The sequence below is a fragment of the Cyclopterus lumpus genome, chromosome 1 (genome assembly GCF_009769545.1).
Source record: "Cyclopterus lumpus isolate fCycLum1 chromosome 1, fCycLum1.pri, whole genome shotgun sequence".
NCBI classification, from domain to species: domain Eukaryota; kingdom Metazoa; phylum Chordata; class Actinopteri; order Perciformes; family Cyclopteridae; genus Cyclopterus; species Cyclopterus lumpus.
The window spans coordinates 8,869,631-9,002,883 of record NC_046966.1 but is presented as its reverse complement, the minus strand read 5'-3'; the positions used below and the strand labels follow the sequence as shown (position 1 = coordinate 9,002,883).

General features: G+C 40.3%; 7 protein-coding genes, 49 non-coding genes and 2 pseudogenes across 65 annotated transcripts; 3 read left to right on the top strand and 55 right to left on the bottom strand.

Annotated features, from left to right (window-relative positions):
* Positions 1–24,608: 24,608 nt before the first annotated feature.
* Positions 24,609–28,837, bottom strand: caly (calcyon neuron-specific vesicular protein). The gene is made up of 4 exons (XM_034540514.1): positions 28,695–28,837; positions 27,953–28,069; positions 27,099–27,212; positions 24,609–24,854 (listed from the first exon to the last, which is right to left on the bottom strand). Exons 1-4 carry the CDS (start codon positions 28,821–28,823, stop codon positions 24,609–24,611), a joined length of 606 nt encoding a protein of 201 aa, XP_034396405.1. The 5' UTR covers positions 28,824–28,837.
* A 12,275-nt stretch (positions 28,838–41,112) lies between these two features.
* Positions 41,113–42,099, top strand: LOC117735346 (trace amine-associated receptor 13c-like). Its single transcript, XM_034539908.1, has one exon. The coding sequence runs from the start codon at positions 41,113–41,115 to the stop codon at positions 42,097–42,099; it is 987 nt and encodes a 328-aa protein (XP_034395799.1).
* A 738-nt stretch (positions 42,100–42,837) lies between these two features.
* nsmce1 (NSE1 homolog, SMC5-SMC6 complex component) lies at positions 42,838–47,008 on the bottom strand. 9 transcript variants are annotated; one of them, XM_034545205.1, is made up of 8 exons: positions 46,862–47,008; positions 46,168–46,297; positions 45,623–45,744; positions 44,934–45,011; positions 44,299–44,445; positions 43,876–43,992; positions 43,235–43,361; positions 42,838–42,998 (listed from the first exon to the last, which is right to left on the bottom strand). In XM_034545205.1, the coding sequence occupies exons 2-8, from the start codon at positions 46,283–46,285 to the stop codon at positions 42,961–42,963; spliced, it is 747 nt and encodes a 248-aa protein (XP_034401096.1). In that variant the 5' UTR covers positions 46,286–46,297; positions 46,862–47,008; the 3' UTR covers positions 42,838–42,960. The 9 variants fall into 9 exon arrangements, with proteins under 9 accessions (XP_034401096.1, XP_034401104.1, XP_034401140.1 ...); XM_034545213.1 differs by having other exon boundaries at positions 42,839–42,998; positions 46,551–46,925; XM_034545249.1 differs by having other exon boundaries at positions 42,869–42,998; positions 46,168–46,294; positions 46,862–46,934.
* Positions 47,009–48,740: 1,732 nt separating this feature from the next.
* vps37a (VPS37A subunit of ESCRT-I) lies at positions 48,741–56,152 on the bottom strand. The gene is made up of 12 exons (XM_034539260.1): positions 55,661–56,152; positions 54,205–54,279; positions 53,405–53,522; positions 52,523–52,626; positions 51,994–52,210; positions 51,595–51,665; positions 51,325–51,452; positions 51,153–51,211; positions 50,978–51,046; positions 50,458–50,601; positions 50,232–50,320; positions 48,741–50,073 (listed from the first exon to the last, which is right to left on the bottom strand). Exons 1-11 carry the CDS (start codon positions 55,768–55,770, stop codon positions 50,240–50,242), a joined length of 1,176 nt encoding a protein of 391 aa, XP_034395151.1. The 5' UTR covers positions 55,771–56,152; the 3' UTR covers positions 48,741–50,073; positions 50,232–50,239.
* Positions 56,153–60,074: 3,922 nt separating this feature from the next.
* On the bottom strand, positions 60,075–60,187 carry LOC117739904 (annotated as a pseudogene).
* Positions 60,188–60,651: 464 nt separating this feature from the next.
* Positions 60,652–60,867, bottom strand: LOC117740181. The gene has a single exon (XR_004610576.1). It is a non-coding gene; the product is annotated as a small nucleolar RNA U3 (small nucleolar RNA).
* A 452-nt stretch (positions 60,868–61,319) lies between these two features.
* LOC117740082 lies at positions 61,320–61,535 on the bottom strand. Its single transcript, XR_004610531.1, has one exon. It is a non-coding gene; the product is annotated as a small nucleolar RNA U3 (small nucleolar RNA).
* Positions 61,536–61,999: 464 nt separating this feature from the next.
* Positions 62,000–62,215, bottom strand: LOC117739959. The gene has a single exon (XR_004610513.1). It is a non-coding gene; the product is annotated as a small nucleolar RNA U3 (small nucleolar RNA).
* A 464-nt stretch (positions 62,216–62,679) lies between these two features.
* LOC117740124 lies at positions 62,680–62,895 on the bottom strand. Its single transcript, XR_004610544.1, has one exon. It is a non-coding gene; the product is annotated as a small nucleolar RNA U3 (small nucleolar RNA).
* A 463-nt stretch (positions 62,896–63,358) lies between these two features.
* LOC117740079 lies at positions 63,359–63,574 on the bottom strand. Its single transcript, XR_004610530.1, has one exon. It is a non-coding gene; the product is annotated as a small nucleolar RNA U3 (small nucleolar RNA).
* Positions 63,575–64,038: 464 nt separating this feature from the next.
* LOC117740160 lies at positions 64,039–64,254 on the bottom strand. Its single transcript, XR_004610568.1, has one exon. It is a non-coding gene; the product is annotated as a small nucleolar RNA U3 (small nucleolar RNA).
* Positions 64,255–64,719: 465 nt separating this feature from the next.
* Positions 64,720–64,935, bottom strand: LOC117740119. The gene has a single exon (XR_004610543.1). It is a non-coding gene; the product is annotated as a small nucleolar RNA U3 (small nucleolar RNA).
* A 464-nt stretch (positions 64,936–65,399) lies between these two features.
* On the bottom strand, positions 65,400–65,615 carry LOC117740112. The gene has a single exon (XR_004610541.1). It is a non-coding gene; the product is annotated as a small nucleolar RNA U3 (small nucleolar RNA).
* A 464-nt stretch (positions 65,616–66,079) lies between these two features.
* On the bottom strand, positions 66,080–66,295 carry LOC117740060. Its single transcript, XR_004610525.1, has one exon. It is a non-coding gene; the product is annotated as a small nucleolar RNA U3 (small nucleolar RNA).
* A 464-nt stretch (positions 66,296–66,759) lies between these two features.
* On the bottom strand, positions 66,760–66,975 carry LOC117740089. Its single transcript, XR_004610534.1, has one exon. It is a non-coding gene; the product is annotated as a small nucleolar RNA U3 (small nucleolar RNA).
* Positions 66,976–67,439: 464 nt separating this feature from the next.
* LOC117740164 lies at positions 67,440–67,655 on the bottom strand. The gene has a single exon (XR_004610571.1). It is a non-coding gene; the product is annotated as a small nucleolar RNA U3 (small nucleolar RNA).
* Positions 67,656–68,119: 464 nt separating this feature from the next.
* LOC117740075 lies at positions 68,120–68,335 on the bottom strand. The gene has a single exon (XR_004610529.1). It is a non-coding gene; the product is annotated as a small nucleolar RNA U3 (small nucleolar RNA).
* A 464-nt stretch (positions 68,336–68,799) lies between these two features.
* On the bottom strand, positions 68,800–69,015 carry LOC117740069. Its single transcript, XR_004610528.1, has one exon. It is a non-coding gene; the product is annotated as a small nucleolar RNA U3 (small nucleolar RNA).
* A 464-nt stretch (positions 69,016–69,479) lies between these two features.
* Positions 69,480–69,695, bottom strand: LOC117739893. Its single transcript, XR_004610462.1, has one exon. It is a non-coding gene; the product is annotated as a small nucleolar RNA U3 (small nucleolar RNA).
* A 464-nt stretch (positions 69,696–70,159) lies between these two features.
* Positions 70,160–70,375, bottom strand: LOC117740209. The gene has a single exon (XR_004610588.1). It is a non-coding gene; the product is annotated as a small nucleolar RNA U3 (small nucleolar RNA).
* Positions 70,376–70,839: 464 nt separating this feature from the next.
* LOC117740086 lies at positions 70,840–71,055 on the bottom strand. The gene has a single exon (XR_004610532.1). It is a non-coding gene; the product is annotated as a small nucleolar RNA U3 (small nucleolar RNA).
* A 464-nt stretch (positions 71,056–71,519) lies between these two features.
* Positions 71,520–71,735, bottom strand: LOC117740065. Its single transcript, XR_004610526.1, has one exon. It is a non-coding gene; the product is annotated as a small nucleolar RNA U3 (small nucleolar RNA).
* Positions 71,736–72,199: 464 nt separating this feature from the next.
* Positions 72,200–72,415, bottom strand: LOC117740231. Its single transcript, XR_004610596.1, has one exon. It is a non-coding gene; the product is annotated as a small nucleolar RNA U3 (small nucleolar RNA).
* Positions 72,416–72,879: 464 nt separating this feature from the next.
* Positions 72,880–73,095, bottom strand: LOC117740115. Its single transcript, XR_004610542.1, has one exon. It is a non-coding gene; the product is annotated as a small nucleolar RNA U3 (small nucleolar RNA).
* Positions 73,096–73,559: 464 nt separating this feature from the next.
* LOC117740229 lies at positions 73,560–73,775 on the bottom strand. The gene has a single exon (XR_004610595.1). It is a non-coding gene; the product is annotated as a small nucleolar RNA U3 (small nucleolar RNA).
* A 464-nt stretch (positions 73,776–74,239) lies between these two features.
* LOC117740055 lies at positions 74,240–74,455 on the bottom strand. The gene has a single exon (XR_004610524.1). It is a non-coding gene; the product is annotated as a small nucleolar RNA U3 (small nucleolar RNA).
* Positions 74,456–74,920: 465 nt separating this feature from the next.
* On the bottom strand, positions 74,921–75,136 carry LOC117740224. The gene has a single exon (XR_004610593.1). It is a non-coding gene; the product is annotated as a small nucleolar RNA U3 (small nucleolar RNA).
* A 516-nt stretch (positions 75,137–75,652) lies between these two features.
* On the bottom strand, positions 75,653–75,868 carry LOC117740052. The gene has a single exon (XR_004610523.1). It is a non-coding gene; the product is annotated as a small nucleolar RNA U3 (small nucleolar RNA).
* Positions 75,869–76,332: 464 nt separating this feature from the next.
* On the bottom strand, positions 76,333–76,549 carry LOC117740135. Its single transcript, XR_004610548.1, has one exon. It is a non-coding gene; the product is annotated as a small nucleolar RNA U3 (small nucleolar RNA).
* Positions 76,550–77,014: 465 nt separating this feature from the next.
* On the bottom strand, positions 77,015–77,230 carry LOC117740045. The gene has a single exon (XR_004610522.1). It is a non-coding gene; the product is annotated as a small nucleolar RNA U3 (small nucleolar RNA).
* Positions 77,231–77,693: 463 nt separating this feature from the next.
* Positions 77,694–77,909, bottom strand: LOC117740126. The gene has a single exon (XR_004610546.1). It is a non-coding gene; the product is annotated as a small nucleolar RNA U3 (small nucleolar RNA).
* Positions 77,910–78,373: 464 nt separating this feature from the next.
* Positions 78,374–78,589, bottom strand: LOC117740041. The gene has a single exon (XR_004610521.1). It is a non-coding gene; the product is annotated as a small nucleolar RNA U3 (small nucleolar RNA).
* A 469-nt stretch (positions 78,590–79,058) lies between these two features.
* LOC117740171 lies at positions 79,059–79,275 on the bottom strand. The gene has a single exon (XR_004610573.1). It is a non-coding gene; the product is annotated as a small nucleolar RNA U3 (small nucleolar RNA).
* Positions 79,276–79,738: 463 nt separating this feature from the next.
* LOC117740151 lies at positions 79,739–79,955 on the bottom strand. Its single transcript, XR_004610565.1, has one exon. It is a non-coding gene; the product is annotated as a small nucleolar RNA U3 (small nucleolar RNA).
* Positions 79,956–80,421: 466 nt separating this feature from the next.
* LOC117740215 lies at positions 80,422–80,637 on the bottom strand. Its single transcript, XR_004610591.1, has one exon. It is a non-coding gene; the product is annotated as a small nucleolar RNA U3 (small nucleolar RNA).
* A 469-nt stretch (positions 80,638–81,106) lies between these two features.
* LOC117740036 lies at positions 81,107–81,322 on the bottom strand. The gene has a single exon (XR_004610520.1). It is a non-coding gene; the product is annotated as a small nucleolar RNA U3 (small nucleolar RNA).
* Positions 81,323–81,785: 463 nt separating this feature from the next.
* On the bottom strand, positions 81,786–82,001 carry LOC117740191. Its single transcript, XR_004610584.1, has one exon. It is a non-coding gene; the product is annotated as a small nucleolar RNA U3 (small nucleolar RNA).
* Positions 82,002–82,460: 459 nt separating this feature from the next.
* On the bottom strand, positions 82,461–82,676 carry LOC117740176. The gene has a single exon (XR_004610575.1). It is a non-coding gene; the product is annotated as a small nucleolar RNA U3 (small nucleolar RNA).
* Positions 82,677–83,140: 464 nt separating this feature from the next.
* Positions 83,141–83,356, bottom strand: LOC117740026. Its single transcript, XR_004610519.1, has one exon. It is a non-coding gene; the product is annotated as a small nucleolar RNA U3 (small nucleolar RNA).
* Positions 83,357–83,820: 464 nt separating this feature from the next.
* Positions 83,821–84,036, bottom strand: LOC117740155. Its single transcript, XR_004610566.1, has one exon. It is a non-coding gene; the product is annotated as a small nucleolar RNA U3 (small nucleolar RNA).
* A 464-nt stretch (positions 84,037–84,500) lies between these two features.
* LOC117740106 lies at positions 84,501–84,716 on the bottom strand. The gene has a single exon (XR_004610537.1). It is a non-coding gene; the product is annotated as a small nucleolar RNA U3 (small nucleolar RNA).
* A 464-nt stretch (positions 84,717–85,180) lies between these two features.
* On the bottom strand, positions 85,181–85,396 carry LOC117740102. Its single transcript, XR_004610536.1, has one exon. It is a non-coding gene; the product is annotated as a small nucleolar RNA U3 (small nucleolar RNA).
* A 464-nt stretch (positions 85,397–85,860) lies between these two features.
* On the bottom strand, positions 85,861–86,076 carry LOC117740015. The gene has a single exon (XR_004610518.1). It is a non-coding gene; the product is annotated as a small nucleolar RNA U3 (small nucleolar RNA).
* A 463-nt stretch (positions 86,077–86,539) lies between these two features.
* On the bottom strand, positions 86,540–86,755 carry LOC117740186. Its single transcript, XR_004610578.1, has one exon. It is a non-coding gene; the product is annotated as a small nucleolar RNA U3 (small nucleolar RNA).
* Positions 86,756–87,206: 451 nt separating this feature from the next.
* On the bottom strand, positions 87,207–87,422 carry LOC117740129. Its single transcript, XR_004610547.1, has one exon. It is a non-coding gene; the product is annotated as a small nucleolar RNA U3 (small nucleolar RNA).
* A 465-nt stretch (positions 87,423–87,887) lies between these two features.
* Positions 87,888–88,103, bottom strand: LOC117740205. Its single transcript, XR_004610587.1, has one exon. It is a non-coding gene; the product is annotated as a small nucleolar RNA U3 (small nucleolar RNA).
* A 469-nt stretch (positions 88,104–88,572) lies between these two features.
* LOC117740004 lies at positions 88,573–88,788 on the bottom strand. Its single transcript, XR_004610517.1, has one exon. It is a non-coding gene; the product is annotated as a small nucleolar RNA U3 (small nucleolar RNA).
* A 461-nt stretch (positions 88,789–89,249) lies between these two features.
* On the bottom strand, positions 89,250–89,465 carry LOC117740140. Its single transcript, XR_004610549.1, has one exon. It is a non-coding gene; the product is annotated as a small nucleolar RNA U3 (small nucleolar RNA).
* Positions 89,466–89,929: 464 nt separating this feature from the next.
* On the bottom strand, positions 89,930–90,145 carry LOC117739993. Its single transcript, XR_004610516.1, has one exon. It is a non-coding gene; the product is annotated as a small nucleolar RNA U3 (small nucleolar RNA).
* A 463-nt stretch (positions 90,146–90,608) lies between these two features.
* On the bottom strand, positions 90,609–90,824 carry LOC117740197. The gene has a single exon (XR_004610585.1). It is a non-coding gene; the product is annotated as a small nucleolar RNA U3 (small nucleolar RNA).
* Positions 90,825–91,288: 464 nt separating this feature from the next.
* On the bottom strand, positions 91,289–91,504 carry LOC117740200. The gene has a single exon (XR_004610586.1). It is a non-coding gene; the product is annotated as a small nucleolar RNA U3 (small nucleolar RNA).
* Positions 91,505–91,968: 464 nt separating this feature from the next.
* Positions 91,969–92,185, bottom strand: LOC117740221. Its single transcript, XR_004610592.1, has one exon. It is a non-coding gene; the product is annotated as a small nucleolar RNA U3 (small nucleolar RNA).
* Positions 92,186–92,649: 464 nt separating this feature from the next.
* Positions 92,650–92,865, bottom strand: LOC117740147. The gene has a single exon (XR_004610561.1). It is a non-coding gene; the product is annotated as a small nucleolar RNA U3 (small nucleolar RNA).
* An 878-nt stretch (positions 92,866–93,743) lies between these two features.
* On the top strand, positions 93,744–94,586 carry LOC117739545 (zinc finger BED domain-containing protein 1-like). The gene is made up of 3 exons (XM_034546018.1): positions 93,744–93,965; positions 94,078–94,217; positions 94,299–94,586. The coding sequence occupies exons 1-3, from the start codon at positions 93,902–93,904 to the stop codon at positions 94,584–94,586; spliced, it is 492 nt and encodes a 163-aa protein (XP_034401909.1). The 5' UTR covers positions 93,744–93,901.
* Positions 94,587–95,192: 606 nt separating this feature from the next.
* Positions 95,193–95,387, bottom strand: LOC117740235 (annotated as a pseudogene).
* Positions 95,388–95,865: 478 nt separating this feature from the next.
* Positions 95,866–96,081, bottom strand: LOC117740097. Its single transcript, XR_004610535.1, has one exon. It is a non-coding gene; the product is annotated as a small nucleolar RNA U3 (small nucleolar RNA).
* A 2,604-nt stretch (positions 96,082–98,685) lies between these two features.
* On the bottom strand, positions 98,686–125,311 carry micu3a (mitochondrial calcium uptake family, member 3a). The gene is made up of 16 exons (XM_034538722.1): positions 125,048–125,311; positions 120,896–121,043; positions 119,483–119,514; positions 118,280–118,358; positions 115,272–115,319; positions 114,098–114,180; positions 112,966–113,037; positions 111,630–111,671; positions 108,995–109,090; positions 104,001–104,015; positions 102,493–102,587; positions 102,177–102,348; positions 101,552–101,557; positions 100,797–100,905; positions 100,481–100,638; positions 98,686–98,983 (listed from the first exon to the last, which is right to left on the bottom strand). The coding sequence occupies exons 1-16, from the start codon at positions 125,309–125,311 to the stop codon at positions 98,837–98,839; spliced, it is 1,566 nt and encodes a 521-aa protein (XP_034394613.1). The 3' UTR covers positions 98,686–98,836.
* Positions 125,312–129,014: 3,703 nt separating this feature from the next.
* On the top strand, positions 129,015–132,052 carry LOC117735291 (fibroblast growth factor 20-like). Of its 2 annotated transcripts, XM_034539834.1 has the most exons (4): positions 129,365–129,496; positions 129,533–129,698; positions 130,559–130,662; positions 130,807–131,052. In XM_034539834.1, exons 1-4 carry the CDS (start codon positions 129,365–129,367, stop codon positions 131,050–131,052), a joined length of 648 nt encoding a protein of 215 aa, XP_034395725.1. The 2 variants fall into 2 exon arrangements, with proteins under 2 accessions (XP_034395717.1, XP_034395725.1); XM_034539826.1 differs by having other exon boundaries at positions 129,015–129,698; positions 130,807–132,052.
* Positions 132,053–133,253: the final 1,201 nt, after the last annotated feature.

Sequence of the window (133,253 nt, the reverse complement as noted above, 5' to 3'; positions counted from 1 at the left end):
CAGCACCTTTTTTCTTTTGAATCCAGTGGCAGAATATTCTGTTGTTTATTTTCTTCTTCTCTCTTTTTTTTTTTCTCTCTGTGATGCGAGCTGTTACATATTACTCCTGAGGTGTGGTGCCTCTTCCCTCAAAGGCCTCCACTGTTTCCCCCAAACCGCTGCCAAGCTGGGCTATCTTTTCATTTGGTTACTTAAGTGTAATTGCTCTCCTTTGAAGCCTCAGAGAGGCAAATCATTTGCTTTGGCCCCGGGGCAGTAATGGTCACCGAGCTAGCGACCCCCTCCCGGTCCGAGAGCGTCGGAGAGACCGCGAGAGGCCAGCTCCCATACGGAGAAGAAATAATACGGCCAGGGCCGCTCAATTTCACCTCCCTTTTCATCCCATTCTTTGAAAACTTTTTATTAACAACAGCTTTCTCTCTCATACCGGGGCGCCAGGAGAGGGGAGGAGAGGAGGCCGAGAGGTGGGGGGAGGGGGGGGGGGGGGGGGGGGAGGTGGGGGGGGGGTAGGTGGTGGCATGAGAGGATATCGGCAGCGGGGGAGGAGGGCGGGGGGGGGCTGTCCCTCTGTAGATGTCTGCCGGATTCTCACACACTCACATGCACACGCATACACACACAGATCTACGCACATACACACATCATCAATAGTGACAGGTCAAGGAGGCATTGAGAAAACAGCCTCCCCCTTCCCTGTCCCCCACGGTTCACACTGCTAAACAGGGACTCATGTTTCATATGCCACAGGCCTCACACACACACACACACACACGCACGCACACACACACACACACACATGCATGCACACACTGGGATTCCTGATACATGGCAGCTTGTCAGAGTGATTCTAACTGTGTTTGCTAATACAAATATGTAACTCTATATTATTATGGGCATAATGCTCTTACATATAATAAACCTGTATCTTTATACCTGAGTTCAACATCTGAGAATATTTGTATCCAGATCTCTCAACCTATGACAGTCCGCGGAAATATACAACAACATAGTTCACAAAGACCCCATTTAATGCCGAAAATTACTCCCCCACTTACGGTAATTGTCACAATTCTGAGCACATTGACATTGTAATCTCATAATAAGGTAATGGGGGCTGGAACTGTGTACAGGAGGGCGATTAGAAGGGTGTAGCAGAAAAGAGGGGTTAAAATGTCAGGGGATAACATTTTCTTGTCCAGACAACTGCATATTGTATGTTTGTGTTTATAGGTTGTATCGATGAAACCAGGCAAACTTATAGCTGATATCTGTTTTCTTTTTTATCTCTATGATATGCTTTTTGGGACAAAAGTAACACATTTCACAACAAGCAACTCGCCAGGCTTCAGATACTGTATTCAGATGCCATAGCGTCAGCTATATGGTGAAGCCCTCTTTAAGAAAGAAAAAAACGATTACTTCTAAATACCATGAGTTATCTTCAAGACACGGTGGAGCCAAATCAATGTGGACAGCCGTCCATAAAAAGCCAACCTGGTTATGAACGCTGCGTTTTACTTGTATCATTTTGACTTTGAGGTTTTTTAAGAGAGAAGCATTCCCTGCAGTCAGGCCAGATGGTAACAATTCTTAAACATATTACGAGCTGCTCTCTGCCAAATAGCATACCTTTGGGCTATGTTTTCAGTGGGCTATAAAAGCCAATAATGTAATTTTGATCTATTTTATCAGATATCACCCCAGTCTCGGGCTACATTTATATAAGACAAAGTTTAAAACCGGACAAGAATTCTCTATGTTTTTCTTTTTCACTCTGTAAGTGCATGAATTTCAATATCTGACCCGCTGCGTGGCTTTGCTTGTTTGACTTCTGCGTTGGAGCCAAAACGGTGAGGTTAGCCTCCATGTTGTCAGACATATGGACATGGGTATATGTAAAAGTACACTTTGCTATAGGTGCGTGGTTGTCCACAAAATGACTTGTGCAGGCCAGTGCAGAGAGAAGAGGGAATCCTTTATGGAAACACTTAAAAAGCCCGACCTTGACATCCCTTAATGCAACGATGACACAGTAGCAAACTATCCCAGCGCTGCACCACACTCCCCAGCGGTCTGCCATCAGCTCCATGACTCACCGCTGACCTTGCAATAGCTTTCCTGCACTCCTCCAGACCCATTTTGGGAAATCTTATGGGACTGTCGCAGATTTAAGCATTGCATGTGAGATGGGTTAACTTTAAACACACCTGAAATCTAGCGTGAGCTTGCACAAACCCACACACTCAACAGAGCTGAGGGATTATGTCCCATCTGGTGGCATTTCTCCCCCATAACGGCTACAAAATGTAATTGCCTCGGAGAACAACCACAACAAGGTGGGACGATCGAAGACATTAGCTCAGGTTTTCCATTGTGAAGCCAGTTGTTTTCGTCTCGTCCGATCACATGCACAACTGGAGGCCTGCTGTGTGGAATTACTCGCGCTAATGGCGCTACACACTTTTGTTGCAGGAAATCGGACAGCCGCGCTGTAAATGCTAAAGCGGTGATTAAAAAAACCAAATTGCATCATGATGTTGGGCAATTTAGCAGATAGGGGGAGAGGGAAAGGGCTCCGAATGAAGCGAACGGGATTATTGACCCGTTCTGGGATGTGTAAAGGCGTCTCTTTGGATTTCTACGGAAAAATAAGACTTTTAAATAACTTTTCCAAATCTGGAGTGGCTAGTAAAGTCTAATTAAAGATTGCAATATAAACTCTGTAATTTGTCCGTCTGTGGGGTCATTAAGTGTCCCCCTGACTTGGTTTAATTGGATACAAACTGCAGTTAATGAGACAAATAGTCAGCTGTAGTTATGCCTGGGTGACTGCTGGCTGTGGACGCTGTGAAGACTTAGCCAGTCAATTTGAGATATCTTTGTACTCTGTAGGGGAGAATCATTGGCTGGATCATGTGTATTAAGTGTGTTTTAAATTAGTTTGTTTAGCAATGATTAAAGGTGGACTATGAATACCTAAGTCATGAGGAAGAAAGGAAGATTTGTTTGATAAAAAAAGAGAAAAGAGCCAATATCGCAGTGCCACTGAACACGGGGGAAAACAGTGTGTGATCAAATAGCTGCACGCAGCAGCGTTTAATCATATCTGACCTTTTCAAAAACATGTTCTTAATTTAACATCAGAGGGAGAAAAGTATAGTGTACGTTATTCTGAGGTTTTATCTCCTTAAAGTCATATCCCTTCCTTGCTTTTGGTGCTTGTTAAAAGCCATTGTCGATAACAAACACAATTTTCCCGTGACAAACTGAATACGACAGGGCAGCCTTATTGAGCAGTCTGCACAAAACTGTCTTTGTCTCTCATCTCCAGAGGCCAGTTACAAAGCCGAGCTTCCCCGACGACTGAAGTCTAAGTTAACTAAACATTTTTTTTCTCTTTATCCCCTTTTCTCTCTGTGAATTTGTGGTTGTGTGCAATCCTTTAACGAGCTCCATCTTTGACCTGGGTTGTATGTTTCCACAGATGTCATGTCTTGTAAGTCAAGGAAAGGCTTTAATGTCCACATGATTTAACTTTAAAGGAAGGGATTCCAAAAAACAGGGCTCTGTGCCAGAGAAGTAATAATATCCCCGTAAATGAGAAATTGTAAATGCTAAATACATCCTACGGATCCTGGGAATAGAATGGCAGCAATGCTGTGGAAACTGAGAATAGTTCAGCCTTCTTTTCCTCATTTTCTTTCTTTAAAACGATTCTGAAAGGCAAACCTTTATACGTGCATCCAAACACAGAAGATGATGTCATTGCCATACAGGGATTTGACTAACTCTTCCCAAAATTAAAGCCACTATATGCTGCTTTTTTTGTTTACATTGAACACAATCAAGATTTATGTTTTTTCCTCCAGCAGCTCGGCTTTTCTCTTGCTGTAAATTTGTTCTGCGTGTTTCCTGTTAAAACACATGACTTATTCTTTATTCCTAACTTCAGATCGTAAGGATGAAAAGAAAGAGACGACAAGGGGGAAAAACAGAGAAGGACTTTGGCTTGTACATGCCTGCCACGGCGTTGTTTGAGGTTTTTGCCGACCTGTAATCAAATTTGGGAAGGCTTGGAAACCTATCGTCTCTCCAGAATGATGTCCAGTAAAAATCTTAAAGAAACACATTCACCATGCTGTGCTGAGCTGACTTTTTCAGAAAGAAATATGTCCCACGAAAAGCAATTTCCATGCACCATGAAAAACCTTCCTATTACAAATATAGTTGTTATGTACTTAAATCTGTTTATTTTGTCATATTGCTCCAGGGTTGTTTCTTTTTCAGGAAACCCTACTTAAATTAAGTGTGATGGAACACATGTGTCCCTTATCAGGGACACATCTTCTACTGTTGGCCTTTTCAAACGACACCGGCTCCACGGGATAATTGGGCTTAAAGGGGGATTCTCCCGGGGTGCCGTTCCTTGTGCCTGTCGGCGTGGATCAGCTGACGCCCGCCGTGTCTATAGACATGTCATAAGTGATCATAAGTGGTTGTGCATGTAGTCCTAGGCCCCTGGCACACAGACAGACGCACTCCTCTAAAGTGTGTGACTGAATCTGATCAAATGATGTGGTTCATCTTTGAAGTTGTACACTTTCTGCAAATAGATGATTTTGATGTTTGAATTTGAATAAAAAGTGTGTCTTTATTTGTCCAATTTTATTAGGATGATGATGATCGCCAGAGCTCAGTGGTCATTTTTATACTCCATCACACACACGCACGCACACACACACACACACACACACAACATCAGCTCGTGACTCAGCTACTGCTCTTCGCTGACATCCCACAATGGACCAGTGTTTACGGTCACGCTCCGTTTGCGTCATGTCACAAAAACAACAATTTGCACTCCATGAGTGTACAGAAGACTTCACAATAAAAGCTTGTGACAGCGAGCCCCTTTTTTGTTTTGATTTTTACTCAGAAGCAGAAGGAAAAAGATAAAAGTGTATCTCCCTCGTTACAGAGGGCAGTTTTTTTTATCTCCCTCGTTACCGAGGGGACTTTTTCTCTCGGAGGCCATTCTGACGAAGACGGGCCGAGCAGAATGGAAAATTGATTCCCTGCAATCATTTACTGTTGTCTTTTGTCTACACTGCACCACGTTGGCCTACACTCCAATCATCCCTGAGCACTAACTGCTCCTTTGAACAGATGAACTCGTTTGACCCTTTTTGATTTTGTTTATTTCCTTATATGATTTGTTTATCTTTTTGCATACACTTTCCAGTGACTTAAAAGCAGAAAATTAGAAGCTCAATCACTGCGTTGCACCGAATAACCCTGCAAACACACATGCTTTAGCTTTTTCTCAAAGTAATTTCAGTTAACTATGGGGATCTCCTAAAGCGCCCTCTTAATAGCACTGGACTTAGAATAAGATTTTACTCCGACAAGATTGAGGATCTGCCGGAGGCTCAGAATAACTGCGTGAGCCGTCAACAGGAAGAGTGTGCTTCGTGACTACAGGCCAAGAGCTTTAATTGGCTGTCTGCAGGAATTTCTGCTGTGGCAAACTAATTGACCCACAACTCCCTGGTGCTTTATCAACACGGGGAAATGCCACTGGGCTGATAACCAGCCAGCCTTGTAAACCAATCTATAACCAATGGCCAATTTGAAACACGTGTTATTGCCTATTTTACGACTGGTCCCCTCTTCTACTAAACTGAGAAGTTTTGGTGTGTAACAAGGACTTTTTCAGGTTTAGACAGCAACATTTCCTGATTGACGGTTTGTCAAATAAGGAAACAGTGGTCACTGCACGGGTGGTTCGCTTAGTTTTTTCAGTGTATTTTAAGTCACACGCGTGTGTGAGGAAGATACCTTGAAAAGTAATAAACTGCTTTACCTTTAACTTAAAGGGCTGGAACATCCGATTTATAACTCTTACACATATCTAGCTGTGCAGATAATTACACTCATAATTGGAGAGAGTGGAACTTTTCTTGTGGTGCTCACAGCTTTGAAATGTACTCTCAAAAGAACATCTCTTTCCCATGTCCCTGTTATAAGGCATCGTATTTGCGTTCAACAAATACCATTTTTGTCTGTAGTAAAATAGTTCCAGTTGAGATTTATATTACAATGAATCCTGTTAGATAAGTCAGAAACTTGTTTTATAATTTGTGTTGAACCAACCCTTGATATTTAAAGATGCTAAATATGAGATTGGGAGCATTTTGATTGCCTCTCAACTGCTCTCAACATGGGGATGGCTGAGCTGGTCGCTCGCAGCTAACGGTGCTAACAGTGTTGACCTGAGGGGGATGGGTGCTACGTCTTTGCTTTTGGGGACTGTTCAGATAAATAAACAATTGGGTCTTTAGCATCGAGTATTGGGCTTGAGTATTTCCAACAGCAGGACGGCGTATATGGACCAAGAAATAAACTCCAGTTTAACATTATACCAAGGAAGAGGTCTCCCAATGTAACTGTGTGGCTCATTGACCTGTTTTTCATAGGTTTGGACAAAAACCCAGAACACAGGTGTAAGATATATCATGCTTTGTCCACAGGTGCCACCTGTAAGTAAGTTCATACGTTGCTAACTAATACATGCTAGCTTTGCAAAACTAACACATTAAGTTAACAAAAAGAGTAAATCGGCTGCACCTGGCCCGCTGATCCATGTAGCCTATGCGTCAGTAGCGACACATTGGCACAACACGTGCTGTTAACACGACGTGAGGAAGAGCCATAACTGAAAGGTCCGGCACGCACGCAAAGACCTGGTATTCACTTTCACAATTGACGACAAAAATGATGCCATAAAATCTCTGAGTGAGTGTGACAGGTCCTGATCAAAACCAGCTGCCAATTAACTTAATGACTGAATCTATCACATTCAATTAGAGCGTGGCTATGAGCTGTCAATCCAGCCCTCGGCCCGCTCGTTAAACAAAAACACAGACGCAGAATGATCACTTTAGGAGGCACGTCTCTGTCTCTGTGATCCTTATCTGACGGGCCCTGCGTCCTATTTGAAGCAGTCGGCCCTGACAGGTCCCACGGATAAACTGCTGTATGAAAGGGGTCACCCGTACCTCTGGAATCCATCGTCAGCTTTCTGTCTCGCGCAACTGACAAATGGTTTCAAACAGCGTTCAGGAAGCTTTACAGAGGTGTGTCTGTGGAGAGAACAAGAGAAACGTTGAAAAGAAACAGAGAGAGAGTACAACAATTTGATAGAAAAAAAGAGATCCAAGTGAGATAAATTAACCAAAACAAAATAAAGAACGAGCACCACTTTCCCTCAATTGCCTCCTTACTTTGGCAAAGGGCCTACTGTAATCCCCCAGAGGAGCGGCTATCTGGCAGGAGTTTGCTCCATGGTCAGTGTCTTTAACCCCAGATGATAACACTTAGCCCGGCCATAAAGCATAGGCCCCTTTAACTGATCCATTAGCGTCCGATCCCTTAGAGTGGACCCGCTGGTGTCTACTGAAACTTACCAGGAAGCCTTGAAGGAAAACAGCATGGCAGACATGCACTGAGATCAAAGACAACCCCCCCTCCCTCCTCCTCCCCACCCAGCTCTCTGTCTCTCTATCTCTTTCTTTTCCTCTGTCTATGTCTGAGAGGACGCCGATATACTTTTATTTTGTTTTGGCCCACCATCCACACTAAGCTCTGTTTTTTTCCTTCCAAGAAAGTGGAGCTTTGCGGAAAAAGTCTCCAGGGACTTTTTAAAATGTGTGTTTATTAGAAAGTCAACAGAGAGACGACAGTAAATGACGAGAGAGAGACAGAGATGAGGAATGACATACAACAAAGGTGTCCTGGTGGACTCTAGTCGAGGACATTGTGGTTCATGGTCAGCACCTTAAATGGAAATTAAGAAACTAGACTACCCCACGATCAGTATTGGAATTGCCAATACGGGCATCAGGTCAGAAAAAGCTCCTGCGTCATATTGGATGGCGATGATAAACAACAGTTTCCCAAAAATGAACATGTTAACATTCTTGTGCCATTAAAGCCTTCCAGCTGATCAGACCAGAAAAAACTTGTCCTGAAACTTTATTACTAACATTTGGTTTAGTTTGAAGCACATTTTGTCAAGAGACAAGTTAATGCTCTCCTTGAACTTCCTCCACATCAGTACTTCCTCCCTTTCTCTTATCAGCATTCTATTAACCCTCTCTCCTCCCTTTTTCTCTATCATCAAAACCTCTTCCTCTCCCTTCCCTCTGTCTGTCTCCTCCCGACATCCCCCTTTTCTCTGTCTCTCTCCTCCCCGTCTTTACCAACATACCCCTGTCTTCCTCCCCTGGTGTTTTCAATTCAGCGCCACTATGAACCAGTGCAGATTGTAACGCTATCAATTAGTCAGCGACTCCAGCACATTTATTCAATGGGGCCGCCAGTGAGCTTTAGTGATTTACATGCTGCGAAGGAGCTGTGAGGGAGGGATGTGCAGACATGGGCTGATATGGGTTTTTGAGGTCTGTGGGAATGGAGCCTGTGTACCGCGTACCTTGAGGATTTGGTCCTGCGGTTTATGGTCCCTGTAGTAATGCGGTGAAAACCACCATAAGATGAAAAGGTTTGCAGCGGAAGAGAAAAATGCGAAGGAAAGAGAAATTGTGAGAGATTTCCTGGGAAGCAAAATGCCTCTTTTTGGTATTGGGTTTCAAACACAGGTTTTTTTGGAAATGCTTTACAATAACGAACAAAAAACAGAAGGTATAAATACTGTATATTTATCTCGGATTTTGCTTTCAAAGTGAAATTGCAACCTAAATGTCCACGACACGCTAAGAATGATAAACTGTTTGGGGGATTTTTTGTGATGCCACATATGATGGTTTTGATGTTATTTGGCTAGATCAGTTATCTTTTAATCAGTGTCCTTAAACTTTATCAGTAACTATTTATAATTTTTCTGTCATTTCTAATGATGTAGTGTTTCACAAGTTTACTCTTTCCTGGTATTTCCACAACAGCATGACACTTTTATGTGTTCAGTGTGTTCACACATCAGCATGCATTAATACGTACACACACAGGATTCCTTCACATGCGCAGGTGTTACTTGTTGCCTTCTAACAGACGGTAATTGTTCGTGGGGGGACCTTCTACACATGTCGCTGTCGGGCCTGGAGATAGGAGCTCTGGTAAAAAGATGGAGTGGAGTTAGTCTAACTGAGCACGTGGCATCTTATGATTTGTCTTATAGTCTTACTCTGTAGAGGAACATGCGTATTAGTCCTATTCACATTTTAGTTCTTTTTTATTTTCATGAAAAGTCATTACTTTTAGTTTTAAATGGTTTACTGTCTCAATTTTCTCAGCTATCTTTTTTTCTTTCATGAGAAAAAAACATGGGAGTTTTGAGTAGACCCAGATACTTTCAAATGGGATGGACAGAATAATAGAAACACCTCGGAGTTTAACACACAACTAAATCCTCCATAATTACCATAAAGTTGGGTCAAGGCCTCCCTTAAACAGTTTCAACCAAAACTATCCTTCACAAAGGTTGGATTCATTGGATTGTTGTATTAGATCGTATTAATCCTGTGTAGCTAATAAACTGACAGAGAGATCTGTGAAAGTGGCGATGCTAAAAGTGTTAAAGAAAGTAGGTATTACTTAAAAGAGTGGACAATGGAAAACTGGATTTTTCTTCTTCTATCTCTCCAAATAAAGCAATGACACAGTGATGTGGTGTATACAATCGTTTCACTTGCTTGATTCTTGTTGTTCTGAGTTTGGACTCATGGTTTAATGCACTTATTGTAAGTCGCTTTGGATAAAAGCGTCAGCTAAATGACATGTAATGTAATGTAATAACCATGGCCAAAGCTTTTTAAATAAGAACTAAGTTGTGATAAACTGGAATTATCCTTCAAGATACTTAAAATACAGAGTGAAAACACTACATACATAACACAGTTAGTATCAGTATGTGGTATGTAGTTGGGACAGCAGGGCAAGTGTGTGTGTGTGTGTGTGTGTGTGTGTGTGTGTGTGTGTGTGTGTGTGTGTGTGTGTGTGTGTGTGTGTGTGTGTGTGTGAGTGAGTGTGTGAGAGTGAAACAGAGCTGGGGAGCAGTCTGTTATGGGAGAACCAGAGAAGGGTTTGTTGGATGTCGGTACCCACAGCCAATGGCCTGTCGCCTGTCACCAAGCCCCCGCCGTGTCTCTCAGTGTCTTCCTCTTAATTACCCATCATTCCTCCCGCGGCAAGGCCCCTCACAAATTACAGCGCATTGTCCCCCGCCGATCGGCCTGTCATCACGCGGCTCCATGTTTCAGAGCGCGGCTCATTGTGGACGGCGAGCAGAGCTGGGGGGCCAAGGAGGGACTCTCACACACACACACACACACACACACACACACACAATGTGTATCCGCATGCACACACCGATTAATTTGAATAGACACGCATGCAACAAAACCATTAGTGCGTCCACACGCACGCACGCACGCACGCACGCGCGCACGCACGCACGCACGCACGCACGCACACACACACACACACACACACACAGAGAGGCCAGGCCCATTAGCTCTGGTGCCAGCTGACTCTGTGACCCAGACGGTTTTCTGCCATGTCAGCAGGGCCAAATGACAGTGCTATGGTAGTAATACCCCCACACACTCTCTCACACACACACACACACACACACACACACAAACACACACACACACACACAATACACAATAGTGCCGCACAGAGTGTCGCTTTGGAGAATTAGACTTCTTCTCTGTCAATCAGCTGAATGACTGCGTCGCCCCCGGAGATGGGCACAGAAAAAGTGACCCCCCGTTTGTACCGTCGACCAGGTTTAGACAGCAGCAGAAAAAGGTTCAGTGTTCACAGCAGGACACTTCTTAACAGGATAAAACGTTCATACAATACATGCAGGTTTAGTAATGATAATCTATAAGTTTGATTGACAATCAGCAGGATCCATCAAGTCATAATTGTTTGTGGTTAAAAGACTAGGCTGCATATTTTTCTTATTGTCAACAAATTCCAGCAGCGACTCAAGACTTCCCCACATAAGCCTGTCTGTGACTCTCATCCCCAATTGAAGATGTCAATTGTTTAAAAAAAAAGTTTTCTAACAATAAATAAATTCCCAAAACAGCTGGTCATTGTAATTTGTTGAAAACATCAGGTAAAAAAGAGAAATTAGTATATTTGTTGGAGAGTAATTTCAGTTGCGTATTTATACACATTTGGTGGAAAAGTGAGTGTTTACAGTTTGGCAGCAGGACAGTGTTTGGTGGATTGAGTCAGTGCATGTGATTTGTGGCAGCGCAGTGGTGTGGCTCCAAATGTTTGTTTTTTAGTTTTTGAACAACAAAGGAGCTCTATGACAATAGAGCAGTAGGTTAAATGAAGCTATTGCTACACAGACAATATGTGAATGTGTCTATCAAATGAGCAAATATTGCTCTAGTCCTTTAACTTCTAAAAACTTCTAAAACTTCTAAAAACTATTTTACAATATGGGTGTTAATATATACATTATTTCCAGGCAAATACTAAGAGGTTATTGCCTAAAACATGATCCAAAATATATACAGCCTTTAAAGTGCAACATTTTTTAAATTGACTTTATTGCCACTTGAGCTCACAGTGCAACAGGACGGACATGACTTCATTCAACACATCATACAAAAAATACCACAAATAGAGTATACCATACTGTGGGGCACAGCTTTAACTTTTTAAAATCCCAGACAAGTTTTTATTTTGGCGTACTGAAATGGAAGGGTTCAGTTGAGGTTCAGTTGAGGAGATATTTTCATCAATAAACTGTCATTTCTGTCACAATTGTTCCCTCCTCCTGCTCACCTTGATGGTAGAGGAGGACCTTCGCAGGAACTCTGTCCTTCAACATCAATCTCGCTCATTCAAACTTGCTGCAGCTCTGTTATTCTTGCAGGAGCAACTCTAGCTGCTCTGAGTCTGCCAAGTTGTTGCATCAGCTGAACGTTAAAAAACTATTGAAAAACAAACACATTGTAAACTTTAATTGTAGGCATGTGCCATGGGTATGAGGACTTACAATTTTACTGGTCCTTTCTCTTACCTAAAATGCAAGCAAAACACTAATTAATAATCACTAGCATATGCTTGGTGAAGTGTGGAAATCTTTTACAGTGGCATTAGGTGCAAATGAGATTAAAAGTGCAGTAACGGGCTTCGATTCAACGTGTTTACTTTAAATTGCACCTCTCACAACTTGTTTTTCCTGAAATGGACAAATGAGTTGTATTCCTAAATCACATCTAGATTTCATAATCACATGTGTATCTCAGAAGAAAACTTTTCTTGAGCTATATGTCTTTGTACTGCATATGCTCTGGAGTTTTTGTCCTACAGTGTTGCTAATATGAAAAGAAAAAGTGCCATGTCTATGAAGAATTTAGCACCCTGCAGCTCCCAAACAAATACCTCTTAATTATAAGCAATTGGCCCTCCTTCCCCACCGACCGCTGACTGGGACACATGAAAGTGTTGGTAATTGTAAGAGTTGTTGCGTTTATGTGTGTGTGTGTGTGTGTGTGGGGGGGGGGGGGGGGGGGGCATCAATGTGACGCGTCTGTAAAAAATAAAAATGGAAGGCTCTCATTGAATACAATGACTTCCTTCCTCTCTCTTGCTGTATCGCCCAAGCTGGGGAAAAGGGAGAAAAAAAACTCCATTTGGCACTGATTAGGGAAGACGCAAATTTGAAGGAGGGGGCTTAGAGACCACATGTATCTGAAGCCACGACACTTCGGGCCCCCTCTAATTTAGATGTCTAAGAATTTGCTGTATGTGCCGCCTCATGCCAGTAAGTCTCAGCCTCAGTGCAAATAAATGGCACAGGGCAGTGTACAGTCACCCCCCATTTGTAAGTCATTAAAATATTTTCTCTGTGACATATTAATTAGAGGGTTGTACTCATGTCTTCTCGCCTGTGGATGAAGAGCGCTGAAGTTCTGCATGCACCCTTGTAAATGTGTGAGTTTGTGTGTGTTTCTATTTATGCTACATGCTGAGAGATAGATGTGCACATGTTTGAACCATCTGTAACTCATCGTCTCATCACACAGTTTAAAGATGACTCACACTGTACACACTGTTTAACTGTACTTTGTATAGCAAACAGGACGGTAGCACTGAGGAACATGATGTATTCCCAACATCCTGAGACAATGCTATCCAAAAAAAGGACGTTTGACAATTTAAAATGATTTATTAATTAATTTCCTGATTATTTAACTTTTGGCCATGGATATAGCTATACATCGCTGTAAAGCTTGGGCTGAACATGGAGCCGTATTAGTCAAATTTGAGTGACTTTCAGGAGGGCAAGCTTTGGCTTCTTGGCCATCTGGTGGCTGTATCTAAGAACCTACACCAGCAAGCCTAATTGCATTCTCTTTCCGTCGCAGAGACAAAACTGTGGATATCTCACAGAGTAGTGTTCTTAAACTTTTTTCAATAATGTAGCACCCATTGTAGCACCCTGACAAAACACACAACTGAACAAAACGTGAATGTGATGCTGTTTGTTGCGGCTAGTTTAGGGTAGTTAACAATTCCATTATAATGGAATTAATTATAGTACAATTATTTTAGGAATCAAGCATGACTTATATTTTGTCAAGTACCCCCCGCAATACTCCCTATAGGGGTACTCGTAGCATACCCCCATTTGAGAAACACACTCAGCATTATTACTTTATCCATCTTATAGCATGGAGCTCTTCAGTCATATATAAGAATATTGATCAATATTCATTGTGTTTATTATAATGTTTTGGGGTAAATTATGTTATTTGTTATATGGCTATTTGGAAATAGTGTTTTGAAGTAAAACTCCTAGTGAACATGCAACATGTGAACAGGCTTAGTCCAAGTATGGAGACCACATGAGTATATCTTTATACATTATATCATAAAAAGGGCTATTTTACTGTATTTGTCTAACATTTACACTCAGTAAATGTAGAATACATTTAGTTGCATCATTATCCTTGGATTCTTGGTTTAAATGGTGATATTGCCTTTGACATTTAGATTAAATACAATAGGTCATGGTATAAATCTTTATCTTCGCCCTTACTTGCTTAAACCGAGTCTAAAAAATCTGCTGATATATTCATGTGTTTTAAATCGTTGAAATTTCTTTTTATAATGCAATGTGTTTATTATATAGTTCAGCCTAAACTTAAACATAGCATTTATTTCCCTTGAGTGCATCTTCTTGCTCCTCATGAGCATTATCTTTGTATCTCTTGGTCTGCTGGGAGAATTATGGCTCTAATAACTTTCATTCGAGTCCCCTGTAGCATCAGTAAAATGTTTACTACAAGAGCGCAAAGAGGACCTTTAATGAAGCCATGCGTTCGTTACAGAACCTTTGACTCAATTCAATGTGTATAAATACATCCATTTCATTATGGAGGCCAGTCAAATATTTGTTTCAGCGGTTTTCCCCCCATATAATGTAAATTGTTGCAAGCTGTTGCACTTGGAAAATGTTTTCTCATAATGCTTTTCTGCCTTCACATAAATCACAGCTAGATGTTGCATTCAAATGACTACAGACAGGCAATTTATTCTTGGCTTCCCTTATTCCTTGTGGCAAGAGGGTCGCTTTGGTTTTTAATAGCGACAGACATTATTTGTTGATAGTTGTTCATCATCATTTTCAAATTCATTGTGTTTTCCTGAACATATTTCTTTCTTTTTCTGCAGTTTTGACCACTGTCAAATGAAGTAAGGGGTGAAGACATGTCAATAATTAGGTCACTGTGAGGCAATGAGCACATAACATTTATTTTTCTTTCTTTTAAAAAAATAGTTAAGTGTAGTAGTTAAGTATATTAACTATCCTAGTGTGTTAGTAAGATTGTTGCTCAAAATATATACTCATAAATATCATTAACCTATTTACAAGAGTTTCTTGTCTTGGCTTCCATGCTACGCCATGTAACCACACCCACAAACCTGAAAATACCACCTCAAAATAACATTTTTATTCCCTTAATAAAAAAGAATAACTTTATTGATACACCATGTGCAAGAAGATCCGGCAGTGAAATTATAGTTGCCTAATAACAGAAAACCAAATGTTCTTTGTAGTGTGAGTGATTGCTACTGCTGAGCCGCTCTGTGACAGCTTTATATGAATGTCAGTGGGGTTTGCTGACAGGCGGTGTGAGTGAGTCACCCCACTGAGGGATGTTGGTGAATATGTCAGCAGTATAGCAATCAGTGTTAATCCTGAAAAAGTCGGTGTCTTTGCTGCCTGTTCACTAAAGTCTTATATAATACCGTCACTGGAGAGCAGACGTGCAGCTGATGGTGTGTTGAAGAATGCCTCGGACATGATATATGAATCTCTTCTTGACAAGAAGCATTCGAGTTGCTAAGATTGGCCAGGTGTCCATGCTAGATGAGGTATTGGTGGCCTGATTTGTTCAGGTCCTAAGCCCTGACCAATGGACTATCCTGAGGTGTATCCCTAACCTTAACCAATTGTCTTGCCAAGAAGACTAGTGGGATTCATAATGGCCCTAGTCCTGCCCTACTTTGCTGTGATTGGCACTACTCTGTTGTGATTGCCATATTGTCTGGAGATAGCAATGTACTTTTCCACCTGCGACAAGAGCGTAAACTATTAAGACGAACAATAGTCCTTGGTAGGCTATAGATGAAGTTGTTACATTTAGCTCAATTAGCAGCTGGCTACTTAGCTAGCTTGCAAATACCACTGTGCTTATCACAGTGAGGCGGGACAAGGGGGAAAACTCTTGGGGAACAAAAATAATAATAATAATTAGCTCCAGACAGTTAATGCAATGGCTGGCTTGGTTAGCATTACGCTGATTATTAAAAAACTAAATAAAATAAAAGCAACACTCACAAACAGCTTGAATAAAAGGGCTATCTAGTATTTGCGTGGACAAAAAGTAATAATGCCAGTAAACTGCTTTAGAACTGTGTTCGTAGTGGCTAATAGCCACACAACACCCAACTAAATACATAACATAACATACACAGCTTGAAACTGTAACAGTCTCTTGGCACAGAACAGCTGAGAACTCATATGCATGACTCAAAACACACACAGGTAAAGTCCGATATCCAAAAGGTCCAGAAGGGTTATTCTAAGGGAAGTTATCCGAAAGAGGAAAACTAACCAGACAGGGAGTAGACAGGAATCAGCATCCGTGAGATCAAACAGGGTTTAGTCAACGGTAAACAGTATCAGGATCAGGATCAGGATCAGGATCAGAATCAGGATCAGGATCAGGATCAGAATCAGGATCAGGATCGAACTCAGATAACTAACACACGCTTTAGCTTTAGTTAAGACAACCTGGCAACTGACCACATATCAGTGAAATGGGAAGTAGCTGTGAGCTTTAAGGGAGGAGCAGATCAGGTGGGAGGGGTAACCAGAGGACAGGTGAGTGTGGCTGGGTCTAATATGACAACACAGTTAATACTATTGACAATAAGGAGAAACAATACTTTTTAATTTGACTCTAGTGTAGAGATGCTGCTTAACAGTTATGAAATGATCGTGACTTACCAAAATGTCAGAGAAAATAAATGGACAATTGATTTTGGAGCATGTTGTCGTGGTTCTCTGGCTGCGACGCCTTTTCTTCGGGAAGCCCAGATGTTGGGCGGGATCCCTGGAACGTGTCAAAGATTAGAAACTGGTTGGGGGTTTTGAGATGTTGTCAGGAGTCCTAGAACTTTCTAGCCACACCCCTGTTTACTGGTCTGGTCCTGGCAGACTTGATCACGAAGAAGAAGCATGGGCAATTTGATTTGATTTATTTGGAAGATTATAATGAGTAAACCTGATAGTCACCTGATTATCATGGATTATAAATTACAATTGAGCGATGTGATTATTGTTACAAAACATGATTTTACATCTTCAAATTGTGCGATTTTAGGGACATTAAAAGGGGTATAGCTATGAATCCTGCTTTTTCATTCCTGTGTGACATTATTTAAGGTATGTGTATTGTGCATTTTCACACAAGCAGGAAAGTAAATATAACACAAACAGAGATAAACCTGCTCCATCACTAATATTTTTTATGTTGATGTTTTAACATCACAAAATAGCATAAAGTACGGATCACAAGCAAAGCTTAAATATATATAAAATGATAAGTTACAGGTCTGAAGCGAGTAGTTGATGAGTAGATCATCAGGAAAAAGTCATTTTTCAAGCAAAATTGTCAAAAGAAATCCAGTTACAGTTTTTCAATTTGCTTTTCTTTGTCTTATGTGATCATAAATTGCATATCTTGGTGAAAAAAACCCAGATATTTCATTGCATTCCCTTGGGAACAGGACACTGGGATGCATTTTTCACTCTGATCTGACATTCTAAACATAAATTATCTACACATTAATCGCCAATGAAAAACATCCTTGGTTCCAGTTTTCATTAGCTATATTCACAATAATACAGTTACAAAAGCAGGTGTATTGTCAGAAGTTGATTTAAAGGGACAGTTCAGTTGTTCAGTATGTCACTTTAATAAATTCAATGGACTCACAAGAGACATGTTTTTAAAAGATTGGTCAAAATCAAAACAGCAGAGGCTGCGCTCTGTCTGTAGAATGTGCCTCCAAAATCAGTGGAGCCTACATTTTACATAGTGTAACTTTCTTCAGGCATTGCAATAACACGTTCTTTGAAATCCCATATTTCCATGAAGTTAAGGCCAAACTAAGATTCCCTTGACAACATAATCAATTATTTTTTCCTTCAGATTTTGGAGATCTTGCTTCAGCAAATAGAAGAGAAGAGATGTCACAGGCTCCTCGTGATGAGTAAACTGTGAAATCAGTGCCCCTTTAAGTGAAATTTGGAAAACAAAATTAAAAAACGTAACCTTTCCAACAAGTTCAAGTTATGAACAGTTCAAAGTTGTAGAAAAAAGATGTCACTCTGTTTTTCCTGAGTGCTTCCCTATAAACGTGGAGTAATTACCAGTTATTTTAACAAACTGTATTGGCTCATAGACATCTTCATCTTCATAAAACTACTGATACCACAGCGCGGGTATTACGTGACACAGAAACCAGACTTCTTGTCTGGATACATTTAGGAACAATGTTGATTGATAAACAACTGTATTGTATGGTAAACCCATTTTGGGTTTAGGAACAGTGTGAAATAATTTTTTTAACTCAGAGATTCAAACTGCTTTCGTGTTGCGTCATGTTCTGCGTTTTTCCTGAAGATCTTCTGATAACTAATCTCGTGCTATGTCTTAGCTGACCGAGTCATGGATTCAACAGATAACCATTAATCACACTGTGACCTTCCTCTTAACCAGGCCCATCTAAAGCTCATTCATCCCTATTTGCCATGCAGCTCTGCGGGTCGATAATTGGCAAAGCAAAACACAGATTAAACCCAATTTGGAGGGTTTCAGCTTGAAGCTTAGCAGAGACAGCCGGGCTCAGGCTGAACTGGAGTTCACTGCGCTCTGGTCCTCTCTGCCTGTCTGAGGCTGCACCGGGAGGGGACCGCAAACCTAAATCAAATCAGTCTGTTCTCTGTGTGTCTGTGTGTCTGTGTGTGCGTGTGTGTGTGTGTGTGTGTGTGTGTGTAGAGAGAGAGAGAGAGAGAGAGAGAGAGAGAGAGAGAGAGACAGGGGGAAAGAAAACAGTGTGTGTGTGTGTGTGTGTGTGTGTGCAACAGTTCACTTCTTCCTGCGTTACCATCTGTAATAGAAACCAACTTCCAGCGTTCAAACTCCATTTGTCTCATTAACCTATTAGCTTAAAGTTTAATTGCAGGATGTCGTAAAACGATTTGGTCTATGAGTAATGACAATATTTCTGCTCCGTAATGGCCAGAACAAAGCAAACCAAAGCTAAGCTAAGCAAAGCCGTTTGTTTTTCTCCCTCACGGCATGTCTGGGCTGCAGATTTGGGCCTTTACCTCGCCGTGCCGGTTGGGTAATTGTTTACTGGCGAGGTTGTTGTTGTATGAGGGCAACATCACGGCAGGATAACAAACTAATGACTAATTTCATGGCCATTGAGTCATTTTAAAAAGACCATCACGATGATCAACTTTAAAGAGCAACTGTGACTGATCCGACAGCAGGTACTCAAGGTGTAGTCAACAGGGTATAATTCCCTTGTAAAGGCAAACAAGACGGGTATTAAGATGTCTCCACATCAGCTTTTCAGTGACTATAATGGCCTTTTAGAAAACATAATCCACTTAAATTCTGCTCATCAAACTGCGGTTCAAACCCACATTCCTCTCTGCAACCGTGGGAGATGACCTCTAGGTGGCAGCGTACCTCATGAAACCTCCACCACTGTAACAACAACATCACTCCAATTACAAAACCTCTTCAATTGTCCACCCTTTTATTTGCTCTGCAGGGCAACGAAACTGGATGACAGTGCGTCCGAACACACGATAAGTTATGATCAGCTGCCCCGGCTCTCGCTCCTGCCCTTTAAACAGCAGCTTGATAGGATCTGTGAGGCGCGCTGGGCATGTATAGTGTTACTCTCATCAAAGGGGACTGAATGGGGGTGAATGGAGGATGATGTGTGTACTGCCTCTGCTTAGTGGAGGCATTTCCAGCTGGCGCCAGGGCAGAGGAAACCCACTGAGACACACAACAACACACACAGACACAGGGGTCAGCCTGGATTCACCCTCCTCCTCCACCACCACCTCCAGGCCTCTTGGCCTCCACCGCCTCCTCTTCTTCTACCCAAACCCTCACCCCCCGCCTTCTCTTCCCAGGCTTGGCCGCCTCTCATCTGCTCTTTCTCTCTTGTTCATCTTTTCTTCTTCTTTTCCTTCCATCTCTCTGCTGTCTCATTTTCTCTTCTTTGCTTTCCCTCCCTATTTATCAAACTTAATTACATTTTAGTACACTTATAAATGCTCTAAAGAGGTTTCTGTGTTTTTGTGTGAGAGTGTAAAGAATAAGATTTATTGATATACAGTTATTTGTAGGAGTAACATTTAAGAGCAACTCTTAAGTATTCAAATGATTTACCACGTGCAGGGCCCAAAAACACACACAGGTCAAGCCCACTGCATTTCATGGCAACATGCGTCCTGTATAGCCAGTTGAATCAGACGATTAATTGAGATTAGGCACTGACTTTGTGTGTTCAGGGTTAGCCCATTGATCAGAGCACAGGACCCGAGCAAATCGGGTTACAGGTATACCTTTGTGAGCATGGACGTCTGCCAATTCTAGCGATCGAATGCTATGGAGCGGGTCTTGCCTAGAAAAGCAGTGGGATTCTTAATAACGTGGAAGGCACAGTCACACATGCGCGAATGCCGACGAATGAGGCAATACTTACTCTGAAAGCAGGAAGTACGAAGTGGGGTCAACCACACACGCTGCTATTAGTTAAGGCTGCAACTTTGCCAATCAAAGTTCACTGAAGTTTAACTCCACTTGATGTGAACATACAGTACACATTTTGCACATTGGAGTGATTGCAAACTGAACAAATATGTTATTGAATCTTGTTGTTTGCAGCCCTGATGAAGTATCCGTTCAAATTGAATGCAAATTGAAACTACCACCATTTATATATTACTTCAGTTAACATACAATTTATAAAGTCACTTAAACATGTCACACAATGTGTCCTCTCACCTCTGTTTCAATACTGCAGCCATCTAAGATGTATCTTGACAAACTTAGAAACTTTTGGCGCGCTCTTATTTTGAAGTCGTAAGTAATTTCATGAATAGCTTTGAACAAAAGTTCTACACTTTGGGAAATATGTGTATTCACTTTCTTGCAGAGACGTAGACAACAAGATTGATGCCACTCTCATATCTGTGCAGACAATATGAAGCTCCAGAATCTAAAATAGTCTGCCACAAAACCCTCAGTTTCCTCCGGTTTCAATGTAATGCTAAGCTAAGCTAACCAGCTGCAGGCTACAGGTTCATATTTAATGTAGAGACAAGAGAGTGGCAAGATTCGTGTCATCTAATTCTCTACGCCAGAAAGGCAAATAAGCATATTTTTCAAAATAAGGAGTAAAATTGAAGGATTTACTTTTGTCCCAAATATTACTTTTAATAATTTGCTTTCATCTCCTTCTTCTGCTTTCGGCCTACAGTACCCACCTTGTTATTGTATATTCCATTGTGCTGAAAGAATGTCACAGTTTAGGAGGAAGCTGCATCATAACACCTCTTTGCAGATCAGCTTCAGTCTCAGGAAGGCAGTATTTAAATCGCCACAAAGCTTCGTTCTTCCTCTCCAACATTTGAGTGGCATCGGGGCACAGAAGACTTTGATTGGGATGTTGTTAGCGGTTAACTGACTCTTGGCTCTGTCCTCCCTCGCAGTCTTCTGGGGGGAAGGGGCACTCTGAACGGTCAGGACAAATTAAAAAGCCAACCTGCTATTTTACTGTTATACTGATTTTACGTGATTTTCCCCCGGCCCTGAATCTAAGCCTTTTTTTGGCACAACATGCTATGCTTTGACCAGGCATGGGATCTGTAAATGCCCTAATAAATATTTTTTTAACACATTATTCAGTTCCATGCCCTGGGCCAACAGCGTCTAAAGTATGTCACCCAGTAACAGTGGGGAGAAAAAAGAGCCTACAGGCTAAGCAGGGCGTAATGTAGATTTAATTAACAAGCTAAGCATGGACTCACAGACACACACACACACACACACACGCACACTCTCACACACACACGCACACACACACTCACACACACACACGGACACACACTCACGCACACACACTCACACAGAAGCACAAAGATGAACGTGTGTAACACAAAGACACTTGCACGAAAACTTTAGCAAACACACATGATTATATTTTCACACACACACACACACACACAAAATGCAAGCCACACATCCCTGGGTTTGGGCGATGGTGTGAAAATATGTGAGTGTAAATGAGATGCAGACAGGCTCACAGCAGTGAACCCAGCAGAGAGAGAGAGAGAGAGAGAGAGAGAGAGAGAGGATGTGGCTTAGCTTTGAATTGCTAAACCAAGTTTGGGGAGGAAGGAATCATATTTTGAATTCTATGCATACTGATAAACTTTGAGCAACAGAGTGTAAAAGGAGCTGTAGTTTTTTATTCTGCTGTTTTTCCCCTTCAAACCAGACTTTGAGGAGCAAATGTTGCTAAAAGAAACAAGTAGGAATGCTATACAGAAATGTTTACCAAGATCAAGTAAGCATCTAGTTAAAATGTTCTTTACTGCAAGTCTCAAAAGTAAAATAACTAAGTACATTTAATCAAGTACAATTAAGAGGTACTTGTATTTCTAATTCATCTACTTTATATTTCACTGCTACATTTTGGAGGAAAAGATTGCACATTTCACGCCACAAAATGTATTTGACAACTATGGTTATTAGTTACACCTCTCAGTAGGCCTATAATTACAGTACAGTAAACTCATTATCATAAAATATCATGTCTAACACTGCAATTATCTGTAGTTACATGTGGTCCGGCTGCAACATTAAATACTACTTACAAGTAAAAGCGTTAATGATAATAATCCAATAATAATAATATTATGTGAACTAAGGTCTATTTCCTGTAAATGATTACTTTCAAAGTGTGGCATTGCTTTTACTGTAACTTATGAAATATAGAAATTGGCATAAAATAGAAGAACTCCAAACTCCACTGAAGGAGAGTACTTGAGTAGTAAAAGCTTACAGTGTGTCTTAACGTCCTTCAACCTCAGACTCCGCTCTAAAAAGCTCAGTTTGTTGCTGTTGGCTGAAAAACACAAAATAAATAGTTTCTGTTAAACGCAACCGCTAATATTTCATCAGTTCCATTAATTAAGGTCATCAGAGGCAATAGATGTAAATCAACGGGGCCGGTTGTGAATGAGACACTTCAGTCATTTATTTCTGTTCAGTCAGTGACATCAGAGCAGATGGTTCTGATGTCACTGTTTGGCACTTGGACCCCAGAGGCCAAGCTGTGCTGTCATCTCACATACTCACAGGAAGAGCGTGAAGAAGAGCAAAGGCAGGTCCAAATAAGTGATGGCAGACTTGTGAGTTATTTCTGATGACTGATGTAGAAAAACAATATTTGCTTCACATCATTTGTCCCCTTTAAAATGTGCAATGGATTGGAAAGGAACTCTTCATCCTTAACAACGCAAAGATTTACAAACACAACTTTACCGTTGAAAAAACACCAAGTAATAGACACGTAGATTTGTTAATTGAATAAATAGAAATATGTGAAGACAATAGAAGCTACATCATGAGCACTGATTACATCTACTGTATGATTAGAGCAGCTACTTCATACATTCATATATGATAAGTCAACCCTGTGGTTAAACTGTTCATGTACAGTGGCATTACAGAATACTTACAGCAATGTACATCAAAAACAAAAATCTAGGAACAAAACTCATAATTTACAATCATCTTACACACATGGAAATACAGCATTATTTAAATGTAGATATTTTTTAAAAGCTCTCCAGTTTTATTCGTAATGACAGTAAGTTGCTCACATCATCATGTAACATAATAATGAGACGTACTGTGGCTTCAGACAATGTTCACCTCCATTTACATGTTGCAAACTTTATTGCGTTGTAGATTTAAAGGTATAATAGTGAAAGTGGGCTTGTTTTGTAACTCGTTCTACACACAAAAACCCATAATGACAAAGAGGTTGTAGTTTTTCAGTAGAATTTTAATAGTTTGATGGTTTCCAAAGCCACCGTGTGATCTCTTTAAAACACTTTTGAACTAACAGAAGTGCAATTTACCGTTTCCAGATAATCACATGCGAAATCAAATTTTTCGACAAAACATTAAAATGGTCAATTATAGTTCCTTGTCTTAAAGTTGGAAGTGTGAGCACATTTGCTGATGATTTCATACGTTCCCCTCTGAGGAGAAATGAATAGACAACGAGATAACGAGACGGAGTGATGAGGAGAAACTCGCAGTGATCTCATTAAAAACTTGTTATCTTCACTTCTCAGTCTGAGCTCTCGCTTCGCTTCTCTTCTCACACCTCAAACTCTCGCAGATAAATACACAATATCATACGGTGTATGTATGTCTGCGCACACAACTGCAAACATGCATGCAATACATATGCGCTCACATGAGCACAGTGTACATACACACACTGAATGCAGATGGCGGCGATTACTCACGCCTCAGTAACACTGTAAAAGTCAGGCACATTCTCCAACACTTTAATAACATTCCTGCCTCTAACCACAACATCTCACCACACAAACACACACACACACACGCACACACACACACGCACACACACGCACTCACACACAAAGTTGTGTATTAGACTGTAATAGAAAAATTAATTAAATATAAGTGTATTGAAGTTGAGTAAACATGAGGTTTACAGAGCTGATTTACATTTTCAGTAGTTATACAGACACCTTCATGGTTTCGGAGCACCAGTATAAACGAGTGGTTCGATGGAGTATACGAAGGGAAAGGAAAATAAACTCCTGAACAAATACAATCAAAAATGCTTCTACTCAACCTCCCCATCATCACTTCCTCCATTTGACACCAGGAATTCTGTCAGACCCGTCACTCCTCTCCCTCCAGCACTCCTTTCAGCTGCTCACTACCTTGTTGGGCCACCTCGGCCTCCTTCAGAGCGTTGATGACTGGTAGCCATGGCGACGGCAGCTCAGACCCAGTCCTCTTGACCTGGTTGAGGTGGCTGAGGGCGGCGTACAGCCCGCTGTTGGCCCCGCCGCGGACACCTGGGTCCTCCTGCTGCTGCTGCTCTGTGTAGTACATCTCCAGAGCTGCCGGGGTGCAATGCTTCTGCTGTTAAGCAGAAGGACACACACGTCTTTGTTTGTTTCAAGGTGACAAACCGCTCTGATGTTAACAACATGGATCCATACCAGGAGGTCAACATAGACAGCCTATTTGTTCCTGAAATTCATCACTTCATGGTTATTTTTTCCTCAGTAATAATGATTAACACACTTGTCTCTGACATCTTTTATCAGTACATGAGGACATTTCAGGAGACTGAAAGTGTGCATTAAGTTTTTGAGTCCTTGTTGAAGAAAATGGAAATCATCAATATGTTAATGATGACATGAATAAGTTGTAATATTTGCAAAAAGGAACACACTATTTTTAGTAGGTACCAAGGAACAAATGAGGAACTCACTGCTAGGAAACAATTAGTTAACGGACAGTTTAGACTAACCCCTAATCAAATTATATAGAGTATCTAATGAGAAATTAGACACTCTATATCATTTGGGAAACAACTGGTATTTAACTAATATGCAATTAATTGTTGATGTTTATCTGTGGACACTTATAATGGTGCTTTTTCTTAATGCATAGTTGTCGATTACTCAGTAATGCTCTAAACGGCACTCAACCAATAACAAATCATTACTTCCTTATTACCCACCTATAGAGGTCTGGAGGGATGACGTGTTTTTGTAGGCCAACAGAAAGTTACCATCACACTGGCTCCCTCGACATTGACTTTCAGTCATTTTTTTTCCCAAAGTGTAAGGTGATACTTTCAGGTTTTGTTATCTTTCAGCAAGATAATCTTTACAAATGAACTCCACTTTTATGATTAATGAAGCACAACATGTGGTAACTAATGAACATGAAATCATGAAGTTAGGATTCAGTACTGAGTAACTACCCAGTGTGATGCACCACTTTACATGAGGGCGCACAACATTGGTAACTAAACTAATGGACACGAAAATAGAAATTATAGTGGGTACTAATTAAGTAATTATTTGTTATTGGTTAAGTGCCTTTTATACAATTTGATTAAGAGTAACTGCAGAACTGGCTGATAATTAATGGTTTGCCTGCAGCTAGTTCCTCATGTGTTCCCTGGTAACTACTCAAAAACGTTGTTGTATTCCTTATTGTAAAGTGTTACCGAATAAGTTCTCAGGGTTTGTATATTCATAGAGGTCTCTGTCTAAAGTCATTTGAAACTGTATTATGGTGTATGTCTGACCTGTGGAAACTTAATGTGACGGTAAAAAGTAATTGTAAATGATACCGATTGCCACAGGCTATGTTAGTCTTTGCGTCATTTTGGGGAAAGTTCCTCCAACATGATGTGGAACATCTTTAAACTCACGTGTGTACGAGACAATGTGGGTGAATTAAATCAAACTAACTGAGCATCCATCCTGTTAATGTTGTGTTATGGAAGGAGCCCACTGAGTTGTGTTGACCTCACAAGCGTTTCTTCTCCGAGGATCCACTACCTGACCTTCCCTCTCAGTGAGGAGTCGAACCTCTCAAAAGCACAGCAGTCATTTCGCCTCCCTCCATCCTCACTCCCCTTTTTATGTCTCCAACAACGCATTAACAGGAAAAAAATGCTGAAAGCAACTGTAACCGGCAAAAACTTCAAAAGCCTTGCCGGAAGGTCCCCCCCTCCCCCCTCCCCTCTTCCCTTCCTTGCTTCCCCCCTCACTGTTAAGCCTTTAATCACAGTTTAGTCACGCTCAGCCCTAATTAAAGACCCCTCCGATTCACAAGCGGGCGTCCCAATCTCTGCCTGACCAGAAAGTGGGCTCTGTGGCTCCCTCCTTCTCTCTTTCTCTCCTTTCTTATGTGAGACAGGCTCTTTAACTAACATGCGTGGCAGCGGTGGCTCGCTACATGATGCCTCCAAGGTGTCGTTGGGAGATAATGAGTTTGAGTTTCCAGCTCCAGTTTTCAGAGAATCCTCCCGAAGAGACTGATGTGACGGTGTGCCGAGAAACAAAGCACCAGCCGAGTAGTAGACTGTGTAAGTGGCCTTTGAGTGGGTGAAGCACAGACTACTACGGCCCGGATAATGAAATAAGAAGTCTGTGATAGCGAAGGACGAGACTAATACATGAGTTAGTTCTGCTGTTCTCTGCTGTACTGCAGGAAGATTTTATTTATCTCCCATAATCATGTAAATCCACGTGTGTACATCTATGTATGGTGTGTGTCTGCAGACACACAGCATTCAATTTTCTGCAAGGATAGTGAAAATTAATGAATGTGTGTGTGTGTGTGTGTGTTAATGCTGCCTACCTTGAGAATGAAACCCTCTGGGCAGGTAAGTTGGTCGTACCACATGGCTTTGTACATTAGCAGGAGGAGCAAGCTGGTCAAGAAGGCCAAAGTAATGAGGATCAGACCTGTGATCTGGGCAACAACACACACACACACACACACACACACACACACACAAGTACACCACTTCAGCAACACGTGGCTTCAATACTTAAAAAGAATAAGGCTGGCAATATAATTCAAATTCTTAGAAAAGACCAAAACCAATAATCCATTAGTCATCTGTTGATACTTTCTGGATTCCCAATTTAGCCTCAATCCCATTGATTACGACTGAAGACTGATACAAAATAAAGTAACAAATATTAAATGCAATTTGAAAAAAGGCTCAATATTTTGGTCAAACAGCTAAGCATTGTAGAATGTAGCAAACGCTACTCAAACAGGAAAATTAAGTGCATTTGTTACGGCCTATTTTAATTATCAGATTAATACACATTTGGAGATCAAGTGAGCATTAATGGAAGCATGGCACTGCATGTGGGATTGACTGAAAATAAACTACAGTGTGTGTGATCATGGTATTATGGTAAACATCACCCATTATTATTGGTGTGTGTTATTATCTAAATGAAATTATGCTTTGCTTTTCGGCCAAAGCATATGCGCTGTCAATAGTTTCTCTTGTGTTCTGCTTTGAGAAAGAAATTCTGAATTCTATAGGGAGACATTTTTATTGAATATTTTCTCAGAGCCCGTAGTTTAGTATATCGCGCGTTGGATATACAGTTAATAAGTAAGTAAGTGTAAGTGTGATCCATCCATTGTTGGTTTTGGTCTTTTGGTCTGGAACATGAGCCAACTTGTTGTACCTTGGCTTTGTCTGAAACATCACTGTAGAAGTTGATATTCAGCTTCTTGATATTGGGCACGTACAGCTTGTTCTTCTTCTGCTGCAGCTGATATTGTGTTGACGTCTTCACAATGACCTAAAGCAGAAACAATGCACTGTTATTCTGACTCTTGTGGACCTGCTAATTATCTGGGATTTGTTTTACATTATGGTTGATGTTGTCCCCAGTGTTAAACAAAGTGTTTGACCCGTTACAAATACAATTTTCCATGTCTAAAAATACACAAGCAGAACATTTTAATTGGTGACTTAAAAAAACACATTTGTGAGCTACAAAGTGTTTTTTATGTTAATGTTTCAGCAACATCTAAACATCCTGTGCTACTGAGTGCTTCATCCAACACAAATATGATCGTGAGAGCTTTCCTCTTGCATTATGCATTCAAAAGGTGCCTGCATTGCGTGGGCTGATGCCACGGTTTTAACCTGGGACGGTACGTAACGAAAGGTGAATGCAGCAGTCTCACTGTTAGGACTTGAGCTTGTAAGGTAAGTGTGCCCACATGAGTTTTAATGGTGTTTGTCCAGACGTGTGAGCAACTCGTAATCTGTTACTATTTCTGCTATGCACTAAAGCATCAAGCATGGTTTGTTGTGGTTCCGTGAGCAACTAAGAAACCCAGCATTTTGGATAAAAACAAACGTAAGTAGGTAGGCACATCCACAGACTCACAAACACCGACCTAATAGGCCACACTTACCTTGTCTGTGAACGGCTGCTGCAGCTGGTTGACCTCCAGGGGTGTGATGAGGGGGATGTTATCAAAGCCGTCGTCCGCAGACGGCTGCTTCTCCAGTTTGTCGGACAGATTGCTGCCTAGCTTCACCATGGCTGCTTAGCTGCCTGAAAATGCCAGGACAGATCAGGAGAGCAGGGACAGACAGCTCAGGTCAAACTGACTCAAACTGTGTGCCTTGTAACCAAATATGACAGCGCTGCTTGTAGCTCAAAACGACGACACTGCCAGGGCGCGAAAGAAGATGGAGACCGTGGGAAAAACAGGACAGGACCATAGACTGTTTATAAGAAGGACAAGAGTAATACAGACCACAGAAAAAGTAGAATATCATTTTTAGTGTTAATTAGTCAATTTTAGCATCGGTGAACATGGTAAACATTATCCTGCTGAACACCAGCATGTTTGCATTGTCGTTTGTTTGAGTATGTTGAAATGCTTATTTTAGCCTTTGCCGTCAACTCATTGACTTGCTAGCTTGTTAAATCAAACACTATCAATAAATAATGGTAAAAGATAACAATTCGTTGTTACGAATATACAGTAGGTTATGCTGGATTATATTCTGAGTGTTCCAAGTTTCCGGTCTTTACGACAAACTAAACTAGCTAACTTGCAGTAGCTACAAATAAGAGAATGATATCAATCTTCTCGTCTATAGTATATGGTTTAAAGTAGTGGCATATTTAAGTGACTTCAGACTTCTGTGTTTGCATCCTCAGAGAGGTTTGTGCAATACAACAATCTAAAGTAAACATGTTTCATAACCACTGGGTGCAAATAATATTATATATATCAGCCCCATCTCTTCCTCCAAACTCGTATCTAACTCTAATGTTTAGAATCGACGAGTAAATCTAACGCGCCACCGAACGCCTCTCTGCTCTGATCAGGATTCTATTTTCTCTCCTCGATCAAATGATCATCTAAATGTGGAGGGAAGAGGTGAGGATTAATTTATCTCATTCACACACTGCACAACACCTTCTCTCAGCCAAAGACCCCACAGGCCCCAATGATGCCAGTGACTCACAATGAGGATAGACTCACCAGGAGGCAAAGAGCTACAGTTTGTATGCTGCAGGAGACATCCCTGATGCGCTGGAAAAGTGTTTTTGATAAAGGAGATACAGGATCGTTAACTAAGGCTGCTGGAGACATCCATGACCTGCTAAAGTATACTGTATATTGTCATTAGGTGGAGAAGATAATACTGGTGCAAAATGATCACCTCTAAATTGGGAAAAGGACAAAGACGTATCTTCATAAAGAATCTCTTCTTTTGATTTTATTTATTTTATTTCCAAGCAGTTATAGAGCAGTATTAACCAAAGGAGAAAAAAAGAGATTTAAGTGAGTATACAAATGTAAGACCTAGTAGCCGACTTGGTGAGTGGGTGGCTAAAGTGGTCATCTGTGCTGACGACCATTTTTTCCTCCCAACAGTTGGAGGGAAGTGTGGGTACGATGAATCATCCTGAATCTGTGATTAACAAATGAGCCGGGTGCTGCTGTCAAACACTCAGTGTTCCCACATTCTGACAGGAAATTAGTGCAGCAAAAGAGAGCTGCAAATGAAATCTACATTTTAAAATTATGCCATAATTATAGTTTAATTCACCGCCCACAAGCTGCCATTTATTTTACAATTTAACAGGACCGGCAGGACACAGCTTTCTGAAGGTGAAGACGTGCTGTGTTATGAATAGGTAAGAGTGGGCTGTTTATGCCTGTGCCTCTCAAGTTCTTCAGGGTCCACTGGCCATGCATATCTGAACTTGCTGCATTGAAGACTGCTGAGACAAGATATACAGGCTGTGTAACCAGGAATCAGAGAGCATGGATGCAACAGCAGCACATGACATCGAGAGAAGGCTGATACTCAACTAATTGTCCATCTAATTATAGGCTGCAGATCAGAATATGCTTTTACGTATACTTTTATTATCTTAAATGTCACATTTTCTACATAACGCGTGTGCCTTGAATGAGTTTCAGACTTAATTAATGTGTCCATAAGTCCCGCAGACAATCAATAGGCTATATGCGTATTTAATAGCCGTTTATGTAACGTGGCGATAGCCCAAATTACAACGCAGTCCATCCGGCCACAGACACACACAACACCCCATTGAAGAGGCGACGCTCGTCCATTCATTCACTAAAGCAGATGAAACATCATGAATCGCCTCATCACGTCATCGCACTGTCCTGAAGGCAGACGTGCGCAGCGGCACACGGGAGCTCTCGACACGTGTGGCTGATGCACAAAATACCGGCTGCGCACTCAGAAACATTGGAAGTAGAAAAGAGAATATAAACTCACGGTGGTGTTCTGGGCTCGCTTGTTCGCCGGTGGACGGGATCGGACCTCACTGATGCTGCTGACTGGAGGGGGGAGGGGGGCGGGGGGCGCTCGGTGTGACCGCCAGTTGTCCTGGTGATGTGTGATTCACGGCAGCACTGCGCATGTATTCAGCCCCGGAGCTGCTCGGTGCTCCGGAGGGAGCTGGCTGCTCCGTGTGAATGCGCATCCCACCGCGGAGCACATGGGGTTGTGGCTGATCGGAAATAATCATATTTCGGTTTATCTGAGTGTGTGTCGTCAATGCGGTAAGAACGGGCCTTGTGGTCTTTAGTTTGCGGAAAGCGTGCGCTTCATATTTATAATTTGACGTGTGCACATGGCAACAAGACAATACAATATAGACCCTGACGCAAATATGTAACGCACACAACCAGATCAAATAGCCAGCAGCATATGTTAGAACGCAAATGACTCAAAACAAATACAGTGGCAATGCAACACTAATTCCCTTACATTACTCGTAATATGCCTTAATACGTTATACAAGGACAGCAGCATGTATGTCTGTGTCTGCTGACCTCGGTGGTGGAAAGTAAGATCAGCTACATGCACACAGGGACTGGACTTAAGTTCAGTTTTGATTTGTTTGAGTATTTTCATTGACACTTACTTCTAAACTACACTCCGTTTGAGAGAGAGATGTTGCGCTTTTTATTACTTTACATATATTTAATAGCTTTAGTTGGGGACATGTTTAGCATATATAATTATACACATTGAATAAATGGTCTAAAACACACTATAGGAAAGAGTCAGATATAGGGATATTGTATCAGTGTGTTTATTAACACACATATTTGTCACCATTTGAACTTGTCCTATAAAACATATGTAATAGTACAACAACAGTATTTACTATATATTCATTCATTATCTGTTTATCCTTTTAAAAACCATGGCCCCCAACTGTGTAAAACATTACAATAAACATGAGCAAATATATCAAATTAAACAAGAGAACTTGGGCTACAAGAATCAGTAAACCATTTCCACCCAACTCAAACACCAACTGAAAAATTATTAAAATATCATAATCATCATTTTGTCAGGAGTCAGCCCACTCAACACGTTTTCGGAACAAGCAACCCGTAGCTCGGTGCTACCAGAAAAAGACAGATAGCAAAGAGCAAGAGGATTTAACACAGATTCTAGATATCGTTACAAAATCATTCACCAAAGCATCACCGAGATATGAGCCAAAGAACACAGCAACATGAATCGCTTAAGCTCTTTACAGTCACAAATGTTGCTTATCTTTGGCTTCTAAAAAAAAAAAACATTGTTCTTCTTCTAATCAACAACGACTGCTGTATTTGGATGTATTGAACACCATAAGTAATATACAAGTGAAATGTATGGTTTGGTACATTAGGAAATTCACATTGCACAGATGGTGTCCAAATGCCCATTTTGCCTAATTTATCTGTACTAAAAATTCTCTAACTTTGTTCTGCTTCACTTTTTCAAAGTCAAACTTTGCAGAGAGACTGGTCCCATATTGTGCTATGACCTCTGATGTGTTTGACCTTAGCTCTATATCCTTCCAAGAGATAATCATCCTGAAAGTGCTTTTTTTCCCTAGGCGAACCTGAAAATTCAACTTTTGCTGTCTTTCATCTTTATTTACTCTTAACCAGTAACAAATATACTAATATTTACACGTCTGAACAAAAGCACACATATGTTGCCTTTATTATAACACCAACATTATTCAAATAGCCCTTGTGGTTGCTGAGATACCCCCTTTTTAGTTTGGGTATGTTATTTCGAACAGAACACTAAAAAATAGGTCGTTTTTTCAACAGAATCCACATAAACATGTATCTGCTTACAACTACAATATAGTATTTTGTAAACCAAATATTGCATGCTTTTTATGAATGCTAAATAAAAATAATGTGATAGAACTCTCTTCATTCTGCATAATAAGCACTTTTACTGTTGATTCTTTTGGACCATTTTCCTGCTAATAAACCTCTGTACTTTCTCATATTATGAATTTACCTTCACTTGTCATAGAGTGTTTGAGGTATTGCATCTTTAACTTAAGTGACGGATTTAAATAGTTCTCCTAATTTAAAATAAAGTTCTCGAGCTACAAAACCTGACTTTGTAGATCAAAGGCCAGCAAACACGGCGGAGCTCAGTTGCTTTTGACCTACCAACAGATATCCCATGACCCAGATGACCTGAGAAATCTTCAAAGACATATTCAAGTATTTGTGTATTTATGGGTTATTGACTCTTGAGTCCAAGGTTTCTTGCTGTGAGGAAGAGCTTGGAGGAGCATCTTTTACGTAGAGGTTTCTGTTCCATGGTGATGCGGTTCACCTCTCTCAAGTGAAGGTGAGAAGGAGGTGATGCATATGCATAGGTGTGTGTCAAAGAGATGTATTTTTGAGTATTTATTCATACGTGTGTGAATGTGAGTGTGAGACAAGCCTATGCTGAGAGAGAGGGTGAGGGGGGGGGAGTGATGTGTGTGGAGAATGAGTGGGAAGAAGGAGCCAGGCTCGTCTGCAGATTTAGATCAACCTTTTCAAGGAAAGAGGACCCATGCTGTTTTCCTCTTTGGCCGTGGCTGACTGTATGAATTCATTATGCCTTTAGTGGAGCGCTCGTCCAAAAATCAGCACTGAAACCCCCGCGCCCCCCTGCAAACCCATCAATTGGGCCTACATTTATTATTTTGACCTTTCCTTTGCGGGGGAGTGACATCAAAGTGGATCCTCGACTAGATCCTCTGTAAGGAGACGGAGGTGTCATCCTCACAGTGTGAGAGGCAGACTGCCGGCCTGCGCTGGTTTTGTTGTCAGTGAAGAAGAGAGACGGAGTCTCGGTCAACATAATTAAAATGAGAATCAATTTGGTTGCGGTGCGCGGAAGGAAAACTGGGTGAAACCAGGCGTGTTAATGTGTGGGCTTGTTTGTTTGTGAACCTTTGAGACATTCAGATGATTTGATAATTTCACAAATTCCAATTTGTTATTTCAAATATATATTACTCCTACAACCTTACAAAAGCATTATCAATCAATCAAATCTATGGTTATATGTGTTTGTATGTTTGGTTTTTATTAAAATATTCCTTATGTCTGATAACAATATTAATATTAGCATTTGTTCCATATAAAGCATTAACACATTTTTTTCCAGAACCAAGGATGGATGTTGAGTCAGACAATGTCATTAATGGTAATTTGAAAGGCCGTTTAGTAACTTAAGGGTTTACAAGCTTTCATGGGGCGTCTTATAGGAGAAGAAACTCTGCCCCATGTAGATACAAAAGAGCACCACAATTATTTTGCAGTAAATTGGTTCAAATTGGCCAAATATGTTTTGACATTTGAAGTTCAAATATCAAATGAAAATAACTATTTTCCTTGGTGAAATCATTGAAAGGGATACACAAAATCAGATGTGATATTATCACTAACAGAAACAGACAGTTCTTTCTACAAGGTGTTTCATTTAACTAACCCTAAGTACCAACATTTCAACTCACTGTAGATTTAAAGCTTTTGTGTTGTTTTATTTGAGGCAGAGCGGTGAGGATGTGGTTAAAGGAAAAAGAAGAACAGATGGTGTTAGTGTTCACCAACAACAATGTAGCACAGTGCTTCCTTGTGTCTCCAATGTTTTCTTACAACCATTAACTTTGGTTGATGTAAAATAAAGACCACAATATTTCATTAAATCCAGTTGACAATCATAGTGACAACATTTTTTATTTCATCTTTACTTTAACTAGTTTGGATTTTAACTCAAATTAGCACAGTTCAGTTAGCTGATGTGTTTTGTTTTTCCTACTTTATTAGTCTGCATGTTAAAAAAAAGCTTTGAGACTGTATATATATATAAATATAAATATAAATAAATACATATATACATTTATATATAATAGACTTTAGATATGTGCTTTATGTATATAGGTATAAATATACATATACTGTATATGTCTCTCAAGACTATTATACAGAAAATGAAGGAAGGTACAAAGCCTCCAACAGGATAAAGAGATACATAAGACTCAAAAGACTCAAAGAGTTGTGCAGCAGGACCGGCTCTATACTGGCCGCTCGGGTCTCCTCTGCAATCCGACCTTCAACCATCTCTTCTCTGGCTCAGCGGAGCACCAACCACCTTCCCGTCTCAACAGAAAACTCATGTATTAAACAACATTTCCCTCCTCTCACTGCATAATGTAACATACAACCTGTGATTCCGTTTCTTTCTCACTCCTTGTTTAGACAGTATGCTCAAACCACTATTAAAAGAAAACCAAGGTGGCTATTGTCATCATTATTTTCGTGCTTATTTTGTCGCACTCAAAACTCTAAATACCAGTAAGAACATCACGAAAACGTCTAAAGATGTGTGGTCATAAAAATAGTACAACACATACTATTTAAAGTGTGAGTATTGTTACTTGTATAGTCTATTACTACAGAGTTCATAAACCTTCATTACAATCATATTTATTACTGTCTTTTATTTTCTGTCCAAAACAATACAAACAGTAATTATTCTTAATTAAAGAATGTGTTTGCATTAATTTGATGTTCTTTGAGTCTGACATTTAAATCCTTTTTTTTCCCACTTTAAAATGACAAAATAGTTCCACTTAATAAAACGAACAGTTCCAATTGATTAGCTCTCCACCTTCTGTCTGCTGTACATTCCAAAGCTCAACATATGAGCAGTATTCACTGACTTTATTCTTTAAACTGTAACCTTTACAGGACACGCTGAGTACATCCCTTTGGTTAGTCTGGGTGACATACAACTTGGATGGGGAGGTTAATCAAAATATGACATAAAGTATCCGGACATAAAAGTGACACGTTGAGTATGAGATGATTGTAAGTTCATATTTATTCATATATTCATATTTATTTATATATTTATATTTCATATTTTGGGTTCATACAACAGAAAGGCTGTTTCGCCCTTGGTCAAAGCTAGTGCAGTTATATATATATATATCAATATATTTTCAATCAACGTCAAATGCTTTACCAACAGGGCCATCTAGTGCCTGACCAGCCACATAACCACTCCAGTAGAAGCTGAGCCCAACAACAGAGATTGAGTTTCAGTCTCCTGACCTGTAAGAATGTCGGTTCAGATCAGATGAACAGCAACAGCTCTCAGTTCCACATCAGTGACAAGAATGATGCAACACGGGACTGTGTCTTCTTCATTAGATAATTGGACATTTGATTATGAACAAATTATAGTCTGTTGATGTGAAAATTCAACGTTTCATTAATAAATGTTGAATGCTGTAAAGGATTTTCCACAAATAAATTAGAATCAAGATGTCAATAATGAGTTAATGCTTTGTTTAAGATTTTGATGGAGACGTTATTTTTCGATCATTGTTTTATACGTTTGTTGAAGGCTTTTCTATACGCACTACAGATGGTAATGTTTAATTAATTATGTCTTTGCAGCAAACTGAGATAATACTTACCTCAAAGGATTCTAGCACTCGTTGGCGCGGTCCAGGCAGGAAGGGCAAGACTTGGGTGGGGATAAGTGCCACGTTTCTGGTCCAAGGCCAAATGAGAAAGGACATGGTGGTGTGAGAGGTGACGAAGATGGAGGAAGAGTGCTACAAGGTCATGTCCGACAAGGAGACTGGACAACCTGGGACAAGGTTGTCAAGCGGAAAATCAATTGGTCAAACTTTAAGAAGATTCCAAAGGCAAGACTCAGATCCCTGAACATCTCAACCTAAGAAACAGTTTCCTGTCCTTTTAACCCCCACCAGTGGTCCAGGAACAAGGAATGCTGCTTGCTCTGCAACGCCTCCAACAGATAGTCGGGCTGCAAATTGGTGATTTCTACAGGTGGTCCCGTGACCAGGTGCTGAAAAAGGTGGTCGAGGGGCAGTAAAAGCAGAGGATGTTCACCACCAGTGGAACACCACTTCTACTTGGTCAGGGCATGTGGAGGGGGAAGGAGCACCAGGAACAGAGAAATACCAAGGATCTACTGCCACCAGGAGTGGAATATAAATCAATCTAGACAAACAGCTCCAGTTCAGATTATCACTATGTCTCTCCGTGCTGACGTAGTAGCGTGGTCCACGACGCCAAACGCCGTACAACTCATTGAGCTCACGGTACCATTGGAGGAAGGGATTGAGGCCGCCTTCGAACGAAAGAAGAAGTACTCAAGTGCTGTTTGCTGAGTGCAGGGAGGCTGGCTGGATGGAGTAGAGGTAGAGCTTGGATGCCGTGGATTCATGGGGCTGCCAACCCCACTGCTGCTGAGGGATGCAGAAGTGACTGGAGGAAAGCTGAAGAAGGCAACGACAAAACTGGCAGAGGATGTGGAGAAGAGCAGCTTTTGCCTGGACAAGTGTTGGGAAAAGACACAACGAGTGGCAGGGAGACGTCACTGCTCCGCCACCAAGAGAAGTTCCAACTTTAAAGGAGTGAAATGAAACATGGCCCATGACCCTGCAGCTGGTCCTGTGGGCACTGGAGGAGGGGCAAGCTTTTATAATATAGTTGAGCATGGCACAAACTTACAATGATTATGGTTTTGAGAATCCTCCTGATGCCGCTTCTCACTGGACTTTAAAACTGCGGCAGGTTTGTGATCCGACAAAATGTGTAGGATTTTCATTTAAAAAAAGGGCGTATAGATTCATAAAAATACTGATCATCACTTATGACCCGCTAGAAGTGTGAGGGGCTGTCTGTATCTGTAGAGACCCTGCCCTCTGCCTGTACTTGCTTATTTTGCCTTGTTCGGGAGGTTTCTGGGCCTCAAGTTCTCAAAGAACTTAGAGCGGCCAGGTGGAAGATCGTGAGCACGCATCCAAGGCGCAGATACAAGAATGGAGACAAAAAAAGACAAAGCTCATTCCAAGACCAGGGTGAATCTTCTTCTTTTTACAACCATCAGCAGTGTGGGAAAAAATATATAAAAAATTGCCTGCTGTTATATTGTGGAGTAAATGCAGCTGTAAATCTGACACTATTTACCCAAATAAATGGTTAAACCAAATTATTATGTGAAAGAATTGTGCAGAATGATTTAAGTTTTGGATAGATAATACAAGCACATGAACTCCTCAAACTCCTCAGTACCTCAGAGGATAAATTGGTCTCAACATTAAAAAAAAACATAGCTGTGTTGTGTACCAGAGGGACATGTTCACACTTTATAATAATGTCTGATAACACGGTAATCCACAGGAGAATTCAAAGGTGTTAATAAACACATTTTAACATCAACACATGATGCAACCATTTCCCCTTTACGCATGTGAGACATTCAGCTGGGACAGAAACACAAAAGTACTTGTTTTTTGAAAACAAAGTGTTACTAATGAACATAGTCGATGGCTCCATGACACAGTGACAGTCAGTCAGCGTGCACATTACCAGGGCCCTGAAACTGAAGAAGCCAGATGGAATTTAGCTTTCGTTCATTTTATTAACCCCTGTGCTTTACCTACTGTGGCATGTCAAAATGCGTTATTGCATATTAAAAAAGGCCTATGTTATAATAATAATAATATTAAATTATATTTGAGTACCACCTATAAAAAACAGAATTACAAACAAATAGTACAATTCCTCAAGACGCTTGATTATTAAAAATCACTAAAGCCCCCTACCTGGACTGAACATCACATACACGTTGACAGCGGCAGGAGGAGAGCTAGTTAAACTGATGGCAGCAGGTGTGTAGTACAGTCCTACTTGGCTAATTATGGAGGTTCCAATTAGTTAGACTGGCCTAAAAACCTTCTTATTCAGGAAGGCGTTTTTGAGTTGAGTTTTATGACTTGTCAACTATTCCTTTTTTTATATTTTTTTTAAATTTGTTGTTATTATTGTTAGTTTTAACTATGTACTGGCTCTGTGGCACTCTGAGATCCTTGGATGAAGAGTGCCGTACAAATAGAATGCATTATTATTATTATTATTATTATTACATCATGACGCGTTCACGCTCTTTTCAGTGAAAATACGTATTGGGCGATGGTAAATTATGATGTTAGCATGATGTGTTTAAATGTAGAGAAACTTAAATAAACACAGTTGCTTGAAGAAGATGTTTCCACAGCGTATGATAAATAATAAAACTACTAATGTCTAGATTATTGTTTAATCAAAGCCTGATATCAGACAGAAATGTCAACTTGTTACACTCTTGTTTCCATCATGAATCTGACATTACCTCCACTCCAGTTGATTTCCACGAGGGCGGGGGATCGATTTTCTCTATCCAATCACTTGAGACCAACATATCGGCCTGAATCTAAAGTCATTTGAAGTTGACAGCTGATGTGTTGCCCAAAAAAAACAGAACTAGCCTACGAATTTGGATGTTATTGAGAAAACATGTATGTAAAATGTATTTGTTAATGAAGGGGGTGATATCAAATTAAAACGAGGCGAAGTGAGGTGAAGTAATGTTCTTGTGATTTCGTACAAATATCCACTGACAATAACAAAGTAAAAGGATAACATTTTTAATTCTTTACAGTTTACCCTGACGGGGAGGGTTGGAAATATCTTTTGGGATGGTGGTAAACAACAGTTAGTCCGGAGTGTTGAAACCTAGAAATGTAATATAATAATAATAATAATAATAATAATAATAATAATAATAATAATAATACATCGAATTTATATAGCGCTTTTCAAAACACACAAAGACGCTTTACATAAGGCATAGACATACAGAACAAAACTAAATAAAAAGACAAGAGCAAACAAACAAACAAATAGAACATTTCAGGTTAAAAAAAAAGAAGAAAACTTGAGAAGCTCTGAGGAATGAGTCATATAGTGGAGGGTAGGGTGTAGGGGTTAGCAGGTGAAGGCAAGTTTGAAGAGGTGGGTTTTGAGGGCTCGTTTGAATGATTAATATGACACTTAACGACTGGGGAAACGTAGTCTATCGACGTGGGTCAGTTTGACCCTGGAGGGACGAAGAGAGGGTTGTGAGACGTGCTCACTGTGACGTGGGTCCTTTTGACCCGGGGACGGGGACGGGGGAAGGGGGGGGGGGGGGGGGGGGGGGGACGACGACGACGACGACGACGACGACGGCGGCGAGACGGTTGTGCGACGCACGCTCGTCTGTGGGTCTTTTGCCCCCCCCCCGGGGACAACGGGAGGGATGTATTATACATGCGTGTGTATGCGTATAAACAGATATGCCGGTCAGTTTGACCCCGGGACAACACGATTACTAAAATACCCGATAGCTGATTATTTACTACAACCACAACAAAGAAATACACAATAATGTTTGATTAACAGAACAATTTGTTTCAGCGTGCATTTCTTGTTTATGCAGGATATTTATTCATCGTTAACCTTTGATTAATCTTACTACCTTGTTTTCCTCTTAAACTGAATTCCAATGTACTTTTTAAGGTGCAAATGGCAAATAAATCTTGAGTTACACACACACTGAGATCCTGGGAAAATAGTTCAACTGAACTGTGCTCCACATCCTGATAAAGCTGTGTTACTGCTGCGTAATGACAATCATCAAGGTCCTGAGGCCAAACCTTAACAGATTAACAGATAACTCTCCTGATCACTAAATACCAACAATCATCTCATGTGAGAGTTGAAGTCTCCGGCAGAACTGAAGAGCCCAGAGGCAGTACAGGACGTCCCCAGGACCCCAACCAGAGCCAGGGGCTTGAGTTGCCTTTGGAATTTGACTTTGGAAACCAAGCTACCGCCATTGCCGGGGCTTTGTGTGACTTTAACACAACTTTAACAAAGTCTTATAGTTTAGAGAAAAGCTTTCCATCAGTTGCATGAAACTCATGTGCTGCTTCATGTCACGTGGGATAAAAAAAAGGGTGGATGGGAAGAATAGCAGATGACGATGAGGAGGACGACCGGGGAGTTGAGGAAGGGTGGAGTGGCGTCAGAGATAAGTGAGCTGCACTATGTCTTGTGTGCTCAGAGAGCTGCTTGAGCTCAGCAGGTTCAGGTTATCGCCTCCTCTAAGCACTGCACGATGGATGGCCTGGAGGAAGCAGAGCTCTGCTACCCTCAGCTCCCGAACTCCTCCTGCAGGGGTTCAATGCGTCCTCGCTCTGAGACGGTCCTCCTGTACACGCTGCTCTCCTCCATCTCTGTGCTCACTGTAGCTCTCAACCTGCTGGTTATCATCTCGATCTCCCACTTCAGACAGCTACACACGCCCACCAACCTGCTCCTGCTCTCCTTGGCCATCTCAGACCTCCTCGTCGGGCTGCTGGTGATGCCGGTGGAAACGGTGCGATTCATAGAAACCTGCTGGTTGCTGGGCGACCTAATGTGTGCCCTGTCTTACATTATCGGCTTCAGTCTCACCTCAGCCTCTGTGGGGAACATGGTGCTCATATCAATCGATCGCTTTGTCGCCATTTGTTATCCTCTGCATTACCCCAACAAAATCACTCGCGGCATGATTGAGCTGTCTGTGTGTCTGTGCTGGGCCGGCTCGTTCCTCTACAACGGGCTCATCTTGAAGGACCATCTCAGGCAGCCAGACGTGCAGAACTCCTGCTACGGGGAGTGCATGGTGGTGATTAACTATGTCTCCGGCACGGTCGACCTTGTGTTCACGTTTATTGGCCCCTGCTCGGTCATCCTCATTCTGTACATGAGAGTGTTTACGGTGGCTGTGTCTCAGGCGCGCGCCATGCAGTCTCATATTACGGCGGTCGGTGCCGTTAAAGTCACTGCAAAGAAATCAGAGAGAAAAGCAGCCAGGACTCTGGGTGTTGTCATAGTGGTGTTTTTGATGAGTTTCTGTCCGTACTACTACCCCTCTCTCGCAGGACAGGACATCTCAAACAGTGCTTCATCTTGGGCCATTGTGTCCTGGCTGTTGTTTTTTAACTCTTGTTTGAACCCACTCATTTATGCTTTTTTCTACCCGTGGTTTAGAAAAGCTATCAAGTCAATTGTCACCCTGAAGATACTTGAGCAGAACTCCTCTCAGGCAAATATAATTTGAAGTGACTTCATGTTTTTCATGAGATATATCCCTCCGACTACTTATCTATGACACCATGTTGCTTAGCATTAATTGTAAGCTGAACAGACTGAACCTGACGGGCTCCCAACAGGCCACTTCACGAGGACTTGGTGTAATATAACAAGGCACAATATGGAATTTAGCAACAGAATTCTCTCCTAGTCGCATATTGAGAAAACAGTTAAGTTGGGTGAAAATGTATATATTATTGTCTCAGAAATTCCACTTGAACACAGAATTATTTCAGTTATGTGTGAATCATACATGTCAGGATTTAGCAGCAATGTCAAACTAATGTCCAAACCATAACCACTTTATGAGGAAATGTTTAGTAGCAGACTGATATTTATCTCTCTCCCCAGATTTAGTAAAACTGTCAATATTCTTGTGATAATAAAGCCTAGTTTCTATTAGATTAACAATCTAGTCAGAGAAAGTTAAATTGCATGACACAAGCTGCATGGTCTGTTGGGATTAAAAACAATACATGTTTTAACATTACATCTCGAGAAGCTTTATTATGTTTTGAATAAATGAGTTGTGTCTTATAGAAAGGACCAATATGGAAGGAAAATTACTCAACAGGGAAAGAAGGACAAAAGGACACAAATTCAGTTGGAGAACTACTGTGTAAGAAAATAGCACAATAAGAAATTGCTTTGAAATGTTTGGTTTATGATAATGATGATGTTTAAATAAACATAATGAAGACATTTTAATGAAACACTTTCATTTATTTTTGTAAAAATACCTATAAAGAAATGTATATTTACAGTTTGGTTTATTTATGGTAAAAACAAAACAACAGGTTTTAACAAAAAAACGTTGATGCTGAAAACCTCATCTTTTGGACTGGGACGACTGGGGTCGTCGGACTTCTGTAATGGACAGAACGAACAAGATATGAAACATATAAGCACACTTTCTTTTCCTAGTCACTTGCCATTTATAAATATATTAATTCTCATTCTATGTATTATTATGTCTTAAGCCAGTCTAATATACTTTGTGGTAAAAAAAGGTTAAAAAAAAGAGAATTTTTTAGGAAGCATTGAGTATTTAAATGTGCATCTATGTAATTATAGTAGGTCTAATGTTATTAAACAATAAATACCAGGGATTTCATGTGGCCAAAAGTCATCACAAGCTGGACACCGTGGCTCTGATCTTCCTTTGAAGTATCTGGCAACACATGGGTTGTGTATTTTTATTCCACAAGTAGGATTCTCACAAATTTGGCACTGGAAAAGAAAAATGTATCAGATTAAGACTCATTTTGTTATCAGGTTTGTCACACATTTACTGACCCAATGCAAAAGTGACTGTTTAGAAAAGAGACAAACATCAATGCAAGGTAAAAGAAAATGAAACAGGAAATAAAAAACAATTGACTTAAAATAGTACAATTATCTAATTGGATTTATTTATTTAAAACATTTGATTTCAGACTTATCATCCCATTGAGAAAAAAAAGATACGTTATGCCACGAACGTATCAAAGATAATTTACTTTAAAACTATTATGAATGTAATTAGTGTGACTATATAGAAGACTTCAAATAAAAAATATATTTTGCAAACAAACAGCATCTTTTCCTTCAGGTAGTGATTTAATGAAATGACTACTACTGAAGTACTGAAAGTAGTATTGAGAGTTTCCAAATGACAGAACTAAAACTAATATATTTCATTCAGGTATTTATCCCAGAGTATAGAGTTTATAATAAATAACAGAGAAGCAGAGGGAACATTTACCTGTAAGGCGATATTGTGACAGATGTGGCACACTTTGACTTGCTCCTGATACATTGTACGAATGTATGGCTCCATCTCTATAATACATCTGGTGGACAAAGTGTATTCACCCCGTTTCTACATTAATGAACAGAAATCAATTACACACAGAATAAACAAAACAAAGAGCAAGAAGTGTTTTCCTCTGGTTAGTAGACTTAAGTTGGTATTGAATGGGATTTTAATTGATTATAAAAAGAAATCCACATTACAAACGTAGATGAACAAGTCTGTCAAAGCTACAAATGCTATTAAAGTGCTTAATCAATATAAAAACATAGTTTTTTGTCCACACAAAAATAGAGTTCAAAGTTTGTAGAAAATGGAGCAGAGAACTTATCCTAAATTGTATTCTGACACCCTGTTGGAATCACTGTGCTTTACCTCACTGAGCCATTGGTCATGCACAAGTCGGTTCAAGAGGTGCTCCGTCTCGCTCTTCTTCAGCTTTTTGGTGGTCAGGGTGTCAGCGCTGTTCAGAATGTCAGTGGAAGAGGCTGTGCCGTTCTCAGAGCCCACAATCTGGTCCATCTGAATGAGAGCAGCAAAGTTAGTCATGACACACTTCACACACTGAAGGCAGAGCCCAAACATCTGTTCATTTTTCCCCGTGCTAAAATCGAACAATTAAAACTGGATCAAATGAACAGTCCAACTGATTTGGGTGTTCAGACCCCTTTGGACTAAAGATTCAAACTTTCCCTATGCTTTGTCTGCCAGTTACTCTTCCTTATTTTAGTGAAGTTTTATATTGGGTGGTGGAAGATTAATTTTTTTAAATGTACCTGTTTAGTGATGACATGCGACATGAGACATATACTAATACAACGGTAGTATTTTATTTTAAGACTGTTGTACTGGTTTGCATTACATCTATTTTGTCAGTTCACAGTGTCAAGAGTAGAACTGGGCAAGACAAGAGCATAACAGTCATCTGATTTTTCTATCAGAACGGTGCTGAAAAAAAAGTGATTACAAAATGTCGATATGCGGGACTTCCTTCTGTAAATTTAACTCACCGTTTTCCTAAACAGCTCCAGCTCATTGTCGGCATAATCTGACGACATTCTGGTGACGTCAGTCTCAGCCATGTTCACCTGAACAGTGTTCAAGTAAAACAGGGATTAACAAGGCCTTCTAGTGGTTTAACACAGCTATCATTGACCACTGGAACCGGGACCAATAGTGGGCAGCAGCGCACCATCCAGTGGGCTGCGGAGGTACTGCAAAACGGTTAGATGAAATAAAAATATATAGGTATTTGGAAATTTACAAAGATAGTTATTTCAATGGATAAATGTTCACACAAAATTAAAAATAAATGAACAAAGTATAATTTAAAAAAAAATGTGTCTATGTGTTTTGTGACCATTAATGATAAATTATCACAACATAAAGTGGTTCTCAAACTGTCCCAATCAATCCCACAGCCAAATTACAGCGGCTGCTGGTATAAAAAGGATGAGCTTAAAAACAGACATTGTCACTTGGTTTTAGATGTAAACATTTTAATTGGTAAAATACTGTATAGCCATCTGGAAGACGGACAATAGTTGTCCTTGATTAAATTAAGTGTTTGTGCATGTTTGACTTTGCAGAAAATGAAAGAAAAGCAATTCAATTCGTGACATAGTTGGGCTTCACATCCCCAGCGTTAGGAAAAAAGGCCTGATAATGCAGTCACAGTAGAAGACTTAAACCCATTTACCAATGCGTAGAACTGGTGGCCATTGTCTTCAGACATCCCTTTTCTAATCTGCATGAACATAGGCTGCAGCTTTGAGTTGATGGCATCAATGAAATCATCCAGTTTGTCGGGGGCGTGCTGTGCTGCAAAGAGAAACTTTGTGAGTATCAAGAAGTAGCATATTTGCAATTTAACTGACTCCTTAAATTATTTCTTGTGCTTTTCAAGCCATATTGAAAATGTCCACCTGAGTGGAAATGTGTCTTTGGCTTCTCCCAAGTACAGCAGAGGTGCATACAATACAAATAACACACCATTAAACAAATATACATAGTATACAATGGAGTAAATGGGCAGGGAGCAGCAAATTCATTTGTTATTATGGAGATTTCAATGTCTGACTAATTCAACATGTTCTTAAGTTGGTGTAAACATTGAATTGAACTTTAAAGGTGAACAATGGACTTTGACTTTGTGTAATATGTACTGTATTATGTCTTTGTTCAGAGGGAAACTCAACTCATTCTGGCTCAATCACATTACAATCTAGTAGTAAAATGACTCACTGTTGTGCGTTTCACAACAATACTGATGGAGCGTCCTCGCGCCTTGTTCATCAACGATGCCATTGGACATCATGGTCTGCAGGAACCGTCGATGGCTGTCTCCCATCTGTCTTGACATGTCTCGTGACTGCTGCAGACAAACAGATGTGTGCAGTGTTATACTTACAACATTATCCAGTAAAGACAACAGACGCCCATCAAGGAATCACCATTTTTAGTCAAAAGTATTTAGCAAAACAAAATTCAGTCTCGATTAAAACTGCAACTATGTTTTAATGTGAGCTGGTGGTGATTTCAACGGACACCTGACATTAACAACCAAACAGAAAAGTGATTGTTACTACATGTTTCTAACGATGAAGCTCATGGACCAACCAACTTACTTTACGTCAGTGGCAAACTGAAGTTGAACGTGTGACGTCGCAAACCTGCAATGGCTTGTCACTTCGTCTCGAGCTTATATTTTATAATTTAGCTAGCGTTAGCTGACGTTAATGCTCCATCAGGTGCTTCAACAACCGCAGTGACGTTAGCTAACCGCTAACCGTTAACTGTTGCTAACCTGCGCCGAGGTGGATATTGTGCCGGTTCACGGTTGACTACGGATATTTCCGGTTGAGTTTTCCAGTGAATTAAAGTTTGAATAACTAACAGAAACGCTTCTGTAGTCAAAATAAGTCGTGGACAAGTTTACCAACAATCCTCTTGTAACCAACGCGTTCGGTTAGTTCTTCTTCTTCTTCTTCTTCTTCTTCTTCTTCTTCTTCTTCTTCTTCTTCTTCTTCTTCTTCTTCTTCCGGTAGTTGGCATGTGCGGTTACCGCCACCTGCTGTGCACTATTGTGCCACAAAAACACAAAATAAACAAAACTCTATTGCCAAACACTAAACATATTGTTGCTATTAGCGTATAAACAGCAGTATAAACTCAACATCTTGACAATTCTCTTATTCGATGCTCAGTCAGAGCTCAAACCTACTTTGGGAAACGAAAATATAGAAGAAGAAAAAACTATAATGTATACTATACAATGAGGAGTGTTGACATTATGTTATATTAAAGTCTCTGGCAGAAGCATGACTGACTGCCCAGTTACAGCTGCACATAATATAGTAATCAGGACAAATACAGTGTCTGTTTTGGCTTGCAGAAATACTGTCACTTGTGACACACACCAGCAACTCCATTTGTAAAGATTACAACTTGGTTATAGCAAAGTTCAGTTCAGCTGTTGAGTTTGGGCTTGGTAGCTGCTATTCTATTGGCTTCATTTTCCATACAGTAACACTGTAGAGCAGGGAACTAAAATTCAGCGAGGTCCACTTAGAGAGAATTTCCTCATCCAAAGGTCCGGAACATCACAATAATTGGTGTAATTGGTCGGTATGTTTCCTGGAGACGGGAGCAGCACCTCCACCTGTCCTTCACAGTTTTACACTTTAAAAAAAAATACTATTCATTGTTTATTTCTTAGGTATTTTTTAAATTTTATTTATGTGGTTAAAAGTATCCTTTTTCTACTTTTTTTGTGTTTTATTTGAATTTCTGAATGTTTCAATACATTTCATCAAGTGTAAAATCAATTGAAGGAATATTTAGGAGTTTTTCTTTACTTTCTCCAAATCTTCGTCCATCAATTATGTTTTCATTCAAATAGGAAACATATTTTTGCTGTAAAAGTGTACCACTCATCCCCTCCATAAGTTTGAGCCACCATTTAACACATTGTTTTATTGTTTTACATTTCTCACAGATTAAATAAGATTTCTCCTGACTTAAAATGACATCAGTGAAAACACTATTTTATCTAAAGATCAGTTGTTCCTGTTATTTTGTCCACTGGAAGTGCAGTGTAATATTTCAGGAAGATTCAGATGGAGAATCTGATCTGGATTTCTGACACCGGATCAGCCCCAAAATTCTGTTTGCTGGTTTAATTAACTCTCATGTCATTTCAGACCCAGCCATTCACACCTGATCATTCTTCATTTCCTTTACCTGGTTCTCACGCCCATCTGACCTGCAGCCCATGCCTTCATTAGCCTGTCAGTATTTAGGTCCCCTCACTTGCACTTGTCCTCTGCCAGATTGTCTTGTGTTTTCGTGTCAAGCTCTCCAGCGTTACTTTAGTCTGTATTCCTGATCTGCCTGTTCTGACCTTCAATTCTCTGCCTGTTCCTTTTTGGACTTGTTCGCCTCACAACTGATCTCCCAGTTTTGACCCTGCCTGGACCCAGTAAAAACAACCATCTTTGTTACTCCTGTCTCAGAGTCGTGCTTTTGGGTTCCAGTTTGTTACACCATTACAATATATGGTGGAGTCACACACTTATGCTGTGAAATGTCCATTTTGAAGGTGATAATGAAGTGCAACAGTACATTGTAAGTGGTATCTTGCTTGTCATGATTAACACAGAAGTGTGTGGACTGGGTAGGCATATTAACAGTTATCCTGAACTTACTTTAAATTACTGTTATAAGACAATGCATCAAGTGTTACAGTATTTGTGCTATGAATAAATTCATCTAAATCAATAGTTGAACGATGCCCAGAAAGTTTAGAGTGCTAATAGTGATTGTCAAACAGCAAACAAGATTTATTCTAAATGCTTTATTACACTAACAAATTAAATAAGAACATATAATACAAGGTTACAATATAGCCTATTATTAACATTATTTAAATACAGTATCCAATGTCATGTTTTACTGCAGCATGTAACCCTAATATTCCTCAACATTAACCCAAATCTTCTGAGGCTCTTCTGTGAAGAGTCAATCAACAATTTCAAGTCTACGGTGCATGATCAGCATGTTGACATGTGCACCAATACCTCGATTCATGTGAAAGGCAAACCGTTGATATGGTTTTCTGATATCCCAATTTACATAACCCGCTTGTTAAAATAGTCAACCCTCCAGGAAACATTTTATTTTCCCCATACAAACTTGATCCATGAAAAAAAAAAAATTGGACTCTAATTCTCAGGTAGTGAATAAAAAGATTGCAGTGTAAAAAAAACAGTATGATAATTAGAGCTCTGCCTAATTGAATCAAATTATTAATGTTTGTGCAAACACATGATATCGATTACTTCAGGGGCAAACACGGCAACTTCATAAACTCAACCACTGTCATAATCAGAGTCTAAATTGTATGCACTCCTGACAACACTGCCCCGTCCTTGCTTCTTTTTTGTCGGAGAATCTCAAATTTGAGTTGTTTAATTACAAACCACTGCTGAGGTTCATTCTAGAACAATAATCCATGTTAACTATATTTGCAAGGCAAAGGTTTTTCTTCTGTCTGTCCTCCAGGACCTTTTTGGAATGAGAAAGCAAGGTCTTGACAATTATCTTAGAGATGGAAGTATAGACACAGACATTAGCATTTGAACAATTATTCTATAGTGACATTTACTTGCTCACCGCATGAAAAAAAACAAACAAGAAAAAAAACAATTGGGAGTCCTTTCCTAAACAATTTGTACTTTCTTCCAGAAGAGTTCACATCAGCAACATCTCTGATCAGGTGTAGGTGTTGCCCGTATTGAACCTCATGACATAAATTTAGGAAAGTCAAAACTGAACAAACAGCATGTGCAATAGAAATATTTCCACGGTGTGATCATTCCTTAGTAAAGTGGTTGGAAAAGCTAGGCACGTGTCACCCCCTCTCCCAGTTTTGGCCTCTTGTGGGGACTCAGATTCTCCGTCTTGCTCTCACACAATGCAACTTATTCAACAATATTTATAGCTCAGATCTGAGCACAGTGGGCTTCTTTTGTTAGCCCACCGTTGCCATCACCATCTTCCTATTTCTCCAAAGTGCCCATTGTTGACTCAGTGTGCTTTTTGTCCGATCAAATGTCTTTATCCTTTAAGTTGGCTGAGAAAACACCGCACCTAATGATCAAAATAAGAAGTAAGAAGGAGAATGAAGAGATGACAACAAAGCGTTTTTTCCCTGATAAAAAAATGGAGGCAACAATTAGTGCTGCTTGTTGTGAAACAGTCAGCTGAGAACCACCAGTTTTCCTCCGCAAAGAGAAAAATGGCAGTACCTTGTGTTTTAGTGGGTGGTAGGAAACGGTCCATGTGTGTTGATGGACTGTTGCAATTTTTCCTCTTTGGCCCTTCTGCTGTGGCAAAGCTGTGGATTAAAACACAAACAAACAAACAGTCTCAGCATCTTTCATCTTAAAATGCAACTTTAAGTTTGGATCACAATCAGACTAAAAAAAGACAATATATCATGATTTCTTCTTACAAAACTACACCACTTCTCACCGTTCTCTTCTCCATGAAGCTGGTCAGGAATTCATCGATGTCTGCGCGTCCCTCCAGGAAGTTTTCAGCCGTCTCCTCTGACTCCTCTTCAGCCTGGTGGGCTGCAACCTTTAACCGAGCCTGTAGAGTACTAAGACTGCAACTCTAATGGGGATGGAAACAAGTAAGAAACAAAAAGACAAACACTTTCAGTGGCTTGTCAAGGTAAAAAAAATGTGGTCTTTCGGTTGACTGAGAGGAAGAGCATAATCCCATCTAAGAGAAGAGGATCCTCAAGTCGCGAGGGCTTATGTGTAGGAGGAGACAGATGTTGACATGTGGCTGCTAGCTAAGTCTGGACTGAAGTTTATATTCTTATTGTTGCTTCACGTGTCAGGCATCTTTTTTTTAGGAACACGCTTCAATAGTATATTTTGAATGCACTCTGGCACCTTATTTACATTAAAAGTAAAAATAAATAAAAAAGCAATTTATTTTCAGAGTGAGTTACAAGTTCAGTATCACTGGTGTAGCCTCTTACCTCACTGAGATCATGCTGTCTCTGCATTCTTGTTTCAAAGGCCAGCTTCATCTGAGTCAGCTGTTCATACTGTCAACGGACAAAAACAGGCATCACAAGCTGCTACACAATAGCGTGTGTTTGTAGTGTGCGTCTGTTTGGAAGAGAGCACAAGAGGCTGGATGTAATATCTGACCTTGTAGAGCATTTCTTGTCGTTTTCCTTCGAGCTGCGGCTCCATCTGAAGGTTTTTCTCTGTAAATGACAAACAGAGATGCACAAATCTTTGTAAAGCTCATCTAAACGTACACTTCTCTTTCATGATTGGCCTTCCAGACCTTTTGTCAAGCTGCAGAAGAGGAACTTACTAGCCATGTCGACTATATTGGTGACCAGCTCCTCTTTATCACTGGTGACCTGTTTCAGTTGTGGCAAACTCACAAAGAACTCCAGTAACACATCCTCGTTTTCAGACATGTCCGACAACAGGGTCAGACTAGGAAGGGGTAAAGATAGGTTACAGAACAAAGACATTATTGGGTACAACAGAATGTTTCACCTGACATGAAAACATGCTGACACAATGTCTCAGAAAATATAAAAGATGTTTAAATTGACAATATTTGGGAATACATTACTTCAAGTCACAGAGTTCAGAAAAAGACTCGGGTATCTCGGGCATCTTGTACATGTGTCCGTTCAGTCCAGCCTGAAACGCACAGCAGTAGTATCAGCAAGTCACATTCTTCAAGGGATTTATGTCAACAGTAGATTGGTCTGAACCCGGGCAATCAGTTGCAGGTAAAGACATCAAAACTGGACGCTTTGCTTAGAAGAACCTGGGTTATCACACAATTCCTGGTATGTATAGTTTGATGAACCTGACGCTTTGCAAACAGACAATGCTGGACTCGATGCTGGGCTTGCTTCATGAACATATTTATTTCATTTTATGAAAACGCACAGCTCATATCAGAGTCCTCTATGGATTCCTTACGGTCGTAATCAATCCACGTGTGTACAATATCCGTTATTACCTGGTAGTCTCCGGTAGGAACCGGCAGTGGCAGGTCAGAAATCAGGCCGTATGGGGCTGGAGCTCGAGGGGGCCCATGGGCACCATCAACCCCTGGATGAGGCATGAGAGCTGGACCTAGACCAGGAGGTGCCGTGTGACTGGGGCCCACATGGCGAGGACCATAGTGATAAGCCTGAGTGGGGTAAGGCGCCATGCCTGACGGCTTGTACATATTGCTGGGTGAACGGGGGAGGAAATAGGATTTTTTGACATAAGCATTACACATTTATTTTTACAGGAAATCGTAGCAGGGAAAAATATTTTTACAAGCTGGGTACAAGCTCACTTTATTAGTTGTATCTATATTGCAATGATCATCTGCTCTTTAGGGCTACTTACTTACTACATTGACCCAATAATAGAAAATCGTGGGAAAAATATTTAAAGGAGACCCAGGTTGCACCTGGACTTTCTGTTGTAATTCTAAAGCATTATGAGAAAGTAGTGAGAGACAACTGAAGTGTCCAAGCATGTAAGGGGAAGCTCACTATGGGAAGCCAGCAGGGCCAGTGGACATCAAGGCAGGAGGACTCTTCCAGAACTCGTCCAGCAGACTCTGAATGACCTTACCCAGATCTGAGTGCATTCCAAACTGCAACATACACAACAAGGAAAAAGTTTCAAGGAAAGTGAGAATAACACTCAAGCATGAAATAGCAAAAAAAATTAAATAAACAAAATGGATGTTCTTAATTGAGAGAAAACCAGGAAAATGGAAACATCAAGAGAAGGAAAACCATTGAGGGGACAGGCTCTTTGCACACAGAGTTTCTTCACAACTCACATGTGCCTGAATCTGGAAAAGACCTACAGTTCGGCTGTGGAATCTACCTTACTTTGAGTCACTTGTTTCAGTTTCAGTCAGACTTAAATATGTTGGATACAGCTATGAGTAATGCTCTTCCTTTCATCCCACCATACGGCTGCCACAGTGATACTGTCCGTGTGCTGTGTTTCTATTTACATAATGCATTATGAAATAGGGATGACCCCCGAATAGTCGCCTATTCGATCGAAGGAGTCGGATTTGACTGCCGTTTTGAAACAAAGGATCATTACATTTGGGCTTTATGGGACCGCTGAATGTTTAATTTCACATAAATGTACTGAATTGTTATTTATTAAAAATAATGCTATCGGATACCCAAGCCATCTATTTGAGTCAGTATCAGACTGACAGCTGTCTTAGTGTGCACATCAGCAAGCACCAGTGCCATCTACTCAGTTCACAAATATGCCAACAGTGGCTTTCATGAATGAATTGTATTGCACATGTGGAATAACCCAACCACTTGATCCGCCTAAACTCCTTGAACATTCCTGGAAGCTCCTCAAATAACTGAAACAAGAACGCCTAGACAACTACTTACATTTGTGATGAGGGGGCAAGTGATCATGGTGCCATTATTGCTGTCGACTAAATGATGACCAACAGGGGGGTAGACACTAACCACCGGCTTCTCCTGGGGGAACTGAGGAGGCAGCAGTCTAGAGAAAAGAGAAGAGATTCAGCTTTCAGGAAACAGAGTAACATGATACATAAGTTATATGTGATCAATATTGTAATATGGTAGTCTCATGTCCATATGTCCCTATAAAGTATAGCCCCAATGTTCTTAAAAGTGGCAGCCTTAGAGCCAGTGGATGGATTATGGTAAAGTCTTTCACAAACAGCTTGAATGAGCAAACTAAATATTGTCTAATATATATGTCTAGTTCCTGCTGTGGGGACTAAAGCCAGTGAGACATGTTGTTTTGATTGCCAAGTGCCCTTTCCTGCATTCTTCTCTTACTATCTTGTGAACATATGGAATGATGCTGTCGGTTGCCTCCTCTTCTTCAACTCCACACTGGCACAGAAATGTGCGAGGCCTTAATACAACATATTTAAATAATTGTGTTCATATGGATTAATGCATGCCTTTATGTTTGTTGGGGAAAAAAATATTATTAAATTATTCTTTAAAAAAAGGGAATACAACTTTTAAGCTAGTGATTCAATCGTTTTTGTAATCCTTTTGAAATACAATTTGTTTGTAATTTCAACTATAGTGTGAAAGTTTATTAATAAATAAATATTTTAAAAAAATTATGAGAAGTGTGCCATGTGGTTGCTTAGTTTTCCAAATGAGGTCAGTCACTCTGACTGTGGGCAAAGATAAGTACTCACATGTTAACACTAATGGTGGAGTTGTTGACTGTAAATGGTATTCTGTACTCCACATCCTTCTGGATCTCTGCAAGGCTTTTTGGGAAACAGAAACACATAATCAGAACTCTTGCATCTGTAGTCATGATCAGCACATTAGGAACATGTCTTGTACGTCTTCCATTAATGTATATACACTTTCTGCTGTTTAGGAAAGAGAGAGATTCATAAAGAGAGAGGTCTGACAATGTTTATCATCACACAATACCTAATTCTCAGCCAAACAAGGCCGTTAATGCCCATAAACAACGACTACCTCTACTTCTTAGCAAAATAACATTACAAAGTGAATCGGCAAATATATTGTAAAGCTGATACTTATTTGTCTCCCTGCATTATCACTGTGTGGCAATTATCCACCAGTATTACTGTATCCAATAAGTGTTCGCTTTACTGCATTCATCAATTCAAAGAGTTTTCGTCAATTGCAAAGAAATTCAATGACTAGTAATGATACCTCAATAATCTATAGCTCATATAACATATCCAGCAACAAATGATTTACCCCTACAAAAGACAGTTACATGTCAAGAAACCCCGGCCTTACAAGTACAGTCCTATAAAATGTAGAAATCCTCTTCTCCCATCCATTTATTCCTTTAGCACTGCCATGTCACGAGCAGCATTCACCACAGCACATTAGTCATTTCACTCCCATGAGCTTCACATCTGTGGGAAACAAATGTCTCCTTCGCAGAGTGTAATGCCATTACTGTGTCACACAAACACTTTACATCAGGGGAGAGATTACCATGAATACACGCATCTGGCTGACAAGATGTGAACTAATAGAACGGTCTGTTGTGTTGGCAGTAACCGCTTCACTGAGGAGACAGAGCTCCTTAGTAAACAAGGGGTAAGTTAATACTTTAATCGGCACGTCGAATTAGCAAACTCCTCCAGGGAGCAAATGCGCGATAGGTTGTCGTGGTAAACACTAGAATGGCTACAGCACAGGGCCAGCCGGCTACACCTCGTGTGTCATCATCCCCACAAATAGACCTCGCAACTGTCACTGGCTGACTTCATTAGCGAGCCAGCTAACACGGCACCCCGGCTATGGAGGAGAGATTAGCCACCGACGACACGTCAACGCAGTGGTTGTGGGTTAATATACAATCAAGTGTATGATGTTGACGTATTTACAGAAACGCAGGGGATAATGTGCACAAAGCATGAGGCGATAACCAGTAGTGTGCTCCTCTGACTCAGCTGAGAGCCACCAGCTAGCTATGCTAAGTAAACATTAGCTGTGTATGGACACGTCGCCGACATATTTTACTGATTTACGTTATTAAAGTGACCAGGAGACATGTGTAATGACCCTATTGTGAGTTTGACAAACCAGCGTTGTGCTTAACAAGCTAACCAGCAGCCCCGGGTGCAGTTTGAGGCGACCGGTGTCCGTTCACTTTACCTCGGATGAGCGGCTTTAAGGGACTCGATCTGCCGCTGTCTTTGTTGCTGGAGGCTGTTCAGAGGAGCGAGAGGTCCGGAGCCTTTGGACAGGGGGAAAAGCCAGTTCATCCTCTCCTGGCGAAACCACAGACTGAACTTGGTGACAGGATGTAAAGGTCGACGACAGACGAGGACGAAATGGAAGCGAAAGTGAGCATGAATGGCACACGGTGCGGAGATTTGCGGCGCTAACCCCTGTTAGCTGGCTGACTGACGCCTGGGTTTGTTGTCCACACGGGGCTCACTTTGTAGTTACGTTACAAAGTCAGATGGCGTGTCCAATAAGAGGCCACTTCCGTTTTATCTCCAAGAGCTTGTCTGTAATTGTAGCATTGTCGTTAATATTACTGAGGCGAGATATAATTATGGCTGAAAGAAGACAACAAAACAACCTTCCGAGTAAGCAGCAGAAGCTTGAGCAACTTATTTACGTATTACGTCACATAGCAGTGTACGCAAAGCGGAACTTTCTGTTTTCATAATAAAACAATCCTTTAAGTTAAACAATAAAGGTTAATGTTTTAATGTATAAGTTATTGTATGTGCTCGATCAAAACGGGTTAGATGATTCATTTCCCTATTAACTCTACCTTTCTAGATCTCCAAGAGACAACATATTGTATTCATTGCACATTTTTTGTACATTTATATTATGATTTTAGTAAACCTTTGGCAGTTTAATTACTTTATACTATACATATATTTCCATTATGCCTGTATTTTTAATTTTAGTTTAGTTTTTTTCTTCTCATTGATGTATTAGGATAACTCTCATACTACATTCTTGTTTGTATTTCAACAAAAGTTCAAACAAATTATATAAAAATAATTTTGGTAATTCAGGTTCAATAGATTTCATATTTAGTTTAGAAAATGAATGGCACTGAGAATAACGAATAACACACACATATAATACTTTCAGATTTGGAATATCCAGTTGCTTATAGACACAAGGGACTTGGAGACCTTAAACCCCACAAAACATGAGGACACAACAGCAGACTGCAAGAGAGCCAAACATGTTGTAAAAAGCAGTGGATCGACCGAGCGCCTCATCTTGACATCAAATGATGCCTGAACATGCTGCATTTAGACTTTTGCCACTGTTTCACACTTGAGTAAAGTGTAAAAAAAATGGAATCAATAGATGTCAAGGAAAGCTTGAACATGCCTCACAGAATTGAGAAGAGGTCTAATTACAGTCGTCAAGTGGAAACACCTGTGTGAGTGTAACATGGACGGGTAGGGGGATTTCATTTTTGACAAGTCACTGTAGGAAACGTGTTACTGGAGTAAATAATAAAATGAATTATGGCTGAATTCCATTTAAGGGTTTGGGTATTATTGGGTGCTATGTAGACCGGGCGGCGGGCCAGGCGGAAGACCTGGGCGGACCGATCGCCGGCGGCATAGACTAGCTCTAGGGACGTGGAACGTCACCTCACTAGCGGGGAAAGAGCCGGAGCTGGTGCAGGAGGTGGAGCGGTACCAGCTAGATATAGTTGGGCTCACCTCCACGCACAGCATGGGCTCTGGAACCAAGCTCCTTGAGAAGGGTTGGACTTTGTCCTTTTCTGGAGTTGCCCAGGGTGAGAGGCGCCGGGCGGGAGTGGGGATACTCACAAGCCCCCGGCTGAGCGCCGCTGTGTTGGAGTTTTCCCCGGGGAACGAGAGGGTCGCCTCCCTGCGCCTACGGGTTGCGGGAAGTAAGGCTCTGACTGTTGTTTGTGCTTATGCACCGAACAGCATTTCGGAGTATCCGGCCTTCTTGGAGTCGGTGGGAGGGGTCCTCGAAAGGGCGCCGCCTGGCGACTCCATAGTTCTCCTGGGAGACTTCAACGCTCACGTGGGCAATGACAGAGAAACCTGGCGGGGCGTGATTGGGAGGAACGGCTTGCCCGATCTGAACCCGAATGGTGTTTTGTTGTTGGACTTCTGTGCTAGCCACAGTTTGTCCATAACGAACACCATGTTCGAACACAAGGTGGCTCATAAGTGTACCTGGTACCAGAACACCTTAGGCCGGAGATCAATGATCGACTTTGTAATCGTATCATCTGATCTGCGGCCGTATGTCTTGGACACTCGGGTGAAGAGAGGAGCAGAGCTGTCAACTGATCACCACCTGGTGGTGAGTTGGATCAGATGGCGGGGGAGTCGGCTAGAAAGACCTGGCAAGCCCAAACGTGTAGTGAGGGAAGCCGTCAAACTGAAGAAGGAGGCCTTTCTGGCCTGGCTGGCCCAGGGGTCTCCTGAAGCAGCTGACGCGTACCGGCGGGCCAGAAGGGCTGCAGCTGCGATGGTCGCGGAGGCTAAAACTCGGGCTTTGGGAGGAGTTCGGGGAGGCCATGGAGAAGGACTTTCGGTTGGCCTCAAGGAAGTTCTGGCAAACCATCCGACGGCTCAGGAAGGGAAAGCAGGGTCTACCCCAGGCTGTTCTCAGCAGGGGAGGGGGGGGGGGGGGGAACTGCTGACCCGGACTGGGGACATCGTCGGGCGGTGGAAAGAGCACTTTGAGGAACTCCTAAACCCGGCCAACATGTCCTCCGGAGAGGGGGACCTGGCAGAGGTCGCTAAGGTAGTTAAAAAGCTCCTTGGTGGCAAGGCGCCAGGGGTGGATGAGATCCGCCCTGAGATGCTGAAAGCGCTGGACATTGTTGGGCTGTCTTGGTTGACACGCCTTTTCAGTGTCGCATGGGGGTCGGGAACAGTGCCCATGGACTGGCAGACCGGGGTTGTGGTTCCCATCTTCAAGAAGGGGGACCGGAGAGTGTGTTCGAACTATCGTGGTATCACACTGCTCAGCCTCCCGGGAAAAGCTTATGCCAGGGTGCTGGAAAGGAGGCTAGGCCCGCTTGTCGAACCTTGGATTCAAGACGAAAAGTGCGGATTCCGTCCCGGTCGTGGAACAGTGGACCAGCTCTTTACCCTCGCAAGATTACTGGAGGGGTCCTGGGAGTTTGCCCAACCAGTTTACATGTGCTTTGTAGACCCGGAGAAGGCTTTCGACCGGAACCCTTGGGGGGTTTTGTGGGGGGTGCTGCAGGAGTATGGGGTGCCGGACCCGTTGGCACGGGCCATCCGGTCTCTGTACGCCTGCAGTAGGAGCTGTGTTGGTATCCTTGGTAGTAAGTCAGACACGTTCCCGGTGGGTGTTGGCCTCCACCAAAGCTGCCCTTTATCACCGGTCCTGTTCGTGACCTTCATGGACAGGATATCTAGGCGCAGCCGGTGGGCGGAGAGGATCCGGTTCGGGAGTCTCGGGATCGCCTCTCTGCTGTTCGCGGATGATGTGGTCCTGTTTGCCTCCTCGGACCGTGACCTCCAGCATTCACTGGGGCGTTTTGCAGCCGAGTGCGAAGCGGCAGGGATGAGAGTTAGCACATCCAAATCTGAGGCCATGGTGCTCTGCCGGAAACCGGTGAATTGCTCCCTCCAGGTGGGGGCAAACTGCCAACCCCAAGCGAAGGAGTTCAAGTATCTCGGGGTCTTGTTCACGAGTGAGGGTAAGGTGGAGCGGGAGATCGACAGGCGGATCGGTGCGGCTGCAGCAGTAAAGCAGGCGCTGTACCGGTCCGTCTTGGTGAAGAGGGAGATGAGCCGGAAGGCAAAGCTCTCCATTTACTGGTCGGTCTACGTTCCAACCCTCACCTATGGTCACGAACTCTGGGTCGTGACCGAAAGAACGAGATCTCGGATACAAGCGGCCGAAATGAGCTTCCTCCGTATGGTGGCCGGGCTCAGCCTTAGAGATAGGGTAAGGAGCTCGGACATCAGGGGGGAGCTTGGAGTCGAGTCGCTGCTCCTTCGTGTCGAAAGGAGTCAGCTGAGGTGGTTCGGGCATCTAGTCAGGATGCCTCCTGGACGCCTCCCATTAGAGGTTTTCCGGGCACGTCCAACTGGTAGGAGGCCCCAGGGAAGACCGAGGACACGCTGGAGGGATTATATCTCCCGGCTGGCCTTGGAACGCCTCGGGATCCCCCAGAATGAGCTGCGGGTGAGAGGGAAGCCTGGGTCGGCAAGATAAACCTGCTGCCACCGCGAACCGACCCCGGAAAAGCGGCTGATAATGGATGGATGGATGGTATTATTGGCTCAGTGTCACAGTGTCTTAGCTTACTGGGGACACTTGAACAGAACAGATCCATCAGTAATGTTATCAGTAACACCTGTGCCGTTTCTACTATGACAGATCAATGTTAGCTGTTGCCATCATTCTAATTTGAGATTAGCCGTGTCCGAAGACAAGGTAGGGTTAGAATATATTTGATTTGTGTTTGTTTGACATGGAGTACATAGACAAAACAACACCAGGTGAAGTTTGAGATTTATAAATAGCATGAAAGTCAATGGTCACTTCTCTGTGCCCGCTTTGCACTCAGTTGGAAATATCACATCTCATCATCGTGGTTAGCGAGACCAAACAGTTTAGAAACACATTTCTCAAGTCAAAAACTATAGAAATGATCCCTGAAAGTATAGTCTTAACTTCACTGAAGGTGAAAACTGAATCTGATTCACGGGAAACATACTATCACTGAGGGTTCCCTTATTGCCAATAACAAACGTGTCCAGTTACTGCGCGTCGTCCATCCATGTTTGTTAATTTAAATGATGGTGTTGCTCACCAAATCACTGCAGAACTCTGAAATTACAATTGTGATACAAAGAGCTATCAGAATAAAGAGAAAAGCAGTACTGATATAAAATGCATGAAGGTCAATGGTAAAGTGAGAAGACAAAAGTTACAATAAACTGTAATTAATAGAGGTTCTAAATAATGGAAACGCACAAAGCCACAGATACCCATTAACAGGAAGAAGTCAGACAGGCTGTATGGCCGGTTAACACTGATAGCAAAGTAGAATTTGCTAGTTATCTCAATATATTAAGATGTTTAGGTACTGTCAATTTGCAAGAACCATAATATAATATTCACTTGTTCTGATAACCACTCTGTCCATATTCCCCACCCCTTTATTTCACAAGGACGTAAAGAACGGTCATCAATGGCAGAGAGCGTGTGAACTGAATCACTTCTCTGTGCCCGCTTTGCGCTCAGTGGGAAATATCACATCTCATCATCGTGGTTAGCGAGACCAAACAGTTTAGAAACAAATTTCTCAAGTCAAAAACTATAGAAATGATCCCTGAAAGTATAGTCTTAACTTCACTGAAGGTGAAAACTGAATCTGATTCACGGGAAACATACTATCACTGAGGGTTCCCAGAAACGTGTCCAGTTACTGCGCGTCGTCCATCCATGTTTGTTAATTTAAATGATGGTGTTGCTCACCAAATCACTGCAGAACTCTGACATTACAATTGTGATACAAAGAGCTATCAGAATAAAGAGAAAAGCAGTACTGATATAAAATGCATGGAGGTCAATGGTAAAGTAAGAAGACAAAAGTTACAATAAACTGTAATTAATAGAGGTTCTAAATAATGGAAACGCACAAAGCCACAGATACCCATTAACAGGAAGAAGTCAGACAGGCTGTATGGCCAGTTAACACTGATAGCACAGTAGAATTTGCTAGTTATCTCAATATATTAAGATGTTTAGGTACTGTCAATTTGCAAGAACCATAATATAATATTCACTTGTTCTGATAACCACTCTGTCCATATTCCCCACCCCTTTACTCCACAAGGAAGTAAAGAACGGTCATCAATGGCAGAGAGCGTGTGAACTGAATCACTTCTCTGTGCCCGCTTTGCGCTCAGTGGGAAATATCACATCTCATCATCGTGGTTAGCGAGACCAAACAGTTTAGAAACACATTTCTCAAGTCAAAAACTATAGAAATGATCCCTGAAAGTATAGTCTTAACTTCACTGAAGGTGAAAACTGAATCTGATTCACGGGAAACATACTATCACTGAGGGTTCCCTTATTGCCAATAACAAACGTGTCCAGTTACTGCGGGCCGTCCATCCATGTTTGTTAATTTAAATGATGGTGTTGCTCACCAAATCACTGCAGAACTCTGACATTACAATTGTGATACAAAGAGCTATCAGAATAAAGAGCAAAGCAGTACTGATATAAAATGCATGAAGGTCAATGGTAAAGTGAGAAGACAAAAGTTACAATAAACTGTAATTAATAGAGGTTCTAAATAATGGAAACGCACAAAGCCACAGATACCCATTAACAGGAAGAAGTCAGACAGGCTGTATGGCCGGTTAACACTGATAGCACATTAGAATTTGCTAGTTATCTCAATATATTAAGATGTTTAGGTACTGTCAATTTGCAAGAACCATAATATAATATTCACTTGTTCTGATAACCACTCTGTCCATATTCCCCACCCCTTTACTCCACAAGGAAGTAAAGAACGGTCATCAATGGCAGAGAGCGTGTGAACTGAATCACTTCTCTCTGCCCGCTTTGCGCTCAGTGGGAAATATCACATCTCATCATCGTGGTTAGCGAGACCAAACAGTTTAGAAACACATTTCTCAAGTCAAAAACTATAGAAATGATCCCTGAAAGTATAGTCTTAACTTCACTGAAGGTGAAAACTGAATCTGATTCACGGGAAACATACTATCACTGAGGGTTCCCTTATTGCCAATAACAAACGTGTCCAGTTACTGCGGGCCGTCCATCCATGTTTGTTAATTTAAATGATGGTGTTGCTCACCAAATCACTGCAGAACTCTGACATTACAATTGTGATACAAAGAGCTATCAGAATAAAGAGAAAAGCAGTACTGATATAAAATGCATGAAGGTCAATGGTAAAGTGAGAAGACAAAAGTTACAATAAACTGTAATTAATAGAGGTTCTAAAAAACGGAAACGCACAAAGCCACAGATACCCATTAACAGGAAGAAGTCAGACAGGCTGTATGGCCGGTTAACACTGATAGCACAGTAGAATTTGCTAGTTATCTCAATATATTAAGATGTTTAGGTACTGTCAATTTGCAAGAACCATAATATAATATTCACTTGTTCTGATAACCACTCTGTCCATATTCCCCACCCCTTTACTCCACAAGGAAGTAAAGAACGGTCATCAATGGCAGAGAGCGTGTGAACTGAATCACTTCTCTGTGCCCGCTTTGCGCTCAGTGGGAAATATCACATCTCATCATCGTGGTTAGCAAGACCAAACAGTTTAGAAACACATTTCTCAAGTCAAAAACTATAGAAATGATCCCTGAAAGTATAGTCTTAACTTCACTGAAGGTGAAAACTGAATCTGATTCACGGGAAACATACTATCACTGAGGGTTCCCTTATTGCCAATAACAAACGTGTCCAGTTACTGAGGGCCGTCCATCCATGTTTGTTAATTTAAATGATGGTGTTGCTCACCAAATCACTGCAGAACTCTGACATTACAAGTGTGATACAAAGAGCTATCAGAATAAAGAGAAAAGCAGTACTGATATAAAATGCATGAAGGTCATTGGTAAAGTGAGAAGACAAAAGTTACATTAAACTGTAATTAAAAGAGGTTTTAAATAATGGAAACGCACAAAGCCACAGATACCCATTACAGGAAGAAGTCAGACAGGCTGTATGGCCGGTTAACACTGAAAGCACAGTAGAATTTGCTAGTTATCTCAATATATTAAGATGTTTAGGTACTGTCAATTTGCAAGATCCATAATATAATATTCACTTGTTCTGATAACCACTCTGTCCATATTCCCCACCCCTTTACTCCACAAGGAAGTAAAGAACGGTCATCAATGGCAGAGAGCGTGTGAACTGAATCACTTCTCTGTGCCCGCTTTGCGCTCAGTGGGAAATATCACATCTCATCATCGTGGTTAGCGAGACCAAACAGTTTAGAAACACATTTCTCAAGTCAAAAACTATAGAAATGATCCCTGAAAGTATAGTCTTAACTTCACTGAAGGTGAAAACTGAATCTGATTCACGGGAAACATACTATCACTGAGGGTTCCCTTATTGCCAATAACAAACGTGTCCAGTTACTGCGGGCCGTCCATCCATGTTTGTTAATTTAAATGATGGTGTTGCTCACCAAATCACTGCAGAACTCTGACATTACAATTGTGATACAAAGAGCTATCAGAATAAAGAGAAAAGCAGTACTGATATAAAATGCATGAAGGTCAATGGTAAAGTGAGAAGACAAAAGTTACAATAAACTGTAATTAATAGAGGTTCTAAATAATGGAAACGCACAAAGCCACAGATACCCATTAACAGGAAGAAGTCAGACAGGCTGTATGGCCGGTTAACACTGATAGCACAGTAGAATTTGCTAGTTATCTCAATATATTAAGATGTTTAGGTACTGTCAATTTGCAAGAACCATAATATAATATTCACTTGTTCTGATAACCACTCTGTCCATATTCCCCACCCCTTTACTCCACAAGGAAGTAAAGAACGGTCATCAATGGCAGAGAGCGTGTGAACTGAATCACTTCTCTCTGCCCGCTTTGCGCTCAGTGGGAAATATCACATCTCATCATCGTGGTTAGCGAGACCAAACAGTTTAGAAAAACATTTCTCAAGTCAAAAACTATAGAAATGATCCCTGAAAGTATAGTCTTAACTTCACTGAAGGTGAAAACTGAATCTGATTCACGGGAAACATACTATCACTGAGGGTTCCCTTATTGCCAATAACAAACGTGTCCAGTTACTGCGGGCCGTCCATCCATGTTTGTTAATTTAAATGATGGTGTTGCTCACCAAATCACTGCAGAACTCTGACATTACAATTGTGATACAAAGAGCTATCAGAATAAAGAGAAAAGCAGTACTGATATAAAATGCATGAAGGTCAATGGTAAAGTGAGAAGACAAAAGTTACAATAAACTGTAATTAATAGAGGTTCTAAATAACTGGAAACGCACAAAGCCACAGATACCCATTAACAGGAAGAAGTCAGACAGGCTGTATGGCCGGTTAACACTGATAGCACAGTAGAATTTGCTAGTTATCTCAATATATTAAGATGTTTAGGTACTGTCAATTTGCAAGAACCATAATATAATATTCACTTGTTCTGATAACCACTCTGTCCATATTCCCCACCCCTTTACTCCACAAGGAAGTAAAGAACGGTCATCAATGGCAGAGAGCGTGTGAACTGAATCACTTCTCTGTGCCCGCTTTGCGCTCAGTGGGAAATATCACATCTCATCATCGTGGTTAGCAAGACCAAACAGTTTAGAAACACATTTCTCAAGTCAAAAACTATAGAAATGATCCCTGAAAGTATAGTCTTAACTTCACTGAAGGTGAAAACTGAATCTGATTCACGGGAAACATACTATCACTGAGGGTTCCCTTATTGCCAATAACAAACGTGTCCAGTTACTGCGGGCCGTCCATCCATGTTTGTTAATTTAAATGATGGTGTTGCTCACCAAATCACTGCAGAACTCTGACATTACAATTGTGATACAAAGAGCTATCAGAATAAAGAGCAAAGCAGTACTGATATAAAATGCATGAAGGTCAATGGTAAAGTGAGAAGACAAAAGTTACAATAAACTGTAATTAATAGAGGTTCTAAATAATGGAAACGCACAAAGCCACAGATACCCATTAACAGGAAGAAGTCAGACAGGCTGTATGGCCGGTTAACACTGATAGCACATTAGAATTTGCTAGTTATCTCAATATATTAAGATGTTTAGGTACTGTCAATTTGCAAGAACCATAATATAATATTCACTTGTTCTGATAACCACTCTGTCCATATTCCCCACCCCTTTACTCCACAAGGAAGTAAAGAACGGTCATCAATGGCAGAGAGCGTGTGAACTGAATCACTTCTCTCTGCCCGCTTTGCGCTCAGTGGGAAATATCACATCTCATCATCGTGGTTAGCGAGACCAAACAGTTTAGAAAAACATTTCTCAAGTCAAAAACTATAGAAATGATCCCTGAAAGTATAGTCTTAACTTCACTGAAGGTGAAAACTGAATCTGATTCACGGGAAACATACTATCACTGAGGGTTCCCTTATTGCCAATAACAAACGTGTCCAGTTACTGCGGGCCGTCCATCCATGTTTGTTAATTTAAATGATGGTGTTGCTCACCAAATCACTGCAGAACTCTGACATTACAATTGTGATACAAAGAGCTATCAGAATAAAGAGCAAAGCAGTACTGATATAAAATGCATGAAGGTCAATGGTAAAGTGAGAAGACAAAAGTTACAATAAACTGTAATTAATAGAGGTTCTAAATAATGGAAACGCACAAAGCCACAGATACCCATTAACAGGAAGAAGTCAGACAGGCTGTATGGCCGGTTAACACTGATAGCACATTAGAATTTGCTAGTTATCTCAATATATTAAGATGTTTAGGTACTGTCAATTTGCAAGAACCATAATATAATATTCACTTGTTCTGATAACCACTCTGTCCATATTCCCCACCCCTTTACTCCACAAGGAAGTAAAGAACGGTCATCAATGGCAGAGAGCGTGTGAACTGAATCACTTCTCTCTGCCCGCTTTGCGCTCAGTGGGAAATATCACATCTCATCATCGTGGTTAGCGAGACCAAACAGTTTAGAAAAACATTTCTCAAGTCAAAAACTATAGAAATGATCCCTGAAAGTATAGTCTTAACTTCACTGAAGGTGAAAACTGAATCTGATTCACGGGAAACATACTATCACTGAGGGTTCCCTTATTGCCAATAACAAACGTGTCCAGTTACTGAGGGCCGTCCATCCATGTTTGTTAATTTAAATGATGGTGTTGCTCACCAAATCACTGCAGAACTCTGACATTACAATTGTGATACAAAGAGCTATCAGAATAAAGAGAAAAGCAGTACTGATATAAAATGCATGAAGGTCATTGGTAAAGTGAGAAGACAAAAGTTACAATAAACTGTAATTAATAGAGGTTCTAAATAATGGAAACGCACAAAGCCACAGATACCCATTAACAGGAAGAAGTCAGACAGGCTGTATGGCCAGTTAACACTGATAGCACAGTATAATTTGCTAGTTATCTCAATATATTAAGATGTTTAGGTACTGTCAATTTGCAAGAACCATAATATAATATTCACTTGTTCTGATAACCACTCTGTCCATATTCCCCACCCTTTTACTCCACAAGGAAGTAAAGAACGGTCATCAATGGCAGAGAGCGTGTGAACTGAATCACTTCTCTGTGCCCGCTTTGCGCTCAGTGGGAAATATCACATCTCATCATCGTGGTTAGCGAGACCAAACAGTTTAGAAACACATTTCTCAAGTCAAAAACTATAGAAATGATCCCTGAAAGTATAGTCTTAACTTCACTGAAGGTGAAAACTGAATCTGATTCACGGGAAACATACTATCACTGAGGGTTCCCTTATTGCCAATAACAAACGTGTCCAGTTACTGCGGGCCGTCCATCCATGTTTGTTAATTTAAATGATGGTGTTGCTCACCAAATCACTGCAGAACTCTGACATTACAATTGTGATACAAAGAGCTATCAGAATAAAGAGAAAAGCAGTACTGATATAAAATGCATGAAGGTCAATGGTAAAGTGAGAAGACAAAAGTTACAATAAACTGTAATTAATAGAGGTTCTAAATAATGGAAACGCACAAAGCCACAGATACCCATTAACAGGAAGAAGTCAGACAGGCTGTATGGCCGGTTAACACTGAAAGCACAGTAGAATTTGCTAGTTATCTCAATATATTTAGATGTTTAGGTACTGTCAATTTGCAAGAACCATAATATAATATTCACTTGTTCTGATAACCACTCTGTCCATTTTCCCCACCCCTTTACTCCACAAGGAAGTAAAGAACGGTCATCAATGGCAGAGAGCGTGTGAACTGAATCACTTCTCTGTGCCCGCTTTGCGCTCAGTGGGAAATATCACATCTCATCATCGTGGTTAGCGAGACCAAACAGTTTAGAAACACATTTCTCAAGTCAAAAACTATAGAAATGATCCCTGAAAGTATAGTCTTAACTTCACTGAAGGTGAAAACTGAATCTGATTCACGGGAAACATACTATCACTGAGGGTTCCCTTATTGCCAATAACAAACGTGTCCAGTTACTGCGGGCCGTCCATCCATGTTTGTTAATTTAAATGATGGTGTTGCTCACCAAATCACTGCAGAACTCTGACATTACAATTGTGATACAAAGAGCTATCAGAATAAAGAGAAAAGCAGTACTGATATAAAATGCATGAAGGTCAATGGTAAAGTGAGAAGACAAAAGTTACAATAAACTGTAATTAATAGAGGTTCTAAATAATGGAAACGCACAAAGCCACAGATACCCATTAACAGGAAGAAGTCAGACAGGCTGTATGGCCAGTTAACACTGATAGCACAGTAGAATTTGCTAGTTATCTCAATATATTAAGATGTTTAGGTACTGTCAATTTGCAAGAACCATAATATAATATTCACTTGTTCTGATAACCACTCTGTCCATATTCCCCACCCCTTTACTCCACAAGGAAGTAAAGAACGGTCATCAATGGCAGAGAGCGTGTGAACTGAATCACTTCTCTGTGCCCGCTTTGCGCTCAGTGGGAAATATCACATCTCATCATCGTGGTTAGCGAGACCAAACAGTTTAGAAACACATTTCTCAAGTCAAAAACTATAGAAATGATCCCTGAAAGTATAGTCTTAACTTCACTGAAGGTGAAAACTGAATCTGATTCACGGGAAACATACTATCACTGAGGGTTCCCTTATTGCCAATAACAAACGTGTACAGTTACTGAGGGCCGTCCATCCATGTTTGTTAATTTAAATGATGGTGTTGCTCACCAAATCACTGCAGAACTCTGACAATACAATTGTGATACAAAGAGCTATCAGAATAAAGAGAAAAGCAGTACTGATATAAAATGCATGAAGGTCAATGGTAAAGTGAGAAGACAAAAGTTACAATAAACTGTAATTAATAGAGGTTCTAAATAATGGAAACGCACAAAGCCACAGATACCCATTAACAGGAAGAAGTCAGACAGGCTGTATGGCCAGTTAACACTGATAGCACAGTAGAATTTGCTAGTTATCTCAATATATTAAGATGTTTAGGTACTGTCAATTTGCAAGAACCATAATATAATATTCACTTGTTCTGATAACCACTCTGTCCATATTCCCCACCCCTTTACTCCACAAGGAAGTAAAGAACGGTCATCAATGGCAGAGAGCGTGTGAACTGAATCACTTCTCTGTGCCCGCTTTGCGCTCAGTGGGAAATATCACATCTCATCATCGTGGTTAGCGAGACCAAACAGTTTAGAAACACATTTCTCAAGTCAAAAACTATAGAAATGATCCCTGAAAGTATAGTCTTAACTTCACTGAAGGTGAAAACTGAATCTGATTCACGGGAAACATACTATCACTGAGGGTTCCCTTATTGCCAATAACAAACGTGTCCAGTTACTGAGGGCCGTCCATCCATGTTTGTTAATTTAAATGATGGTGTTGCTCACCAAATCACTGCAGAACTCTGACATTACAATTGTGATACAAAGAGCTATCAGAATAAAGAGCAAAGCAGTACTGATATAAAATGCATGAAGGTCAATGGTAAAGTGAGAAGACAAAAGTTACAATAAACTGTAATTAATAGAGGTTCTAAATAATGGAAACGCACAAAGCCACAGATACCCATTAACAGGAAGAAGTCAGACAGGCTGTATGGCCAGTTAACACTGATAGCACAGTAGAATTTGCTAGTTATCTCAATATATTAAGATGTTTAGGTACTGTCAATTTGCAAGAACCATAATATAATATTCACTTGTTCTGATAACCACTCTGTCCATATTCCCCACCCCTTTACTCCACAAGGAAGTAAAGAACGGTCATCAATGGCAGAGAGCGTGTGAACTGAATCACTTCTCTCTGCCCGCTTTGCGCTCAGTGGGAAATATCACATCTCATCATCGTGGTTAGCGAGACCAAACAGTTTAGAAAAACATTTCTCAAGTCAAAAACTATAGAAATGATCCCTGAAAGTATAGTCTTAACTTCACTGAAGGTGAAAACTGAATCTGATTCACGGGAAACATACTATCACTGAGGGTTCCCTTATTGCCAATAACAAACGTGTCCAGTTACTGCGGGCCGTCCATCCATGTTTGTTAATTTAAATGATGGTGTTGCTCACCAAATCACTGCAGAACTCTGACATTACAATTGTGATACAAAGAGCTATCAGAATAAAGAGAAAAGCAGTACTGATATAAAATGCATGAAGGTCAATGGTAAAGTGAGAAGACAAAAGTTACAATAAACTGTAATTAATAGAGGTTCTAAATAATGGAAACGCACAAAGCCACAGATACCCATTAACAGGAAGAAGTCAGACAGGCTGTATGGCCGGTTAACACTGATAGCACAGTAGAATTTGCTAGTTATCTCAATATATTAAGATGTTTAGGTACTGTCAATTTGCAAGAACCATAATATAATATTCACTTGTTCTGATAACGACTCTGTCCATATTCCCCACCCCTTTACTCCACAAGGAAGTAAAGAACGGTCATCAATGGCAGAGAGCGTGTGAACTGAATCACTTCTCTGTGCCCGCTTTGCGCTCAGTGGGAAATATCACATCTCATCATCGTGGTTAGCGAGACCAAACAGTTTAGAAACACATTTCTCAAGTCAAAAACTATAGAAATGATCCCTGAAAGTATAGTCTTAACTTCACTGAAGGTGAAAACTGAATCTGATTCACGGGAAACATACTATCACTGAGGGTTCCCTTATTGCCAATAACAAACGTGTCCAGTTACTGAGGGCCGTCCATCCATGTTTGTTAATTTAAATGATGGTGTTGCTCACCAAATCACTGCAGAACTCTGACATTACAATTGTGATACAAAGAGCTATCAGAATAAAGAGAAAAGCAGTACTGATATAAAATGCATGAAGGTCAATGGTAAAGTGAGAAGACAAAAGTTACAATAAACTGTAATTAATAGAGGTTCTAAATAATGGAAACGCACAAAGCCACAGATACCCATTAACAGGAAGAAGTCAGACAGGCTGTATGGCCGGTTAACACTGATAGCACATTAGAATTTGCTAGTTATCTCAATATATTAAGATGTTTAGGTACTGTCAATTTGCAAGAACCATAATATAATATTCACTTGTTCTGATAACCACTCTGTCCATATTCCCCACCCTTTTACTCCACAAGGAAGTAAAGAACGGTCATCAATGGCAGAGAGCGTGTGAACTGAATCACTTCTCTGTGCCCGCTTTGCGCTCAGTGGGAAATATCACATCTCATCATCGTGGTTAGCGAGACCAAACAGTTTAGAAACACATTTCTCAAGTCAAAAACTATAGAAATGATCCCTGAAAGTATAGTCTTAACTTCACTGAAGGTGAAAACTGAATCTGATTCACGGGAAACATACTATCACTGAGGGTTCCCTTATTGCCAATAACAAACGTGTCCAGTTACTGCGGGCCGTCCATCCATGTTTGTTAATTTAAATGATGGTGTTGCTCACCAAATCACTGCAGAACTCTGACATTACAATTGTGATACAAAGAGCTATCAGAATAAAGAGAAAAGCAGTACTGATATAAAATGCATGAAGGTCAATGGTAAAGTGAGAAGACAAAAGTTACAATAAACTGTAATTAATAGAGGTTCTAAATAATGGAAACGCACAAAGCCACAGATACCCATTAACAGGAAGAAGTCAGACAGGCTGTATGGCCAGTTAACACTGATAGCACAGTAGAATTTGCTAGTTATCTCAATATATTAAGATGTTTAGGTACTGTCAATTTGCAAGAACCATAATATAATATTCACTTGTTCTGATAACCACTCTGTCCATATTCCCCACCCCTTTACTCCACAAGGAAGTAAAGAACGGTCATCAATGGCAGAGAGCGTGTGAACTGAATCACTTCTCTGTGCCCGCTTTGCGCTCAGTGGGAAATATCACATCTCATCATCGTGGTTAGCGAGACCAAACAGTTTAGAAACACATTTCTCAAGTCAAAAACTATAGAAATGATCCCTGAAAGTATAGTCTTAACTTCACTGAAGGTGAAAACTGAATCTGATTCACGGGAAACATACTATCACTGAGGGTTCCCTTATTGCCAATAACAAACGTGTCCAGTTACTGCGGGCCGTCCATCCATGTTTGTTAATTTAAATGATGGTGTTGCTCACCAAATCACTGCAGAACTCTGACATTACAATTGTGATACAAAGAGCTATCAGAATAAAGAGAAAAGCAGTACTGATATAAAATGCATGAAGGTCAATGGTAAAGTGAGAAGACAAAAGTTACAATAAACTGTAATTAATAGAGGTTCTAAATAATGGAAACGCACAAAGCCACAGATACCCATTAACAGGAAGAAGTCAGACAGGCTGTATGGCCGGTTAACACTGATAGCACAGTAGAATTTGCTAGTTATCTCAATATATTAAGATGTTTAGGTACTGTCAATTTGCAAGAACCATAATATAATATTCACTTGTTCTGATAACGACTCTGTCCATATTCCCCACCCCTTTACTCCACAAGGAAGTAAAGAACGGTCATCAATGGCAGAGAGCGTGTGAACTGAATCACTTCTCTGTGCCCGCTTTGCGCTCAGTGGGAAGTATCACATCTCATCATCGTGGTTAGCGAGACCAAACAGTTTAGAAACACATTTCTCAAGTCAAAAACTATAGAAATGATCCCTGAAAGTATAGTCTTAACTTCACTGAAGGTGAAAACTGAATCTGATTCACGGGAAACATACTATCACTGAGGGTTCCCTTATTGCCAATAACAAACGTGTACAGTTACTGAGGGCCGTCCATCCATGTTTGTTAATTTAAATGATGGTGTTGCTCACCAAATCACTGCAGAACTCTGACAATACAATTGTGATACAAAGAGCTATCAGAATAAAGAGAAAAGCAGTACTGATATAAAATGCATGAAGGTCAATGGTAAAGTGAGAAGACAAAAGTTACAATAAACTGTAATTAATAGAGGTTCTAAATAATGGAAACGCACAAAGCCACAGATACCCATTAACAGGAAGAAGTCAGACAGGCTGTATGGCCGGTTAACACTGATAGCACATTAGAATTTGCTAGTTATCTCAATATATTAAGATGTTTAGGTACTGTCAATTTGCAAGAACCATAATATAATATTCACTTGTTCTGATAACCACTCTGTCCATATTCCCCACCCCTTTACTCCACAAGGAAGTAAAGAACGGTCATCAATGGCAGAGAGCGTGTGAACTGAATCACTTCTCTGTGCCCGCTTTGCGCTCAGTGGGAAATATCACATCTCATCATCGTGGTTAGCAAGACCAAACAGTTTAGAAACACATTTCTCAAGTCAAAAACTATAGAAATGATCCCTGAAAGTATAGTCTTAACTTCACTGAAGGTGAAAACTGAATCTGATTCACGGGAAACATACTATCACTGAGGGTTCCCTTATTGCCAATAACAAACGTGTCCAGTTACTGCGGGCCGTCCATCCATGTTTGTTAATTTAAATGATGGTGTTGCTCACCAAATCACTGCAGAACTCTGACATTACAATTGTGATACAAAGAGCTATCAGAATAAAGAGCAAAGCAGTACTGATATAAAATGCATGAAGGTCAATGGTAAAGTGAGAAGACAAAAGTTACAATAAACTGTAATTAATAGAGGTTCTAAATAATGGAAACGCACAAAGCCACAGATGCCCATTAACAGGAAGAAGTCAGACAGGCTGTATGGCCGGTTAACACTGATAGCAGAGTAGAATTTGCTAGTTATCTCAATATATTAAGATGTTTAGGTACTGTCAATTTGCAAGAACCATAATATAATATTCACTTGTTCTGATAACGACTCTGTCCATATTCCCCACCCCTTTACTCCACAAGGAAGTAAAGAACGGTCATCAATGGCAGAGAGCGTGTGAACTGAATCACTTCTCTGTGCCCGCTTTGCGCTCAGTGGGAAGTATCACATCTCATCATCGTGGTTAGCGAGACCAAACAGTTTAGAAACACATTTCTCAAGTCAAAAACTATAGAAATGATCCCTGAAAGTATAGTCTTAACTTCACTGAAGGTGAAAACTGAATCTGATTCACGGGAAACATACTATCACTGAGGGTTCCCTTATTGCCAATAACAAACGTGTCCAGTTACTGCGGGCCGTCCATCCATGTTTGTTAATTTAAATGATGGTGTTGCTCACCAAATCACTGCAGAACTCTGACATTACAATTGTGATACAAAGAGCTATCAGAATAAAGAGAAAAGCAGTACTGATATAAAATGCATGAAGGTCAATGGTAAAGTGAGAAGACAAAAGTTACAATAAACTGTAATTAATAGAGGTTCTAAATAATGGAAACGCACAAAGCCACAGATACCCATTAACAGGAAGAAGTCAGACAGGCTGTATGGCCGGTTAACACTGATAGCACATTAGAATTTGCTAGTTATCTCAATATATTAAGATGTTTAGGTACTGTCAATTTGCAAGAACCATAATATAATATTCACTTGTTCTGATAACCACTCTGTCCATATTCCCCACCCCTTTACTCCACAAGGAAGTAAAGAACGGTCATCAATGGCAGAGAGCGTGTGAACTGAATCACTTCTCTGTGCCCGCTTTGCGCTCAGTGGGAAATATCACATCTCATCATCGTGGTTAGCGAGACCAAACAGTTTAGAAACACATTTCTCAAGTCAAAAACTATAGAAATGATCCCTGAAAGTATAGTCTTAACTTCACTGAAGGTGAAAACTGAATCTGATTCACGGGAAACATACTATCACTGAGGGTTCCCTTATTGCCAATAACAAACGTGTCCAGTTACTGCGGGCCGTCCATCCATGTTTGTTAATTTAAATGATGGTGTTGCTCACCAAATCACTGCAGAACTCTGACATTACAATTGTGATACAAAGAGCTATCAGAATAAAGAGAAAAGCAGTACTGATATAAAATGCATGGAAGGTCAATGGTAAAGTGAGAAGACAAAAGTTACAATAAACTGTAATTAATAGAGGTTCTAAATAATGGAAACGCACAAAGCCACAGATGCCCATTAACAGGAAGAAGTCAGACAGGCTGTATGGCCGGTTAACACTGATAGCAGAGTAGAATTTGCTAGTTATCTCAATATATTAAGATGTTTAGGTACTGTCAATTTGCAAGAACCATAATATAATATTCACTTGTTCTGATAACGACTCTGTCCATATTCCCCACCCCTTTACTCCACAAGGAAGTAAAGAACGGTCATCAATGGCAGAGAGCGTGTGAACTGAATCACTTCTCTGTGCCCGCTTTGCGCTCAGTGGGAAGTATCACATCTCATCATCGTGGTTAGCGAGACCAAACAGTTTAGAAACACATTTCTCAAGTCAAAAACTATAGAAATGATCCCTGAAAGTATAGTCTTAACTTCACTGAAGGTGAAAACTGAATCTGATTCACGGGAAACATACTATCACTGAGGGTTCCCTTATTGCCAATAACAAACGTGTCCAGTTACTGCGGGCCGTCCATCCATGTTTGTTAATTTAAATGATGGTGTTGCTCACCAAATCACTGCAGAACTCTGACATTACAATTGTGATACAAAGAGCTATCAGAATAAAGAGCAAAGCAGCTCTGACAATACAATTGTGATACAAAGAGCTATCAGAATAAAGAGAAAAGCAGTACTGATATAAAATGCATGAAGGTCAATGGTAAAGTGAGAAGACAAAAGTTACATTAAACTGTAATTAAAAGAGGTTCTAAATAATGGAAACGCACAAAGCCACAGATACCCATTACAGGAAGAAGTCAGACAGGCTGTATGGCCGGTTAACACTGAAAGCAAAGTAGAATTTGCTAGTTATCTCAATATATTAAGATGTTTAGGTACTGTCAATTTGCAAGAACCATAATATAATATTCACTTGTTCTGATAACCACTCTGTCCATATTCCCCACCCCTTTACTCCACAAGGAAGTAAAGAACGGTCATCAATGGCAGAGAGCGTGTGAACTGAATCACTTCTCTGTGCCCGCTTTGCGCTCAGTGGGAAATATCACATCTCATCATCGTGGTTAGCGAGACCAAACAGTTTAGAAACACATTTCTCAAGTCAAAAACTATAGAAATGATCCCTGAAAGTATAGTCTTAACTTCACTGAAGGTGAAAACTGAATCTGATTCACGGGAAACATACTATCACTGAGGGTTCCCTTATTGCCAATAACAAACGTGTCCAGTTACTGCGGGCCGTCCATCCATGTTTGTTAATTTAAATGATGGTGTTGCTCACCAAATCACTGCAGAACTCTGACATTACAATTGTGATACAAAGAGCTATCAGAATAAAGAGAAAAGCAGTACTGATATAAAATGCATGGAGGTCAATGGTAAAGTAAGAAGACAAAAGTTACAATAAACTGTAATTAATAGAGGTTCTAAATAATGGAAACGCACAAAGCCACAGATGCCCATTAACAGGAAGAAGTCAGACAGGCTGTATGGCCGGTTAACACTGATAGCACAGTAGAATTTGCTAGTTATCTCAATATATTAAGATGTTTAGGTACTGTCAATTTGCAAGAACCATAATATAATATTCACTTGTTCTGATAACCACTCTGTCCATATTCCCCACCCCTTTACTCCACAAGGAAGTAAAGAACGGTCATCAATGGCAGAGAGCGTGTGAACTGAATCACTTCTCTAGTGCCCACTTTGCGCTCAGTGGGAAATATCACATCTCATCATCGTGGTTAGCGAGACCAAACAGTTTAGAAACACATTTCTCAAGTCAAAAACTATAGAAATGATCCCTGAAAGTATAGTCTTAACTTCACTGAAGGTGAAAACTGAATCTGATTCACGGGAAACATACTATCACTGAGGGTTCCCTTATTGCCAATAACAAACGTGTCCAGTTACTGCGGGCCGTCCATCCATGTTTGTTAATTTAAATGATGGTGTTGCTCACCAAATCACTGCAGAACTCTGACATTACAATTGTGATACAAAGAGCTATCAGAATAAAGAGAAAAGCAGTACTGATATAAAATGCATGGAGGTCAATGGTAAAGTGAAGAAGACAAAAGTTACAATAAACTGTAATTAATAGAGGTTCTAAATAATGGAAACGCACAAAGCCACAGATGCCCATTAACAGGAAGAAGTCAGACAGGCTGTATGGCCGGTTAACACTGATAGCACAGTAGAATTTGCTAGTTATCTCAATATATTAAGATGTTTAGGTACTGTCAATTTGCAAGAACCATAATATAATATTCACTTGTTCTGATAACCACTCTGTCCATATTCCCCACCCCTTTACTCCACAAGGAAGTAAAGAACGGTCATCAATGGCAGAGAGCGTGTGAACTGAATCACTTCTCTGTGCCCGCTTTGCGCTCAGTGGGAAATATCACATCTCATCATCGTGGTTAGCGAGACCAAACAGTTTAGAAACACATTTCTCAAGTCAAAAACTATAGAAATGATCCCTGAAAGTATAGTCTTAACTTCACTGAAGGTGAAAACTGAATCTGATTCACGGGAAACATACTATCACTGAGGGTTCCCTTATTGCCAATAACAACGTGTCCAGTTACTGCGCGTCGTCCATCCATTTTTGTTAATTTAAATGATGGTGTTGCTCACCAAATCACTGCAGAACTCTGACATTACAATTGTGATACAAAGAGCTATCAGAATAAAGAGCAAAGCAGTACTGATATAAAATGCATGAAGGTCAATGGTAAAGTGAGAAGACAAAAGTTACAATAAACTGTAATTAATAGAGGTTCTAAATAATGGAAACGCACAAATCCACAGAAACACATTAACAGGAAGAAGTCAGACAGGCTGTATGGCCGGTTAACACTGATAGCACAGTAGAATTTGCTAGTTATCTCAATATATTAAGATGTTTAGGTACTGTCAATTTGCAAGAACCATAATATAATATTCACTTGTTCTGATAACCACTCTGTCCATATTCCCCACCCTTTTACTCCACAAGGAAGTAAAGAACGGTCATCAATGGCAGAGAGCGTGTGAACTGAATCACTTCTCTGTGCCCGCTTTGCGCTCAGTGGGAAATATCACATCTCATCATCGTGGTTAGCTATACCAAACAGTTAAGAAACACATTTCTCAAGTCAAAAACTATAGAAATGATCCCTGAAAGTATAGTCTTAACTTCACTGAAGGTGAAAACTGAATCTGATTCACGGGAAACATACTATCACTGAGGGTTCCCTTATTGCCAATAACAAACGTGTCCAGTTACTGCGGGCCGTCCATCCATGTTTGTTAATTTAAATGATGGTGTTGCTCACCAAATCACTGCAGAACTCTGACATTACAATTGTGATACAAAGAGCTATCAGAATAAAGAGCAAAGCAGTACTGATATAAAATGCATGAAGGTCAATGGTAAAGTGAGAAGACAAAAGTTACAATAAACTGTAATTAATAGAGGTTCTAAATAATGGAAACGCACAAAGCCACAGATACCCATTAACAGGAAGAAGTCAGACAGGCTGTATGGCCGGTTAACACTGATAGCACAATAGAATTTGCTAGTTATCTCAATATATTAAGATGTTTAGGTACTGTCAATTTGCAAGAACCATAATATAATATTCACTTGTTCTGATAACCACTCTGTCCATATTCCCCACCCCTTTACTCCACAAGGAAGTAAAGAACGGTCATCAATGGCAGAGAGCGTGTGAACTGAATCACTTCTCTGTGCCCGCTTTGCGCTCAGTGGGAAATATCACATCTCATCATCGTGGTTAGCGAGACCAAACAGTTTAGAAACACATTTCTCAAGTCAAAAACTATAGAAATGATCCCTGAAAGTATAGTCTTAACTTCACTGAAGGTGAAAACTGAATCTGATTCACGGGAAACATACTATCACTGAGGGTTCCCTTATTGCCAATAACAAACGTGTCCAGTTACTGCGGGCCGTCCATCCATGTTTGTTAATTTAAATGATGGTGTTGTGTTGCTCACCAAATCACTGCAGAACTCTGACATTACAATTGTGATACAAAGAGCTATCAGAATAAAGAGAAAAGCAGTACTGATATAAAATGCATGGAGGTCAATGGTAAAGTAAGAAGACAAAAGTTACAATAAACTGTAATTAATAGAGGTTCTAAATAATGGAAACGCACAAAGCCACAGATACCCATTAACAGGAAGAAGTCAGACAGGCTGTATGGCCGGTTAACACTGATAGCACAGTATAATTTGCTAGTTATCTCAATATATTAAGATGTTTAGGTACTGTCAATTTGCAAGAACCATAGTATAATATTCACTTGTTCTGATAACCACTCTGTCCATATTCCCCATCCCCTTTACTCCACAAGGAAGTAAAGAACGGTCATCAATGGCAGAGAGCGTGTGAACTGAATCACTTCTCTGTGCCCGCTTTGCGCTCAGTGGGAAATATCACATCTCATCATCGTGGTTAGCGAGACCAAACAGTTTAGAAACACATTTCTCAAGTCAAAAACTATAGAAATGATCCCTGAAAGTATAGTCTTAACTTCACTGAAGGTGAAAACTGAATCTGATTCACGGGAAACATACTATCACTGAGGGTTCCCTATGCAATAACAAACGTGTCCAGTTACTGCGCGTCGTCCATCCATGTTTGTTAATTTAAATGATGGTGTTGCTCACCAAATCACTGCAGAACTCTGACATTACAATTGTGATACAAAGAGCTATCAGAATAAAGAGCAAAGCAGTACTGATATAAAATGCATGAAGGTCAATGGTAAAGTGAGAAGACAAAAGTTACAATGAACTGTAATTATAGAGGTTCTAAATAATGGAAACGCACAAATCCACAGAATACACATTAACAGGGAAGAAGTCAGACAGGCTGTATGGCCGGTTAACACTGATAGCACAGTAGAATTTGCTAGTTATCTCAAGTATATTAAGATGTTTAGGTACTGTCAATTTGCAAGAACCATAATATAATATTCACTTGTTCTGATAACCACTCTGTCCATATTCCCCACCCCTTTACTCCACAAGGAAGTAAAGAACGGTCATCAATGGCAGAGAGCGTGTGAACTGAATCACTTCTCTGTGCCCGCTTTGCGCTTCAGTGGGAAATATCACATCTCATCATCGTGGTTAGCTATACCAAACAGTTAAGAAACACATTTCTCAAGTCAAAAACTATAGAAATGATCCCTGAAAGTATAGTCTTAACTTCACTGAAGGTGAAAACTGAATCTGATTCACGGGAAACATACTATCACTGAGGGTTCCCTTATTGCCAATAACAAACGTGTCCAGTTACTGCGGGCCGTCCATCCATGTTTGTTAATTTAAATGATGGTGTTGCTCACCAAATCACTGCAGAACTCTGACATTACAATTGTGATACAAAGAGCTATCAGAATAAAGAGCAAAGCAGTACTGATATAAAATGCATGAAGGTCAATGGTAAAGTGAGAAGACAAAAGTTACAATAAACTGTAATTAATAGAGGTTCTAAATAATGGAAACGCACAAAGCCACAGATACCCTATTAACAGGAAGAAGTCAGACAGGCTGTATGGCCGGTTAACACTGATAGCACAAGTAGAATTTGCTAGTTATCTCAATATATTAAGATGTTTAGGTACTGTCAATTTGCAAGAACCATAATATAATATTCACTTGTTCTGATAACCACTCTGTCCATATTCCCCACCCCTTTACTCCACAAGGAAGTAAAGAACGGTCATCAATGGCAGAGAGCGTGTGAACTGAATCACTTCTCTGTGCCCGCTTTGCGCTCAGTGGGAAATATCACATCTCATCATCGTGGTTAGCGAGACCAAACAGTTTAGAAAAACATTTCTCAAGTCAAAAACTATAGAAATGATCCCTGAAAGTATAGTCTTAACTTCACTGAAGGTGAAAACTGAATCTGATTCACGGGAAACATACTATCACTGAGGGTTCCCTTATTGCCAATAACAAACGTGTCCAGTTACTGCGGGCCGTCCATCCATGTTTGTTAATTTAAATGATGGTGTTGTGTTGCTCACCAAATCACTGCAGAACTCTGACATTACAATTGTGATACAAAGAGCTATCAGAATAAAGAGAAAAGCAGTACTGATATAAAATGCATGGAGGTCAATGGTAAAGTAAGAAGACAAAAGTTACAATAAACTGTAATTAATAGAGGTTCTAAATAATGGAAACGCACAAAGCCACAGATGCCCATTAACAGGAAGACGTCAGACAGGCTGTATGGCCGGTTAACACTGATAGCACAGTAGAATTTGCTAGTTATCTCAATATATTAAGATGTTTAGGTACTGTCAATTTGCAAGAACCATAATATAATATTCACTTGTTCTGATAACCACTCTGTCCATATTCCCCACCCCTTTACTCCACAAGGAAGTAAAGAACGGTCATCAATGGCAGAGAGCGTGTGAACTGAATCACTTCTCTGTGCCCGCTTTGCGCTCAGTGGGAAATATCACATCTCATCATCGTGGTTAGCGAGACCAAACAGTTTAGAAACACATTTCTCAAGTCAAAAACTATAGAAATGATCCCTGAAAGTATAGTCTTAACTTCACTGAAGGTGAAAACTGAATCTGATTCACGGGAAACATACTATCACTGAGGGTTCCCTTATTGCCAATAACAAACGTGTACAGTTACTGCGCGTCGTCCATCCATGTTTGTTAATTTAAATGATGGTGTTGCTCACCAAATCACTGCAGAACTCTGACATTACAATTGTGATACAAAGAGCTATCAGAATAAAGAGAAAAGCAGTACTGATATAAAATGCATGAAGGTCAATGGTAAAGTGAGAAGACAAAAGTTACATTAAACTGTAATTAAAAGAGGTTCTAAATAATGGAAACGCACAAAGCCACAGATACCCATTACAGGAAGAAGTCAGACAGGCTGTATGGCCGGTTAACACTGAAAGCACAGTAGAATTTGCTAGTTATCTCAATATATTTAGATGTTTAGGTACTGTCAATTTGCAAGAACCATAATATAATATTCACTTGTTCTGATAACCACTCTGTCCATATTCCCCATCCCTTTACTCCACAAGGAAGTAAAGAACGGTCATCAATGGCAGAGAGCGTGTGAACTGAATCACTTCTCTGTGCCCGCTTTGCGCTCAGTGGGAAATATCACATCTCATCATCGTGGTTAGCGAGACCAAACAGTTTAGAAACACATTTCTCAAGTCAAAAACTATAGAAATGATCCCTGAAAGTATAGTCTTAACTTCACTGAAGGTGAAAACTGAATCTGATTCACGGGAAACATACTATCAATGAGGGTTCCCTATGCAATAACGTGTCCAGTTACTGCGCGTCGTCCATCCATTTTTGTTAATTTAAATGATGGTGTTGCTCATCAAATCACTGCAGAACTCTGACATTACAATTGTGTTACAAAGAGCTATCAGAATAAAGAGCAAAGCAGTACTGATATAAAATGCATGAAGGTCAATGGTAAAGTGAGAAGACAAAAGTTACAATGAACTGTAATTAATAGAGGTTCTAAATAATGGAAACGCACAAATCCACAGATAACACATTAACAGGGAAGAAGTCAGACAGGCTGTATGGCCGGTTAACACTGATAGCACAGTAGAATTTGCTAGTTATCTCAGTATATTAAGATGTTTAGGTACTGTCAATTTGCAAGAACCATAATATAATATTCACTTGTTCTGATAACCACTCTGTCCATGTTCCCCACCCCTTTACTCCACAAGGAAGTAAAGAACGGTCATCAATGGCAGAGAGCGTGTGAACTGAATCACTTCTCTGTGCCCGCTTTGCGCTTAGTGGGAAATATCACATCTCATCATCGTGGTTAGCGATACCAAACAGTTTAGAAACACATTTCTCAAGTCAAAAACTATAGAAATGATCCCTGAAAGTATAGTCTTAACTTCACTGAAGGTGAAAACTGAATCTGATTCACGGGAAACATACTATCACTGAGGGTTCCCTTATTGCCAATAACAAACGTGTCCAGTTACTGCGGGCCGTCCATCCATGTTTGTTAATTTAAATGATGGTGTTGCTCACCAAATCACTGCAGAACTCTGACATTACAATTGTGATACAAAGAGCTATCAGAATAAAGAGCAAAGCAGTACTGATATAAAATGCATGAAGGTCAATGGTAAAGTGAGAAGACAAAAGTTACAATAAACTGTAATTAATAGAGGTTCTAAATAATGGAAACGCACAAAGCCACAGATACCCATTAACAGGAAGAAGTCAGACAGGCTGTATGGCCGGTTAACACTGATAGCACAATAGAATTTGCTAGTTATCTCAATATATTAAGATGTTTAGGTACTGTCAATTTGCAAGAACCATAATATAATATTCACTTGTTCTGATAACCACTCTGTCCATATTCCCCACCCCTTTACTCCACAAGGAAGTAAAGAACGGTCATCAATGGCAGAGAGCGTGTGAACTGAATCACTTCTCTGTGCCCGCTTTGCGCTCAGTGGGAAATATCACATCTCATCATCGTGGTTAGCGAGACCAAACAGTTTAGAAACACATTTCTCAAGTCAAAAACTATAGAAATGATCCCTGAAAGTATAGTCTTAACTTCACTGAAGGTGAAAACTGAATCTGATTCACGGGAAACATACTATCACTGAGGGTTCCCTTATTGCCAATAACAAACGTGTACAGTTACTGAGGGCCGTCCATCCATGTTTGTTAATTTAAATGATGGTGTTGCTCACCAAATCACTGCAGAACTCTGACAATACAATTGTGATACAAAGAGCTATCAGAATAAAGAGAAAAGCAGTACTGATATAAAATGCATGAAGGTCAATGGTAAAGTGAGAAGACAAAAGTTACAATAAACTGTAATTAATAGAGGTTCTAAATAATGGAAACGCACAAAGCCACAGATACCCATTAACAGGAAGAAGTCAGACAGGCTGTATGGCCGGTTAACACTGATAGCACAGTAGAATTTGCTAGTTATCTCAATATATTAAGATGTTTAGGTACTGTCAATTTGCAAGAACCATAATATAATATTCACTTGTTCTGATAACCACTCTGTCCATTTTCCCCACCCCTTTACTCCACAAGGAAGTAAAGAACGGTCATCAATGGCAGAGAGCGTGTGAACTGAATCACTTCTCTGTGCCCGCTTTGCGCTCAGTGGGAAATATCACATCTCATCATCGTGGTTAGCGAGACCAAACAGTTTAGAAACACATTTCTCAAGTCAAAAACTATAGAAATGATCCCTGAAAGTATAGTCTTAACTTCACTGAAGGTGAAAACTGAATCTGATTCACGGGAAACATACTATCACTGAGGGTTCCCTTATTGCCAATAACAAACGTGTACAGTTACTGCGCGTCGTCCATCCATGTTTGTTAATTTAAATGATGGTGTTGCTCACCAAATCACTGCAGAACTCTGACATTACAATTGTGATACAAAGAGCTATCAGAATAAAGAGAAAAGCAGTACTGATATAAAATGCATGAAGGTCAATGGTAAAGTGAGAAGACAAAAGTTACAATAAACTGTAATTAATAGAGGTTCTAAATAATGGAAACGCACAAAGCCACAGATACCCATTAACAGGAAGAAGTCAGACAGGCTGTATGGCCGGTTAACACTGATAGCACAGTAGAATTTGCTAGTTATCTCAATATATTAAGATGTTTAGGTACTGTCAATTTGCAAGAACCATAATATAATATTCACTTGTTCTGATAACCACTCTGTCCATATTCCCCACCCCTTTACTCCACAAGGAAGTAAAGAACGGTCATCAATGGCAGAGAGCGTGTGAACTGAATCACTTCTCTGTGCCCGCTTTGCGCTCAGTGGGAAATATCACATCTCATCATCGTGGTTAGCAAGACCAAACAGTTTAGAAACACATTTCTCAAGTCAAAAACTATAGAAATGATCCCTGAAAGTATAGTCTTAACTTCACTGAAGGTGAAAACTGAATCTGATTCACGGGAAACATACTATCACTGAGGGTTCCCTTATTGCCAATAACAAACGTGTCCAGTTACTGCGGGCCGTCCATCCATGTTTGTTAATTTAAATGATGGTGTTGCTCACCAAATCACTGCAGAACTCTGACATTACAATTGTGATACAAAGAGCTATCAGAATAAAGAGCAAAGCAGTACTGATATAAAATGCATGAAGGTCAATGGTAAAGTGAGAAGACAAAAGTTACAATAAACTGTAATTAATAGAGGTTCTAAATAATGGAAACGCACAAAGCCACAGATACCCATTAACAGGAAGAAGTCAGACAGGCTGTATGGCCGGTTAACACTGATAGCACAGTAGAATTTGCTAGTTATCTCAATATATTAAGATGTTTAGGTACTGTCAATTTGCAAGAACCATAATATAATATTCACTTGTTCTGATAACCACTCTGTCCATATTCCCCACCCCTTTACTCCACAAGGAAGTAAAGAACGGTCATCAATGGCAGAGAGCGTGTGAACTGAATCACTTCTCTGTGCCCGCTTTGCGCTCAGTGGGAAATATCACATCTCATCATCGTGGTTAGCAAGACCAAACAGTTTAGAAACACATTTCTCAAGTCAAAAACTATAGAAATGATCCCTGAAAGTATAGTCTTAACTTCACTGAAGGTGAAAACTGAATCTGATTCACGGGAAACATACTATCACTGAGGGTTCCCTTATTGCCAATAACAAACGTGTCCAGTTACTGCGGGCCGTCCATCCATGTTTGTTAATTTAAATGATGGTGTTGCTCACCAAATCACTGCAGAACTCTGACATTACAATTGTGATACAAAGAGCTATCAGAATAAAGAGCAAAGCAGTACTGATATAAAATGCATGAAGGTCAATGGTAAAGTGAGAAGACAAAAGTTACAATAAACTGTAATTAATAGAGGTTCTAAATAATGGAAACGCACAAAGCCACAGATACCCATTAACAGGAAGAAGTCAGACAGGCTGTATGGCCGGTTAACACTGATAGCACAGTAGAATTTGCTAGTTATCTCAATATATTAAGATGTTTAGGTACTGTCAATTTGCAAGAACCATAATATAATATTCACTTGTTCTGATAACCACTCTGTCCATATTCCCCACCCCTTTACTCCACAAGGAAGTAAAGAACGGTCATCAATGGCAGAGAGCGTGTGAACTGAATCACTTCTCTGTGCCCGCTTTGCGCTCAGTGGGAAATATCACATCTCATCATCGTGGTTAGCGAGACCAAACAGTTTAGAAACACATTTCTCAAGTCAAAAACTATAGAAATGATCCCTGAAAGTATAGTCTTAACTTCACTGAAGGTGAAAACTGAATCTGATTCACGGGAAACATACTATCACTGAGGGTTCCCTTATTGCCAATAACAAACGTGTACAGTTACTGCGCGTCGTCCATCCATGTTTGTTAATTTAAATGATGGTGTTGCTCACCAAATCACTGCAGAACTCTGACATTACAATTGTGATACAAAGAGCTATCAGAATAAAGAGAAAAGCAGTACTGATATAAAATGCATGAAGGTCAATGGTAAAGTGAGAAGACAAAAGTTACATTAAACTGTAATTAAAAGAGGTTCTAAATAATGGAAACGCACAAAGCCACAGATACCCATTACAGGAAGAAGTCAGACAGGCTGTATGGCCGGTTAACACTGAAAGCACAGTAGAATTTGATAGTTATCTCAATATATTTAGATGTTTAGGTACTGTCAATTTGCAAGAACCATAATATAATATTCACTTGTTCTGATAACCACTCTGTCCATATTCCCCATCCCTTTACTCCACAAGGAAGTAAAGAACGGTCATCAATGGCAGAGAGCGTGTGAACTGAATCACTTCTCTGTGCCCGCTTTGCGCTCAGTGGGAAATATCACATCTCATCATCGTGGTTAGCGAGACCAAACAGTTTAGAAACACATTTCTCAAGTCAAAAACTATAGAAATGATCCCTGAAAGTATAGTCTTAACTTCACTGAAGGTGAAAACTGAATCTGATTCACGGGAAACATACTATCAATGAGGGTTCCCAGAAACGTGTCCAGTTACTGCGCGTCGTCCATCCATTTTTGTTAATTTAAATGATGGTGTTGCTCACCAAATCACTGCAGAACTCTGACATTACAATTGTGTTACAAAGAGCTATCAGAATAAAGAGCAAAGCAGTACTGATATAAAATGCATGAAGGTCAATGGTAAAGTGAGAAGACAAAAGTTACAATGAACTGTAATTATAGAGGTTCTAAATAATGGAAACGCACAAATCCACAGAAACACATTAACGGGAAGAAGTCAGACAGGCTGCATGGCCGGTTAACACTGATAGCACAGTAGAATTTGCTAGTTATCTCAGTATATTAAGATGTTTAGGTACTGTCAATTTGCAAGAACCATAATATAATATTCACTTGTTCTGATAACCACTCTGTCCATATTCCCCACCCCTTTACTCCACAAGGAAGTAAAGAACGGTCATCAATGGCAGAGAGCGTGTGAACTGAATCACTTCTCTGTGCCCGCTTTGCGCTTAGTGGGAAATATCACATCTCATCATCGTGGTTAGCGATACCAAACAGTTTAGAAACACATTTCTCAAGTCAAAAACTATAGAAATGATCCCTGAAAGTATAGTCTTAACTTCACTGAAGGTGAAAACTGAATCTGATTCACGGGAAACATACTATCACTGAGGGTTCCCTTATTGCCAATAACAAACGTGTCCAGTTACTGCGGGCCGTCCATCCATGTTTGTTAATTTAAATGATGGTGTTGCTCACCAAATCACTGCAGAACTCTGACATTACAATTGTGATACAAAGAGCTATCAGAATAAAGAGCAAAGCAGTACTGATATAAAATGCATGAAGGTCAATGGTAAAGTGAGAAGACAAAAGTTACAATAAACTGTAATTAATAGAGGTTCTAAATAATGGAAACGCACAAAGCCACAGATACCCATTAACAGGAAGAAGTCAGACAGGCTGTATGGCCGGTTAACACTGATAGCACAAGTAGAATTTGCTAGTTATCTCAATATATTAAGATGTTTAGGTACTGTCAATTTGCAAGAACCATAATATAATATTCACTTGTTCTGATAACCACTCTGTCCATATTCCCCACCCCTTTACTCCACAAGGAAGTAAAGAACGGTCATCAATGGCAGAGAGCGTGTGAACTGAATCACTTCTCTGTGCCCGCTTTGCGCTCAGTGGGAAATATCACATCTCATCATCTTGGTTAGCGAGACCAAACAGTTTAGAAACACATTTCTCAAGTCAAAAACTATAGAAATGATCCCTGAAAGTATAGTCTTAACTTCACTGAAGGTGAAAACTGAATCTGATTCACGGGAAACATACTATCACTGAGGGTTCCCTTATTGCCAATAACAAACGTGTCCAGTTACTGCGGGCCGTCCATCCATGTTTGTTAATTTAAATGATGGTGTTGTGTTGCTCACCAAATCACTGCAGAACTCTGACATTACAATTGTGATACAAAGAGCTATCAGAATAAAGAGAAAAGCAGTACTGATATAAAATGCATGGAGGTCAATGGTAAAGTAAGAAGACAAAAGTTACAATAAACTGTAATTAATAGAGGTTCTAAATAATGGAAACGCACAAAGCCACAGATACCCATTAACAGGAAGAAGTCAGACAGGCTGTATGGCCGGTTAACACTGATAGCACAGTAGAATTTGCTAGTTATCTCAATATATTAAGATGTTTAGGTACTGTCAATTTGCAAGAACCAAAATATAATATTCACTTGTTCTGATAACCACTCTGTCCATATTCCCCACCCCTTTACTCCACAAGGAAGTAAAGAACGGTCATCAATGGCAGAGAGCGTGTGAACTGAATCACTTCTCTGTGCCCGCTTTGCGCTCAGTGGGAAATATCACATCTCATCATCGTGGTTAGCGAGACCAAACAGTTTAGAAACACATTTCTCAAGTCAAAAACTATAGAAATGATCCCTGAAAGTATAGTCTTAACTTCACTGAAGGTGAAAACTGAATCTGATTCACGGGAAACATACTATCACTGAGGGTTCCCTTATTGCCAATAACAAACGTGTACAGTTACTGCGCGTCGTCCATCCATGTTTGTTAATTTAAATGATGGTGTTGCTCACCAAATCACTGCAGAACTCTGACATTACAATTGTGATACAAAGCTATCAGAATAAAGAGAAAAGCAGTACTGATATAAAATGCATGAAGGTCAATGGTAAAGTGAGAAGACAAAAGTTACATTAAACTGTAATTAAAAGAGGTTCTAAATAATGGAAACGCACAAAGCCACAGATACCCATTACAGGAAGAAGTCAGACAGGCTGTATGTCCGGTTAACACTGAAAGCACAGTAGAATTTGATAGTTATCTCAATATATTTAGATGTTTAGGTACTGTCAATTTGCAAGAACCATAATATAATATTCACTTGTTCTGATAACCACTCTGTCCATATTCCCCACCCCTTTACTCCACAAGGAAGTAAAGAACGGTCATCAATGGCAGAGAACGTGTGAACTGAATCACTTCTCTGTGCCCGCTTTGCGCTCAGTGGGAAATATCACATCTCATCATCGTGGTTAGCGAGACCAAACAGTTTAGAAACACATTTCTCAAGTCAAAAACTATAGAAATGATCCCTGAAAGTATAGTCTTAACTTCACTGAAGGTGAAAACTGAATCTGATTCACGGGAAACATACTATCACTGAGGGTTCCCTTATTGCCAATAACAAACGTGTACAGTTACTGCGCGTCGTCCTTCCATGTTTGTTAATTTAAATGATGGTGTTGCTCACCAAATCACTGCAGAACTCTGACATTACAATTGTGATACAAAGAGCTATCAGAATAAAGAGAAAAGCAGTACTGATATAAAATGCATGAAGGTCAATGGTAAAGTGAGAAGACAAAAGTTACATTAAACTGTAATTAAAAGAGGTTCTAAATAATGGAAACGCACAAAGCCACAGATACCCATTAACAGGAAGAAGTCAGACAGGCTGTATGGCCGGTTAACACTGAAAGCACAGTAGAATTTGCTAGTTATCTCAATATATTAAGATGTTTAGGTACTGTCAATTTGCAAGAACCATAATATAATATTCACTTGTTCTGATAACCACTCTGTCCATATTCCCCACCCCTTTACTCCACAAGGAAGTAAAGAACGGTCATCAATGGCAGAGAGCGTGTGAACTGAATCACTTCTCTGTGCCCGCTTTGCGCTCAGTGGGAAATATCACATCTCATCATCGTGGTTAGCGAGACCAAACAGTTTAGAAACACATTTCTCAAGTCAAAAACTATAGAAATGATCCCTGAAAGTATAGTCTTAACTTCACTGAAGGTGAAAACTGAATCTGATTCACGGGAAACATACTATCACTGAGGGTTCCCTTATTGCCAATAACAAACGTGTCCAGTTACTGCGCGTCTTCCATCCATGTTTGTTAATTTAAATGATGGTGTTGCTCACCAAATCACTGCAGAACTCTGACATTACAATTGTGATACAAAGAGCTATCAGAATAAAGAGAATAGCAGTACTGATATAAAATGCATGAAGGTCAATGGTAAAGTGAGAAGACAAAAGTTACAATGAACTGTAATTATAGAGGTTCTAAATAATGGAAACGCACAAATCCACAGAAACACATTAACAGGAAGAAGTCAGACAGGCTGTATGGCCGGTTAACACTGATAGCACAGTAGAATTTGCTAGTTATCTCAGTATATTAAGATGTTTAGGTACTGTCAATTTGCAAGAACCATAATATAATATTCACTTGTTCTGATAACCACTCTGTCCATAGTCCCCACCCCTTTACTCCACAAGGAAGTAAAGAACGGTCATCAATGGCAGAGAGCGTGTGAACTGAATCACTTCTCTGTGCCCGCTTTGCGCTTAGTGGGAAATATCACATCTCATCATCGTGGTTAGCGATACCAAACAGTTTAGAAACACATTTCTCAAGTCAAAAACTATAGAAATGATCCCTGAAAGTATAGTCTTAACTTCACTGAAGGTGAAAACTGAATCTGATTCACGGGAAACATACTATCACTGAGGGTTCCCTTATTGCCAATAACAAACGTGTCCAGTTACTGCGGGCCGTCCATCCATGTTTGTTAATTTAAATGATGGTGTTGCTCACCAAATCACTGCAGAACTCTGACATTACAATTGTGATACAAAGAGCTATCAGAATAAAGAGCAAAGCAGTACTGATATAAAATGCATGAAGGTCAATGGTAAAGTGAGAAGACAAAAGTTACAATAAACTGTAATTAATAGAGGTTCTAAATAATGGAAACGCACAAAGCCACAGATACCCATTAACAGGAAGAAGTCAGACAGGCTGTATGGCCGGTTAACACTGATAGCACAATAGAATTTGCTAGTTATCTCAATATATTAAGATGTTTAGGTACTGTCAATTTGCAAGAACCATAATATAATATTCACTTGTTCTGATAACCACTCTGTCCATATTCCCCACCCCTTTACTCCACAAGGAAGTAAAGAACGGTCATCAATGGCAGAGAGCGTGTGAACTGAATCACTTCTCTGTGCCCGCTTTGCGCTCAGTGGGAAATATCACATCTCATCATCGTGGTTAGCGAGACCAAACAGTTTAGAAACACATTTCTCAAGTCAAAAACTATAGTAATGATCCCTGAAAGTATAGTCTTAACTTCACTGAAGGTGAAAACTGAATCTGATTCACGGGAAACATACTATCACTGAGGGTTCCCTTATTGCCAATAACAAACGTGTCCAGTTACTGCGCGTCTTCCATCCATGTTTGTTAATTTAAATGATGGTGTTGCTCACCAAATCACTGCAGAACTCTGACATTACAATTGCGATACAAAGAGCTATCAGAATAAAGAGAATAGCAGTACTGATATAAAATGCATGAAGGTCAATGGTAAAGTGAGAAGACAAAAGTTACAATAAACTGTAATTAATAGAGGTTCTAAATAATGGAAACGCACAAAGCCACAGATACCCATTAACAGGAAGAAGTCAGACAGGCTGTATGGCCGGTTAACACTGATAGCACAGTAGAATTTGCTAGTTATCTCAATATATTAAGATGTTTAGGTACTGTCAATTTGCAAGAACCATAATATAATATTCACTTGTTCTGATAACCACTCTGTCCATATTTCCCCAACCCTTTACTCCACAAGGAAGTAAAGAACGGTCATCAATGGCAGAGAGCGTGTGAACTGAATCACTTCTCTGTGCCCGCTTTGCGCTCAGTGGGAAATATCACATCTCATCATCGTGGTTAGCGAGACCAAACAGTTTAGAAACACATTTCTCAAGTCAAAAACTATAGAAATGATCCCTGAAAGTATAGTCTTAACTTCACTAAAGGTGAAAACTGAATCTGATTCACGGGAAACATACTATCACTGAGGGTTCCCTTATTGCCAATAACAAACGTGTCCAGTTACTGCGGGCCGTCCATCCATGTTTGTTAATTTAAATGATGGTGTTGCTCACCAAATCACTGCAGAACTCTGACATTACAATTGTGATACAAAGAGCTATCAGAATAAAGAGAAAAGCAGTACTGATATAAAATGCATGGAGGTCAATGGTAAAGTAAGATGACAAAAGTTACAATAAACTGTAATTAATAGAGGTTCTAAATAATGGAAACGCACAAAGCCACAGATGCCCATTAACAGGAAGAAGTCAGACAGGCTGTATGGCCGGTTAACACTGATAGCAGAGTAGAATTTGCTAGTTATCTCAATATATTAAGATGTTTAGGTACTGTCAATTTGCAAGAACCATAATATAATATTCACTTGTTCTGATAACCACTCTGTCCATATTCCCCACCCCTTTACTCCACAAGGAAGTAAAGAACGGTCATCAATGGCAGAGAGCGTGAGAACTGAATCACTTCTCTGTGCCCGCTTTGCGCTCAGTGGGAAATATCACATCTCATCATCGTGGTTAGCGAGACCAAACAGTTTAGAAACACATTTCTCAAGTCAAAAACTATAGAAATGATCCCTGAAAGTATAGTCTTAACTTCACTGAAGGTGAAAACTGAATCTGATTCACGGGAAACATACTATCACTGAGGGTTCCCTTATTGCCAATAACAAACGTGTCCAGTTACTGCGCGTCGTCTATCCATGTTTGTTAATTTAAATGATGGTGTTGCTCACCAAATCACTGCAGAACTCTGACATTACAATTGTGATACAAAGAGCTATCAGAATAAAGAGAAAAGCAGTACTGATATAAAATGCATGAAGGTCAATGGTAAAATGAGAAGACAAAAGTTACAATAAACTGTAATTAAAAGACCTTCTAAATAATGGAAACGCACAAAGCCACAGATGCCCATTAACAGGAAGAAGTCAGACAGGCTGTATGGCCGGTTAACACTGATAGCACATTTTAATTAGCTAGTTATCTCAATATATTAAGATGTTTAGGTACTGTCAATTTGCAAGAACCATAATATAATATTCACTTGTTCTGATAACCACTCTGTCCATATTCCCCACCCCTTTACTCCACAAGTTGTGTTGTTACGAGTAATGGAGGGGGCGTTTCCTCGAAGCGCGTATCGAGGCTTGCTTCATGTAGGGGAGGAGCCAAAAATGATGACGTCCGAAGCCTCGCTACCCGGCTGTACCACGTGACTGCTTCGGCAAGCGGTTCAGATTTTGCCGGGAGGTTTGACAGCAATATAATCCCCTCAGGCTCCATTCAAAATGTGTGTTGTTTGGAGAGAGAGATAGTTTGGAGAGTTTGGAGAGAGAGATAGTTTGGAGAGTTTGGAGAGAGAGATAGTTTGGAGAGTTTGGAGAGTTTGGAGAGTGAGGTGAGAAGGATAGGTGATAAGATGGAGCCAGCTAGAAAGAGGAGGATTTCCCCTGTGTGGGAACACTTTGATTTGATAACTCCTAATAAGGTAAGCTAAATCTAACTCTATTTCAGACTCATTAGGTTTGCTTATCAAGAACGGTATTTTGCACAGTTTCTTATTTTATTTAAAGGTGCGGTGTTTATTGTGCTCCAGGGAGTTGGGGTACAATAACAACACCTCATCCATGCTAAGGCATTACCGTGCCTTGCATGAGAATAAGGAGGAAACTGGAGCTTCACCCAGCCATGGTAAGTCATTACAATAATACAAATGCACCATCACAATTTGTCCCTGTTCACTTTTGTTTATTGTGCAAATAAAGACAGGTAACAGACACTGTATGTATTCTCTTTTAACCAGCCACCAGAAAACAAGAGCTGGATGAAGCCCTCGTCTCCATGATAGTGAAGGACACACAGCCTTTCACTGTTGTGGATGATGTTGGATTCAGGGCATTTGTGTCCAAACTGGATCCTAATTATGTTATCCCTACAAGGCAGGTGTGTATGGGTGGGTGCATGCATGAAACAAGAGTACTTTATTGTGTCTCACAGTTCAGCACTATATATTTTTTCTTTTAGGCTCTGAAGGCCATGGTGGAGGCCAAGTATGAGTTGGCTAAGGAGAAGGCTAAGGCTAAAATGGAAACGGTGGTTGCTGTTAGCCTTACGTCTGACATGTGGACATCCATCAATATGGATGCCTACCTGGCAGTAACATGCCATTTTGTGGGTGAGAATACCAAGCTCAGTTCAGTGCTGTTAGGAGTGCAGGCATTCCCCCAATCACACACTGCTGAAAATATAGCTTGTGTGAAAGCCTCCTTGATGGAGGAATGGGGAATCACTAATAAGGTGACATTTATATAGACTAGCTCTTGCGTTTTTGTGCACGCCAGCGTCTTCTGTACCCTGTGAAAGGGTGTTTTCAAAGGCCGGAGAGGTTGTGTCCAAAAAAAGGAATCGTTTAAAACCAAAAACTGTTGAGAAACTGTTATTTCTGAATAAAAATGAATAACATGTCCCCTGTCCTGTACATCACTGTCCAAGTTCCACAATCATATTCAGTCCTCTTTTCCTAGTTCCACAAGCACTTTCACTGTCCTGCCTGCTTAAGCCCATGCCATTTCCCTAAAGTAACATAATAACATTATTACACCACCTGCCTTACCATACGACACTACCATTTTGGGGAAATGTTCACAAACAGGATACATTCAAAACATATTTTATTATACACATATGTGATCATTTATTTACAGAAATTATTTGGGCATACATTTTTGTAATTCAGTCATTCCCAACAGCCATAACAGACACAACAATTCAATGCATCACATTGTGGTTCAGATACGGCTGCCTGTGATTATACTTTTGGCCACTAGGTGGTGTCGTGTGCACATGAAGCTTCGTGTAATGAACCCTTTCTCGTACCAATTGGCTGAAGTGGTTCGATGCCTCATGAGGCTTCATCTAGCCATCACTATCCACAACGAAGTAAAGAACGGTCATCAATGGCAGAGAGCGTGTGAACTGAATCACTTTTCTGTGCCCGCTTTGCGCTCAGTGGGAAATATCACATCTCATCATCGTGGTTAGCGAGACCAAACAGTTTAGAAACACATTTCTCAAGTCAAAAACTATAGAAATGATCCCTGAAAGTATAGTCTTAACTTCACTGAAGGTGAAAACTGAATCTGATTCACAGGAAACATACTATCACTGAGGGTTTCTCGCTTCCATCAACAAGCTCCTCCCCATCTTTTATCTTGTCCAGCCATGTGTTTTCATGTAAATTACCTTGTGTTGCTTAGCCAATCACTGCAGATTTCTGACATCCCAGTTGTGATACGAGTTAACAGACCGGAGAGAAACACAGTCTTTTTATGAAATACATGAATGTCAATGATAAAGTGAGAAGATAAAAGTTACAGTAAACTGCATTTATTAGAGGTTCTAAATAATGGAAACACAGAAAGCCACAGATAACTATTACCCCTAAGAAGTCAAACAGACTGTATAAAGCCATATTATCACTAATAGCATTTACAGGTTTGTGTGTAGTTCAGAAACCTCATCAAATAGACAACTAATGAACTGTAATTTGGATTTTTTTTATAGCAATATATGATATTCACTTGTTCTGATCACCACTCTGTCCATATTCCCCACCCCTTTACTCCACAAGGAAGTAAAGAACGGTCATCAATGGCAGAGAGCGTGTGAACTGAATCACTTCTCTGTGCCCGCTTTGCGCTCAGTGGGAAATATCATATCTCATCATCGTGGTTAGCGAGACCAAACAGTTTAGAAACACATTTCTCAAGTCAAAAACTATAGAAATGATCCCTGAAAGTATAGTCTTAATAATGTTGTGGTTGAAAACAGTAAGTCACTCACAGGATAACCAATCTCACTCATGGTTCTTGTTGTTACACAATATTGCACACCAAAATTGTGTAATGAGTAGTTAACCAACTATATCAGTAACACATCTGTTACAACAGTCTTTAAATCTAAATTATCACTAAAGCTTACTATTTAATGTTAAAGTTTCATATCATATAACCCACAATGCATTGCGGATTGAGTCTCACACACGTAATCAAATTTCTTTATTTGTTAAGATTATAAATAACTGTTCGATCATCTTTACTAGTGGTCGGGCTGTTTGGACAATTAAACTAATAAAATAATAGGACAGCAGATGCTTAAAGTGTGAAAAGTAGCGTTAGTTAAGTTTGAATACACACGATATGCCGAATGGTGCGTCGTTTGCATTGGTCCTGGCAGAAACCTGGCAAAACATTGGTTCCTGTGACAGGTCTAGCCCAGCTCCACCTCGCTTCATGGTTTCCGGAGGCGTGGACTTGTAAAATGTAAACTTTGCGGGCTTGCTTCATTCAGTAGACTAAAACAGGCAGCAGCATGTGTTTGAGTTGCGCTGATATCCGTGTATTTCTGTGCTTTCCGGTGGGTAAAAGTGGTGAAAACTGTATGAAGGTAGCCACGCAGATGTATCATAACTGTACGAATAACGGACGACCTGGAAGCCTCATATTAAGTTATATCGGAGTTTAATGAGTTGGATATATTATCGTGTCAGAGGACATGGTTCATCTCTTAGCTCGCACTCTGCGAACGAGAACCTGTATCCTGCGAGAAGGAGAGTTGTGTGAATGTTTAGATTGTCGCCAGCGTGAATGAAGTTCATTTTAGTATGTATATGGGGAATGCTCTTCATTCAGAGGAGGAAGAGGTTTTAAGGATGTCACTCGTTTAACCACTCTGAGCTCCACAGGGAGGGTATTTACAAGCTTCAGGGCTCTGACTGTCAAAGCCTGGTTACCTTTAAACCTGTAGACTTAAGATACAGCCATGGGACCCATGTACTGCACAAATACTTCTCTTAATCCTATACAAAGACATGCAGCAGCATCTTGCATAATCTGGAGCTGTATAGGAAGACCTGCTTGCTAACAGAAAAATAAAATGTCCTTGATAGGAACATGAGAAAATGTTGCTTTCTGACATGTTGCTAAATGCTTGAACCCAAGATGAAACCTCAGTCCATTGATATACTTGAGATTATGTATGAAAGCACAAAAGGGCTGTTGAATTAAAATGAATTCAGGGCCACTAAATGAGAAAATCACACTGATCAGTAGGAAACACTGAACATAATTCGAGTGGATTCATTGTATTTTCAGTAAAGCAGCATATAGTTGTAAGGAGGTGATTCCAGCTAACATATTACACACATACACCAACGCTCACACCAAAGCAACTAAGACCGACAAACCCAACATGCAAAGGGTGACCCGACGCCCACCGCTAACCTAAAAACCTGTGGGATTACATCTACATCCTATTACGTATGCACATGCACATTATTGAATGAAACCATAAACCCAATACAATGGCTGGGTAACTGGTTTCGTTGAACACAACGTCTTTCGCTCGTCTTCTTAAAATAGTTTATTCATGCATGGTAGTAAATTCACCAGCTCCACTGATACGACAGATACATACATTGCTGCAAAAATGATGAGAATAACTTTACATTTCCTACTCCTTCCTTCATTTCAATATATTCAAAATATTCCATATTTCAGAAGGCATTCAAAAATGATAGTCAATGAATTATAATATATTACAACATTAAAGATCGGGTTATAAATCACATATAGTATTAACACAATCAATGTACATTTTTTATAATTCTGTTAAAAGAAAATATTCATATTCATATATCAAATATTGAAATTACAATATTACAACAAAAAATATTTTCCCTTGTCCTTCACGTACTATTCTTTTACATCCAGGTCAAAAACATCCGCAGTACTGTAGTAATATTGAGATCATATCATCCCACCTGTAGCAATGGTGTTTATACACACTCTTACATTAAAAAGCAACAACTATACTGGCCAGATGTGATTCATAAGTGAAAAAGAAACTCGGATGAATAAAAAGACTCTTCATGTGATTCTACAATTTCAGATTTCTGCTGTATCTTAATATTCAAGTTATTGAGTTACATAAGAATAACGTTATCATTCCCAAAAATATCTTTTGTTATTTTTACTGTTGTGCTCGTTCAGTTGTTACAGTTGGAAGTGCAGCAGTGCAGCTACATATTCGTACATAAAAAGGCATATATTATAGTAATTTAAAACGTCATTTGGTTTATAGAACTTAAAAGATTCTGTAACTCGCTTAGTTATATCTCAATAATATTGTTAGAAAATTGATACCTTCCACGTATAATAAGTAGGTTCATTTAAGCTTTTTATAGCTTAATTTAAAAATGACAAACTTAACCAAAATAGAAATAATAGTTAGTTGCAGTTCTACTGACTGTTGTGGAGGTGGCATGCTTGGAGAGTTAAGTCTAATCTATCTCTGTATTGTTGTTATACACTGTAAATCATACTTGGCATTGATGAAGATGAAAAAAGGAGGGGTGTTGCTTGTTATCATACACAGCATCAGTCTGCTGTGTTCGGGCATGCTTGGAGTTATTATCTGCTTTCGAGGACCAATGGAGATCTGCCCTTGAGAAAACAATGTCGCTAACGCTGATTATAAAGAGATTAGTTTGATTTATTCCATCGTCACACTTCTTCCTTCATATTCTTTCTGCCTTCTTTCTCTCTCCTCATATACAGCTTCTCCTTGTACCTCCTCCAGAGCTGGTGCACTTGTCGCCTGACCCCCGAGCGAACACAGCCCGAGAAGGAGGTGTGCTGTCGGGCCTTCACCTGGTAAACACAGAGCAAAGGGAGGCAGAAGTCAAACTGCAATACTGTAGCTACAAATATTCCAGTCTAGAAACTAGAAACTCAGAGGTGTTTCCTTTATCTCATCCTGTTTATCCTGTTATAAATACTTAAGTCATTTTGAGCTTTCCACACATTCAGGATGCTCCGAAATGAAGACATTGACAAGTAAAATAAGTAAAGGTGAGGAGTATAATTTTATCTGATACTGTTGTCACGTCCCAATAGGTGATTACATGTTTGTTTTTTAAATGACATAAACCCCAGATATACATTTCAAATGATGAAAACAGTGTCCGACTTTCTGTTCTACGTGTTACTTATCTGCTTGCCAGCTCCTTCTTCAGACAGGATTTAAAAGAGGTGGCGCGCTCCACAGATTTATAGCCCTGAGAGGTCAGTGGTTAAGAGACCATGGCAGAGAAAAAGACACAAGGAGGAAGAAGGGAAAACACGGGGAGAAGAGGTAGTGGAGATAAGAGATGGTGTGTTGTAACACAGGAGAGGTTGGAGCGATGGCAGAACAGAGGAGTGTGTCCGAAAGAGAGGAGATTGAGGATGAAAGCAAAGCAAAAAGAGGGAGAGAAAGAGAGATCGCTGTTAATAAGCCGAGACTGTGAGGCCAAGAAGGAGCCAATGAGGTCATAAATCCAACAACTTACAGGCTCACTGTTGTGCAATGGTAGTGATGTTTGTGGCATATTAGGCAAACTGTTAACTTCACTGTGTCTCACTTCTGTTGTAAACAATGCTCTAGTATTGTATCACAGTACACCACTAGAGGGCAGTATCCATCCTTGGGAACAACACTTACCCATACTATACCCATACTATTATTCAACTGGAACACCTGTGTTTGAACCTTCATTGTGTGTAAAAAAACAGTATTGTGACCTTTTGCATGCATGGCCAAATGTGTTTTTTTTGTCCATGCTTCACTAAAGAATCCTTAACCGTGAATTTAACCACAACTTGAGAGGTGGTATTCTTGGATCATCTATATCAGAATAAAAATGTACGCTCTTTTTTAAACATTACCTTAAAAACAGGAGATTTTGAATTTCTAGGTAATGCTCCATGTTCTGGCATTTTGACTGCTTACTGTAATTAAGTATGTATGACGTCTGCAGCAGACGTTGACCTCCTCCTTGCTGTGATTCTGTCTCCTCTTGGTCTTAAGTTTGGATCACAGATGGTGAATGGTATACGGTGCCTTTCTAGTCTTCCGACCCCTCAAACCTACAACATTTACCCCATTTGCACACGTGGCGGCACCTGCTCACCAGGATGTCATCTAATGCTTATCCACATTCTTCAGGAGCAATTTGGGGTTGAGTATCTTGACGATATTCCGCTCAGGCTTCCTCTCCTGAGCCACGGCTGTATATGTATTGTTTTAAGTCAAGAAATTTGAAGACTAAGAGTGCATTTTCTCAACTGGCAACAATCCTTCTGCTTCTTTCACACACAGTTCCTTACCCTTGCTCCCCTGTGCAGCCGGTCCTTCATTATGCCGATGAACTCCTTGTAGGAGAGCTGGTCGTCGTGATCCACGTCAAAGATCTTGAAGATGGTGTGCACAAGGTGCCGTGTCAGCTTCAATCCAGTGGCCACATACACCGCTCTTGCAAACTCATCTGGTAGGAGAGAGAGTAAAAAGCGTTTTGATCATTTTGATTTTGCACCAAGCTCAAGGGAAAAAAACACACACCAGCTGTGTGTGTCAGACCCTGTAGCTCACACACACACACACACACTACCCTGTAGCTGCCTGTAGCCCCTGCTTTCTTCCTACCTTGTCCAATGGAGCGAGAGGCAAAATTGTACATCTGCATGGCAATGGCAAAGTCCTCGAGGTTGTTGAGGAACTGGAAGAATGATCTGAACTCATCAAAGGTGATTCCCTGAAATAAAAAAACAACAGCCCGCACAATTACTTTAGGGAGAAGCATTGATGAAAACGTTGATCGCTGGAGAAAGAGAAGCTTAAAATTGAATGTAATGAGTGTTTGAGCACAGATCCAAATGGACGTTAACAGACGTGCATACAGCATTCAAGGCACATCCACTCTGTTGTCTGAAAAATAACGAACCATAACATAACTCATACTATCAATCAATCAGAGATTCCATGAAGTCCTATTAATGACGTAAAAAGTCATTAATGACGGTCAGGAATGTGTCTGCATGATATAGACAGTTTCAAACCTTCTTGCAGTGTTTCATAACCCAGTTGCATACATTAATAGTGCTGAAGCCATTCAACAAGTAGCCGTAACCGCCCCATGCTCTCTGCTGTGAATCAAGATCCAACTGATAACGGCTAGTTTAATAACAAACGTTATACATTTAAAAAAAGAAATCCATGAATTGAAACAAATAAGGAAATGCAGTCTTTGTAGGTTGACTTGAAAAGATGCAGATTAAAACAGATACAAATGACTAGTTAGGCGTTCATCTTCCTTTAAATGTATAAACAAAGAAGTAACTAAATAGCAGATTAGAGTGACAGATTGTAACTGCAGGTTATTGTATGAAGCCGAGACCAACCTCCTGCTTCTTCCACAGCATGAAAAGGAAAGAAGGAAGGGACATAAATAGAGTTTGGTTGCATAAGGATGGCATGCCAATGTGTAAATAAATATATACATAGATAGACAAGATGTTCACATGTCGCTGGAAGTGCAGTCAAGTGTGTGTGTGTGTGTGTCGCGTGAGGCAGTGAAGCGCCAAAGTGTGGAGAGCCACAACAGCTTCAGGCATAGATAGTGGTGGGAAATTATGGAGGCTCTAGATGGCTGGAGGGCGGGAGCACCCATAAAGCAGGGAGAAGAAATTAAGGTAAATGATTAGGAAAGACTAATTAGTTTTTTACTGTAAACTAATTATCACTTTGGGGGCCATTGATTCCCAAAATGCACTTAAGGTGCGATGGATGGTTTCCATTGTTATCATAAGCATTAAAAAAAACTACAGCATACATTATAGTGTTAATGTACCTTTATCCAACATTATCCAAACATAAATTACTTCAAAATATGCAGATACATCCACACACACAAATAGTCAACAGGAACTCAAGTTAAGATCTCGTGTATTTTCAATCTTTTGCACAGCTATTAATTTGCCTGCGTTCGTCTCCCGTTAAAGAACAGCGTGCGTGTTTGTACCCTACCTTCTCATCAGGTATACAATGGCGGACATTCTCCAGGTAGGCGCTGATGTTTTCCACATTGGTGAAGCGAAGCAGGATTTTGGCAAAGTCTTCTTCACTGATGGTGGTCATCCCTTTGGAGTAGGTCAGAAACTCAATTTCTAACACCTCGGTTTGAAGGTTATCCATAAACCTGAAAAAAAGGGAAGGGAAGAAGAAGAAATACATTTTACTCAAAGCTTTATCAAAAGAAACATGTTACTATGTTGTGATTTGATTAATATTGTTGACGGCATCGGCATGTATTTGATGCTGTCCACTGAATATTGTTATGTACCTGTAGAAGTCATCAAACGTCAGCTCTGCCTTCCCTTTCTTCCCAAAGAAATGGACCAACAGGGTTGTATCAATCGTGATACTCTCATCCGCTCGCTATGAATTATCATGAGAAGGAATAGCAAAAGAGAGAGGATCAATGAGTGACTAATCCATAAACACCAAGTGTGATCTGAGGAGAAGCAGTGGGCGGGACGAGTCCATCATCAATCCAACATGGCAACCGCGGTGCCAGGCTAGCAGGAAGCAGGTTTCTGCTGCAGAACGTGCGCCAGAGGAGCAACAACAAACTGTGAGTCAAACAAATCAGCTCAGGCAAACAGTCAGTGCCCATCACAACATCAAACATACCAGTCTAGGCAGCAACAATGTGTAGGTGTAACCTCTGAAATGGGATGGGTATCACTTTGATAAATAACAGGCAGGTTCAGCTCATTAAACATGGTAGACATGTGTCACTGTCAAAGCTTTAAGTACGATAAAGTATAGAAAAGAGTCGGTCAAATGGGGATATTAAAGGTGTATGTCCATTTTAATTATAAGAGTCATGATAGTCCTTATCATTTGGTTTTTGAAAGCAAAGTATGGAAATAAAATGAGAGGTATGCAGCAATTTTGTCCATGCTGCCTAGACTGACGAGAAGTATTGCCATCGCAGCATGAAACACGGACCACTACTGGTCTGGTGAAGACAAGTGCTCAGGAAGCAGAAAAAGATACAGGGACACTGGAAAAAAAAAGAGTCATGCAAATGTTCAACAAAGCGGGGGAGTGTAGTCGACAGAGAGAAACAGAGAAGAGGCAAAGAACACATGTAGAAGACAGACAGACAAACACAGAACACTCAGCTGCCGAACATACAGACACAACACAGTGTCGACATCCCATGCACTTCCCTGTGAACGCCACATTGACACAACCTCAAACCACAACCGACAGCAGCACGGAACGAAACCCACATAAGCACAAATGCAGAGAACGCGAGCCGATTCCACCTTTTTCCGTCAACGGATCATAGTGTCGTATTTGTAACTTTGCATTGGTGTTTTTTTCTCCCTTTTTATATATTTAGTCTCTTTACATATCCTTCAATCTTAGTCTTCCCACCACAGTTTCTCAATGTGTGTTTACTGTATGGCCCTGGTCATTTGAAACCTTGAACTAAAAAAAAGTATTACGAGCCTTTAAGAAACAGTAGCTTTGCATGTATATCACTGTTTTCCTATGTTTATGCTCCCTATCTCAGAAAAAGGTGACTTTTGAGCAGTTCCAGAAAAGACTCAGCCAACGTGATTTCAGAAAGAGAGAGCGTCAAACGGCCATCTTATTTTCTCTCTCTCCCTGCCATGCCCCCCCCCCCCCCGTCCAATCCACTGCCATGCTGAGGTATATGCAGACATACGATTAGCTGGAAGCTCATGCCTCATGTAAAGAGGAAGAGCATTTATGCCATTTCCATCATCAACATAATTATCATCATCACTGCCACGATGCCATTCGTGGTTCTACCTTAAGAATAAAATCCTAAAATCCAACGTGGGACGAGAGGAAAATGTCAAACAAGATGACAGTTTTACAAAAAGCAAACTGCACAAATTCACATCTTTCACAGATGTTGTAGTTGTTGATTGTGACAACAAGATGTGTGTTAATTTTTTCAGAAATTAGCAAATGACGATAACTGACGTGCAGGGATAATGATGGAGAGAAAACATATGGTTTGGTGTTCAAGTTACGTTCAAAATATAAGTTTCGAAGAAATCAGGAGAATATTTTACTATTATTATGGTGAAACTGGCTGTGTTAAGCTGCCAAATCCTCCATTAGTCTCTAAAATGTAAAGCATTTAATAGATCAGTTCTTCCTCCTTGTTGTCTTGGAACCCTTAAGAATGATATACAAACAACTTGAGATCGCTCATCAAAGGTTAAATATGTCTATGCCTTATGAGGGATTCGTCCCAACAGTGATATAAAAACAATCTAATGTGGAAGACAAATGTTTTTCTTCTTCTTTCTTAACTTGTTAATCATATTTTTCCAGGTGAGGAACCACTAGGATAGATGATTAGTAAACTGACAACCTCACTGGCAAAAGTCCATTATGTAAACAGTCAAAGCAGTTAGCCAGACGACAATATGGGTCTCAGTTTTGGGTACTTTGGGTCACCAAAATGTGGTAGTAATTCTCAACAGTGAGACCTAATAGATTAAGGCAGTAACCAAATTCCAAACAAAAAGCCTTGTGGAAAATCCAAACTCTATTTGATACAGAATGATAACTCAATGGATAAAAATGTCTTCTGGGAAACAACCCTGTTTTAGGACAAACAGTGTGACGATCTGATTTGCGTTGCAGTCTGTTCTTTGATGAGGAGGACTTCCTTTAAATAAACACAGACAAAATGAAACAGTTACAGACGTATAATTTCAGTGTCTTGTTTTCGATGTCTCACTTATTTGAGGATCTTTTCATTAGGCCTCTGATTACGGACAAACAGGACAAAAATACTTTCTTTTACTCTTTTATCTTTTATCTGACACATTACTGATGTCTCTATGACACATGAGCTGTTCATACATCGAGACAGCATCCAGGTGGTGTTTCTCTGCCTCGCTTCCCTCCTCTCAACATACCCCCCCCCCTTCTTATTTTGCATAATCTTCAACAGTTTATTTTGCTCTATCAGTGATAAAAGCTATCAGTGATAAGCTTCTACCAATCACTTTGTCCGTCTTTTGAAAACAGATATATGTGATAAAGGCATTCAGTCTAATCACTGTAGCAGTGACTTTATTATCCACAAGAGGTTTAATGAAGGGTAACTCCTGTCGTTCAGGTGATTTAAGATTACATGGGTTCACGTAGTGCATTTTAGCAGTAGTGTTTGATTTCAGTTGAATTGAGAAGTAACAAGAGATGCTATTGATATTTGGATGCCGTGCACCATGGCAAATCTATCAAATCAATGAAATCAATAATGCAACCAGAGGTGGTCATCTACATCTACATGCTATGAACCAACTGTTTTGTTCCCCTTATTGCTGCAAAGCTGCATTAAACAATTATTAAATCTTTTTGCCAGCAGAACAAGCCGGTAACACCTCATTGACATATTATCATGAAGTTATCATGGAGAACTGGACTTAGTGTGTCTGAACGACAATATTCCCTCTCCTTTGAGTGCCGTTTTTTTCCCAGCAATGTGTCACTTTAGCTGGTAAATGCTCCACTATGTTCACCAGAGAGTCGCTGAGCCTGCTGTTTGGTCCCTGGCAGGTAGAGCACAGTCGCTTCATCTGAGCTTTTTCCCTATAAACAGCTGCCTGCAGCTGCTGAAAGCAAAGCTGATGAGATCAAAACAGTAACGCTGTGGACCATCAAACCAAAACAATGAGCTGAATGGAGCTGAAGCACTTATAGAGCTGTGGGAAACTGCAGAGTCGAGTGGTGAATCTCTGTGGGTTCATCCCTAAAAGCTTCCCAAGCAGAATTTCTCTCTCACTGAACAGAATTTGTGGTTTTTGATTTTATCTTTGGTAAAACGAACGTCAGCTTAACCTCGAATAAGACGTAATGCCAAACGGATCATAACAAGCGTATCATTCCTGGAAGTTTGGCAGCACTGGTGTGAGCTCATCGTCCCCATGAAGACGTAATGGTTACCCCGCCCACAAGGCACGAGCCAACACCTGGTGTATGCATGTGTCTCTTTGTCCATCTGTGTGAGTGTGAGCTTCAACAGGCTTTGATCAAGAAGCTGAAGGTAAAAACAGTAATTACTGATGTAAACACTAAACAACCTCCCTATCTGTGAGTAATATACCTTGGAGGAAGAGCTCATTGTCGGACTTTAGTTCAGTCAGTCAGACTTTGCAAGGTGAAAACAACGACATGTTCCTCTTTCTCCCTGTGAACCCCTTTTTATTTTTATTTCAAACCTTCTTTCTTTCTCTTTCTTTCCTCCTCCCATCACTTCTTCCCCTCTTATCCTGCTCTTATGTCCTTTCTCCTCATACCTGACAAACAGAGGCGATTCGCTCTTTCCCTCCCTCCTTCTCAGCCTGTCAGTCAGACCCTCCTTCTCCAGACAAAAGCAAAGAGGTATAATGGTGACTAATCTGTTAAGTAAACACATCTTTCTCTAAATACAACCTGCTTCTTTCTTTTCCCCTAAATGCGTTTCCCGAACTTCTTCTCCCCCCCTAAACCCACTTTGTTCCTCAACATGTGTTCTCTCCACTGACCTGTGTCATCTTCTTTGAGCCTCTCTCACCTGTTTGTTGTCTCTGATTTTATCTCGTCTTTTTTTTCTCCCCCCTCAGGTTTTCCAAATGATCTGATCGTTGTTTTTTGTTTTTACAATTCTAATGTTTTCTTCCTGTCTAATTTACCCCATTTTCTTTTATTTCTCACATTTTGTTCAATGCACTTATATGTTTTAATCGCTCAAACTTTTAATGTCACTGTTTGTCTTCCGATTAGTTTCTTCCTCCCATCCTCCCATCCTCCCCCCTCTGTCTGATTTTGTCTGTTCTGTCCGTCCGACATCCCGGAAGATGAAAGGCTGCTCGGTGTAAATACAAGGTCAGTCCCATTATGCTCCACTGTCATTATCTCCACCTCAGCTTCCGCTGCCACTACAGCACATAGCCTGTCATTAGTCACTTAGCTTGCTAGAGCTATTAGCTAGTAATCATTACCAGCAGCTTGACCTTGTGTTGGACATATCGGAGAAACAATTTACGTTGTGCATGAACATGGCAAAATGTAACAGTCCTGTTGTTTTTCAACAGATGTTTAGCTATGCTATAATAATAATAATGCATTTTATTTGTAAAGCACTTTTCAATGAGTTTCCCCACTGGGGATTAATACAGTTTTCTAATCTAATCTAAAAGAATCTCAGCGTGCTACCGAGCCAGTAGATATAGTTAAAAACAAACTATAATAGAATAGAAAATAGCTGGCTAGTGCCATGCCTCTAGAGCTGGTAATACCTGTATGCCTCTTGGTTAGTCCACCACGTTGGCCCAGACTAAACTATCTCAACTGTCAGATGGATTGCACTTCAATTTTATAGATGTGCATGGTCCCCAGAGGAAGTCCTACTGACTTTGGTGAGCCCCTGATGTATTTCTCTACTGCGACCATGAGGTTGACGTTACATATTTTAGAAATGTCTCAGAGAAATATTGGATGGGTTACCTTGAAATTTTGAGTAGACATTTATAATCAACACAGGTTGAATAGTAATAACTTAAGTGATCCCCTTACTTTACATATATCATGAGGGGAAACTATTTGTCCAACACTTTGTTCACGACTAAATAAACAAAAATAATCACATTACCCATAGCTGTACTTAGTGCCTCCTAAACATTAACATGTTAGCATTATTAATGTTAGTGTGTTATTGTTAGCATTCAGCTTAAGGCACTGCTATGCGTACAGCCTCACAGAGATGTGAGCATTGCTGTAGACTCTTATTCCTGTTTTTCTATTCATTCTGTCCAAATATACAACTACTATACTCAAAAACACTCACATTAAAATGAACTGTGTGGTGCTATAATGATCAGAGGATGTGTATATGTGCTTGGCAAGCAGCTATCCTATTGTTACACCAGTTACATTAAACATGTTGAGGTGTAAAGTGAGAATGCTTTGACGCTAGCCACAACACCGCACAGATAACAAGGCACAGACACACATACAAAAGCATAACAAAGAGACTAAATGACAGAAGGCAGGTGAGAAACAGAACAGGTTATCAGAATACGCACATTAGAGTATCTGTCATCTACAAGTATTGGATCAAAACCGTCACACCAATAAAGTGGATTATTTAGAAATAATAATCAACAAAAACAAAAATAAAGTTATTAGTATTAGTTGATCAGGAATAACGGAGTGACACAATGAAATGGGGAAGACTCTTGAAACATTTGGAGGAGCCTGAAGTTATCCAAAGAATAATTGTTTTTGACCATAATTTTCTTTAGATTTAGGCAGATCAATTAGATGAATGTTTTAGGAAGTCTTTCTGAGCTCATCCAAACAGAAATGATCCCACATGGGGAAAGGGGATGGAGGAACGACAGTAGTTTCTATATATCATGGCAGATGGTCATCTTAATGATATACTATATATACAAAGTAATGTTTGGGAAAGAAAGGTAGAAAGAAAGATGAAAATATATAAGTATCAAGCCAAACCAGAAGAAAAGTGTTAGCCTTAGTTTGGGTTTCTTCTTGTTTTTTAGCCATGACAAAAACTGAAAAAAGCATTGAAAAAGTAAGTAGTGTGAATACTGCAAAAGTCAAAGATTAGGGACTTCAACGCTTTTATTTTGAAACCTTTCTGGTCTTATTCTGGCCAGGCTTGATGCGTCTACATTATTCTGCTTCTACGTGGCTCGCACCATTTACTACAGGAAGAGGGAGAGTGAAGGAGGAAGAACAGAGGGATGTCGGGACAGAGGACAGATGGATCTGTGTACCTCCGCCAGGTCAGAAAAGAGGACTTGACTGGCGCTTCGCCGCAGAACGTCCCAGTAACTCCGCGCCACAAACTCCTGACTGTCTTTTTTTAGCACCTGTAGGAGCGGTCAAGCAGGACCAGGGTCAGTTTACCTACAACTCAACCACTTAAGGAAGTAAACTCCAGCTTCCAATATTCACCTCATCAAATCTCAAAATACACAAACAGATTCATGAAGGTGACTTCCTGAATATTTTTTAAATCACTACATTACATACAAATACTGCATATTCATGAACAGTGTCACATTCAGCATTATTAAATAGTACTAAGTATCAAGATAAGTCTGATCTGGCACCTGGACTCATTGCAGTGCATATTATGGTGTTATGGTTAGAACAAATAGCCAACTACAGGCACTGTAAATTATTTCTTAACCCTACATTGATGAAATGCTGTTTATTAGAAAATGGCGAGTACGACAGGGGAGGAAGAAAGAAAACGTAAATGTTTAGAATTAATGTTCCGTCATCGATTAAATTTACTGTATTAAAATTGATTTATATCGCTTGATCCGACTATTAAAATAATGAGTGTCAAACACAGCCAGAATGAAGGGAATAAGGGTCAGATTTCGACTAAAACCCTCAGTTATCTCTGAGGAATCTGCTGTAAGACCATTAAATCAAAATGACTAAAACTACTATTCGTTACTTTGCCTTTGTATTGACACAAGCCAAAGAAAAAAAATAAAAATAAATCTTGCACATCAAAATGTTCTCTGAATGCAATTCTTCCACTTAAAAGCAAATTTTACGATACAACATAATATATTATATATATATATTAATGAAAGTGAACCAGCTGAACATATCGCTGTCTCGCTGCTTCTGTTCAGAGTGAGTCGGGCCTTTATAAAAGACACCCACGCTGCTGGGCTCCTGACCACCCACCTCGTCTGTCTCTCCAGGGAGAACGCAGCAGCAGCCATTTTAAAAGGACCCTGCACCGCTCCTAACTTCACAGTGACAATGCAGCTATCCATCACAACACTGACAGGATGAGGACTGTGTGTGTGTGTGTGTGTGATATAGAGAGAAAGATAGAATGCTCATAGTCCTTATAGAGACTGGTGGCTGGGAGCCTGCAGACACTGCACAGTAAACATCCCTCTGACGTTTTTTGCTGCACTGTATTCAATCTCCATTAGTAAATATTCATGACCACTTAGGTCGGGAAACCTTCTACAGTGGTTGTCATTGTAACTACAGAAGAATATAAGACATTTGCATATTGCAGTGTCCAAATTACACTATTATCATTGTATTGATCTTGGTTTACAGCTTTATTGCCTTGTTTCTACAGTAGCCAAGAATAGACAATCCAAACAGGCTCTAAATAGGGCCATTTGCTTTTGTTGGCACATGAGAGAAGTTTCAGTTGGTTGCAATCTGCCACCTCACCGCTAGATGTCGCCAAATCCGGCACATCTCGAATACATATGTTACACTCTGGATGCCATACAACTCAGCAGACAAATGCAACCAGTTTGCTTTCTTTATGTACGTGAGACTGTGCACAGACAATAGGAGCAACATTATGTCTGTAGACAAATATAAAATATCCTGCTCTCTCTGTGCATTAACAAAAACCCCAACAGGAACACACACACACTGCCGAACCAACAAGCATGCATCCTAAAACAGTTTGAAATGGACAAGGTCTGATTGTGTTTAGAGCTTTAGAGTGCCTCAAGTCATTCTAAATCACATCACTCTCTTTTTGTAAGAGTTCATCTCTCCTGACCCCTTAAATATATTACTCCTCTGCTGCCATCCTTCTCTCCATTCATCCAACCCTCTGCCATCGTCCCTCGATCAATCACCCAGCTGACCTGACAGATGGACAACCTGTCTTGAAGGAAATCTCTCTTTCTATTCCGCTTATTCTTTCTATCTATTCATCCTTTAAAGGAGTCTACAGTGCATGTTTTACTGACAACAAAGGGTCATGTGGACTGGGTCAGGGTTAAGGCTTTTTCAAAGACCAGGTCAGGACACAAAAGTGTCTGACAGAGGCATTAAATAGAACCCTAAGTATCCCAATATAATTGACATTTACATCCCAAGGAGGAAAAATATTCCCAACAACACTAAACAATGTTACATGATTATCCAGATACCCAGCAGGTATTGAAACTGGTGTTGAGTTATGAGATTAATTTGGAGAATCTGTTAGTGACACTTGCCTCTAAGATGAACCTTTTATATGTCTAATAATCCCCCCATACGTCGCTGTATCAATTTATATACCATACGACTGTCTTTTTTTTTTAAACGATGAATACAGGTCAATCGACTACAGAGATTAGAGGAGGTTATAAATATTCTGCAATATTGTTCATAAACTATCTGTCTACGATAACTTCTCAGCCTTTTATCACCACTGTGCTTAAGTTCCCATTGTGGTTTTATTATAATCTTACAAAATTGTCAACTAAACTGCTTTCTTTTTTTAAAGGAAACCATGTAGCATGTAGTAACCTATCTGACTGAAACAGCTCTCTGTTCCTCTGTTCATCCTTCCATCAATTTCTTTAACCATCTAAAGATGAGCAGAAAGGAGACCACAGGTTTGCGGTTTTGGATACATACGCTGTTCATGGGGGCAACCTGATATCCATAGAGCTGCATACTCTAACACACAGAGAGAGAGAGACACGTGAAAGAGGAGGACAGAGCATGCAGTCACAGAGGAGGAGGGAGGAAGAGAGAAGGTAAAAGACATGTTAGTACATGCAGAGAGGCCGTGGATACGCTCTGCAGAGGGACGAGTCATTTTCAACACAAAACTCACTTTGCATTACAACGCTGTGGCCTGCACGGCTTGTGAAACTGTATGTGTGTGAGGGAAAGTATCACATTCTTCTTCTTGCAGATTTATCTTTCCTTAATTTGAAATGTACATCATAAATGTTATTGGTATGACTTCTTGTGAGCTCAAAGCTTTACCAGGACAGATCTATAGGACACACTATTCAGGAATGACTAATTAATAACTTAGAATTAAAAAATGCAGCCCATAATGGCTTTTAAAAATACAAAGTAAATTATATTCATAATTTACATTAACACATAACACAAACTAACATTCTCGACAAGGCTACCTTACATTTGTTTTTTAAAGAACCAAGATTGTGACCAAGATGTCTCATGCAACAGCCACTTACTTGTAATGGCATCACTGTTTGTAAATTACTACAAAATAATCTTTGGCACTGACATGTCTTGATATTAGCTGACACATATGCCAGTATGTTAAAGCTAATATTCACCAATTCTTCTTTCAGGATTAATTCCAGCAGGCTTTTAAACCTAAACTTCACAGTTAGCCAACAAGCCGGCAGATATCAGAATAAAAAGCATAATTCAGTGTAGTAAAGCAATGTGACCCGTGTTGCTCCAAAACTTAAATCCCAAAAGTGAAACAATTATTTTGTTGACTTTTATAATTATTTTTGTATCCAATCTAACAAGTAGACAGTAAAAACAGAGGAGATACCACGTTGTCAAAAACTATTTATTTTAGGCAGCATGCACTAAAAGCTAACTTGAATACCTGAATGAACACAGATGACAATTAGCTTGGGATGATGGTGTCAGAGTCATTTTCAATACATCCACATGGACAGTTTGACACAACGTTCATGTTGCACCTTCAGTGCTGTTCTACACTCATGGATGTATTGAAATGACATTTTAAGAGGGAAGTAACTTTAAAGTAATGTTTACTTTTTACTTTTGTATTAACCTCCAGGACATGTTGGATCTTTGTCTTTCAAGTCTACCCCACTGATGATAGCAGCATTACTGAAGTCCATTTCCATAAAGGTTGTTTCAGTGTTGGCAGGACTCAGAGTGATCTCCTTACAAATGAGCCTCTCCTTACACATAAACATACACCCTCCTCCTGCGTTTCCAACTTTCTTACCAACTGTGCTGACTTCTCACCATCTCCTTTCCTCCCTCTCTTTTCATTTTTCTTCCGGAAGATCTCCTGAAGCTGTAATGTAAGAGAGAATGAGGGTCTTCTTGACAATTCAAAGACAGATTCAAAGTCCTGCATGAAGCTTCAAAAACATTTACTGAGTTCACAAAGTTGTGCACCTCTGCAGCGTGTGTCCAAGATGTCACTTAAGCATTGGCCCTTTGACAACATGATTAAGAGTGTTGGTAAATGCTGTTGTAGCTCAATGCTAAATCACATCTGGCAGAAAACTGCAGCTGTGTATTAATAGATGTTCTTAATTTGGTTGTGGTTTCATTGTATTTTGCTTTCAGTGTACTGGCCCAGGAAAGCATATCATTTGCAGTTTTAAAAGTCTATTTTCATTTTATTTGTATTATTAATTTGAATGATTAATGACAGTTGTTACCTACAGCACTAAACCAAACACTGCAGTATGATTTATAAATGCACATCTCCAGGAATACTTGAAGAGGTGTGATTGCAAAAGTGCCTGACGTTGTTCATTTGAGGTTTATTTAAATTAATAATCCCTTTATTTGACAACAGATGTCGGATTTTTGGCTAAATTCAAAGTCTTAGCTTTGCCAAACCTTCAATCTGGTAAATGTTTTTTTGGTCCGGCACCTGCCCACTCCCTCAGGATCATCAACCATGACCTCCCACTCCTGCTGATATACCATCCCACTCCCAGCGGTCCCCACAGGGATTCTGATCACTTCCTGCCTGCAGCAGTGTTTTTATTAGAAAATCTGTTGGTCCCATCCCACAGAGAAGAAAGAAACATGTAGCCCTTATAGATTTTAATCTAAAGAAATGCTATTACAGTTGGGCTACTTAAAACATGTATACACTGTCTCAGACAAATGGAACTGAAAATCAGCTTTTAAATGCTTTAAATGTAACAAAATGCAGCTTCAGCTTAAATCAGGGGGGGTTGAAGGTACATAAAAACACTGACTGATCGTCACTTCACACTTATTGTCGATATCTTTAATATCCTAAGCTGGTCCTTTTGCCATGGAAGCAAAACGTGATGTTAATAACAAATAAATTCAGTGATGGGATGGATTTTCTCTCAGTGTCAGAGACTCACCACCAAGAACTCCCTCTTGTCCACCATCTGGTTGCCGTCTGCATCAAACATATTGAAAGCAATCTTGAAGCCAGCATGGGGCTCTGGAGAACAGAGAGGAGAGCACATAGGGTGAGTGTGTGCAAGTGTGTGTATTGAAGGCAATTCTAAACCCAGAAATGGCATGGGAAGAATGGCATATAGGCTAGACAGGAGGGAGATGAGGCGGGTGGTTGAATCTATATGGACTATGAGCTATGCTTGCATTTTTCTATACCATCCTACCTGTTTTTTATTAGAGGGGTTCAGGTATAGCTATGCTACCAAAATAAAATAAAGCTTGGGTCACTTAATGTATTTATTCTCGAAATACCAGAATGCATTTTTGCTACAAAAAATAAACACAAAGAACTGAAGTACTTTTTCTACTTGCTGGTCCTTCAAGCTCAGCAAGAAAGTCCAAGATACCATATATTTGTATTTGCAGGTACAAAGCACACATGACTGGTTTGACTCAATAAGTTATTACAATTACTTGTGAGAAAATGAACCAATATTTGTTGTTATCTTCCCAACTAAATATCAAATTAACATTGATTAAATGAATTCCAACAGCAATAACACAAATCCCTCCCTAATTAATGATCAATTGTTGTCTCTCAGTGTGCGAAACAATCCCTTAAAAATGATAAGAATGTTGAACATTGATACTGTTTGGTTTCTTTATCATTTACAGAGGAACATACTTAACTTCCTGATTTTGAGGGGAAGAAGAGCAGACCTATTGTGTGTAACGGGGCCATATCTTATACAATGCAATACAGTATCAGTATTTAGTGCAGAAAATGTATGTTCTCAGAGAGTACTGAGTGCAGCAGTTTTATTTTGATATTTTAAAATAAGCCTCATATTACTGTCTATATTCAAGTTTTGAAAGGTTATAGGTATTTCTTTCCTCTTCTATCTCTCAATTTCCTGGAAGGGGAAAACCACCGGATGTCTGTCATAATGGCCTCTCATTAAGTCCTGGGTGGGCTTGTGTATAGTTCATATCATATACCATAGCAAAAAAAGAGCTAAGTTCCCAAAATAAGCACAGCATACTGCGACAATAAAGTGGGAGGAAAGATAAAACAAGAAAGTAGAAGATGAGATGAAGTGAAGGAGGGTGCGAAGAGAGACTGAATTGACTCACTTGTCAAGATGCAGAGCAGGAACAGGTACTCGGTGTATGAGATGATGCCTAGTAATGAGACCAAGACAGAGGGAGTTAACACACACACACACACACACACAATGTTTACAGATGTTCAAAGACCATAGGCCTCCTGACACACACACTAACGCACATAATCCTTCCTTTCATGAAGATAGCATCTTGAAATGTGTCTTCTGGAGCTCAACTGCCATTCAACAGCCATTCGGCCACACACCGTTTCTTTTTCTACACCCCAAGTGTCCAAAGTAAAGACACAGGTTGGCAGGGGTGTGTGCATGTGTATGTGTCTGTGTTTGGATAAGCAAGTGAAAAATGTTTTAGGAGGTGATCCTTTCTTTGCCTCAGGCCCATTTAGGAATCTTTGTAGCTCCATCTCATCTCATCTCTCTCTCTCTCTCTCTCTCTCTCTCTCTCTGATCGTTCAGATAGTTCAGGGTGACTCGCTTGAGTGTTACGGGAGACTGCTTTCCCATGTATGTATGTGTGTGTGTGTGTGTGTATATGCATGTAGGTGAACATGACACCAGTTAAACCACCAGTGTGAGCCTTGTGTTTTCCTGATGCTCGGCTGCTTTGTGTAGAGCAGCTGGTTTGGAACTGAATTCTCTTTTCCCTGTGTAGCCTGAGAGCAGGAGATACACTCGGAAACTACTCAGGTTTCTCAAACTCATTCTCACATACTTTTGGTGATGCTGGACTAAAAGATGGGTTAACAGGTAGTAATCATCATTCAAGTTGCACATTCAATGATCAGTCTAAATATAAGTAAATATGGCTTGGTACTATCTACTATGTATGCTATTTGCATATGTAGCTTTAATTTATTTCTATTTGCGAGTGTTTATGAGTTGTACATTTTAAATGTTAGAACAGGAGCATTGATTTACGATCACTGAAATCAAATTAGTCACTGCCACTCTGCAGGTACCTGAGTTTATCCTTGCCATGTGTTTCAACTGGTCAGAGGGCTTAACAATGCTTAAAGATGTGTAAACCATAACCCACATACAGCAGACTTCCCTAAGTTCACAATGAACTGCCTGCCTAATATGAAATGCCACAAAATTGAAACAATAGCTGGGGAAGAGGGTTAGGGGTTAGTCAAGTAAAAAAAAGAAGATATTTTAGACCAAACAACATTGTAGACCAAACAACTTGCATGTTGTAAACACATGAGCCACAACTTGATAAGATGAGAGTAATTCAAATATAGAGGTCAGGTATATTTGTGTAATATATATGCCATACAATATCTCAATGGCCTTCATGGCCAATAACTGTTACTGACTAAGATAATGGTCTTTAAGAAGATACATCGGGATTGTTCTAGTTATAAATTATGCTTTAACCACAGATACACTCATTATACTGAGTAAAGTATGTTCATACAACTACTGAAATGAATGACAGTTGATAACAGTGGGTTACATTTACTCTGAGCTGTAATCTGTCATGTAAATACCCAGCATGCTACTGTACCTTAATAATCACCTAACCGGGATCTCACCACAGCCTTGAATACATTGGACGTTTCTAAATCGAAGCGGCCGACCAAAACTGACATATTTTACAGCACGCACACACAAACAACATCATTCCTTTGTCTGACGCATAGCTCTGTCATTCTTAGAAATCCACAGCCATCCCAAGGATTTCAACTGTCCTCGCTCATCATGGCATGAAGAGGAGAGCATGTCCTGACATCACACACACACACACACACGCACACACACACACACACCCAAACACAATAATATAGAATACAAACACACACTTATATAAAGTGTATACGAGGGACGGCATTGTAAGTAAGTTGAATTGAATAAAAGTGTAAATGAACAAAGAAGTTGTTTAGTGGTAATACAAACAAATATGTATAGATAGTAATCGTTGAATGCTGACTGACGTGTGTGTGTGTGTGTGTGCGTGTGGGTGTGTGTGTGGGTGTGTGGTCTTGGCAGTCTGCCACTAGCTATTTGAATAGACATGCACTGTATATGACTGTCTTCCTCTTGCAATGTGAGATAGGTTTACAGACTTTCTCTCATTCATCTCTCTACTTTGTACTACTTCTTCAATTTCTCTCTGTCTGCCAACTTCATTTTTACATGTCTAATTTTCACTCCCTCGCTCCTCATGTCTCTTTTTTGTCCTCGTTCTTGTCCTTTTTTCTCTCTCCATTTCTCTGAATTAAAAAAACATTAGCACAAGGGCAATGGACCCTGAAGTGTAAATGTAAGACACAGCATTGGTTGGAAGGCGTAACACATTATCCTGGTAGAGGAAGAGAGTGAATGTTATATATTTAGCATCTCCCAGTGTGAGTGTGTTATATTATCTCTAGGGGGATTCACTCACAGACTGCGTGGTTCCTCTGTTACCCGCTGATGCAAACACATTAATTAGGGGGAGCTTCTCTCCTGCTCTCTCTGTCTTTGGTGCTGTATTATTTGTTATTTTCCAATATGCAACCAGGAGGAGAGGAGAGGAGGTTTATTTTTAGTTTTTTCAGCAGGTTGTTTGGCTGTAAGAAAGGACAGCATGGCTCCAACCCCGGATTAGAGGCACCTACAGTGACAAACACACACACACACACAAGCTCACAAGCACTATTTAGTCACACATCGGTAGGTAAAACCTGGTATCTGTGCATTTAAAAACTGCAAAAATTCTGTAGAATTTATAGAACTGGTCCTCCCTTACTCCTCATATCAACAGAAACGTTTAACTTGTCATAAGTTATAGTGACATAAGTATATTAAATAAATTAAATATAATGAAACTGTAATAGCAAAATCCTAATCCACCGACATTGTTAGTATCTGACTACTCTTATAACACTCACATCAGTATTATTTAGGCGTGTGTGTGTGTGTGTGTGTGTGTGTGTGTGTGTGTGTGTGTGTGTGTGTGTGAGTGAGTGCAAATGTACTCAAGGTGCCTTTGCTCTTGTTTTGTGTGGTTGCATGTGTGTTCTCTCTGACCTCGTTCTCTCAGGTTGCGAAACAGTTTGGAGGATCCTCTCCACACTGGGGGAGTTTCTGACAAATTCTTCTCCAGCTCCTGGCAAGACAACACACAATTTACAAATGAGTTGCCTGACGTACATCATACAACCACAGACCTCCTCGTTCATACTTCAAACCATGAGATTCACAAAGACAGAAACAGAGAGAGTGAATGTATCATGCCATGGAAAGAGGGAAAGGATTCACAAACAAAACATCTTGACATTCATTCTAGTATTGTATATGACAAGTTATTTTCTTTCAATCAAGTGAAAAGTGTATTGCAAATATATGAAGTTATATGTGGAGTGCCATTTTCTATTTCTTTTTTTAACACAACATGAGCTGTGCACTTCCATTGCTTGCTCTGTAGTTCTGCAGAGAGCAGTAATGCAAATGTGTACCGCATGCATGAAAACGCTTCCCGCTGATAAACAAATGGTGGAGGTAACGCCGGGAGAAGGTGGGGAATAAGAAGATTGCTAGTTGATGTAAACATGGATGTTTATATTTTCTGATAAAGGAAATGCATGGAACACGTTTGTAGCACCTAATAAACAGGATACCTTTGGTAAAAAAAAGATCACTGAATGGAAATATAACTGTTAACAAGAAAACTCAACGGGGTACCTTTAAGATTGTATTAAGATTTCACTCTGATAAATAGTGATAACTCTGATTTCCTGTATTTATACAGCCAATGACAACACCTTAACACACCATTTATACATTTGACTACAGTCAGCACAACTGACAAATGTGCGTTATTATGAAATAAAAACACCTGATTTGTGCCAAATGAATGGTTCAGAGGTTGTAATTTCAAATAGAAATTCTAACAAAATAAAGTGTACAGAAAGGGAAGGGATCTGGGTGCTCTGGAGACACTGTATATCACACTGTAAACACCTGGACGGCTCTGTGTTTGACATACTGTCTTAAGTTAATTGCAGTGTGGAGGCCACTCCAATCTGCCTTCACCTGTTTTTTTCTTGACATATAGTGACAATGAAACTGATAATGATGTGCAATCATGCAGTAATGCTACGGTACATGGAGAACCTTCTACATTTAAATAAAAAAGACAATCGTAGCAAAATCGAGATATTAACTTTGCAGGGTCTGCAACATTTAACATGCAACAGCAGAAGAAATAAGTATTAAGAGTGTGTCTCCCACCTGTTTGGCCAGGGACCTCCAGGGCCTCTTGTCTGCCAGGGAACCAGACAAAAGAGGAGAGAAGAAGAAGGGAAAGAGGAGAAGAGAGTTTGGGTGGGCTTGGTCAGATAGCATCTGTATGATCTAGAAATGGGTCTTAATGTGCCGAGTACAGTCACAAAACACACACACAGACACACTCACTGTATATACACTGTCATCATCACAGGCCCATTTGTACCGTCTAAAGTGCCCCGTGCTTGTCTTTGTAGTATGTGGAATGTCCCCGTAAAAGCACATACTACTTTTGTTCTGTTTTATACAGCAAAGTTCATCTAATTCAACTTCAAAGGGGGCATTAGAGGATGTCGGCTGCTGAGAGGTTATGTGCGGCTGTATCGTATGTCAGTGAGCCAGGGTTGATGTAAACACACACATACAGGTGCACAGTCTGCACGCAACACAATCGCATACTAGCTGAAGAACGGAATTGCTATTTCGGTGTTTGTGATAACCTCAACTTGTAGGGGCATTTTGAAACCAGTTTTCACAAAGTAAAAAATAAGTTAAGTGTCTGGTTTAGATATTTACTGGTTAAGATAAAGGTAAATATGAGCAACTGGAATGTGGAGAAGTCGAGAGTGTCTGTGTGTGGTGTGTGGTGTGGTGTGTGCGTGCGTGCGTGTGTGTGTGCGTGTGTGCGTGCGTGTGTGCGTGCGTGCATGCGTGCGTGCATGAATGCGTGTGTGGTGTGTGCGTGACTAACATTAACCACAGACTAAACAATAGCTGGAAAGCCATCTGCTTTGAGGCTGACTGTCCGGGACTAATTTGTTACGACTGGCAGCAGGCTGACAGAAACAGCAAAGATGTGCTTGAAACACAGTAAAGTGTTTTAAAACATGGATTCAATAAAACAAAAATAGATGGGACACTGAGATCCATATTGGGACATCCACATCGGGACATAAATTATAGATCAGAGATGGCCATCGACAAACTAAACACAAGTATAATTTAGTTTGTTATCAATTTACAAATAAATAAAACCTACAAATTCTAAAATATAACAATATTTTTATATTTGGATCCAACCAACGCAAATGCTCAGTAAAATGGATGTTTTTAAGATGGTGATTAAAGTCTGTACTTTTAGGTAAAGGTAAATTGAAGGCATGATCTCACATGTAAATGTAATTCATCAAAATCTTGATACAGTCCAGAAATAAGCCACATGTTAAGGTGCAGGTGAAAATGGGACCACGGTCATAGCAATAACGGTATAATTACTGTACATCAAAGGGAAATGGCTTGGATGCAATCAGAGAATATAATTTCTCACAAAGTAACACTCTCGAAACGTTTTCTGACGTTTAAAGATACTTTGGGACAGGAAAGCGTGGGCTCTACACAAGATACGAACAGCAAACGTACTTCTGGGTTCGCTCATGGTGACCGACTCGATGAAGTTCTGTGGCGTCATGTAGAGCTGCCCTTCATATTCCACCGAGCTGAACATGCGGAAGCGATGCTCATGGGACGACATGTACACGTCTCCCTCTTCAAAGTCAAGCGGACGTCCCTGCAGACATAAAAACAACAGGCAAATCAAAATATGATATATGTTGCCCTCTTTTTTTGTCGGTTTTAATATTTGTAGGATGTTTTTGTTTTTATCAAAAGAGAAAAAGTGCACAACATTACTGGAAATATGAAAATCATAGTTATGGCTAAAATACAGATACATATAAAAACATATTTTTACTATTTACCAGCTGATTTAAATAATCCACAGAGTGATGGATGTAAATGTGCCCCAATAATTCTAGTTTGAATGTGACTTCCCATCTGTGAACTTTTTCTACACAGACAGCAGAATATAAACTGTTCGTGCCTCTTCACTGCTTTTGAACCTCCATAATGAGGAGATCATCCATCTATTCTTGGCATCGAGTCTCTCCATTTAGCTCTCTGAGATTATGGACAGTCAGCACCTCTGGCGCAGGAAGATCTCCCACATACACCCACGCACACACACACATACACACACACACACACACACACACACACACAAATACTTTGTCACTACTTTCTACTTGATTAGCATCTCTCTCTCTCTCTCTCTCTCTCTCTCTCTCTCTCTCTCTCTCTCTCTCTCTCTCTCTCTCTCTCTCTCTCTCTCTCTCTCTGAAAAGCCAGGGTTTCAACTTGATTAGCTGCAGCGTAGGAGAGCTGCTATGCCAACAGATTGTGCTGCATGAAGCTATGTAATTAGCAGAGAGGTTTCCAAAATTAAACCTGTTTGGCCGCAGGGCCCAGCACACCCAAGCTCTTGCTCAGCTCAGCTAACATGCTAATGAGCACACGGATTCATTCATAAAGCTTTGATGCTCCCTTCACCGAGGGGGCTTTTGAAGGCATGAATAGGAGATGAGCGCTCGGCTTCATAGGAATGCACTGTAATCAAGTGTATGAGCACGGGCGCCCATGGCCCTGGCTCTCACTAATGAATGAAGTTGAGAAAGTTCTGTAAAGGCAGCAAGATTCACATGCCATGTTGCACAACATGATGTTAAAAGTAATGCAAAAAAAATAATAATTGGGTGTAAAAAATAATAATAAAAATAAGTAAGTGGCAGTGATTTGAAAGTACACTGTGTTCTTGTGTAGTTATAATGTCATATAGCCACAGCTACATCTGTTCCTGTCGTCTAGTCTTGTTCTCCAGACTGCATAGCAGATGCTCCGGGTGATTCCCCCTCAGGCAACTCAGTGTTCTCCATTCACAGCCACAACTTTTAATACATTTTCTCAGTTTTCTCAGAGCTAAACTGTCCAAACCCTCTTGTTTTCTGTCCTTGTTTCATGATTTAATGTCAGTCATATCAAAGTAAAATCTAGCCAGCTAAGGTCCCAGTTCGAGTCTGACGTGTCAGAAATCCTTCAGTCACCTCTGTTTTCTAATCGTTAGGTATTGTACAAATACAAATACAAGTAGCAGTTTTCTCTTTTGTGATACAAATAGTCTAAACTTGACTCTTAAGTGGCAAATGTAGATCAATGCTACTTGATTTGCCAAAAGTGTGTTGCTGTTTCTTCAACTTCTGCTTCACTCTCAGTCTGTGCCTCTGAGACTAATGGTATCCAAGCCACGTATTTGTATATATGTTGAGATACCCAACAGGTCATATGTCCATCTATGCCAGGCAGCAGCCTCTGGGTCTGAAAAGTGAAGCCAAGCGAGTTCTCTGGTTGCAAAGAAAAAGTCTATGCGATAATGACCGATACTTCTCAGTTGATTTATTACCTGAGTAAACATGACTTTATGGTCTCAATCGCTAGTTGTCAAGTACATTTAGAAAATGATTACAAAAAAGTATCTTTCTTAATATAAGGAAAAACCTGGCCTGAACTTTTACCTGCCACAGCCAACAGTTACCCTGCAGGTGGCAGGTGCTAATGTTCTTCCCTGGGTGGAGCCATTGTCTCCTCATACGATACTCTAGAGTCCAGACTGCCAATCACACAACCAGCCACAAGTCACTATGCCAAAGATTCAGAATCAAGACATAATAATGTTGTTAGGATTTGTCAAACATAAGCTAAGTTTGGTATTGTCCATCTCAGGCTTCTGTTCCCCAGAGGAAGCACATTTTGATAGTAAGTCCCCAAATTGCAGGTCTGTGGAGACTCAACTGACCCACTCTTGTTTTTCTTGTATCCTTAGAGAATCTCAGCCTTGTTTTCAAGCTTGTAAGAACTTGTGTTTCCCTGCAGCTTTGTTCTCCTTCCCTGCAAGTGAGTTCTCACAATTTATTTAAGCCGTATCCTTCAGAATCCGTGTAGGCTACTTTTACTTACTGAGTAACAGAAGGCTGTGTTTCCCTTTTCCCACTGGAGCTATTCGGTTCCCAAGTTGGGTGGATATCAAGACACCATATTCTCCAGTCAGTTATCCTTTCTGTCTTCTTATAGTCTCTCCTGTTTCTAAACTAGCTACCCCTCCTTCATCCCAGTTTCCTTACAGGCAACTCTTGTATCCTTGGCTGTTCAGAAGACCTAACCCTATAACCTATACATTATATTATTGATTTAATTTACCATACGTTCTAAATTGATTTACTACCCTCCGATAAACTACTGGTGTCTGTTTATTTCAGTCGGCCTACAGAAGGAAGCTTATATTTCAATGTGCAAGATAAATATTTAATCAACATTGCATATCTTCTCAAATTAAGTTATGTGGTATCAAATTAATCAGCTTGTAGCTTGTACGTGTTCATACAGGTAAATAGAGGCATCAGATTAGACTTTGTATTGGCAGACACCCAATATCAAAGGACTTGGATCAGGACTGGGCCCAAAATATCTTGATCGGGACATTACGACTGATCATAAAGGAATATAAATGTGTATATAAACAAATAGCATCTGGTGTGACAATTAAGTTAATAGTCTTTATGACATATGTATTCAATTATTGAGGTTAATGTGCTCTGAATATAATTAGTATTGTGTTGTCTGTGTTGTTTTAATTACAGACTACTAGAGGATTCCCTCCCAGTTATATATGATGCACCACTTTAACTATAAAATATTGTATTATGTCACAATTATATAATCTTTAACTTGAAATAACTAATGACTAAGAAGTGTTTTCTAAGCCAAAAAATAGTAAATAAAAAGTTTTCCAAAATAAAGTCGAAGATGGATCTTACTAACAACCCTAGATTTATGGCATTTTATTCTATATTTTATATATAGACTTGCACTATTTCATGTCTTAGATTCTCATATTTATTAAAAACATGTGTACATGTTAATGTGAATGTAATATTATTATCACAAAAATATAATATACATAATAATATACACTTCTGAAATGCTCCCTTCAGCATAACTTGTCATTTTAATATTTGTTTTTTACTTTTGATTTATTTTGCTGCTACAAACAGTAAATGGGGTTGTAATGGGGTCTTTTCAATTTGTGGTATTGATACTTGAAGGATCAAAGTACTTGTTGTCCAACCCCTGGAAACTAGTGGATTTTCTTCATATCTAGATGCCACATTAAACTAAACTGTAACTACTACATTAATTAGAACTAGCAACTAGTACCTACTCGGGGATATATGTTACTTTATTTGCAAGTGTTATTCAATTAACACCTCTGCCTGGTAACACGTTCAACCTTCTCTCACTTCAGCACCAGCTCTAACGGAGAGCGCCATTCCTGCATCTGCGCGCGCACATCGTCCTGTAGCCAAACAGTGAGTAAACTGTTTCCACTGGGCGTGTTGGGAATAAATGACAGAGTGTATCCACCGAGAGGAAACATATAAACTATCAGCCGCACACCGTGGCTACAAAACACAAGGAGGCTGTCTAACTGGGCCGACGTGGGCTACTTTGAGTGGCGAAAACACGAAGCGCTCTTTGGCTTTTTCTCCCAGTGGTTTGTCTTTCTTACTCCACAGTTCTGCACACCGAGTCCTCCATGTCAACACTAGCGACAACACACACACACACATCCTGCTAACCCAGAGCCTTGTTGTCAGCCTCGCCGGTCTCAGCGCAACGTCCTACCTTCTCCTTGGCTTCCACGGTCGGGATGGCTGGCATCAGTCCGTTGATGCTGTGACTCCCCATCCTCTTCCTGCCCCTGCAGCTCGTCATGTCGTTGTAGAAGTAAAGCGCCACGGAGCCTCCCGTCGCGAGACACATCCCGACCGCCAGACACCTCCGTGTCCTTCCTCCTCTGGCCGTTTGACCACCGACGAGCTCGTATCTCGCCGACGACCAGATGTTTAGCTTACCGGCCAGTGCTGCCACTCTGCGGAAAGCGGCCATTGCTGCTGTTGTTGCTGCTGCCGCCGCTGTTGCTGCTGGACGATTATAACTTTGCAAAAAAAGTATCGCGTTTCCTCCCCTTTCATCGCGAGATGTGCGGGCACCGTAGATCTTGCTGTGCAGAATCCCACACAGAGTGGAGGGTGATTTGATGCTTTATGAGTGAGACTGAGAGTGAGACTGCGTGATTCATTTGCAGCGTGGTCAATTATAAACTATAATTAGTCGAAGATGAACAGGGAACAAGCGTAATTCGTCGACTGGAGATCATATTTGACCGTGCTATTATCCAGTGCAGTGGTGGGAGAAATAGACTCAATCAAAACATTTGCTTTATAAAAAAATAGGAATCGACTATTACTATTTTATAAGTGGCCTATGAAACTCATTGCATTGAATGTTCAGGTGTTCTGCAAATATAGCAGACTAACCAGTATGGCTGTCAGAACAATGTAATGGATTAAAAGTATCCTATAAAGTGTTATGCCTTAGTAATACTCAAGAACCACCTCAACATGTGTGTAAATGTACTTTACACCACTGGCAAGGCTAATACTCCCACTAGAAACCCCCAAACTATAACATTGTACATGTCAAATCGTATTCAAATCACATTCAAAAGCAGGCAGAGGAGCACATTATAGTCTATCAGCTAAAATACCTCACAGCAAGTGTCTTAGAATGAACTTGAAAGACATCTTGGTTTACACTGGGGAAACTATAAGTGACCAACAATATCAATATCGTCACTTTTTATTGAGGGTCAGTGTGGTAGCTGATTTCCAGTGGGAAATTCGGGATCAAAGAAGCCAATGAAGAGCAGATATCAAACGAATATCAAAGATGAACTCTTCATTTAAGTCTTTACATGTGAGACTAATGTTAACTTGATGGGGCTTTTCTTATGGCTTTGATGCCGAGAGAATAAAGGAAAGAAGTCAAACACTTGAGCCTGTCACCTGTTCACACATGAAGCATGCGGATCGCTCTCACCTATGAGCACAGTTTAGCCAAAAGTTAAAAACAGATCAAACAATGACTATCAAAAGCTTTTGGTTCAAATAAACCCTTTAAAGGGTTGAATATACTTATTGAGCCCTGAATGTGTTCCTTTGGTCAAAATCCAAACAGGATTAGCCTATTATGGTGAGTAATAGGCTCCCTAATTGGTTGACTGCAGAGGTAGAAATGTTTAATAATTAATGCAAAATTACAACTGACCTGTAAGATTGTATTAAATATTGACTGTTGCATAAAATCTCTCAATCTCAAGTACAACAGAGCTTGAAGCAGAAACACATTAGCTCATGCACGCCCTCATTTGTTTGCATAATCAAGGGTAAAAGGCTTTGTTGTGGTTCATTTTTAAACCCCAGGCCTATCTGGGGACATAAAAGTGGTGAGATCTCAAATGCTCATGCATTTTCTAAGTGGCATATAGATTAAATAAAGAGTCTACATTTTGGGGCTTTCTGAATTTGTCTCTCAAGGACCCCTGGAGTTTCCTAGACCCATGTTTGGACCTGCATTAATAACCTCAAGGCTATATTCAGTTATTCCATTATCCAGGCATTCGATTACGTTGTAATTTATTTGTGTGTGTGTGTGTGTGTGTTCTTGTGTGTGTGTGTGTGTGTGTGTGTGTGTGTGTGTGTGTGTGTGTGTGTGTGTGTGTGTGTGTGTGTGTGCGCGTGTGGGGGGATAACCCTGGGGGCCTTCTCATCTTCCTCTAAGGTTGCTATAGTGGCTACATGATTGGCTTTACTCTGTCTAACGCCACAAACTAACAGAACTGTAAACCAACATAACATATAAAGCAAACCATATACCCTGGGAACTGCATGCACCTGGTAAGTATAGTGGAAATGTGGCATTGTATTTGACACCTTCATCGTGGCCAGGTCGATATTCAATGCATCAGGATCTGATCGGCCTGCAGCAATTCCGATCGATTTTGTCCCCTTTGAAAAAAAGTTCCCTTTTTCTACTGGTCATAAATAATGAAGCGAGGGAAAGAGGGGAAGAGGGAGGAGGAAGTACGCCACACACATAGATGCCCACTCAGTTTATCAATTTGTCACGCACACAACCTCTACGAGATTATATATATAAAGTGCCGCAATCCCTGTCACACGGTACAAAATGACCGGCGTATGGCGCGCACACAACACCTCTGCACCTTCAACTCATTTATCAACGCAATTCCCCACGGAGGGGGCAGCTGTGTGTGCGCGTGTGTTTTGTGTACACGAGCGCGTGTCTGTATAGCTGCCAAAATCAATGCCATGTAGGCTGCAACATGGGCCCCTGCACCGCTAGTCCAAATCAAACATACAGTATAGGCTAAACTGCGGTTTTACCCCGAGCAAAATTCCTCATTTGATATCAATGTATCTTCAGATTTGACATTCGTTTGATTGAAAGTAGGCCTACCAACAATTCATTATTTTGGGCAATGTGTGTTTCCTGCTCAAATTAAAGATCTTTTGTCTGCAATGAGTTCCAGGTGATCGGCATTATGCCAGATTTTACACAAATATATGGCCAATGAAACATGTTTAAAGTTGTGATCAATATAACGATGTATACGCATTAAAAAATACGTTAATTTACTTCAATAATTAACAGCTTGAAGCCCTTCAAATGTCAAGTGTCGGGGTATTATCTAAACTCGCAGTTCAAACAAGTATATTCCCCTCTTCTGGTTGTTATTGCGTGATCCTCTTACAAGATCCTTGCACTTTGAAGCCTCTGTGTCTTTGATTCGTCTTTTAAGACCACAATTAAGGATATGGGCTCCTGCGCTGTTCAAAGCCCATGTGGAAAGATCAATGAAGGGATTGACAGTCAAGTGATGTCGTTTGCACAGGTGTGTGTGTGTGTGTGTGTGTGTGTGTGTGTGTGTGTGTGTGTGTGTGTGTGTGTGTGTATGTTTGTGTCTGTGCGGGCGCTGTTAACGTGCGGCTGGCTTACATAAAACGAGGGGGGCAATAAATCAACAGCCGAGTGCGAAAATTACACAAATAGGGGCTTTCCTCTCTCTCTATCTGCACCTGAGTCATTTCGTTAAGGAGGCTGTAAAGCGTTTAGGGTAATGGGAATATCACTTTCATGCTGTTTGGCATACACACATACACACACACACACACACACACACTCTTCCTCTGTCCATTTCACACACGAGTTGTTACTGAGAGGCGCACTCCACTCTGACTGGCCACTGCTGAAGGGCCCATGAGCAATTTGACATAGAGTCAATTTTAAATGAGCTTCAGCGAAGTCGTTGTGCTGCTGCAAAGTGAAGGGGGGGGGGGGGGGGGCTAATTTATATAAGTAGTTTTTAATTTCCTATCAAAGTCCCTGCGCTCTCTGCACTGAAACTGAACATTAAAGGTGAGACAGGAGAACGATGAGCAAGAGGGTTGATGGGGCACCAAACGGGAACATATGAGCCATAAAGGGAGGTCATCGGTTGCATTTGCATAAAAAGGCAACTCGGGGTGAATTTCTCAAGGGAGAACTGCGTGATATACTGTAACTGTTGAGTGCAGCGTGCTGGTCTCACTGCGCAACATGCTGCCACTGGAGGAGAGAGCGGAGGGTACTGCAGAAATAAAGGGCTGAAGTGGAGAGAGAGAGAGAGAGAGAGAGAGAGAGAGAGAGAGAGAGGAAACCCTGAAGTGCTCCGGAGCAAAGGGGAGTATCCCAAGGTGAGGAGGAGAGAGGGAGCGGACAGAGGAGTGGGAGAGGGATAAATAGCAGAAGAGAGGAGAAGAGGGGACACTGGCTGCTGCAACCGGGGATATCTGCATCAAGATATAGCGCGGGACTTAAAGCTCAATTAGATGACTAATTACCGGTTCTGGTGACTGCGCCAAAACGGGCACTCATTGGGTATTTTCTCTGACAGCACGTCCAACTTTTCTTTTTCTTCTCATCACCGGCTGTCCCTGGTTCCCTGGTTCGCTGGTCCGTAGTGAGGCTCTGCTTATCACTTGGATCTCGACTTGGAAATCTCTCGTGCTGTGAACCGGATCGTCTGTCTCATCTGTGATGGAGACAGCGGCGGAGGTTGGGAGCTTCGTCAACGGATTTCTGGACAGCTTTGGCCCCGCGGGCGCCGCTCGGGCTCCCGTTGGCTCTCATTTCGTTCTCACGCCAAACGGGGCGATGGACTACAACTCGGTGACCGGACTGATGATGGGCGGACAGGGGCAGCAGCAGGAGCACCTGGTGTCCGCGGAAAGGCTGTCCCGGAGCCTGGCGGACCTCAGCCATCTGAAGGGGATTCTGAGGCGGCGGCAGCTCTACTGCAGGACCGGCTTCCACCTGGAGATCCGTCCCGACGGCACCGTGCAGGGCACTAGGAAGGACCACAGCAGATTCGGTACGCAGCCCTTCACAAATAAACCTATGATTAATTATTATTTTAATATTTATAGTGATAGTGAGTCTGTTGTAGAATGTCTGCTATTCTTTTGTAAGATGCAGCAGACTGACAGGTCCCCTTATAGTGGCACTGGAAAACACGCACACACGCACACACACACACACACGCACACACACGCACACACACACACTCACACTCACACACAGAGAGAGCTATAAAGCCATACAGGTGACTATAATCAAATACGGATAGCACATGAAGTAGCCCACTGTGATGGCAGCTGCATGCTGCCATAACCCTGAACTGTAAATGTTAACAGTGGATGTTATAATGAAAGATAAGCATTCCAGATGGGACATTGCTTTGAATATTTAATGTTTGCACTTTAAAAACATTTTTTTTACCACATTTCCTCGTTGAGATTTGATTGGAAATTATTCTTTTAACAGTTTATCTTCAGTCATCAAGATAAACATCTGCTGCAGATCAAAAGAAGACCTCTGAGAGATTTCTTTTAGTGCAGCAGACTGTAGCACTTCTGACACTTGATTTATTCCATTAAACTTGGTCGAACTTCATGCCAGAGGCCATTCCAGACACCCAGACTTGCTTGTCAGAGTCAGCATGTGGATATAGCTATTTACTGTACATTTTCCGTGTTGAGCACAGTTGAGTCTTAGTCTCACAGTCGATCCTTCCTCAGATATGTTCAATTTGGCTCATGCCTCTTATTATCTCACAAATACATTGTATTGCACAAGCAGTGGAACAAACCGTTGCAGGACTACAGTCATGTTATGCTTATTGTAATAATGGTCTGACAAGTTAATGTAATGTCAAGTAATGTGTGTGTGCAGGTATTTTGGAGTTCATCAGTCTAGCTGTGGGACTGGTTAGCATCAGAGGGGTGGACAGTAGCCTCTACCTCGCCATGAACAGCAAAGGAGAACTGTATGGATCGGTGAGTACACACTATTGATTACACACTGAGCACCATTGGACTGTACCGTACCAATTCTCAACATATCTGATTTGTAATCCATTGCAAACAGGTGACATATTTTGCTTCACTATACTCAGATTTTCCTCTTCTTTCTTCCTACAGGAGAAGCTGTCTGCAGAATCCGTTTTCAAGGAGCAATTTGAAGAAAACTGGTACAACACCTACTCATCCAACATCTACCGGCATGGAGAAAAAGGTGCATTTTACTTTGTTGCGTTGAACAAAGATGGGACGTCCCGGAATGGAACGAGGTCGAGGCGACATCAGAGGTTCACACACTTCCTACCAAGGCCTGTAGACCCGGATAGAGTACCGGAGCTATACAGGGACATACTGGGACAGAGCTGAGACTGACGGGGCGTTACCATGACTGTCAGAGCCAGTCTGAGCTGAAAAGCAACCCAAGTGCACCTACTCCTAAACCCCTTCTTAAGGAAGATGGAAGATCCTGTTGATCTGGGGATCATAACAAGTGTGCCAAATCAACACTCCCTATCAATGGCATGGAGGAAGGAAAGAGACCCTCTATGAACCACACTAGCTGGGGAGTTTGACCTAACAGCACCAGGGATCTTCTGTGGAAGATGTGAAGGCCCAGACACAGACATCCGGGCCCCTAATATTGCCCCTTTATTGGCTACGCAGAAGCAAAACAGATGACTTTTGGATTTGTTTAAGTTTTCCTGCAAGTCCAAAAATGCATGTTCAAGAGGACAAAAGTGTGGGAATTAATAAGTGACATTAACAACTGGCTGCTAGTACATTGCTTTTTACTGCTGTGGCTGATGAATTTAGTCAATTCCACTGTTTTTCAGTTAATTATATTAAAAACACGACTGTAGCTGCTAAGTAAATGATTCATAAAAATGCTTAATCCACTGGCTGGTTTACACTAACAGATAGTTTCATGCACTGGAAACAGCCATGTCTGTTGTGGGAAACGGATCTGAGAGCTGGGGGATGGCTCGGAAGGATTCTCCTTTGAAACTGAAAGAGAGATGCTGCTCAGAACATATGACTTTTCTACAAAGCGCGTGAGGAACAAGCAAAAATAAAAAGCGGATCCAATGGAGTTGTATAAGGACTTCTTCGGTGGTGTCCTGTGGCGCAATACTGCGTGTTCTGTTGGAACTCTAGAGATGCATTCTAGAACCCGGCGAAGGATTTCGGTTGTTCTTCCACTGCCTGCGAGCACGGGACACGTTCACAAACCTGTTGACGGATTGTATTCTTATTTATAAGTTTTTGTTTCCTAGGACATACATGTATTTATTTCATATATTTATTTATTTTGAGAATATATTTTTACAGGTATGAGATAAAATAAAAAACGATATCTAGAACATGCCATGAAATGTTTCTTCTTTGTTGTGTCTTAATAGTATGAACTGCTTTTTAAAAAATTCTCACAGTATGATTGAAGAGGTATATTCATATCAGTTTTCAGACATTGTAGAAAGACCTTAAGTCATATGGGTCAGTTATGAAGCAATCTCTTTACAGTCCAAACTGGACACTATTTCAATATGTTCATTTATAATGTGGATATCTGGGATGATTATTTTATCTGTCTGCTTATCTGGAGCTGTTGTTAGACCAACAAGTCATTAACCTTTAATCTGTTGTCCAAAATAATTAGAAAATAAAGACAATTGTCCAATTCGATGTAGTAAATATGGAGATATTCTGACTTTAGTCAAGCGTCAAAGACATTGGATCCTAAAAATGTCCATAATGCTACTCTTTTTTTAGCCCCTCCTTAAACGCCACAAACCCAGCTTGTGTTTAATATCTGTAGTCTCTCGACCCATACTCAAGTATTCAAGGGATGTCTCTTCGGTAGCTTTCTCAGACTTGACAAGGCTCCTCCAGCTCCTCCAGAGCCACAGACGCTATAATAAAACTGTTTTATACCAGCTCAGTAAACATGCAATACCACAGTAGTTCCCCTTTATTTATACAGCATCTATCCATATAGTAGCATACACTGCACTAACGTGCACATTGCAGACTCTACATATAATATTACTGAGATAGGATTGTCGTACTTGTGTCGGTAGACAACACTCATAAAGTCTCCTAACGGATAGAATCAGTGAGATAAAGCGTTTCACATCTTGTTTGTACTGCATCAGCCTGGATTCAAAAAGTAAATAATGAATGGGTAAATTCTGCTGAAATACGGTTCACTCCTACATATATTAAGTCAAGTAACTTTCCTGAGCTGTTGCTGACAAGGACTGCGGACCACCAATATGCCTTGATAAAGTTAGATGTTACTACAACATTACGACGGCATCATCTAACTCGGGGCTCCTGTAATAATAACCAATATATATACAAATAGAGGGCTAGGGAAGCAAGCTTTGCTTTTTTTAGAGTAGCACCAATACCTAAAATACCATCATTTTGCTACTGGGATCCATTCTTAGTGAAGTTTGTTTACAAACCACCATACTGAATGAAAAAAACTAAACAACTAAAACTTAAACTACAAATTCCTCCATGATCTGGAATTTGAAGTTATGTTAAAATGAACTTTGAATTCC

Bases quoted from the DNA above. Each gene is read 5' to 3' on its own strand.
- caly (XM_034540514.1), bottom strand. From the start codon at position 28,823: ATGGTGAAGCTAGGCAGCAATCTGTCCGACAAACTGGAGAAGCAGCCG. The intron at 28,070-28,694 runs GTAAGTGTGGCC...TTTCTGCTTTAG, and splicing joins AGCAGCCGTTCACAGACAAG to GTCATTGTGAAGACGTCAAC. The intron at 24,855-27,098 runs GTAGGCAGCATT...TCTGCTTAACAG, and splicing joins CAGAGGGTTTCATTCTCAAG to CAGAAGCATTGCACCCCGGC.
- LOC117735346 (XM_034539908.1), top strand. From the start codon at position 41,113: ATGGATGGCCTGGAGGAAGCAGAGCTCTGCTACCCTCAGCTCCCGAAC.
- nsmce1 (XM_034545205.1), bottom strand. From the start codon at position 46,285: ATGTCAAGACAGATGGGAGACAGCCATCGACGGTTCCTGCAGACCATG. The intron at 45,745-46,167 runs GTGAGTCATTTT...TTCTCTTTGCAG, and splicing joins TTGTTGTGAAACGCACAACA to CACAGCACGCCCCCGACAAA. The intron at 43,362-43,875 runs GTAAATGTTCCC...TTTCTTTTCCAG, and splicing joins GTCACAATATCGCCTTACAG to TGCCAAATTTGTGAGAATCC.
- vps37a (XM_034539260.1), bottom strand. From the start codon at position 55,770: ATGAACTGGCTTTTCCCCCTGTCCAAAGGCTCCGGACCTCTCGCTCCT. The intron at 52,627-53,404 runs GTAAGTAGTTGT...TGTATGTTGCAG, and splicing joins CTTGCCCCCTCATCACAAAT to TTTGGAATGCACTCAGATCT. The intron at 51,453-51,594 runs GTAATGTATTCC...ACCCCTTCCTAG, and splicing joins TCTGAACTCTGTGACTTGAA to TCTGACCCTGTTGTCGGACA.
- LOC117739545 (XM_034546018.1), top strand. From the start codon at position 93,902: ATGCTAAGGCATTACCGTGCCTTGCATGAGAATAAGGAGGAAACTGGA. The intron at 93,966-94,077 runs GTAAGTCATTAC...TCTTTTAACCAG, and splicing joins TGGAGCTTCACCCAGCCATG to CCACCAGAAAACAAGAGCTG. The intron at 94,218-94,298 runs GTGTGTATGGGT...TTTTTCTTTTAG, and splicing joins ATGTTATCCCTACAAGGCAG to GCTCTGAAGGCCATGGTGGA.
- micu3a (XM_034538722.1), bottom strand. From the start codon at position 125,311: ATGGCCGCTTTCCGCAGAGTGGCAGCACTGGCCGGTAAGCTAAACATC. The intron at 119,515-120,895 runs GTACGTTTGCTG...GTTCCCTGGCAG, and splicing joins CACCATGAGCGAACCCAGAA to ACAAGAGGCCCTGGAGGTCC. The intron at 100,639-100,796 runs GTAGGAAGAAAG...CTCTCCTACCAG, and splicing joins CTCTCGCTCCATTGGACAAG to ATGAGTTTGCAAGAGCGGTG.
- LOC117735291 (XM_034539826.1), top strand. From the start codon at position 129,365: ATGGAGACAGCGGCGGAGGTTGGGAGCTTCGTCAACGGATTTCTGGAC. The intron at 129,699-130,558 runs GTACGCAGCCCT...GTGTGTGTGCAG, and splicing joins GAAGGACCACAGCAGATTCG to GTATTTTGGAGTTCATCAGT. The intron at 130,663-130,806 runs GTGAGTACACAC...TTCTTCCTACAG, and splicing joins AAGGAGAACTGTATGGATCG to GAGAAGCTGTCTGCAGAATC.